The 144,179-nt window shown below is 40.8% G+C and overlaps 1 long non-coding RNA gene across 1 annotated transcript; it reads right to left on the reverse strand.

Annotated features, from left to right (window-relative positions):
* Positions 1–36,391: 36,391 nt before the first annotated feature.
* LOC134740207 (uncharacterized) lies at positions 36,392–105,016 on the reverse strand. Its single transcript, XR_010127506.1, has 5 exons — positions 104,943–105,016; positions 103,874–104,031; positions 51,457–51,753; positions 36,705–36,814; positions 36,392–36,600 (listed from the first exon to the last, which is right to left on the reverse strand). It is a non-coding gene; the product is annotated as an uncharacterized LOC134740207 (long non-coding RNA).
* Positions 105,017–144,179: the final 39,163 nt, after the last annotated feature.

The raw sequence follows: 144,179 nt of genomic DNA on the forward strand, positions 1-144,179 counted from the left end.
AAAGGTAATTCAACCCTCACTCCCAAGGTACAAGGGAAGGCAAGAAAAACTGTTTCTTTAGATTCCATTCTCTCCACGGAACCATTCATCAATTTCCTCCGAGAGTCTGAATCAATCCCAGCAGGACCGCTTGCCAAAAAGAACGCTCTGTAGAAACACAAGCCCCAGCTTGTGTTTGCTCTCTGGGCCTCTTCCCTCCTCTTTCTTCCTCCGGGTGGCAGGAGGGGACCGTGGCAACACAGGAGGCATGACCTACGACAGGCCCCCGAGCTCTTGGGGCCCCTGCGTGCCCTGTCGTAGGTTTCTGAGTATTCATTCTCATGGGCTGCTTGCGCATTAGCTGATGTCACTTAAATAACTGCTTTGCCAGAGCTGGCTTGTGTAGGACTCATCCGAGGTACTTACCAACAGAAGGAATAAGGAATTCACATGGAAAGTTGGCCTCACCCTGCTCTTCCCTCATCAGTGGAATAATCTGAAATGTGCAGATTACCAATGCTTGCAGAGGCACCAAACTCAATGGTTTGGCTTGGCTGTGTGCTTCAGTCCACACAGATGGGAGGAGCAACTTAGAGGTGGGAGAGATATTTAGAGAGCAGCAACTCAAATATTTTCATTTGATTGCCTTAAAAAAAAAATGAGGCTTTGAGAGGTAAAGTATTAACCTCTTGCCCACCATTATACCACTGCAGAGAAAAATCAATTCACCCGAAGTCAGGGCTCTGTCCAAAAGAGGACCCACAGTTTCTGAGTCCCTCACTGGTTTGAGCTTGTGTCTTTTACCACATGGAGATTTTTAGACATTGTGTGCTTTGTAGGGTTTACTCATTAAAAAAGAAAAAAAACCCTTTCATGTTGCGCAGCTAATCGTCGAAATGCTAGGCAACACCGAATGTTTTATTACAAACCCGTATTCCCTGCAGAAAAGTCTTATTTTGATTAATCTTCAGCACTTACAGCTCCTTTCTGCCAATCAAAGTTTCCATCACGCACAGGGTGCTGCTGTAGAGACCGGGTTTACGTGTTGAGGCAGCCCAGAACAACTTTAGAGAGGAGAGGCAGGACTTTTCCTGTCTCTTTTGATAAGGGGCATAGTATGTTTTAAAGACACCTTTGTGGAATCCTTCTTCCCTTAGAGTAGATTGAAAGACTCTCACTTTAAAATAGCCACCAGTGGAGTAAAAAAGATGCTGAGTTCTCATTCTCATGAATATACTGCTGACTAAAACAACAAGATGTTGACAAACCCAGCCCAGATAGGTCTATAAAGCTTGAAAGAATTTACTGAATAGGCTGGGCGTGGTGGCTCAAGCCTGTAATCCCAGCACTTTGGGAAGCTGGGGCAGGTGGATCACGAGACCAGGAGTTTGAGATCATCCTGGCCAACATGGTGAAACCCCGTCTTTACTAAAAACACAAAAATTAGCCGGACCTGGTGGTGTATCCCTGTAATCCCAGCTACTTGGGAAGCTGAGGCAGGAGAATTGCTTGAACCTGGTAGGCAGAGGTTGCAGTGAGCCAAGGTCACGCCATTGCATTCCAGCCTGGGCGACAGAGTGACTCTGTCTTGGAAAACTAAATAAATAAAATAAAATAGATGAAATACAATATTTATCCATTAGTATCTGTTTGTAGGTGTGTAGTAAAATATCGGTTAACATTAATTTCATATTGAAATTTCAGAAGCCTTTTGAGATTGCTATTAAATCATTTAAAGCAACTCCTCTTTTCTTGGTAAAACCTCTTCATTTGAAGTGTCTGCTATTACATTATTGGACCTAGATTTCATTGCTATAAAAGATCTTTAATTTGGGTACATTTGTAAGTTGTACATATTATTGATTTATATCTCATAATCATTTTTCCAGTGATTATTACCAAAATATCATTCCATGTAAAGCTATTTGCAGTTTTGACAAACCTTGGAAGAATTACGAGCAAACTGTTGAGATGCAATCCTTTGCATCTAGGATAGGTGCTCCACCGGTTACCGAGGCTCTTCTTCTAACATTGAAATTAGCGTGTACACAGTGGTCTCCCCGAGTGGGCTTCTCTAACGTTCTCGGTGCTTATCCTGCTCTTGAAGTTAGCAGTTGTTTGATTGTCCAAGTAGTAAAAATGCATATTGATACTGAAGCTGGTTTGTGTTCCTGCTTTCTTTTCTTCTAAAATTATAGGTTACAATGTTAGACTTTATCACTTCTCTTTTTTTCTTATTTCTTCATTCATTCAACAAACAATCACTGAGCACCTTCTTTGTGCCAAACACCAATCTTGACTCCAGGGATACCGCACTGAACCATCCAGATCTCAGTTGTGAATTGCTCTCAGGAACACTGTGCTTTGAGAATGAATTCATTACATTACTAGCAGAGTTCATCACCACATGCATCATTACAGCAGAGCTTAATTATCATTAACGTGATATTAGCATTTGTATATTTATTCATTACACACACCATTAGCAATATTATCTTTCCTAGATAAAATACTTTAACAAGTCCAATTACTAAGCTGCCAAAAGGACATATATAAATGTTTGTAAATAAATAGAGGTTTGGAAGATACAAGATGATTGTGACAAATGTCTGTCCCTGAAACATGATAATCATTGAAAAGCATTACATTTATTTTGAGGAAACGGGTTTTTTTTTTTTGAACAGGAAAAAACATATTTGTAGCGGCTGGAATAAGAGGTAGGCATAGTATAAGAATAATACCTAATTTCATAGCAAGTCGATTTTATTTCTTATGATTTGCTGTTCCATTGTGATTACAGTTTGTTGACTAGTGGCACCTGCAACCTTTTTATGATTTGTTCTTACAACCAATCGTTCTTTTCTTTCTTCTACAGTGTTGGTTCCTCTTCCTCACCATAGCATCTCATTTTGATCTAGTTATCTGTTTGAGCTTTGCTCTACTATTTTCTTAGCATTTTCTCTTAACATTTCTTTGTTCTTACATCAGCTGTTTTGCATACATCTTAAAAGTGGTTAGGTAAATAAATGCACAGAGACCTGTCAGTTTTTTGCCACCAGCCAGGCACCTGTTCATGTCAGCAATTGTCACCTAATGTACTGTACTTTTTTGTTTTTTGAGACAGGGTCTCGCTTTGTTGCTGGAATGCAGTGGCGTGATCATGGCTCACTACAGCCTTGACCTCCTGGGCTTAAGCCATCCTCCTGCCTCAGCCTCCTGAGTAGCTGGGACCACAGATGCCTGCCTGCCACACACTGGCTAAATTTTTGTGTTTTGTAGAGACAAGATCTCATTACGTTTCCCAGGTTGGTCTCAAACTCCTGGGCTCAAGTGATCCTCCCAACATTCCAAAGTGCTGGGATTACAGGAATGAGCCACTGCATCCAGCCCACTGTAATTTTTACATACTCACCAATGCTGGCTCTCACTGATCATATGAAATTATGAAATCACGTGAAAACAATGCCTAGTTCAGTCCAAGGGAAGCAGATACCACTGTTTTATAGAAAGAGATATTAGTAAACCTATAATCATGTCTAAGGAAGTGATGTATACAGTATTAGCTAGATGAGTGTTTTTTGTTACAGGTACCATTTCTGGATTTGAAGGGTATATTAGTCATGCGAAATAGTCTGCTCCAGATATAAAGGAAAGAAGAGAAGGCAACATGATGCGGTAGAAAATAATGAGCTATAGAAACAGATAGGTGTGAATTTAAATTTCTGCTTTACTTCTTCCTACTATTAAGATTGGACCCACTGAGCTTCAATATTTTTACCTGTAATATGAAGATAATGAAACAAATGTCATAGAATATTACATACTAGTTTCTAACTTTTTTCTTCCTTTGAATCAAAAAAGAAACCACATGTGTTTAAAATATGCACCACTCAACACTCTAAGATGGAAATAGCTTAAAGTATCAAATTTGAGATTGATGTATATTGGGGGATGGAGATTATTAAATTTCCTTGTTCAGATGAAACATAATTAACATAATCAGTTTGGAACTTTTTTCATGCCTAATTCACTTTCTAGTCCAAAAATAATGTTGTGCAAATTATTGGCACGTTGTTTCATTTTCATGCCTAATTTAAAAAAAAAAATCTTTTCCTTGTGCTTAAATGCCTATTTAGTTCCATTTGGGCCACTTTCTTTGAACTAAATGCAAATGAGGGAGGTTGCATCTATTTCATAATCTCCCTTTAATCAAGATCACTATGAAGCATCAGCCCCCTGAGTGATGGGTGACATAAATCATATTAACTTAATTCTGTGTGTTTCATTAAAGGATTTGGTATTTTTATGAACCAGAATATCTGGGTCACTGCCATGGAAGCTTCAATCAAGCTGCAGATCTTATGGAGTCAATGATGTGTTGCTTATTTGATGAGATGAAGATGAAGTGCCTACTCCCATCTCATACTGGCCTCATTAATACATGGTTGCTTTTAGAGTTCATGAGTTTTGGCCGGGTGCGGTGGCTCACGCCTGTAATCCCAGCACTTTGGGAGGCTGAGGCGGAAAGATCACGAGGTCAGGAGATTGAGACCATCCTGGCTAAAAAATATAGCCCCCCTCAAAAAAAAATTAGCCAGGCGTGGTGACAGGCTCCTGTAGTCCCAGCTACTCAGGAGGCTGAGGCAGGAGAACGGCATGAACCCGGGAGGTGGAGCTAGCAGTGAGCCGAGACTGCGCCACTGCACTCCAGCCTGGGCAACAGAGCAAGACTCCATCTCAAAAAAAAAAAAAAAAGTTCAAGAGTTTGGAAGAGACAGTTGGGTCCTGGCCCCAGGAAACAAAGAAGAAATCCATATCTTATACAATGTGCTGGACATATAAGTATAACAATTTTTGTATTCTCTTCCTCTTCACCATTGAAATCTATGGTTTCTCTATACGACTGTTTTCTCAACAATCCAAAAAGGCAAGGTTGGCAGCACGCAATCTGCTGAAGAATCCCACCTAAATACCCTTTCCCACTTCACACTGTCTACCATGGAGTCATTTTGTCTCTATTTTTTTCCTGGATGAATAAACTATGACATCCCAAACCTGATAATTTGTCTATACTTCCAGTCAAGCACTTCTGCACAATATCTAAATATTTATGTTTCTTTGTCAAATGACAGGACCAAGAACGTTTCTGTAATATTCATGAGAACACAGGAGTTGTCAAGAGAAGAATCTTTGCCTCCTGAAGAAGGGACATGAGAAAAGCTGGGAAGAAAGATAGAGCCCACTAGATCAAACATCTAGGTGATTATCATCATATGATAGGAGCTTTCGACTGGATTGTATGCAGTTAAAATTGACTACCCAGCATCACATAAATGCAGTGTTAGAAGAATTTCATAAATTAGGAAATCTGGAAGCATCTGGGAGAGTGGATGGATCGCCTTGGGTGGCAAGGATGGCAGATATAAGGTTTTCACTGGAAAATAAGCCTATTACATATACTATTTCCTTTTCTGAAAATCTCCAGGGTCGCTGCTGGACACAGAACTTGGGAATGGGAAGAAACTTCCAGAGCTCTGTCCTCTCCCAGATGATCAGAATATAGGTGCATACACAGTGTGCAGTTTCTCAGGGTTGTTGGTGATACCAGCCCAACTTCCCTATAGAACTGATGTTTGCGGATTTTTTGAATAAACACAGAAATTCACCCCCTTAAAATTAAAGGTTGAAACTTACATTTGTCTTCTCTGGGTTCTTTTTTTTTTTTTTTTTTTTTTTTTTAATGGAGTCTCACTCTGTCACTCAGGCTGAAGTGCAGTGGTGCAATCTCTGTTCACTACAACCTCCACCTCCAGGGTTCAAGTGATTCTCATGCCTCAGCCTCCCAAGTAGCTAGGATTACAGGCATGTGCCACCACACTCTGCTAGTTTTTGCATTTTTAGTAGAGATGGGGTTTCATCATGTTGGCCAGGCTGGTCTCAAACTCCTGACCTCAGGATATCCACCTGTCTCAGCCTCCCAAAGTGCTGGGATTACAGGCGTGAGCCACCAAGCCTGGCCCTTATCTGAGTTCTTTCAGGCCTCCCAGATAGTATCAAGGAACTGAAACTTACCAAATAATCACATCCAGACAATGAGTTGCCAGATCCCTCATCCACCATGACTGCCTAATCGACCAACTGCTTCCTGCTGGCCGACTCCTCCTCCTTATCCTCCCTAATCTCTGTATTCCCACGCATAGCTACATTCCTTCCTTGCTAGACAAACCCCAGTTTTGACTGGTTGGGAAGATGGATTTGAAACTTATCTCCTATCTCCTTAGTGATGTCACCCGAACAAAGCCTTTCTTTCCTGGAAATATTCATGTCAGTGATTGCCTTTCTGTGCCGTGAGCAACAGGCCCTAGATGGAACCCCTGGTGTTCAGTATCATTGGCAGTCAGTGTTCACTTCTCCCCAAGAGGAACAACTAACTCCCCCCTTCTGAAGAAGCCAAAGAAACAGTCGTTGGCAAGTCACTTGGAAGTGTCCACCATCATCTGGGTTAGGATTCGGATTCTTCTGATAGGGTTTGCAAAGAGCAGATTTATCCAGAGGATTTGGCTTCTTGCTTTGCATCATGAACCCCTTTGAGAGTCTTATAAAAAATTTTAGATCCTCTCCCAGAATTTGCACATACATGCAAATATTACTGTTTGCAATAAGCCTCTTACTCCAAGACCTTATGACCTAGACTTTGAAAAGCTTTATGTTTTAATGGAAACTTTGACATTAACAGCAATAAATAGAGGACTGTTGCCCAAAGAAAGCCACTTCTTTGAAGTTAAACGCTGTTATTATCCTGGTCACTGAAGCAGCAGCACTGGAGACATATTGGAAAGCTCAGGTTCTTCGTGAGTCCAGAGTCACTTCCAGAAATAAACAATGCTTATTCTGAAACTTATCTCCTATCTCCTTAGTGATGTCACCCGAACAAAGCCTTCTGGGACCAGTGGTTCTCACCCCTTGGCTATGTACAAGAATTCTAGCAAAGCTTTTCCAAATTATACATGCCCAAGAAGACACACACACTTCACAATATCAAAACTTAACAACAAACTACAGTAATCAGTATTGTTCTGGCATAAGGACAGACATGTAGACAATGAAATAATATTGAAAGTCCAGAAGTAATCTCTTATATTTATGGTCAGTTGATTTTTGATGAAGGTACAAGAATCGATTTTTAACAAATAGTGCTGGGATATTCTCCTTGAAGATAAATAGATAATGTCTGCATTCTGGGGAGAGTCTCAGCCATGTGCACTTTCAGTTTTGCTTCTGTTTTAATCAAGTTCCATGGGGATTCTTATATTCCAGGTTTGGTTGAGATCCATGCTACAAGGTCAATTTATGATAGTTGATGTTTTCATTTGCATCTTTTTTCTAGCTCTCATTTTTTCTAACATGGTTTGGCAATAGGATGTTTCTGTTCATTGAACACTCTAGACAGTAGCTGGCTGCCACTGATGGTGCCAGTGCAGTGTGAAGGCATTAAAATGGCATCCGAGGCAGTGGGGAGAGAGAAAGGAACACATGCCTTCAGAATCCAACAGAATCCTCATCAATTTGCATTTCTACCACTTACTGTATGTCACCTGGAGGAAATGATTTTAACTCTTCAAACTGCAACTTATTTATCCACAAAACAGGAAGCAAAGTATATCTGCTGGTGTTTTGCAAGGTCTCCATGAGATAAATGTTTTCTTAGTTTGTTGTTGTTGTTGAGAAAGGGTCTTGCTCTGCTGCCCAGGCTGGAGTGCAGTGGCATCATCTCGGCTCACTGCAACCTCCACATCCCAGGTTCAAGTGATTCTCCTGCCTCAGCCTCCCAAGTAGCTAAGATTACAGGTGCATGGCACCATGCCTGGCTAATTTTTGTATTTTTCATAGCGACAGGGTTTCACCGTGTTGGCCAGGCTGGTCTTGAACTGCTGACCTCAGATGATCCACCCACTTCTGCCTGCCAAAGTGCTGGGATTATAGGAACGAGCCACTGCGCTCAGCTGAGGTGAATGTTTAACAGTTCTTTGCATATTGTTGCATACAGTTAGTGCTCAATGTATGTCAGCTGCTATTACTGTTGGCGTTTGTTGTTGTTCTCATTATTACTACTAAACCAAGGCACTGAGGTGAGAGATCTTATGAGAGATGTGGATTCAGTACAAGGCAAATTAATTAATTTGCCATAATTATAATAGGTCTCCTGATGCCTAAACCTACCACTTTCTCTTAAACTGTTTTCGGTATCCAATTCTTCAAGTATCCTCTAACACCTTCCAGTTTGCCTTTTACCTTTGAAGGAAATTTGCTCGGCCTTAGAATTGAGTCCACCCAGGCCCTCACCAGTGACAGGATCTTAGGCATGCTCTGTGACCTGTGTCAAACCTTCTCCTCTGAAAGCTGGAAATGACTTCTTAGTGCCAGCCTCGTAAAGATGCTTATACAGAAGGAATGCAGTATAACAGGGGTCCCCGATCCCCATGCCATGGACTGGTACTGGTCCGTGGCCTGTTAGGAACAGGGCCACACAGTAGGAGGTGAGAGGCTGGTGAATGAGCATTACCTCCTGAGCTGCACCTCCTGTCAGATTAGCGCTGGCATTAGATTGTCATAGGAGCGCAAACCCTATTGTGAACCGTGCGTGCCAGGGATTTCAGTTGCATGCTCCTTATGAGAATCTATTGCCTGATGATCTGAGGTGAAACAGTTTCATCCCAAAACCATCCCCCTATCCTGATCCGTGGAAATATTACCTTTCATGAAACTGGTCCCTGGTGCCAGAAAGGTTGGGGACTGCTGTCTTAAAAGATATAAACCACTCAGAGCTAGGCCTGGCGTGCAGTGATTTGTGGCCGTTGTTTTCATTATTTTTGTCTATTGGAGATGTGGAAACAATCGATCTTTTCTGTCATGAATTTTCACTTTCTAGTTTTTCATGAAATTTACTTTATTCAATTATAAAACCACAGAGCTCTAGAACAAGCTTGTCCAACCCGCAGCCTGCAGGACACATGCTGTGCAGGACAGCTTTGAATGCAGCCCAATTCAAATTCCTAAACTTTCTTAAAACATGCTGAGATTTTTTGGTGGTTTTGCTTTTTAGCTCACCAACTATCGTTAGTGTCAGTGTATTTTATGTGTGACCCAAGACAATTCTTCTTCCAGTGTGGCCCAGGAAAGCCAAAAGTAGGGACACCCTTGCTGTAGAACATTAAGCTCTAGGGACCTTTGCGAGACTTTAGTTCAACTCCTCACTTTGCAGTGGAAAAATCAAAGCCCAGGATGGTGAGAAGTTCCCCGGGGCCACAATGCAGAGCCAAAAAAATGAATGCAACATTGTGAACAGGTTCCCTCAAGAGAGACCTCCCATCCCCCATCAACCCACACATTCAGGTCCTGCCTGATTTTTCCCTTCTTTTTGGCCTGAGTAGTAATATACATATCTTTTTAAATGTTAAGCTAAAAACAAGGACATCACCCATTTTTGCTTTGCTTTGTCCTTGGTTCTATCTAATGTCCCCAAATCTCTAATAGTTTATTTTTTTTTACATTTTCATCTTTATTTGTTATAAAGCTTTTTTTAAAGGAAATTTTTATAATGTATGTAATTGTTCACTGTTTTACTCTTTTCTCCTTTCTTTAGAACCTGTCAAAGCCAAAATATCATTTGGGGCTATGCCAGATGTTTTCCCAGCTGATCAGAAAGGTAAATGTATTTTTGTTCAACTGGATTAACTGGAAAGAAGATAATTAAAACACATATATAATATATAGTATTTAATGATATATAGTAATCTTATATAATAATATATATTTTAATAATAAATTATTTAACCTTAAAATATTATTAAGTCTTTAACGAACCTTGATAATGATGGTTTGTATGATTCATTGCTTGTCAGAGTTACTAGCCAAGTCATTTACAGTCCAATGTTTATACTTAATAAACCAATTCAATTCTTAGTAAATGCTCAAATCAGTGGTTGGCATTTTTGAGTTGAAAAACCCACGTTTAAGTTTTAATTCTACTAGCTGTCTGACTTTTAGTGGAAGACATCAGAATCTGAGTTTCATCGTCCTCAAATATGAAATAACAATAATAACACTAATAATCATAACTATCTCTAGAGTTTCAATATCATAACCATGGCTTTGTGTACCTACAGACCCATTGTTCCCCAAGATACTCCCTATCCACCCTCATCACCCCAGCCTCCAAAATATACACCAGTGAACTCAAACAGCAACAAAAAGACCCCTAGGGTCTACATAAGTCATATCCAGGTTTGAATGAAAACATTCTTGCCACTTTTTTCATACAATAGCTTATATCTCTGTTTTGAAGAAACATATGAACTTTTGAAGGGAAAGGTGACAAGATTCAACAGCCTTTCTGAGACATAATGGGGTGTAATTGTTGGTGAAGCAGAACCTCTTGCGAAGGAGATAGTTATTCTGCCCTAGGCCTCTTGTGGCAGAAAACCTTCATATTGACTCGACCACAAATGATAAAGAAAGAGACTGAGGGAGAACAGTCTGACCTGAAAAGATAATCAACCCAGAAATCCAGAAACAGAAAGGCCCAGGAGAGGGATTAAGACTGCAGCCAAATCTCTTCTTAATTTTGTTAATCAGACATTTGTCAGCACAGGGCACTTTGCAAGTGTTGAAAAATCAAAGCTTGTGAATAGGGCCTGGGCCCCATCTTATTACTTTCTCTATCACTGGGGAACATTCCTCAAGTTGGCTTCCTAAAAGGCATTTGGGTTTCTGTCTCATGTATGAAGATAATTATTTCTGTCATGATGAATAATTTAAGCCGTCATTTCCAACTCCACCCTCAGACCACTCTTAGCTTTGAATAAAAGGAGATACAGTGCTCTGTAATATAACAGCTTCTCTGTTTTATGGACCTGGGAGGAAATGTAATGAAAGCAAAAATGTTTCCCCAAACTTCTATGCCAAAATTATTGGTTGGTTATCACTGATTTTTCCCAGTATAGAGTCATAGAACGTTAGCACTGAATGTGTCCTTAGATAACTACAGGTGAGAAAGATGAAGCGTGTGGTCAGGGCATAAAGCTACTAAACAGAGTGGAGTTTTAGACATAGGTTTGTTTGTCTCCTGATAAAATTACTTTCTTTGCACCACTCTAATATTGTGACAATGTTGTGTTATTAAAGTTAATGAGATCAGGCACAGTGGCTCATGGTTGGAATCCCAGCATTTTGGGAGGCTGAGGGTGGATCACATGAGCCCAGGAGTTCGAGGCTGCAGTGAGCTGTGATTGCACCGCAGCACTCCAGCCTGTGCAACAGAGTGAGACCCTGTCTCTAATTAATTAATTAAATTTTAAAAAGTCAATTAAACAAGAAACTTGGCCTGGCTGTCTCACATACTGGCTGGTTAATTAAGCACCCTGGGACCCTGTAAAATGGGTCTGATAACTCAAAATTTGTTTCATACTGAAACAATCTCAAACTTAAAGTTGCAACTCCGGTACAAAGAGCTTTTCTTGAACCGCTGAGAGAGTTTCCAACATGATGCAGATCTAGTGCTTCATCCCCTGAAAACTTCAGTGTGCATTTCCTACAAACAAGGACAAAATCAACAACACAGTCACCAAAGTCAGGAAGTTAGTGTTTGTGCATTCGTGTTTCACCAGCTCTTTCATTAGCGTCCTTTTCAGCAAAAGGAGCTTATTCCGGATCACAGACTGCCCTTAGTTGTCATGTCATTGTAATGGTCATGTCATGCATTCCCTGCAATCTGGGGCAGTTTCTAGGTCTTCTCTCGACTTTCCTGATCTCAAAATCTTTGCGGATCAAAGGCCTGTTATTTTATAGAATAGCTCTCAGGCTGTTTTTGCTGGTATTGCCTCGTGAGTAGATAGGCAGCAACGTTACATACAGGTGGTGTGCAGTTTGGATGGACTTATTACAGAAGTTAATTTCCGTCACATGGTCAAGGTGATTTCTCCCTGATCCTTCAATCTAATGACATTTTTCCTTTATAATTAATAGGTATTTAGTGGGAAGATATTTTGAGACTAGGTAAATAGCTTGCACCTTATCAGCCTTCTAAGTTATTCATTTACCTATATCACTATAAACTCATAGTTTCTCATTTTACTCAATAAAATATTTATTTTAATATTCTCATTGTCTGAGATTTGGTCATGTGGAAGCCCTGTGGAGATAGCCACCATGTCCTTTTGACTTGTCCCCATCATTCTGTGAATTCTTATTACTTTTTGCACAAGAAGGAAGATATTCCAGACTCATTTTGTGCTTTTTTAGTCCCAGAGCAGGAATCAGCAATTTGTCAAAGAAACTTGGGCCCTGTTAGTAGATGACAAAATTTAGAAACAGTATCAGGGCACTGGGTAGGCCTGTTGCACACACATACTCACATTGGCACCCATATTTATTTCTACAGCTGCCTCCATACAGTACATTGAAAACCGTATGTTCACGCCAAAGCCTCCAAATCCAACCTGCACCACAGGGTCCATCTTTCTCGTCTTCTCCCTCCCTCCCTCCCTCTCTCTCTCTCTCTTTCTCTCTTTCTTTTCTTTTTCTTTCCTTTCCTTCCTCCCTCCCTTCTTCTTCCCTCCCTCTCTTCCTTCCTTCCTTCCCCAAATTTGTCATTCCCTTCTTTGGTAAGAAAAAAACCTGGCTTCCATCATCCTTAACATGTTTACCCATTTGGTCACTGCCCCCATCTGTAGCAGGTTTCCTGAGCTGCAAGAGCTGTGGGCACCTCCCTAGCCTGGGTGACCTTCACCCTCTGGAGCACACGCACCCTGCCCTGGGCTTCCTTCTACACAAATCCCCTCTTCCCTCCGGCTCTGACACTTGCAGACCCCTTCTTCCTCTGCCCAGTGCCGATATCCCACATGGACCCCACCATCTGGACCCCTTCAGGCCCCACACAGGCTCCAGGGCTCTGCTCCGGCCACGCACCTTTCCCGCCCCTGCATAGGCTCCTTGCTCGGCCCCCACCAAAGGCCTCTGGACTGAATTTGACAACTTCCTGACTTTGCCTGTCTCTCAGGGTAGCTCTAAACTTTTGATGAAACAATGGGTGTAAATGAACACTTTGTAAATGCTGAAGAGTTTAAGGTCCTGGCCAAAGCATTTCTTCCCAGCAATGAAGCTTGTGGAGCCCAGGCTGGTATTCTGAAAGGGGCGCCAGCCGTGCTCTGTGCTGTTGACCTCGGGGCTCCCTCATGTCCCTGTCCCTCCCTGACCCCTCCTGCCTGCCCTCACGCCAGACTCCACACCACGCCTTCCTTTCACACCAACCTTCAGGGAAATCCCGACAGGACAGGCCAAAGGACTTTGGCTTCTTGGGGAAGACTGGGACATAAACAAGTGTACGATGTTGATGGTGATATTTAGTGTTCTCTTCCCACCTGTTAGGTGAGATAAAACTGGTTTCTGTGACAAACAAACCGAAAACATATAATGGATCACACAAATATTTATTTCTCACTTCTGTGAATTCCACAATGGGAGTTCCTGTTCCCTGGCAGCTTATTCAAGTGCCAGGGCTGTCCGTCACAAAGCATCACACACTGGGTGACTTAAACAAGAGACGGTTATTGTCTCCCAGTTCTGGAAGCTGAAAGTTTAAGATGGAGGTATTGGCAGGGCTGGTTCCTTCCAAGGCTGTGGGGTAGAGTCCACCCCAGGCCTCTGCCCTTGTTCTGCAGATGGCTGTCTTCTCCCCACGTCCTCACCTGGCCTTCTCCCTACATCTGTGTCTCTGGGCCTAACTTCACCTTGAAACTGACCCAATAGCCCAATAGACAGTTTTTTGGATAAACATAGAAATTACCCCTTTTGGTTTTAAAGCTTGAGACTTATATTTTTTAGGCTCATGGCAGACAGGAGGCAGGATTGGATTCCAGCTGCCATGCAGACAGACAGAGCAGTGTGCAGAGACTCGCATCGTGAACTGTTGCTCCAGAACTACTGTAGGAAAAAGCCAGGAAAGTAGAGAGAATCCACAGGCCCTCTTGAAGGAAGCAGATTGCTCCTGTAGGACCCGAGACATACCCCAAATACTGTGCTGGTATCCACAGTTGAGAGACCTGCAGACGGTTCACATCACAGGACTCTGTGCAGACAACCCCCAGTACAAGCCGGGAGCCTGGAAGAACTGCTGGGTGGCTGGGTCCAGAAGAGAGATAACAATCACTACAGCTCAGCTCTCAGGAAGCCACATCCCTAGGAAAAGGGGGAGAGTACTACAAGGGAACACTCCATGGGACAAAAGAATCTGAACAGCAGCCTCGAGCCCTAGACTTTCCCTATGGCATAGCCTACCCAAAAGAGAAGGAACGAGAAAAACAATTCTGGTAAAATGGCAAAACAAGGTTTTTAACACCCCCCAAAGCATCGCACTAGTTCATCAGTAATGGATCCAAAACAAGAAGAAATCTCTAAGAAACACACTGTAGTCAGGAAATGAAAATTAAGAGTATTGGTTGCAAGATCTTCAAGAGGGGGGAAAAAAAAAGATACCATTTCTGTGCACTTTTTAGGATATTCTCAATATTTTAATTACCAATTTGCCACCTGCCAAAGAAAATGATATTAAAGGAAAGAGAGGTCAATTGTAGCCCAGGGTAGACTGGGCATTTCAGAGATTCTGCTCAGGTTCTACCCTGACACATTTAAGTTGCTGCTTCCTTTTGTTTGCCCAGATGGGTAATTCAAATCTGGATTAGAATCTCTAACATTCTCTTGGGAGGTCATTCTTTCCCTAGGGCTCCTGTTATCTTTACTTCATAATATTAATGATAACTGTAACCACCAACAGGGTAGTGCTAAAACAAGCATTATCTTACAAAACTGAAATCCACTGCTGGGAATTTTTTTTAAACGCCATTATGCATAACGATATTTTTAATGGGGTGATTCCTACCAACTGGTTCACAAAATTCTTGTCATTTTTTAAAGCAGAATTAAATAATGCCAGGCAGCAGAGCGTGTTAGGCATAAATTACAGATGGCAAGAGGGCAAAGACATTGTGTGGTGAATAAATGAAAGCCTTAGATTATGAGGTCAGTATGCTAGGTACAGGGAAGGAAGGCTGAAGTGTAAGAGAGGAATGTTTTCAGACCACACTGAAATTAGCTCTCCAGTCCATGAGGACTAAGCACCTAGGAGAGATCATTACTGCAGAATGGAATGATTTTCTGGGCTACAAAATATTACTAGAAAAATGTAAGCTTTTTTTTTTTTTTTTAAATCTTTCATGAGATTGTAAAGTCCTAAAAGGTCAGGTGTGGATCTGGTTATGTTTCTAAGCTCGACAGACTTTGGAACTCATTATATATTTCACAGGTAAGCAGGAAATGTAGTGCCTTGGGACACTTGGGTGTCTGAGCTTATCTTTTTTTTTTTTTTTGTATAGATGGAGAGTCTGAGATTTTTTTTTTTTTTTTTTTTTGTATAGATGGGGTCTCACTATGTTGCCCAGAGAGTCTAAGCTTATCTTTTTTTTTTAATAGATGGGGTCTTGCTATGTTGCCCAGGCTAGTTTTGATCCCCTGGCCTTAAGCAATCCTCCCACCTCAGCCTCCCAAAGTGCTAAGAGAACAGGCATGGGCCACCACACCCAGCCTTCTCTAAACAGAAACCTCAAATTAAAATGAGGTCCTTTCTGAAGGCTTAGAGATTGGGTGCACGAGGGAAAATATTTGATTTCTCTCTAGGCCTTATCTTTGTGGGGATTTAAGTTCTGCTTATTCAGCCTGAGAAATATCTCTCAAAGCGTAGCCTTCCCCACCATCCATACAAATTTGAATCTTCAGCATCTCTAGCCTTGATTACTCACAACGTCTCACTAACCCCAGCACCTCTAATCTCAGTCTCTTCTCCCATTCTCTTGCTGACTACCCTCCACGCTGCTGCCAAGGGCATGTTTTCTAAAATGCGGTACTGATCATGCAGGGTAGGCCTACTGTTCTAACATGAAAAATTGATTCCACAGGATAGAGTCTGAAATCTCTAAGATGTTCTAAGAGACTGTGAAAGCACCTCTCCAGGCACGGCTGTCTACAGGGTCCATGCTTAAGCTTCACTGGAACTCTCCATCTGCCTCCGCTGTCACGCTGAATGCCAAATCCTTGGACTTAGACTCTTCTAGGGCTGTCAGTGGTGTATGTAGAGCTTTTGTGTAAATCAAAGGCCCCTTTCCCCAGCAGGATACAGCCAGTGCCAGGCCACCTGGCTTGGTAGGAAGCACTGGCGCTGGATTTCAGCCCCACTTGGCCCCTCATCTGCACAGTGGCTCCCTCGGTGCTGAACTGTTCCTGGGACTGCTGTGAGCTTCCCCATTCCTTGTTCTTTATGAGCAGATCAAATGTTACCTACAACCGCTCCCAGGCAGAGGCTGTCACTCCCTCATCTTTGATAACACAGTGCTTTAGATGTTCAGACATCTACTATTTGTTCCTCTACTTTTCAAAAGACCATGGGCTCAAAAACAATGTATTTGGTTTTCACACACCTTGTTTTTGTTGTTGTTGTTGTTGTTTTAATCCCCAGTTTCAAGCATATTACATGGTATGGAATAGCAGTTTCAAGCATACTACATGATTTGGAATAGCTGTTCAGTAAGTGTTCCATAGGGAAGGCAGGAGGGAGAGAGGAAAGAGTTATTGAGTCTAAACTTGCAAAGAAAACTGGAAAAAGACCAATTTCCAACAATGTTGCAGAAATTAATGATTAGGAAAAAGCAGATTACTATTCTACACTTTATTCTGAAAGAAAATATTTCAAAATGCTCAAAAATTGAAAATTAAAAATTACATGGGATTTAGTAGTACTTACATTCCCAAAATATAAATATTTAAGAGGAAAAATTAAATGAAATTTAAAAACTGTTGTAAGGAAACAAAAATGCAATGGAAATTTTGCATCTAATATCCAGCTAAAAATAATATGTTCTAAGCATAATACTAAAGCCAAGAACCATAAAGGAAAAAGTTCGTAATGACTATATAACACCTATACAAAATGAAATGACAAGTAACAAATTAGAAATATTTATAACAGACAAATAGTTCATAACTTTCTTACAAAGTTATAGGTTAAAAGCTCTTATAAATCAGGTTTGGTGGATATCTAAAGAGAGAAAAGGTAAAATATATTCATCTATTTTTACTTTCACCTACATCAGTGTTTATATATTTGAAAGCTTTGCTATTTAGTGCATGCAAAATTGAGATTATTATAGCTCCTTGATTTATTAATTATTTTATCATTATAAAATATAATTTATATGGTCCTGGTAATATTCCTTGTCTTTAAGTCTATGATGTTTGATATTAACATAACAATTCCCTCTTTCTTAAGATTACTATTTGCTTGATATATCTTTTCCATACTTTTAACCTATAGATGTCTTTATATTTTAAAGTACATTTATTATAGATAGCATATGTTGGATCTATTTTACCTGGTCTGAAAACCAATTTTAATTGTGGTGTTTAAGGCTGAGGCGGGTGGATCACTTGAGGTCAGGAGTTTCACCATGTTGCCCAGGCTGGTCTTGAACTCCAGGAGACAGAGGCTTGGACTTTAGTCTCTGTCGTGGACAGACACTAGACCCAGGTGGGGAGCCCTTTTTGGGTTTCTTCATTGCCGTTTGACTTCCTACTCCTTCAGGCCCTCCTGATATGAATTATTTTGTCCCTTTTCTCAACCTATGGACTCTTCTTGATAAATCAACTTTGAAAGAAAGCTGCTGTAGGGACAGCAACCAACATTAATGATGACAGTCTAGTGAATTTGGCTGAAATGATTTCATTTCCTGGGGATGTACACTCCTCCACAATACTTTAAACTCCATGAAGGGAAGAACTATCTACCATAAAATATAAGAGCCTGACAACTTCAGCTGGTATAAGGTGGTCCTTGGCAGAGCTCAGCACCTGGTGGATAATAGGATTTATAAATTCACTACAATAGAATACTCCTGTTGGAATTCCTTGAGACCTTTTCAAATGCCTCATGGCCAAATACCCAGCAAGTATCCTTGAAATAATTTGAGCACTAGAACTGAGAATTGTTATGTAAATGACGCATGGCTGCTAACAGCCACGTGAGGTCTTAGAAAGAAACGTTAAAAGAATTGGGTTAATTAGCTTGGTGGGAAGAAAGTTGAAGAGAAATTTAATAGCTATCATTAAGAATCTGAAATATTATTATAAATAGATTGTTTCCGAACCATTCTCAATATCCACAGAGAGCAAAGCTTTTGGTGCAGCAAGAAGTCAAATAAGACATTGGTAAAGAACTTTCTGATTCAACACTGGAACAGGCTACCAAGAGATGAAGTATTCATTCCTGGAAACTTTTCAGAATAGCATAGACAACTCACTGTTCAATTAACCTGAATCTAGCCCTGAATCAAAGAATTAAACAAATGCTCCTTGTGTTTCCTTCCCATATTAGGGAGGTGTAATTCTATCTTAACTAGAAAGTCACTCCATCAAAAGAATGCCAGAGAACTCACTGAAGTGGCCACAAAGTGCTTAGTGTTAATTTTTTAATGACATGTGTAAGAATGATATTCATTAAATTTAAAGAGCTTTATACAAGTGACACAGGTTTTTTCTCAGCCCCTTTGCTGGACTCGCAGCAGGGCCATCCCATCTACTTGGCCTGCTGCACTCAGCCCCTTGCAGGAGGGAGCATGTGAGCAAGCAAGTTTGGGATCTGGCCGGCCACTCCAAGCACCAACACAGGAGCAAGCTCCATACAGGGCCTGTGACCAGACCAGGCATGTCACCTTGAGATGGTGCCTGTGACCCTGAAGCCCGAGAGGGGGTGTGTGTGTGCTAATTAGCTCTTTTAGTTCCTCTATCCACAGCCTGATGGACAGCAGCATGTGAGCAGCTCAGCTGGCTCCTGGCCCCACTGTGTGGGGTGGTTGCTCTCTGCCAGTGAGGGCAAAAGGCCAGTGTGACAGCCTTTCTGGGTACCTGCACTTGGTAGCTCCCGAGCTCTTGTCCAGCATCCAAGAAGAATGAGGATACATGACAAGTGAAGAGTGAGCAAGGCAGGGAGTTTTATTGAGTGATGAAACAGCCTTCCATGGAGAGGAGACATGGGGATGATCCCCCTACCTGAAGGCAGGAAAGTCCCCCCAGTGTGGTGAGTCTGGGATTTTATGGCCTCAGAATAGGGGAGGGGGCAGGCCGCAGATAGTATTGGAAAAGGCAACATTTGATTGGTTAAAAGGCATTATTCAGAAAGAATCAACCAGGAAAGTAGGGGCAAACAGGAACAGAAGTTCTCACACTGGGTCGTGGGTTTCATCCAGGACCAGCAGTCTGGTCTTCCAGCCTTCAGGCTGTTTTTTGGCTTGAAGGTGGGGTTTCGCTGGGGACCCACCCGTCTGCCTGGGCATTTGGCTGCCTTCTGTTGCTATCAGAAGTTGTGCGTGTCTAGCCTTAAAAAATTGCAGCCAATGGAAACACTGGCTATTGCAATGAAATGTAAAACGAATTATACAAACTTTGCACCGTGGAAAAAACTTTCAAGGCATTCTATCATCTACCATCAACCATGCAAATGTCTAAACTTATGTGAACTGTCAAGCAATAAATTGGAAGGATGTGTGTGCTTTTTCATAGAGATGTAGTCTTCCTTGGTCCTACTCACAAACAATAAAAAAGTTAAGGAAGTTAACGTATTTTCCCAAATTATTTGAAAACGTCACTCTTTGTTCAGAACTGCTAAGACCTAAGGTCCAATTAGGTCCCAGTAGTCAAAATGTTAAATCACAACAAAGCCAGTTAAGGGGATATTAACCACACCTTGCTGAAATTCCACATTGAAACAGGCTGGTAGTGCATTCAGTTTAAATGACCTCAGTTGATTTAGGACTCAGTTTGCAAAAATGGTCCCCAAAGCTTCAGCTATGAATGATTGTCTTGTGGGGTTTTCCTGTAGCTTTCCAAACCTTACCCTCAGGGCTGCAAATTTTAGGCATAAAGCTCAGGCTTAGAAGTGAGACTCAAGGGTCTGGAGGTTTTTTTTTTTTTTTTTTTTTTTCCTTCCTCCATGGACTTCAGGAAAGCAAGTTGCTAGCAAACTTTTGTTTCTCAGTCAAATTCCAGCTCCCAGAGCAATAATTAACAATTAGCATGGGCACCAAAAGAAAACACCAGTATCTTTTGGCCAAGAGGCAAAGACAACACATGAGGCATTTAGCAATAGTTAATGAACAATTATTAATTAATCAAGTCTCAAATAAATAGCCATCTTTAGTTTTGCCAGAAACTATTTCAAATTATTCCCTCATTACCAGTAACAACCAATTTGCGGGGCTGTATTATGGCATCAATTTTATTAATGTCACATTGGAAAGACAATCATAACAATAAAACAGCACACAGCTGTTACAGTTTTTCTTTACATATTAATCATGTATTCATAATAGATTTTAATATTCTACATCATAAGCTGCAGTGTTTTAAATACAGGACGGGCAAAAAGATGAGGCAGTAATGAATTCATCACACTTACCGATTCTCATAATAAAGTCTTAAAGAACATCTCCTTAGATTTTGCAAAGATATCTAGTGTTGTGTAAACCATTGTTACCAAAATATTATTGTTAGACAATATTATTAATTATAATTTACAAAACTGCTAAATAAGAAACTTAGCAATATATTTCTTCATAATTTATGGATCTCCTTGAAAAGGAAATGCTTTTCCCAATTTGGTTCTGGGTAAAGGTGGGCAGTAAGCAGTTTCAACAGTAGCTATCTCAGCTAATTATGGATTATATTGGGCAAACTCTTAATATTTTTGTTTTAGTGTTGAAAAGAGAAGACTCTAGGATATAGGGCTCAGCTACAAGAAAATCAGAACAGAGAAAGCAGCAAAGAGATTGGTTGCACATTTGTAAAATCAACTTGTAAAAATCTCAATAGATGTAAAAAATAAATGTAAAAGAACAGTGTTTTTGGCCAGATGCAATGGCTCATGCCTGTAATCCCAGCACTTTGGGAGGCCGAGGGGGGTGGCTCACTTGAGGTCAGGAATTTAAGACCAGCCTGGCCAACATGGTGAAACCTTGTCTCTACTAAAAATACAAAAATTGGCCAGTCATGCTGGCTCACGCCTGTAATCCCAGCACTTTGGGAGGCTGAGGCAGGCGAATCACAAAGTCAGGAGATGGAGACCATCCTGGCTAACGTGGTGAAACCCCGTCTCTACTAAAAATACAAAAAACAGCCGGGCGTGGTGGCAGGCGCCTGTAGTCCCAGCTACTCAGGAGGCTGAGGCGGGAGAATGGTGTGAACCCGGGAGGCAGAGCTTGCAGTGAGCCGAGATTGCACCACTGCACTCCAGCCTGGGCGACAGAGCGAGACTCCGTCTCAAAAACAAAACAAAACAAAACAAAAAATTACCCAGGTGTGATGGCGAGTGCCTATAATCCAAGCTACTCAGGAGGCTGAGGCTCGAGAAATGCTTAAACCCAGGAGGTGGACGTTGCAGTGAGCCAAGATCATGCCTTCACACTCCAGCCTGGGCGACAGAGCAAGACTCTGTCAAAAAAAAAAAAAAAAAAAAAAAAAAAAAAAGAACAGTGTTTTTACAAAGAACTCCACTGGAAATCCTAAAAACTCTCTTTGTGCCCTTGGCTATATGTTCAAATGTTGATACAGAATTAACTAGCAGGAAAACACATCTTACCCAAGAACATGACAGGAGGATATATTGGAAAGAGGGCAAACTTTGTAATTCAACTAGAACAAAGTTCAAATTTCAGTTCTATGAATGTGGGAAATTCACTCCGTAAACCTCATTGCTCATCTATAAAATGGGTCAATAAGGTATATTTGCTAGGTTATAGTGAGGATTAATTTACACAAATTATGTAAAATGCAAGGTTTACAGTAGGTACTCAATTAATATTGCAAATATATCTAAAAAGTATGCTCTGGGTAGTGATAGTAAGGAGAAAACCTAACAAGGAAATCTCTCATATAAGCTTCCTATTTAGCAAAGTCCAATTCAGTGAGAATCTTGCACAGGCCACACATTACTGAAATCTCTCCTTTTCTCACAAATGCTTCTATAGGACTCTATTGGGTAAGAACTTCTGTTTGTCTTATGTATTACAATGAGGAAAGCAGAAAGGAAAGGATATTCCAAAGAAAAAAAATAAAGTTATTTCAAGCTAATAAGAAAAATGGACAGGACAAAATGTGCAAGGCCCTGCATTACAATCTTTTCCAACAGGCATGCCCCCCTCCCCAGTGAAAAACGTCGTATTTGTGGAAATTAAGTGAATATTTATAAATATAAAAACCCAAGCTTCCCAGAAGTGATTTTTGTGTTTTCAAAGCAATACCAGAAAAATCTGGAAAAGAAGGATCTTCTCAATGAAGAAATGAATAAGGACATGGTAAGGATATGATTTGGACAAAGACAGACAGGCTGATGTCAGTTCCCCTCCCTGCCTCTGATTCCAACTCTGAATTTTTCCCTTCTGATCTCACATCTATTTTTTGCAGTTTACTTGTATGTTACATGCTTATTATTGCAGGGGGTGGAAAACTTTTTCTCTACCCTCTTAGGTTTAGTAACTGGGGTCCTAAAAAGTAAACTTGCAAAAGACAGATTAACAGGAGGAAAAGAGTTATTTTATGTGCATATGGAAGGCCTCACAGAAATCAAGCGAAACCCCAAAGAGGCAGTGAGACCTGGAGGCTTATATACCACTCTAACAAAGGGCTGTAATTTGTGCAGACATGACAGTTACAAAGGAACAGGAGTTTTGAGCTTCCAGGATAATTTGTGGGAAGGTAAATATATGGGGGAAACTAATGGAAGATAATAATTGTTTATTAAGATTTTGTTTGTGTATACTTATCTCAGTGCTCTCTCCAGTAGTAAGATTCATTCTCCTCTTCCTGATATGGGAAAGAGGAGTGGGGATACCATCTCAAAGGGAAATTTATGTCCTGCTTTCAGGTAAATGGACAAGGCAGAGGGCTTTTTTTTTGGTGTCTGCTTGTTCTCATTGTCTGCAACTTAAAATAATCTTTATGCCAAAGTGGAGGAAGATAGTAAATATTTTAGGTTTTGCAGACCATACAATCTCTGTTCAACTCTGCCATTGTAGTGGAAAGCAGTCATAGACAATATGTAAATAAATGGGCATATCTGTTTTCCAGTAGTCTTATTTACAAAATCAGGTGCTAGGCTAGATTTGGCCCTGTTCAAGGGATTTGTTAATTTCAATCAACCTGACAGATCCACTAGTTTCAGATACCTTAATGTATTATAATCTTCTGTTACTAATATTAAATATTTCAAAAATTAATTACTACTGCTTTTGTGTTTCATATTGAAATATTATGTTATTTTGAATAATTTTTGGAAATATGAAAAATAAAAAATTGATTAAAAACAAATTGATAGAATATTTTCATAATTATTATTCCTTCTTCCTCCTGCATATTCCATTGTTCTTTTTTAATTTTCATTAACTTTTGTATGTACTCAAGAATTTTTGATCTTAAAATAAACATTTTTAATGTCTCATCCTTTTCAGCTACCTCTGCACTTTTCTCCAACTTTGAGAACATTTTTATTACCATCTCATCACTTCCAAATTCAGCCCAATCTTTCCCTTGAGCTCCAGATTTGCATACCCAGTGGTCTAGTTAACTACTTTTTATATCTCAAAAGTAGCTCAAATGTCCCCACCAACCACCCAATCTCTCTGGTCACAACTAGGAGTCACAGTTGATACCACTCTCTTCTTCAACCCCTTCCTCTACTAATTCATAAATATATCCTCCTGATTTTTTCCCCAAATTACTTCTCAAGTATATCCAGCTCTTTCCATTTTCTCCATTCCAACCATACTCGCAGCTAGTACATTTCTTGCCTAGACTGCTACAATAATCTTCCAATTCATCTATCACCTTCCTTTACTCTGGTTCCATCCAATCTATGCTTAAGACTAAGAGGAGTCTTTTCAGGCCAGATGTGGTGGCTCACACCTGTAATCCCAGCACTTTGGGAGGCCAAGGTGGGTGGATCACTTGAAGACAGGCGTTAGGAGACCAGCCTGGGCAACACAGCAAAACCCTGTCTCTACAAAAAATACAAAAATTTGCCAGGCATGGTGGCAAACACCTGTGGTCCCAGCTACTTGGGAGGCTGAGGTGGGAAGACGGCTTGAGCCTGGGAGGTAGAGGTTGTAGTGAGCTGGGATTGATTGCACCACTGTACTCCAGCCTGGATGACAGATCAAAAGTCTGTCTCAAAAAAGAAAAGAAAAAGAAAAAAATAGTCTTCAAAATACAAATTTGGTCTTAAAATTTGCTTGCTTAAAACTCTCTGTTGGCTTTCTTGCTCTTAGAATAAAAAGTAAGTAACATGACTAAGACTTCAGCCTGGTTCTGCCCTGCCTGTCTCTCCAGGTTTACAGCACACCCCTGACTCTACCCACTTCAGCCTACTCGTTCCTCCATCCTTTAAGCATCCCAGACTCTCTCCTATTATTAGGCTTTAACTAGGCCTCCAGGAATGCTCCCAGATAGGCCCTCAAAGGGTAGCGAGGAGTCACAATGGTTGACAGATTCTTTGATTTGCAAGTTCCTGCCTTGCCAGGAGTGTTCACCAAGTTCTTCCTGTCCTCTCCTTCTTTCGTTCTCACCCTTTCTTCCATGTTAAGGTTCTTCATTAAATATTTTCCTTGGAAAGGCACTGGTGGTTAGGCATTTTGCCAGGTAGAATGGCATTGGTAACTGGTCTGACTTGAATTCCATAGAGCACATGCTATTAATAGCAATAGTAAGAAGCAATAATACTGATAAAGCTAGTATTCATTGAGTATTTATTATATCCCAGGTCCTGTGCTGAGTCCATTGGCTACTACAGTCTTTAAACACTGTATGTTAAAAGTATTATTCCCAGTTTACAGATAAGAAAACCAAGGCTTACATTTTCTCAAAGACTCACTATTGATGGGGTTGAGGACATGTTACCCCAAAATATGACACCTTGGCATTTGAGAAAGCAGAAGTAGGAAGGTCTCTCTGACCTTTCTCTTGCCCTCCTTTCCTACAGCAGGTCATGTATCTGAGGAAGATCAGTCTCTGACCTTCTTCCTCCCTTCTCTCCTAACGTTCCTTATGTGACAGATGTTTTCCCCTATACCCAGAAGGAAGGAATGTCACACAGAGACACATAGGAGAATCTGAACAAACTGGCCTAAGTCCCCACAGTTTGTTACCATTAGATCACACCCCCCTTGTTCAATAATGTTTCCCCATAACTATTCACTTCTTCATCAGACTTAGCAGAAAATATACATGTCTCTCCTGCTTCTTTGCATCTTCATTTCTGAAGGATCTTATGTTACATGAAACTTATATTACATACATTTGTATGCTTTTCCCTCATTAATCTGTCTTTTGTTATAGGGGTCTGTATTAGTCCATTTTGTGTTGCTATAAAAGAATACCTGTGACTGAATCATTTCTATAGAAAAGAGGTTTATTCGGCTCACAGTTCTGCAAGATATACAGGAAGCATGGTGCCAGCATCTGCTTCTGGTAAGGCCTCAGTTAGTTTCCAACCATGGCAGAAGGCCAAGGGGGAGCCAGCATGTCACATGGCAAGATTGGGTGCAAGAGAGAGAGGATAAAGTGCCAGACCCTTTTAAACAACCAGCTCTATGTAAACTAATAGAATAAGAACTCACTTATTACCATGGGGAGGGCACCAAGCCATTCATGAAGGATCCGCTCCTGTGACCCAAACACCTCCCACCAGGTCCCACCTCCAACGTTGGGGATCATATTTCAATATGATATTTGGATGGGACAAACCTCCAAATGATATCAGGGTGTCAGCCACGAATCTTGTGATGAGTGAAAAGTCTTTTCTCCCCAACACTGGCAAGTGTGGGATATGACACAGACCCTTCAGTCTGGCCACAGTCTTCACACTCTTAGCCATTGCACTATATTGCTTCTGAAGCATCACCATATACATCTTGGAAGAAAATTAGGGTAAACAAAATCCATGGGGAAGGGCCAAAGAGAGGATTTCTTTTTGGAGATTTCAGTCCAGGAAGGCCTCAATTTGTGTTGTAGTTTTCTAATTCTAGGGAGAGACATAGACTTCTTCTGTGGGTTAAGGAAGTTCCAAGAGAGTCAGAGAGAAGCTACAGACTCACTTTGGAACAAATGGGGCAACAAGAACATCCCCTCTCCCCTCAAATAAAACAAAGCAAAGGAATACTCTGTAGTGATGGTGTGTCTATAGCCAAGATGGTCCTTAGCGTATTCAGGACAACACAGTCTTTAGCATGACATGACAATTACACTTGCACCTAAGTATGGTGATAGCTGGACCACTGGGTTCCTGGACAATGTCCTTCAAGTGGTGCAGTGGGAACTGCAGGTTTCCCTCCTCTGGACAGTGAGCAACCCAACCTTTTGCCTTACGTCTCCGTTCTCCTATGAGTCCACATGCAATGGGGAAGAACCCACATGATTTATTCCTGAAAGGATGAACGGACAATCGTAAGTGACCTCCTCTTGTCAAAGGGGTCCTTGAAATCGCCAGGCAGTAAGGTCACTGCCTGTGTTAGAGAAAGCAGTAATTCTTGGCAGAAAGGAGTTGAAATGATTAAAAAGACAGGTCAAGGGATAAAATGGAGTAAGTAGATGAGTGGAGGTTTGTGGGTAAAACATCAATGCCAATGTTTCCATTTTCCCATCACTGCTGTCAGGAAGCAATTGCTCCTTTGTTCATGTAAATGACAGGCTTTTAAGAGGTGACCTCAACCATTAATTTTAAATAAAAGCCTCTCTTTGGTCCCTCCCTGGTGGATCAGGCTGCTTCCAGGAAATAGCAATAAGGTGAACCGGTTTTCCTTGGACTACAGGGGTGTCTCTTTCCCCCTGCCAGGATTGGGAGGTTAGGTTTTGCCCCTTTTTTTTTTTTAAGGGAAAGAGAAATTGATGAATCTCACTTCTGTAGTCTTCAAAAAGTTGAATACATAGTGATATGGAATCTTAAATATTTATTTTCAGTTCCTTATTTTGATCTTTTCTCCAGATTGTATCAACCTCTCCAGCTCCTCCAGACTCCCCCATATGCAAACTGACAGCTTTGTTTCAATCCTTATCACAGTTCCATTTCTGCCTAGCGGTCCAGTCAATAACATTTACAAAGACGGCCTGAGTTCCTGGGGATCACTTTCTGGGGTCATTCTCTCTCCTTCAAAGTCAAAATGTGACTATTTCCGATGGTCCCCAAGAAGACAAATCCAGGCTGATTTTAACACTTTCCACCCAGGAGTCCCTCTCTTCTGGCTGACAGTGGGGTTCAGGACATGCTACCCCAAATTATGCACCTTGGGAAAATTGCAAAAGCTGACCATAAAAATTGGAGAGAATTTCCCTCATGCCATGTCTCCTGAAGCAGGCCTAATAACCTAGCTGACCTTCCCTGAAATAGGCCTGGAATGAGTCCTTATTCCAGAGGTGCCCTATGGGACACAGGGACATAGGATAGAATCTGAACAAATGGGCCTTGCTAAGGTCCCTCCAGTTTATTCCCATTAGATCCCATCCTCTTGGTCCAATCATGTTTCTCCATAAGGATCCACTTCTTCATCAGACTTAGCATAACATTTACACAGTTGTGTTTCTCTGTGTCCTCATTCTTGAAAGCTCCATATAAAGTGTCACATAAAACTTGAATTAATGGTGGCTCACGCCTGTAATCCCAGCACTTCAGGAGGCCGAGGCGCATGGATCACCTGAGGTCAGGAGTTCGAGACCAGCCTAGCTAACATGGTGAAACCCCGTCTGTACTAAAAATACAAAAATTAGCCAGGCATGGTAGCATGCACCTGCAATCTCAGCTACTCGGGAGGCTGGAGCAGGAGAATTGTTTGAACTTGGTAGGCAGAGGTTGCAGTGAGCCAAGATCACACCACCACATTCTAGCCTGGTGACAAGAGCAAAACTCCGTCTCGAGAGAGAGAGAGAGAAAGAGAGGAAGGAAGGAAGGAAGGAAGGAAGGAAGGAAGGAAGGAAGGAAGGAAGGAAATGTAGCCATGGAGACTATCAGGGTAGGGGAAAAAAGAATGATTTCCTCACCCATTGCAAGGATGATGGCTGAGACTCCTATAACAAAAGACAGATTAACAAGGGAAAGCAGACACATTTATTTAATTCAAGTTTTGTTTGTTTGTTTGTTTGTTTTTTTGAGACTGTCTCAAAGAGCACCCAGCTCATCTCTTTCTTTATGGCATGCCCAGTTCTGGGGTTATGCTCCAGAGTGCGGAACTAGTTGAACTAGTAAAGTTCAGCTTGATTTTGTCCCTGCAGCAAGAGGTGAGGCACATCCCACATCAGACACTGGGAGAGACCTTCAGTATCAGCAGCTACATGGAGCAAACCATGCCCAGCAGCAAGTGCGTTGCAATCCCACAGAGAGCAGTGCTTCCCAGAAGTGGCTCTGAAATCTTCAAGTGGCCTAAAAAACCCAATTCTTTTTTAAAGATGTAAGTTATAGATGATCTGATAAGGCCTACTTAGAAAGCCAGTATTCTGGAAACAGGCTCACACCTGCAGTTTTCAGAAAATCTAATAAATGATGATGCATGGCTCTTAAATATTTATATAAGAAGGCAGGAGAGAACCTGCCAGCTTCCTCAGCTAGAGGCAACATCTTTTATGCCAAATATGAATCATCATATAGTATTCTTTCTCAAAGGGACATAGTACTAGTCATAAATCAGTGTACTTGAGTGATCCAGACACTTTTGTCAGTTTATAATCTCTTTTTCCTGCAGTTGTTGCAAAACTGTTTTCATTTTACTTGCAAAAGGTTCTGCCTGATGCAGCACAGCTGTGCACCCCTCTCCCCCTTTCAGCCACCCTTGCATTTTCAAGTCAAAAAAGGATTAGGCTCATCAGACCAACACCATAGAAGGAAATTATAATGAAACTAGTACAGTGCATTAAAGACCAACACAGCACGATGGTTAGGAGCCAGATTCAGTGGCCGAACTGACCTACATTTCAGGTACAGCTCCATCAATTATTAAATGTGCTAGTTGACCGTGAGTCTCTAAGTAAATCACTCTCTGCATCAGCTTCCTCCACTGGAAAATGGAGATAATAAGAAGAAAGTGCATGGAAATAGTGAGTAGTCGCTAAATGTTAGCAATTATTATCACATCTAGAAACCCATCCATTTATGAAACCAGCTCTACAGACTTAATGCTCTTAGAAAGAATGTTTATGTCAAACAAGAAGACGAATACCAGGCCACTCTTGGCTTAAACTCAGCAGCATAAAAACAAAACTGAACTACATTCATACTGCTTTTGACCTAGTTAAGTTTTGAGGATCTTGAAAGAGAGAGACGAATAGAAAGGGAACTGGTTTCTCTTTGAAGGATTTGCTTAGTCGATTTAGATCAAGTTAGAGTTGACACCTGAGCAGGTTTCTACAGGCAGGCAGGTCAGGGTTTCTCAGTCTTGGCACCATTGGCATTTGGGGCCAAGTAATTCCTTGTTGTCAGGGGCTGTCCTGTGTGTTGTTGGACATTTAGTAGCATCCCAAGTTGTGACAACTAAAAATGTCTCCAGATAGATAATTATAAAATGTCTCTGGGGGATAAAATTGCCCCCAGTTGAAAACCATTGGAGGATATTAGGTTGATAGATTCATAGATAGATATGGATATAGATATGAATATGGATGAAGGTGTAGGGATAGACGCAGGTGTAAATGCTTGGCAGATGGTTATCAGTGGGTAGAGTGCTCACCTTCTTGAATGCTCTACCATGCATCCATAGTTATCTTCTAAAACACAAGCCTGATCGCATTGCTTGGCTGCTTCAAAGCCTTTACTTAGCTCCCTCTACCTACCAAATTGTTTAAAGTATTTAATATTAAATGTGATGTTGTCCACAACTTGACGCCTTCTCATTTCAGATCCAATTTCCCATTTTCCCCACTATATTGTTCTTCACCCAAACCTTCCAATACACAAACACATGCACACACTACACACATACAGACACACACAGACACACACATCATGCATACATACCCACATGTACAGACACACTGGTTTTCTGACAGTTTTACAAACACATCATGTGCTTTTGCACCTTCATTTTTGTTCTGTGTCTGTCTTGTCCATCCCTATTCCTCCACATCTCAGCCTAGAGAACACCTGTCCCATTTTTTAAGGCAAGCCCAAATGTGATCTCCTCTGGAAAACCTTCCTGGATGCCACCTCGTGGGCAGATTTAATCCCCGTCACCTGCAGTCACCTGATCCTCTACCTATGGCCCTCCCAGCCCTCTTCTTCATAGCTCACAGAGTCTCTATTTGTCTCCTCTGTAATTAAAGACGGCATTCTTTTCATGGCTATAGTAACGTGGTCCCTGCTGGCTCATACCAGGCACTTGATGGGGGTTTGCTGAATTGAGCATGTACGTTTCTCCAGCTTTAAACTTTAAAGCGCCACTCCTTCCCGGAGATTCCACAAATACTGACCGAGCTCCTCCAGTGGACACAATACCACATGGGTGCAGGCAAAGACTATGGAGCCCATGGGGAATAAGACAAATATGAAAGGAGAACGTGTAATATGATAGATGTAGAACCGGTGCTCCAGGGGGCTGAAAATATGGTGCTGTGGAGTTGAGGGATTGAAGAGCATGCCTGCTTCATGGAGAAAGTGGAGTGGGAATAGCAGGTAGATCTATAGAGTTGGGAATGATAGAAAAGAGGCTACCAAGCCTCAGATGGGAAAATTTCTAGAGGTAATTAGGGCACAGCAAATAGACCATTTTGGCTGAAAGTGAAGGTTGGTATACAGGAAAAGTAGGAGAAGAACCAGAATACTAGGGACAGGGTGTCTAGTTGGAGGATCTTTTCTCCAAAGTGCTACTGGTTGCAAGAAAGAGAAACTCTCTTGAGCTATTTAAGCAAGTGTGGAGATGGGAAAGGGAGGCAGAGCATAGAAGGAGTACTGAATGTATTCAGACACTGAGGGAAAAAGGACATGCAAAGATATGGAATACTGAAAATCTCTTGGGGCTAAGCAGCTAACCTCTTAGTCAATCTAGATGTGTCTATCAGTCAGTTTGTCCACCATCTGTCTGTCTAAGACCATATAGCCTCCATCCCTCTGTAGATTTTGCTCCATTATCCTCTCTACAATCCAGCCACAGAGTAAATAGCTGTGAGATTATACTTCTGGGCTTTTATTCTAGTATCTTAGCTGCATGACCTTGGACAAGTTTTAAAACTTTTTAAACTCTTAGTTCCTCATCTGTTGGGTGGTCACAGTAATTTTCTTTCTTTATTTAGATGATAGATAGATAGATGGACAGACAGACATATATCTTGATGGCGGTTATAAAAATTAACACATGTTAAACACTTCACATAGCACCTGCCATGATGAATACTCAATAAACAGTGGCCATCATTGTTATTACTACTCAGGATTTCTCTGCTTCCATGTAACTTAAGTGTGCATATGGCTTCAACTTGCCAAGGTACCAGTCCTGATAAAGGATCTTTCAGCTCAATCTCCTGACCTGTTTCTGTGTCCTTTGCTCAATTTCTTGAGGGGAGTGAGACAGAGAGAAGAGAAAGGAGAGAGATAAAGAGAGAGAGAGAGAGAGAGAGAGAGAGAGAATATCTGGTCACAGGCTACATGGGTGGGTTAAGTGCCCTCTAGTGGGCTGTAGCCAGGGATGATGAATCTCGTGGCATGCAGGGCTTCAAGAAGTTGAGGCATGTGATGGATTTAGATGAGATTGGATATGTATGGCAGGCCCTGAATGCAAGATGAAGAGAACAGAGGCAAGTTGAAAGGAGTCTGGAGGGCCAGTGAGAGTTGAAAGAGGTACCCTCAGCAGGGAAGGGCCCCCAGCTCTGCCTGAATGGAAAAATGATAGCTCACCACTTTACCAACTGCAGACATCAACAGTAGACCCATCAGGATACCCCAGAATGGAACATGGGCCAACTCGGAAGACAAAACCCAGCACACACCCAAAGGCCACACGAGGGCAAGGGCTTTCTTCCCCACTCCACCTTCTTCCAGGTCCCAGACAATATCTCAGGCCAAATAGGAGGGACAGAATGGAAAGAATGAGAAAGTAGCCCCAAATGGCTGAGTTACACCTGTAGACTTTGTTTAAATCCGTGAATCATGCCAAATGAGAAAAATCATGTTGTATATTCATTTTTTCTCCTCTCTAGTAGGCAGAAACTCATAGAGCAGCTTCATAAGAGAAAGAAACTACATTTTCTTGGTATATCCAAAGGTTGTGACTTTGTAACCTTGTTCCTTTACAGGAGGTGTATCTGCCAAATTTTAAGAGCTGTCTTCGAAGATTCCCATCTTAAGGACAGAGACCATGTCAGGAATCTATCCATCAAAGTTGAAAAAATACCACTTTTGCTAAGTCCAAGATCACTGGGACCAAACCTGGATGCCCACTTACTAGATCTGTGAAACTGGGCAGCTCCTTTAATTTCTCTTACCTTCCACTTCTCTTTCTGTAAAGTGGGCCTAGTAATCTCGGTCCTACCCTCCATTGAAGGCATTTCAGAAAATCACATGAGATAATGTAAAGTAAATCTGCTTTCAAAGTCATATAGAATAAAAGCTTGAATTATTATGAGTGTGCCTGGCAGATGGTGGGTGCTAAAAAATATGCAATAGTAAGTATGAAATTACTGAGCAATTTATTTCTATGCAATTTAATGGAATGTCATTTTTCCTATAGATAAAGTGTATAGAGATTTGAAAAAGAAAGAAGACACTGTTTCCTCATTTTAATACCTGAAACCCTACTTATAACGGCAAAGCTTTTACATATTAGAGTTTTCTAGACACGCAGGATGATTTCATCTAGTTCCTCATTTTCAAGGTCAAGACCCTGTGTCTCAGTGCGGTTTGAAGACCAACGCCAGGCATAAGGTTTCTGTTTCCCGGTCCAGTGACCTCGCAACCATACCACGATGTCATTTTTTAAATGTCTTACTATAAGTAAAATTACAACAATAAACAATTGACATCTGACTTCACAGATTCCAAAATGCATTTCCATGTGTGATTTCACTTGATCCTTTAAAATGTAGGGGGAAGATGTTATAATCCACACTTCATCACCGGAGAGGAAACCAAAGTTTGCGTACATAAGACAACATGTTCAGAAATGACAAAGGTGCATTTTAAGTCTCTCTTTCCAGTGCTCATATGATATCTAAAAGATCTACAATTTCCACAAATGGAGCAGAAGACAATAGTCACTTCACAGTGCACATTAACGACACACATCAAAACAAGGAGAAGCAGCAAGATTTCTGGATCCGAAAAAAAAAAAAAAACAAGTGTGACGTTATGGTTTTAGAGGAACAAAGCTGAAGGCAATGGAAGCTGCAAGTGTGTGCTGATTTCATTTAGAGGCTCGGATGCTTTCACAAGTTCATTTAAAACATGAACGTGGCTTGGGTCACCAACAAACCACACCAGCCATGTGATCCAATTTGGTACATATCGTCCCTTGGAGTGAAATGCTGCTATGTTGACAGTGTTCAACCCTAACTTAACTGCAAAGGAGAATCTGTGCTGTTTAAAGGCAAATTTCTTTCTTTAATCATGGGACAAACATTAAGGCCAATACAGTGGCAATGCCAGGGCCAAAGCAGGAGGTTCCTAAAAAAAAATGGAAGACTGAAGGAGGGCTTGGTGAGAGGCAGAGTTCATTGGGGACATGGCACTAGACCCTGCTTCTTTTGCTATCTGCCTCTGGGGACACTGAAAAGTAGTGTTTTAGTGTTTCCCAATACCTTCTGAGATGGATTCATTTGTTTCCCATTCAGTGAACATTACTGAGCATCTATTGGTTTTATAAAATAATTGAGAACAGGATGAACTTACATTCTAGTGTGTGTGTCAGGTGGCAGAGATACAAACAGATAAAAGTGGAAACCATTTCAGAATGTGCAAAGGGCTAGGAAGGAAATAAACATCAATGACAGTGACAGGGACAAGGTCAGGGAGGGATTCTCTGTGGAATAATAGCAAAACTGAGGCCTGAATGACTAGACGTCAGACATGAAAGGAGGTAGTACAAGACCGTTTTAAGTAGAGGGAATAGACGGGCAGGAATGAGCTAAGCCAATGTGGACGAAGTGCAGGGGATGTAAACCTGAAATATCTGGGACAGGTCTCAACCAATTAGAACAGTTAGAACAATTAGAACAATTGGGAACAGTTAGAACAATTACAACAATTGAGACAGGTCTCAACCAAAACAGGTCTCAACCAATTTAGAAAGTTTATTTTGCTGAGGTTAAGGGCACGCCCATGACACAGCCTCAGGAGGGCCTGATGACACGTCCCCAAGGTGGTCAAGCACAGCTTGGGGATAAACGGAGAAAATCAAGAGCTCTGTTTGGATTGTGTTAAATTTAAGTCACTCAGTCAATATCTACACAGTAGACAGTTGAATATGCAAATCTGGAGCACTGAGGTAAGTTTAGGGTCAGAAATGTAAGTCTGGGACTCAACATATGGAAGGCATTTAAAGCCACGAGACAGGATGAGTGCACCTAATGGGAAGGTGCAGGTAGAGAAGAGAAGGTGGCCAGGCTGGAGCCTGTTACCCCGTGACATTTATGTCACGTACTTGAGGAAGACCCAGCAAAGAGAACTGAGAGGACCCTTGATTAAGTAGGAGGAAAACCAGCAGGGGTGCTGTTTGGGAAGGAGGGCACAACTGTATTGTGTGCTACTGAAATGCTGAGCGTGATTGGGATTGCAGGCAAGGAAGTCATTGCAAAATATTTATTTTAAGCAAATTGTAAAGTAGCTCAATTGTTAGCGCTAGATAACAAATGCTTGCTGAATAAAGGGAGGAGTAGAAGGATGGAGGGATGAATACAGGGAAGGCCATGAGAAGACAAAATTTCCGAGTCCAGATCTTGGTTCTCTGATGGGCTAACTGCTTGGCCTTGGACTCACTTAGCACATGAGTTCCTTATCTCTGAAAATGCTTTAACACAGCATATTAGCTCGGTTCTCCAGAGAACAGAGCCTATAGGATGTGTGTAAATACACAAAGAGATTTAATTATAAGGAATCGGCTCACATGATTATAAAGTCTGGGAAGTTCCAAGATCACTAGGGAGAGCGGGCAGGTTGGAGGCACAGGAGAGCTGAGGGTTTAGTTCCAGCCCAAAGGCCAGCAGGCTTGAGACTCAGGAAGGGCCAGTGTTTCAGTTTGAGTCTGAAGGGAAGAAAAAAACCCATATCCCAGTCAGAAGGCTATCAAGCAGGAGGAACTCCTTTAATAGGGGAAAGGTAAACCTTTTTGTTCTATTCAGGCCTTCAGTGGACTACATGAGGCCCACCCATATTAGGAAGGCAACTGGCTTTACTCTGTCTATTGATTTAAATCCCAAAACAGACACACCTAGAATAATGTTTGACCAGCTATCTGGGCAACCCATGGCCCAGTTAAGTTGACACATCAGTTAGCCATTACACACAGGCTGGAGGGCTCCTTGTCCAGGATATCTTAAAATAGGTTCTTGGGGTTAAAGTGTGGGCTTGTTTGCTTTATAAAGTCCCCAACACTTAATAGAGTTTGTGATTCTAGGATTTACAGGATATAAGCAAGTGAAATAGATACTTTTTAAGAACTAATTCAGGCTGGGCACAGTGGCTTACGCCTGTAATCCCAGCACTTTGGGAGGCCAAAGTGGGCAGATCACTTGAGGCCAGGAGTTTGAGACCAGCCTGGCCAACATGGTGAAACCCTGTCACTACTAAAAATACAAAAATTATCTGGACACAGACATGCACCTGTAATCCCAGCTACTCGGGAGACTGAGGCACGAGAATCGCTTGAACCCAGGAGGCAGAGGTTGCAGTAAGCCGAGATCATACTACTGCACTCCAGCCTGGGTGACAGAGTGAGTCTCTGTCTGAATTAAAAAAAAAAAAAAAAAAGAAAAAAAAGAACTAATTTAAAAATCATATATTCTTTGTTGTAATATTATCATGGAATATACTTACAGACAGACAGGACCTGTGCTGGCAAGTACAAGGTGGTGTTTAAATGTTCTCATTTGAAAAGTCAGTATGGTTAGAGCCCCAGGAGTCTAACTGATATGCAGGGTTGTGATTTTTTTGGGGGGTTTCTCCTTTTCCCACCGTGGGTCTGTTGAAGTGGATCATCTTATTTTACCCAAAGGTTCATCGGAAAGAGCTGGGTCGCAGGCTTAGAGGATGGCTCTCATGCTGTTTGTCCCCTGACTTCCATACGCTCCCCTTCTGTGCCCTGTATTCTCCCTATGTGTCCCGACTCGGAGACATCGCACCTGTGCAGATGCTGACAGACGCCCATAGGTGGCAGCAGCCTTCTAAAGCAACAGCAGAGGTAACGTGGGCATCCGCCTTAGGAGCCGGGGCAGGGTGCAGGGCCAGGGTAGCCGGTGAATGTTCACACAAGCTGTGCACTTTCCTTTCCAAAGCAAAAAAGCGACTCTGTCCTGGCACACGTTAGAATATTTGTTATTTTAAATAGAACTAATACTCAAGATGGGAGGGAACAAAGGCAGCAACTCCCAGCCTCTTCAACTTCAGGTTTACATACCTTCAAAAACAAGTTGTACTCTTTGTCTGCGATTGTTGTTTCTAACGTATGTTGGGCTCTTATCATTTCCCAGCAGATGCAGGCACAAGGACGAAACTTGCTCACTCTGCCTATAATCAGTTAAGAACAGATGTCCAAATAGATATATCTCTCCCTAAACCTTAAGTAAAGATAATGTATGCAGAGTAAACAGAAAAGTGGGCATATTTGCCCAAATACAGATGGCTTCGCCGGATAGAGATGTGTTGCAGAAGTCATTAAACATGAAGGTTCAATAACGTCACATCAAAATACGGTATTTTACAAGAAAAATAGCTGATACCAGTGCTATTGGGTTTGTCTTTCCACATTCAGTGTTGCTGTCTCTGAATGCCTCTGCGGGCAGCAAGAACTAATGGGACGTCTTGGAAAACTCAGCCTGTTCTATGGGGATACCCAGCAACTGTCCAGGACATTTGTTGAAGCATTCTGCTGACTGCAGCAAGCCAGAAAATTAGAGCAAGTGTTTTTCACCTAAAGCCAGGTTCCAGAAAAAAAACAAACAAAAAAACAAAGAGGCCGGGCACAGTGGCTCAGGCCTGTAATCCCAGCACTTTGGGAGGCTGAAGCAGGCGGATCACGAGGTCAGTAGATTGAGACCATTCTGGCTAACACAGTGAAACCCAGTCTCTACTAAAAATACAGAAAATTAGCCGGGTGTGGTGGCACGCGACTGTAGTCCTACCTACTCAGGAGGCTAAGGCAGGAGAATTGCTTGAACCCGGGAGGCGGAAGTTGCAGTGAGCCGAGATTGCGCCTCTGCACTCCAGCCTGAGCAACAGAGGGAGACTGTCTCAGAAAACAAAACAAAACAAAACGAAAAAAGCTTTGCACGGGATCTTGGGTCAAAGATCAACAGACTTCTAAATGCCTCCACCCTGTAATATGCATGGTCTGCCTCCCAATTCTGAGTTAAAAAATAATGTTTTTTTGTTTGTTTGTTTTTTTAAAAAACAACCTAGGTTAGGCTGCCATGCACCATTCTCTAAACTCTTTGTGTATTTCTCCTAAATATTTTATATTTATTTTTGAATAGGTAATTCACATAGTTTAAAAAATTAAAAATGTATTTAAAGGAATACAGTGAAAAGGCTCTTTCAAATGCCTGCTACTCATCTACACGTTACCATTGTCATGAATTTTTTATGTATCCTTTCAGAGTAGGAAGGCACACAAATAAAAGTAAATAAATATCCGTATTTTTTTCCTTTTTAACACAAAAAAGGGAAACTCTGTTCACACTATTCCACCTCTTGCTTTTTTAAATAACACTATAGGTTGGAGAGCTTCCCGTATTAACGTAAAGAAAGTTCTCTTATTCTGGTTTACAGCTGTGTGATAGCCCATTACTTGGGTAAATCATATACCATATTTTATGAACTAGTTCTTTATTAATAGATTATTTCCTGTCTGCAATTACAGACAGTGCTGTAACTAATAATCTCAAAATATATCTTTTCAATATGTGCCTGGACATCTATGTGATAAATGGCCAGAAGTGTAACTGTTGGGTCTGAGAGCAGATGTTTGTCATTTTAATGCTTTTCATCTGAATCTTGCACATGTTGTGTTGAGTTTATTCCCATGTATTTTATCTCTGGGTTGCTGTTGTAAATGGGGTCTTTGCTTCCATTATATCTTCTAACGGGCTACTGTTAATATATATGAAAGCTATTGATTTCTGCGTAATAATTTTATACCTTATTCCTTTAGTATATTCTCTTATAGTTTTTAAAATTGATCAATGAGTTGACTTCAGTTTTCCAAATATTTAGTTTTATTGTCATCTGCAGATAGTAATGGTTTTACATTTTCTGTTTCACTTTTAAATCTCAATTTTTTCATCAAATTTTATATATAATTCTACAGTGAAATATTAAATAATAATGACATTAGTGGGCATTCCTGATTTCATCCTGACATTTAATAGAAATGTCTCTAGTACTGGCTTTTGAATTGAGATACCAATATTTTATTATATTAAAGAAGTTTTATATTTATTATATAAAGTATTATATTGAAGTGTTCATGTATTTCTACTTTATTATTTTCATCAAGAACATTATTAAAATTTTTTAAATGCCTTTGAGAGACTATGTAGATAATGATGTGATTTTTCTATTAAGATGACAAATTATATAGATTTCCTAATACTGAATCAGCTTTGAAATTCTAGCCTTAGCTCTACTTGATTATAGTTCTTTTAATGTGTTGCTAAATTCTGTTTGTTAACATTTATTTAGGATTTTGGAATCACTATTCATAAGTGAGATTTGTTGATAGGTTGGTTTTCTTAAATTTCATAACATTTAGGTATTAATATAATTACTTTAAAATTTTTCCTGCAATATTATTTATTTCCTCCAGGTTTTCAAATCACTTCCAGAGATTTCAGGGAAGTAGTCTCATTCATTTAATCATCTCTGTTATTTTGGTTATATTCCCTTTTCCATTTCTTTTTTTTATTTTATATTGTATGTTTACCCTTTGCAAAAAGTAGGTTTTTCAGCTTATATGTTTTTCTCATAAACGTTTATAGATTTATTTATTAGGGCTACTGTTTCTTTGTCTTCTAACTCATTAAATTCTGCTTTTATCTTCATTCAAGGCTTGTGTCGTAGTTCTTTTTCTAACATTTTGGATAAGATAGAAATGTGTTTGTTTTCCCTCATTTTTTGACATATGTTCTTGTTACTGTTATGAGGAGGTTATTGTGCACAGCTTTAGCTGTGCTGGATACATCCTCCCCTGTCGTGTTTTTATTCTAGTCATGTTCTAGATCAGTGCTATGCAGTAGAACTTTCTGGGATAAGGGAAATGTCATTGGCCATCTGTGGGTATTGAGAACTTGAAATGCGGCTGGTATTTGTGAGTTGAGGAACTTAATTTTTAATTTAACTTTTAAATTTAATTTTAAATAGCCACACACGGGCCAAGCATGGTGGCTCATGCCTGGAATCGCAGCACTTTGGGAGGCCAAGGCAGGCAGATCACAAAGTCAAGAGATCGAGACCATCCTGGCCAACATGGTGAAACCCCGTCTCTACTAAAAATATGAAAATTAGCTGGGCATGGTGGTGCGCACGTGTAGTCCCAGCTACTCGGGAGGCTGAGGCAGGAGAATCGCTTGAACCTGGGAGGCGGAGGTTGCAGTGAGCTGAGATTGCGCCACTGCACTCCAGCCTGGCGACAGAGTGAGACTCCGTCAAAAAAAAAAAAAAAAAAAAGCCACACATGGCTCATGGCAACCACATTGGGGGGTGTGTAGCTAGACATTTTCCAGTTTTCATTTGTATTTCTCCTTTTATCCAATAATTACTCAAAACATGGGGCTTTTTTTTTTAGCATGTCACTGATTAGGAGATAGAGTTTTAAAATATTTAAAAATATATATATTTTAAATATAAATATAAATATAAATATTTTAAATATAAATATAAATATTTTAAATATATATATATTTTAAAGGTTGAAAGAACTTTTAGTTATCTAATTTCATTAACTACTAGTCTTACTGCATTGTGATCAGAGAAAACTGCCTGTACTCTTTGTAGTTTGGGGGCATTATTTAGGATATCTTTGTGACCCAATGTATACTGTATGTGGATATACAATGTGTACTGAGAGCACTGGGGACACTTTGAAAGGGTTTATTCAGTGTCTTCAGGACAAAATGTTAGATACACATTGATCAATCATGTAATGTTATTTAGAACTACTGTATCCATATTTTCTTTTGTACTTGATCTGTCATGACTGACACAGATAAATTAAGATTTCCTTCTACCAGTTCGCTTCGATTTCTTGTGTCTCCTTTAATCCCTGCTTCATGACTGTGGCTGTTATTTTATATTTAGTGCAGGGCTAATGTGTTTTCATTATGACTCACACAAGTTGGCATTACAAAGTGCCCTTGTCCGTCTTGTTCTGGCCTGAACTCCATGCTGTCTGATATGAAAGTTTGTGATCATTCTCTTTTCAATTGCATTTGACTAGCGTATCTCTATGTGTTATTTTATATTTATATACTTTTATTTCCATGATTTTTGAAGCTCTGTTTTAGGAATGCTGCTTTCATTTAGCATCGAGTTGTGTTTGGTTTTGATTCAACCTGAAATCCGTTTGTATTAATAGATAAGTTAAACTCATTTAACTTGTTAATGTGATAGATATGTCAAGCTTTAGTTCTACCTTTTACGTTTATGTGTTCATGATATCTTAAAGGTCTTTTACTATGCACTCCATGAATAGTACTTTCATCACAGAGTTAAAAAATATTTTTGTTTAATGGTTGGTTACCCTTATAATTGCAAATTTATGCATTATCACCAGCACTCTCTTTAGTTCATAGCTATTATCTCCTCCTCCCTACTCTCCATGACCCAATTTCATTTAATAATATTACCTTTCTTGGTACTTAACTATGTAGTATGAAATATGCTACTGCTTCTGTTTCCTGGTTTGTGAATTTTAAATGATACCTTTGATATCTAGCTTTATAGATGAAGCAATTAGCAAACCTATCTACTCATACTCTTTCCCTCTTCCTCTCCTACGTTTATCACTCATAGCGTTTATACCTTGTTTGGGCATATACTATTTGTATTTTATCCTGCCTCACTGATCCCCCACCATTTCTGTCTTATTTGTACAGTTGAACATATTCATGCAGTACTATTAGTCTTTTGCTATACTTTTCTCAGTTTCTCAGTCATCTCTTAGTTGAAGAAACCTCATTCTTCAGCAGTTACCCCAACATGGGCTTATAGGAAAAATATAATCTGAGGTTTGCAGATCAAAACTCTTTTTTGGCATTGGTTATACTATAAGGAGAGCTTGGCCTCATGAAAATCCTTGGCCCACAATTTATTTTCATCTATGTCTTATAAGCATTGTTTCTCGGTCTACATGTTGCTCTGGAAACATCTAAAGCCAGCCCTATTTGTTCCCTTGTTTTAGTGACAGTATTTTTACCTGGCTTCCCAAAGATGTCTCCTTTCATTTTTCTAGTTCAACAATTTCACAAAATTATATTTTGATGCTGACAATTTGCGGTGAGTATTTTCTGGCTCCATAGTATGCCTGTTCAGCATGCAGATTTGTTTCATTTTATTTAATTTATGCCTTGCCTATTTGTTCTATTTCATTCATCTTTGAAAATTCTGGCTGGGGGCAGTGGCTCACACCTGTAATCCAGCACTTTGGGAGGCTAAGGAGGGTGGATCACTTGAAGTCAGGAGTTTGAGACCAGCCTAGTCAACATGGCGAAACCCCATCTCTACTAAAAATACAAAAATTAGCCAGGTGTGGTGGCATGTACCTGTAATCCAAGTTACTTAGGAGGCAGAGTCAGGAGAATCACTTGAACCCAAGGGGCAGAGGTTGTAGTGAGCTGAGATGGCGCCACTGCACTCCAGCCTGGGTGACAGAGAGAGACTGTGTCTCAAAAAAAAGAAAGAAAGAAAGGAAGGAAGGAAAGAAGAAAGAGAGAAAGAGAGAAAGAGAGAAAGAGAGAAAGAAAGAAAGAGAAAGAGAGAGAAAGAAAGAAAGAAAGAAAAAAAAAGAGAAGAAAAGAAAATTCCAGTGGCATTTATTTTACATCTATCATTTTCTTCCTTGGGCTTTTTCACTATGTGTTACTATATTACTTTATTTTATTTTTCTCATTTCTATCCTTCAGGACCGTTTGTCTTTTTATCACACCGTCGATTCTCTCGTGACCACTGGATTTCCTTTTCGTTTCTATGATGGTTTTGCTTTTTCTTCTATTTATTTTCTGAGTTCTCCTCACTGCTGTCTTATAACCTGCAGTTGTCTCTCAGCATTCTCCTGGAATTATTACATTTCCACTTTGTGGCATTCCTTCTTAGAAGCAATTGCTTCATTTATGCTCCTTAAAATCATGGCAAAATGTTTGGTCGCAGTTCATCTTTGCTCAGTGGCACTGTTTTTAGGAGAATAATCCGTATCAGTTGGAAAGCTTTGCAGATCTTTTCCACATATTTATTCACAATAAATTTTCTTACTGTTTGTCATTGAAAACTTGGTTTTTTTATGACCCAGCTGTTGGCAGACTAGTCCTACAGGCAAGGACAAAGCAGGGCAGTCCTGGCGTCACAGCAAAGGGCTTATTCCTTCACTGCCACATAAACAGAATGCTCACTGTGAACATTGCTCATCTGTGTGAGACTGGATTTCCATTTCTGGGGCCATTGTGACTTCTGCCACCAGCTTTCCTTGTCCTGGCACAAGATATCCACTGTTGCAAATGAGAAATATAGCTCTTGCACTACCTGACAATCAATACTTGCATTTTTATGGATCTTCCTGAATTTTCCTTCTTATGATTCCACTCATTACTCTCTGAGCTTCTGATTTTTCCTACTCTTCCCTACTGCTCTTCCTCCCATCTGCTTCTGCCTTATTTGGAGCTTTTGAAAATCCCTACAGGTATTTTGAAGTCAGCATATCATCTGATTTCTAAATTTCATGGACAGTTGAATTTGCAGGACTTAGCTATTCTTCTAGTTTTTTGTTTGTCTGCTTGCTTCTTCAGGAGAAGAAGGAGAAAGCACTGATGGATATAGTCATATTCATAAGAAGATCTCTTCCAAGTGTTTGATGCAACCTCTGCTTCCACCATCCCATCTTCTCACACTCCCTTTTGTGCTAGTTCTTCTCATCTGCATGTAGCTTCTTTCCTGTCATTTGACCATCATGTAGAAGCTCTTTTTTCAAGAACGTTTTCCTTCTGAAAACCACATATGTCCCACTGTCATTTCTGCACATCTATTTCATTATCAAACTTGAAAATGTATCCCTCTTATCCATTTCCTTACTTTATCAAAAACATTGGAAATGCATAACATATGGAGTGTACATTAACTTAGTTACCATCATTTTAGTTGTCCATCACCACTACCTAATCATGATGGTTAGTTCATGGATGAATTTTCAACGAACACACATGCAACAATGCTAGGTGTGTCAATGATGGTTCCTTGACTTAAAGGAAGTATATGATCTTCTTAAATCACTCGCCTTTTTCTATCATCAACTAATTTAAATTAAAAAATGAAATAAAAAACAATAGCAGGGAGCCTTGAAGGTAGGTTGAAAACTGTCTACTGAGTCAGTAGCTATTTTTATCCAAACAGACAAGAAGACAGCAAGCCCCTCGACTTGTGGTTTCCATTCTCTCATTTCCTGTGTGCAACCACATGAACCATCTGCCCTCCCTGACTCCCTGCCTCCACATCTAGAGAAGGAGGCGTGGGTGTTCTCTAATTCCCCCGGTGTGCTTGACTTGTTCCCCACCACCCAAGGGCTAAGGCTTAGGCACTGCGTTGAAAACTTCAGCACAGAAGGGAACCTCAGCCACTCTGTCTTCTTTCCGTCCTCCCTCATGTCTTCTCTGTACTCTTGTCTCTATTAGTTGGCACCTGGGCCTTTGCCTGCCTTCACCTCCTTGTCTCCATCCTTGCAATGAATGCCGTAGTATGACCACCTCTCCTTCTCCAGTGTAACTTTACTCTGGCACTATTTTCTGAAATTTGTGGACCCTCCATGCCGCAGCTACCCTAAGCCCACTCTCCTGAGAAGCCCCAGTTCCCAGAACGGAAGTCCAGGGCAGGCCTCAGCCCCCACACTTCCCTAAACAGCAGCTGCCTAAGAGTCTGTGAACCTGCACAATTTTCAATAGCAGTGTCTCAACAATTAGCCAGTGCCTCACAAGTGGGGCAGATGGTATAGCCACAAATGAGAGTTTCATGTTTCTTCTGATTGAAATGCATTCCTATCTAAAGGCTGTTTCCTTTTAGAGACAAACTAATTTTTTCTCTTTCGTCCTTTGCCTGGGTTTTATGTTTATTTCTACAAGCTGGCACTTCCGATGGTTTCTAGAGAGCTCATTGGTGCTCTCTCTCTCTAACACACACACATACACACACACAAACACACACACACACACACACACACACTATGTACACATCTCACAGGAAATGGAAACTTGTTTCCATTATGGGTCCTGAAACAAAGCTCTGTGGATATGCATGTGCTACTCAGATTTTCTATCCCAGGAAATGAGTGTAAATATCTACCTCCCCAAGAAATTTTTTTTTCAGAGACAACAGACCTCGGAAGACAAGTGGAAGTCAAAACTCTCCTTGAATGCGGTTCTTGGGAGTTGGAAATCTCCATTGCCGTTGCTTCCCCATGGAAGGCTTTGCAGTGCTAAGTGGCTTATCTCCATGACAACCAGAAGAGCTGGGTTTTTTTTTTTTTTTTTCTGCTGGACATTTTTTTCTAGATTTTACTTCATATTTAAAATAATTAAAAGTGTTTATCTCAGTACACCACAACCAGTCATTTACTGTGCCAGTGTCAGGAGGCAGTTCACATCTGTTTGGGGTCCACTCAAACCACCTCCATGCTGTCGGCCTTCAAAGTTTCCAGGAGGTTTGGTTTCTCTTTGAAATCTGGCTTCTCACTTGCTCACTGTATAACTTTTAAACAGATTAATTTTTTTAGTTCCTTATATATAAATTTTCTGCATGTAAAAATTTAAGATAATTTTATGTCTTAAATAATTTTATGTCTTCAAATCTTAAAAAGAAGAGCAGAGAAGAGGTATTAGATAAAGTGTGAGAGACTGCCTGATAGAGCTGAACACATGGGAAGCATACAAAATATTCTTCTCTCTGCTTGTTTGTTTCCTTAGCAGAATATCTGGCTGCAGCTTACTGTAGCCATCCTGTCATCAGTTCCCAAACGGGAGGAATGCCATGGTCTCTTGACAGGGGCTCTCTTGCATTGTTGGTGGCAAGGGCCTGCTGTCCCGTCAGGTTGGCCCATTTATCCAGTTACTCGTGAAATATCTTGTTCTCTCAGAGAATCAACCGGCGGCTGTGTGCTGACTTCACAAAGAAAAATCCATTCTCTCACCAAGTAGTTGTCAGGCATAATAAAGAAAAACTGGCAGAATAATTGGGGTGGTTGCTGAGTCTAACTCAATATCATATGAAAGAAAATATATGGAACAACAGTGTTTAAAGAGAACTGCACACCTCTGTTTGTATGGCAGGCTCAAACACAGCCAGTCAAACATATGTAGAGTCAAAGTGAGGAAGTGGAGGTCATTTAGACTACTGGTAGACCCAGAATTTGAGCCAAAACAGAGGCAGAAAACAGAAATAGATGCTTGAGGATCTGTCTCTCTGCCAAGCCAACCCAGCAATTCTCATCAGAAACCTCAACAAACAATTGGAAGAGAAACAGGTAGAAATTGTGGTTCAGTTTTAAGGTATCATTGTGTGTATTCTGAAGCACTTTTTTCTTCAAAATGGAAATCATTTTATTGTCTTATTTAGTTATAAATGTGATGAATACTTGCTGCAAAAACAATAAGAAGAAGCAGTTTTATTTAGTTAAAATGTGATGTAAAAACAACCAGAGGCTACAAAAAATAGAAAAAAGAGAAAAAAGATGAAAGAAAGGCAGAAAAAGATGAGAAGAAAACACGTGAAAGGGATCATAGTATGCCACCCCAAAATATATTATTTTGTGATATTGATTATTTTGAGCTGTAGATGATCAAGAAACAGCAGATCCAGGAAGATTATTTTGAGCTGAAGATGATTGAGAAATAGCAGATCCAGGAAGAGCTGTCTCCCCACTTTCTATGTATATAAAAGTGGGGCATAAATTTTCTGTAAGAAAAGTACCCTCCAGGTGCCAAAAAGAGGAGAGAATTTTTGTTGTCAGAGATGGGGAGTCGAAGCTGAGATGAATCCATACAAACAAGCCTACTAAAATTGTATTTGCCTTCCATTAATTTTCCCTATGTATTTCTTAGTCACTGTCCCATGGTTTGCCTCCCCAAACCCCTTTCCCCTTGACTGTCCATGTCTCCACAATTTATTATTATCTGTCGAATGATATATAGGTTCTTGGGCCTTTTCACCTCTTTGAATTCTAATTTCTTACATATGAAAGGCCCCATATACACATAAACACATTAGTATCAAATAACATCTGTATGCTTTTCCTCCTATTAACCTGTCTTTTGTCTATTTAATTCTCAGGACCAGCCACAGAACTTAATAGGAGAGAGAAAAAGTCTTTCCTCCCCTATGGAAGGAAGGAAGGAGAATAAAAATAAAGCATGATTGGTAATACAGCCACTTAAGATAAACACTGTCCATTGGCTTTTGATTACTGACCACAGTAATTTATATTCTCCAAAAAAACTAGTGAATTTGTTCAGCAATTAGCACATTGGTGAAGGCATGGAGAGTCATGAGAGCTTGTTCCCTTCACGGAACAGTCTTTAAGTAGAACTATTGCATACGGTACAAGAGGAGAGTTGTTCCTAGAAGTTAGGTCAGAAGATAGAAGTGAAGGGACAAGATAATAAAGGAATTTATCATCCTAAAGCTTTTTATTTTCTTTCCTCATCTGCTGGATGACACATAATGCAGAATTGGAATGTTCTAGAATGTTCAGAATTTAGAATGGTTCCAAGTTGTCAACCCAATTCTATAAAAACATGTGAGATACTTAAGGGTACAGGAATAGATGCCTGTTTTCACTGGCATTGTAATGTGCTAAAGTGTGGAAGAAGCTCCAGTTTTTGCACTTGAGTCACTGTTCAGATAGACCTGTCCATTGATATTCTAAGGAAAATGTTACCAATATGGAAGAATGGGCTCTGCTGTATCAGAAGGAGACAACATGGCATGATGGTTAAGAATTGGACTCTGGGCCAGCCGTGGTGGCTCATGCCTGTAGTCCCAGTACCTTAGGAGGCCGTGGCAGGCAGATTATCTGAGGCCAGGAGTTCGAGACCAGCCTGGCCAACATGGTGAAAACCCATCTCTACTAAAAATACAAAAAGTTAGCCAGGCATGGTGACGGGCACCTATAGTCCCAGCTACTTGGGAAGCTGAGCCACGAGAATTGCTTGAACCTGGGAGGTGGAGGTTGCAGTGAGCCAGGATCACGCCACTGCACCCCAGCCTGGGAAACAAGAGCAAGACTCTATCTCAAAAAAAAAAAAAAAAAAAAAAAAAAAAAAAAAAAAAAAAAAGAATTAAACTCGAGCCAGATTGCTCAGGTTTATCCTAGCTCTGCCACTAGGCTCTCTGACCTTGAGGAAAAGATAGCCTTTTAATTTATCAATTTGGGCAAACATAAAATAGGGAAAATCGCAATCCATCCCTTTTAATATTAGAAAGTGGTGGCTGTGCAGTGGCTCACACCTGTAATCCGAGCACTTCAGGAGGCTGAGATGGGAGAATGGCTTGAGCTCAGACGTTCAAGACCAGCCTGGGCAACAAAGTGAGACCTTGTCTCTACAAAACAAATTAAAAATTAACCAAGTGTGGTGGTGCATGCCTGTGGTCCCAGCTATGTGGGAGGCTGAGCCAGGAGGATTGTTTGAGCCCCAAAGGTGAAGGCTGCAGTGAGCCATGATCAAGCCATTGCACTCCAGCCTGGGCAACAGAGTGAGACACTGTCAAAAAAAAAAAAAAAAAAAAAAGAATATGGTGTAAGTAAATTCACATAAAACACTCAAAACCATGCCTGGCACATGGTAAGTCCCATATAAATGTTAGTTATTCTTAACCCTGTCCTCACCATCTTTGCATCAAGGTTGGAAGAATTATTAACCACTTTCTGTCTCGCTAAGCACATTTTATATGCTGGCATGCAAGGATATGGTAAATACCCATTAGTCTGGAATAATTTAGAACTAGATATAATTTTGCTTATAAAATCAAATGGGGCTGGGCTTGGTGGCTCACACCTGTAATGTTAGCCCTTTGGGAGGCTGAGGTGGGTGGATCACCTGAGGTGAGGAGTTCAATACCAGCCTGGCCAATATGGTGAAACCCCATCTCTACTGAAAATACAACAACAACAAAAATTAGCTGGGTGTGGTGGTGCATGCCTGTAATCCCAGCTACTCTGGAGGCTGAGGCAGGTGAATTGCTTGAACCCGGGAAGCAGAGGTTGCAGTGAGGCAAGATTGCACCATTGCACCCCAGCCTGGGCAACAGAGTGAGACTCTGTCTCAAAAAAAAAAAAAAAAATCAGAAATTGGTCAACTATCCTCAGAGTTCCTAAAGTTGAATGATGCCATTGCATTTATTCCCTTGCTTGATCTTCTACAGATGCTTACACTCTAAACTCAATATTTTTCTCTTTGCTACGGTTGAGAAACAATAGTTGTCTCTCATGCATTCCTCAGCTATCCCAGTGCTTCCTCCATTGTGAAGGTTTTTTTTTTTTTTTTTTTTGAGACAGAGTCTTGCTGTGTCGCCAGGCTGGAGTGCAGTGGTGCAATCTCGGCTCACTGCAACCTCCACCTCCCAGGTTCAAGTGATTCTCCTGCCTCAGACTCCTGAGTAGCTGGGACTATAGGTGCCCACCACCATACCTGGCTAATTTTTGTATTTTTAGTAGAGATCGGGTTTCACCATGTTGGCCAGGATGGTCTCGATCTCTTGACCTCGTGATCCACCCGCCTCAGCCTCCCAAAGTGCTGGGATTGCAGGAATGAGCCACCGCACCCAGTCGTGAAGCATTTTTACAGAAGGTAGCTCCATGGCTCTGGGACCCCTTTTATAGACTCTGACTGCATCCCCTTTCATCCGTGAAGTGCTTTCTCCATTTTTCCTCTTCTTCACTCCCTTGCAACAATAGTTTGCAAAGTAGAAATTGTCAAAATTAAATCTCACCTGCCGTGTGTCAACCTACTTAGATTAAATAGCTGATCTGCATCTTTGTTCACTTGTGTCTGAGCAACCAGCGTATTTTTCTTTTTTAAAAATGCAGAATCTATGAACATTAAAATAGATTTGTAATAGACAGAGCCATGCACTGACCATTGCTACAAAAGCATACTTTGCACCCTCAGGCTCTTCACGCTGAAGAGTCTTTCTCTTCCCTCTTATGCTGGGTCTGCCTGGTGCTCTTCTCTACCCCAGCCCCTGTAGTGTTCAGATCAAATCATGCTTTATTAGGTGAAACTCTATTGAATCGTGAAACTTTCAAGCCCATTATAGTATCCTTTGCCATACCTCACCTGTGTCTGAGGTTACTGAGAGAAAATTGTCTTTTCCTGTCTCATGTCTATGCTGCTTTTTCTTGTGTATTTTTCCAAAATTTGAGAGACACACTATATCCTAAATTTGTATCAACAAAGAAACTACCGCTGAACTATCAATTAAAGATAATAAAGACATCCATGTAATTTTTAAAAAATCAAAATTGCCAGTAACATTTCTATTTTAATACCTCTTTCAGGTAAAAATGTGGAAACCTATTTGAATTCCATAGCAAGTCTCAGTTCAGATGTTCCTCCACTCACCATGGGACTTCGAGATGGTTTGGATAGTTTGTCCTCTCCAAATCTCATGTTGAAATGTGATTCCCAATGTTGGAGGTGGGACCTGGTAAGAGATGTTTCTGTCATAGGTGGATCCCTCATGGTGCTGTGTCCGGGATTGTTTCCTTCCGGTGGGTTCTTGGTCTCGGTAACTTCAAGAAGGAAGCTGCAGACCCTCGCAGTGAGTATTACAGTTCTTAAAGATGGTGTGGCCAGAGTTTGTTCCTTCAGATGTTCAGATGTGTCCGGAGTTTATTCCTTCCGGTGGGTTCGTGGTCTCGCTCTGGCTGACTTCAGGAGTGAAGCTGCAGACCTTCACAGCCAGTGTTACAGCTCTTAAAGGTGGCGTCTGGAGTGGTTTACTCCTCCCGGTGGGTTCGTGGTCTTGCTGACTTCAGGATTGAAGCCGCAGACCTTCACAGTGAGTGTTACAGCTCTTAAAGGTGGTGCGGACCCAAAGAGTGAGCAGCAGCAAGATTTATTGTGAAGAGCAAAAGAACAAAGCTTCCACAGCATGGAATGGGACCCCAGTGTGTTGCCCCTGTTGGCTCAGGTGGCCAGCCTTTATTCTCTTATTTGGCCCTGCCCACATCCAGCTGATTGGTCCATTTTACAGAGTGCCAATTGGTCCATTTTATAGAGTGCTGATTGGTATGTTTACAATCCTTTAGCTAGACACAGAGCGCTGATTGGTGCATTTACAATCCTTTAGCTAGACACAAAAGTTCTCCAAGTCCCCATCCAACCCAGAATCCTAGACAGCTTCACCTCTCAGTGGCATCCTCATGCTAATGAGTAAGTTCTCACTGTGTTAGTTAATGTGAGAGCTGACTGTTAAAAAGAGCCTGGCACCTCCTCTTCCCTCTCTGGCTCCCCCTCTAACCGTGTGATATGCTGGCTCCCTGTTTACCTTCTGCTATAATTGGAAGCTTCCTGAGGCTTCACCAGGAGCAGATGCTGGTGCCATGCTTCCTGTACATACTGCAGAGCCATGAGCCAAAATAAACCTCTATTCTTTATAAATTGCCCAGCATCAGATATTAGTTTATAGCAATACAAATGGACAAAGACAGGCTATGTCCGAATAAACCCATTTGAAGTTGAAAATATCATCACTTGAAAATGCACTTAATACGCCTAACCTATCAAATATCATAGCTTAACCTAACTTACCTTAAATGTACTTGGAACATTTGCATTAGCCTACACTTCAGCAAAATCATCCAACATAATGCCTATTTTTATAATAAAGTATTGAATATTTCATGTTATTTATTAAACGCTGTAGTGAAACTGAAAAAATATGATCACCTGGGTACTCACCATTAACATACACAGCTGAAAGCACACTGGGCCTGAAGAACGTTTGAAGCATTGAACTAAAATGCAGGATGATGGGATACTGCAGCTACAGGGTCGTCAATCTCTCTCTTCTAAGGAGGCTTTGCGAATGGCTGGTGGAAGGCACTGGGGCATCCAAACTGGATGGCTTAGCAGGCATGATGTTCTTTAAGAAGATGTCAAGTATCTGTATTTTACCCTCATGATCCAGTGGCTGACTGGGAGCTGCAGCTCAGCATTGAGAGAGAGCACATACCACTACAGCTACATACCACTACCCTGAAAAAAGATCAGAATTCAAAATTTTAAGTATGCTTTCTACTAAATACATATCTTTTTCACACTATCATAAAGTCAAAAAATCTTAGTTGAACCATTATTAGTCAGGGATCATCTGTGTGTTCAGTTGACCCTCAGTGTCCATGGGTTCCACATTCATGGATTCAACCAACTGTAGGTGGAAAATATTCAAAAACACAAAAACAATAAAAACAACAATAAAACAATAACCCAAATAAAATACAGTATAACAACATATCTATAGCATTTACATTGTATCAGGTACTGTAAGTAATCTAGAGATAATTTAAAATGTGCAGGAGGATGTGCATAAGTTATATGCATTTTCTACACACCATTTTATTTCAGGGATTTGAGCAACCACAGATTTTAGTGTCCACAGGAGTCCTGGAACCAATTCTCCACTGATACTGAGGGATGACTGTATCTGTTCAGTGGGTAAATATTACTCAACTCAATTCTTTTCTTCTAGCTTCACAGAATGACAAATATAATAAAATGTGTTCTTTGTCCCTTCTGTAGTGGGCATGCTTAAATTTTGTGCTATTATGCACAACATACATTTTTATCCATCAGCTAGATAATCGAGCTTAATAATTTTTGGAAGACCATAATCAATGCCAACTTCCACTCATCTTTCAAATTTCAGCTTACCATGTCACTTTTTCAGCAAAACTTCCGTAACCCAAGGTTAGGTTATGTCACTTAATTGCAATCCTACAAAACCCCATCTTTCTTCCTTGTGCATAATTACATTTTTAATTAAATACTTCAAGTCTTTACTTGTCTAATGCCTAGCTCTCTTCTAGATGGTAAGCTCCATGAATGCACGGTCTCACTCACCAGTGCTTAGTAGAGGGCAAAGTCTTTGTAGGTCATCTTTAGGCCTTGGTTGAACAGACGCAGGCATTCATGAATGAATGGATGGATGAATGAATGGTAACAACACATCTGCAGTAGAATTTTCAGAATCATCCCTGGATTGTTATTTGGGAAGCGTAACGGCTACGGTTTGAATGTTTGTCCCCTCTGAAAGTCATGTTGAAACTTAATGCCCAATGTAACAGTATGAAGTGGTAGGGCCTTTAAGAGGTGGTTAATAGATTAATCTATTCATGGATTAATGGGTTATCACAGGACTGGGTTAGTTGTCACCAGAGTGAGTCTGTTATAAAAGACAGTTTGACTCCCTCTCCTGCACGACCTATTGCCCTGTGATGCCTTCTGCCATGTTATGATGCAGCCTGAAGCCCTCACCAGAATGTGCTGCCTGACCTTGGACTTCCCAGCCTTCAGAACTGAAAGAAATAAATTTATTTTCTTTATAAATTACCCAGTCTGTGATATTCTGCTATAGCAACAGAAATGGACTAATACAATAACTGATTATCTTCTCAGAGAGATGCAAGCATTATCAATCTTTAAACTCTTCTAGTTTTCAGAGTTCTTAATTAGGATGAAGAATTTTGAACTTCTAGCTCAATTAATTAAACAGTTCTACATACTCTTCTCTCTCCTCCCAGAGAAGGAGTATAGGGGAACACACAAATGGTGCCTGAGGAATTCTCTTCTAGTATCACATTCCCAAAACCGTATCCTTCCCACTAAGCCAGCTAAAGTCTTGTAGAATGTAACATACTTTTGCAAATGCTTTAAGCCTCCTGAGAACTGACTTTATTGACTTAATTGGCTCCATTGACTTAGAATGACAAACTCAGAAGTCTCATGTCAATCAGATCTTAACTGACTCCCAGGAAGCCTAGGTTCTTATTCTTCAGAATACAAATGATAATGATAATGACAGCAATAACACTGCTCTCTCAGGCACTGGTGAACACTGCTATTCATATTCCAGGCACTTTCTATTTAAACAGAGAGAGAGAGAGAGAGAGAGAGAGAGAGAGACAGAGTGTGTGTGTGTGTGTGTGTGTGTGTGAGAAATATGTCACATGGTGACAAATGTGATGGAGATAAATAAGGGTGACCAGGGAAGTTGTATTGATAAGTGACACATAGGTAGATATTTGAAGAACCTGGAAGAAGGAATCATGGAGATACCCAACTAAAACAATTATGTAAACAGGCCAAGCCTGGTCTCCTTGAAACAGCAATAGGGAGAACAGGATGGCTGTTCCCAAATAGTGCTGGGGGTATCCCGCTAAACTCTGCCTTATCTCCCAGAAGACCAAAAAGGTTAATTCCGCTTCTTCATCTTTTGGGTTTATACCCTAGGGACTGTGGAGAGAGGCCCATCTTCTTGGCTCTAGGGAAGGGAAGGGCAGTACAGATCTGCACATCTGCTGCACATTGGAATATTCTGCAAGCCTTTAAAACTGTGAGGCCCAGGTTGCACCCCATACTAATTAAGGCAGACCCTCTGAGGGTGAGACCCAGAAATCAGTGTTTTTGAAACCTTTCCAGGAGAATCCAAAGTCAAGTGCACATGCTGGAGCCGACTCACACCAGCTCCCAAGGGCAAACAGTGTACACTGTTACAGGGATAGAATAAGGATACATCTGGCCTTTAACGTGGTTCCTGACACACAGCTTCAAAAACCCTTGGAATTTCCTGAGTGACAGGCATGTCTTTTGTTATTCATAATAAGCACCTTTAGACCGTACCTGAGTTTATGCTAATAAGGTGACTCCTGGTGGGCTCTTACATGGTTGGGGGGCAAGGCAGCATATGGGGGTAGGAGAGTTGTGGGGGGCAAAACAGAAAGACCTCAAATGTGATTGGAGGGTTGGAACTTTCAGCCAGACCTATGACTTCTGGTGAGGGGAGAGGAACTGGAAATTGTATTTAATCAAATGGCCAATGATGTAATCAATCATGCCTATATAATGACATCCCATATAAAAACTCTGGATACCAAAGACCAGGGGAGCTTTCTGACTGGTGAACATTATATATATAGAGAGAGCAGCACACTTCAACTGCATGAGAGCAGAAGCTTCTGTGCTTGGGATCTTCCTTGACTTTGGGCTCTGTACCTGTTTACCTGGCTGTTGATTTTTGCTCTCTATAGTAAAATAGCAGTCATCAGTATAGCATTTTCCTCAGTTCTGCAAGTCATTCTCATAAATTATCAAACCTGGGAAGGAATGAAAAGTTCCACATTTGTAGTCAGCTGAGCAGAAGTGCAGGTGGTTTGGGGATATCTGAAATGTACGTCTGCCTTCTGAAGTGGGGACAGCCTTGTGAAGAACTCTGCCCTTAACTTGTGGGGTTTGCATGAACTCCAGGAAGTCAGTGTCAGAACTGAATCAAATTTCAAGACACTCAGTCAGTACTAGAGAATTGGCTTTGGAATATGCTTCCCAGCGCTGTGTTCAGTGAACTCATGTTGGCAGTTGAAGTCAGCCAGGGTGAGAATATGTACACAATGGAAATTGGCAAATGCTACAAATCAAGGCTTCTTGTCCTTCTGCCCCCTAGAACTGCTTATTAAACATTTATCAACACACTGGTATTTTAGAACCAGTGGCCTATGCCATTAGGTGCTGGTTAGGAAAGGCTAGAAAGATCTTAGGAGGGACAAAGTCTGAACACACTGAGAACTCCTTCTATTGCAAACCTATGCAGAGTAGGCTGAGCCCATTGTGTGAGTGAGGAGAACTCCTTCCTTTCTGAAATCCCTCCATACATTCCCACTTCCACACAGGCCATATCCAACCTATGTATTGCACTAACCTGTCACTAGGTAAAATTCTTCTTAAGGAAGAAGACAACCTGGTCTCTTAACAAATCAGGGAGAAGCCATGCTTACTTCTTTATGTTAATTCCTTGTGTTCATTTTTCATGTGCCTCTCTTGTTCTTTTTGAATTGTTAAATTTATTGCATATTTTTAGTAATAGATGGGTCCTCTTCACATATTAGCCTCAGGTTCATTCAAATCCCTTTCTGGGAACTCACAGAGAAGTTCCCTTTTTTTCAGTCTTCAGGAAATTCACTTAAATGTTATGAGTTTTCTAAGATAATTAATCCACCAGTACAATTCCCACCTGAAACTCTCTCCTTCCCCTCTATTCACTCTTCAAATTTTGTTCTAATTTGGTTAATATTTCTGCCCTCCTGACCCAGAATTCACGTAAGAGCGTGAACACACATGCATTATCCCAGGAAACCACTGTGTGGGAATTCACTGACCCTTTCAAATCCATTTTTTCACTCTTCATTTAAAATGGAGGTTCAGCTGTTCCCCTGTTATTAGAATTTAGGATTTAGTTGCATATTTAAGGGATGTAGTTGAAATCCTTGCAATATATTCGCAGGAATTGACTCGCCTGAAATAATGAATCACACTAAGAATTTAATTAGGACCTTGAGGATGGATAATCAGGAACAGGAGCTGAGAGACATGGAGGCTTAGAAAGTCAGTTCAAATTGGGCACGGTGGCACATGCCTGTGGTCCCTGTGACTTGGGCAGCTGAGGTGGAAGGATCACTTGAGCCCGAGAGTTCAAGGCTTCAGGGAGCTCTGACTGCGCCACTGAACTTTGGCCTGAGTGACAGAGCAAGACCCTGTTTCTAAAAAAACAATTTAAAAAAGTTTATTTCAAGGTAACATGCAACTTCATAAAGGAATAGCCCCCTTACACACGTGCACACACACACACACACACGCACATATTCTCTCTTTCTCCTCTTCTTGCAATTCCTTTTGTTGGAGTAAGCTAAACTATACCTAGCACATAATCCTCCCAGTCCATTTCTTAAAATTTTACTCCATATTCAATTTGGTTCTAGCCTCTGCATCTTCTTCCTCTTTGAGTTACACTGTAAGAGTAAATCAAATCTAGCCTTAAGTGACATTATCCAATAGTACTACTTTCTGTGAAGATGGGAATGTTCTAAATCTGTGCTGTCTGGTGGAGTAGCCATTAGCCACATGGGGCTACTGAGTCTATCCAATATAACTAGTGCAACTGAATTTCTAATTTTACTTAACACTAATCAACTTAAATTTACATAGTGTAATTGATGGCTACCGCATTGGACAGCTCAGCTGCAGATTAACAAACATGAATAAGGATTCAAGGGAAAAAAGCTGAGAATTAGTTGTATTAGTATTAGTTGGCCAGGGCTGCCCTAACAAAGTGCTACAGACAGGGTGGCTTAAACAGCTGACGTTTATAGTCTCACAATTGTGGAGGATGGAAGTCCAAGATGAAGGTGTTAACAAGGTCGGTTCCTTCTGAAGCATCTCTCATTGGCTTGTGGATGGCTGTCTTCTCCCTGTATCTTCATGCTGTCTTCCCTCTCGAGGTGTCTGTGCCCATATGTCCTGTTCTCATAAGGACACCAGTCATTTTGGATTAGAGTCCACCCTAACAATCTCATTTTAACCTAATTACCTCTGTAAATACACTATTTCCAAATAGTCACATCTTAGGGTACTGGAGGTTAGGGCTTCAACGTATGACCATAGAGGAGTCAGGTGACACATTTCATTCCATAACAGCTCTTTCACTGACCTCCAGCAGGACTTCTTTCCAATTACACACTGAGATGAGCCGTACCAGCATGATTATCTCTTTCAGAGATTAAAATGAAATCGAAAGACAAGGACAATTTCTTATCTTTAAAACTCCTTGATGAAACCAAGCTAGTCATGTTGTTACTGTTATATTATGTTCCTTCCTGATTCCTCCTCTCTAAATGTAACACAAGATCCATCTAAAAGTCTCTCTCACCCAACTCTCAAGCCTCTTGCAGACATTGGTGATTCTGACCCCTTTTATTTCCTCTTCCAGGCACCTGTTCTGAGAGTCTCCTTTCCCTTTCTCAAGCTTTCATCAGCCAGGGGTAAAATGACACATTTACAGCTATGGCTAAATGTAAAGACTCCATTCTGGGAGCCAGTGCAGGAGGTGCCTGGTCAGACTGTCATGTTTCATCCATGGTTTTTTTTTTTTTTTTTTTTTTTTTTTTGAGACGGAATCTCACTCTATTGCCCAGGCTGGAGTGTAGTGGTGCTATCTCGGCTCACTGCAACCTCCGCCTCCTGGGTTCACGCGATTCTCATGTCTCAGGCTCCCAAGTAGCTGGGATTACAGGCACACACCACCACGCCTGGCTAATTTTTGTGTTTTTAGTAGAGACGAGGTTTTGCCATATTGGCCAGGCTGGTCTCAAACTCCTGACCTCAAGTGATCTGCTCACCTCAGCCTCCCAAAGTGCGGCGATTGCAGGCATGAGCCACTGCGCCCAGCCCCATCTTCTTTATTGGTGAATTTGGAACCAACCTTTTGGGCTCAGTTGTATTATAATCCTATTGAGCTTCATTCCTATGTTGCCCCTCTCTGTTAAATTCCCATCACGTTTGTTGAAACTGTTTAACAAAAAAACTAAAATTAAATTAGTTAGATGAGAGAACATATCAGGTAGTCATGTGGATCAGACTCTGGAATCAGGCAAATGCCCACCTATCACTTCCCTGCGGGTGTGAAACTCTTTGCAACTGATACTTTATCCATAACACAAAGATAAAAAAGAGACTTCTTGTGCATATTTGCTAAGATAAGACATGTAAGGTGCTCAGCCCAGTGCCTGGCACATAGAGCACTATTTACATGTTAGGTACTGTTATTATTTGTATTAGAAATCTTATTATCAAGCACAGGTTGTGGAGGGAAACAGCATAGCAGAGTTGGATACACTCAGAGAGAAATGGAAACAGATCATCTCTGAGACGTTTTCTCATTGTAAAGTTCTATAAGGCATGATTTCTTTCTTTCTTTTTTTTTTCTTTTTGAGACAGAGTCTTGCTCTGTCGCCCAGGCTGGAGTGCAGTGGCACGATCTTGGCTCACTGCAAGCTCCACCTCCCGGGTTCACGCCATTCTCCTGCCTCAGCCTCCCAAGTAGCTGGGACTACAGGTGCCCGCCACCATGTCTGGCTAATGTTTTTGTATTTTTAGTAGAGACAGGGTTTCTCCGTGTTAGCCAGGATGGTCTCGATCTCCTGACCTCATGATCCACCTGCCTCGGCCTCCCAAAGTGCTGGGATTACAGGCGTGAGCCACCGTGCCTGGTCGATTTCTTTCTTTAAAAAAGAACAAAATCATTTCACCTCACCGTTAGCTGGGTTGTGATAGAATAACAGCACTGAACTACCTTACCTATTTGAAGTATGGGAACTCCTAAACACATTTAATTTCTAAGTAGGCATGTTTTCAAGGAGAACTCTCAAAGCACCTGTAGTATTAACCACTTCTCTTTCAGGAGAGCAGCATGGTTTCTTTCAAGCACATCCTTTGGCATCACACATTGCCATGGTGATTTTTCCCTGATCCCAACATGTGTTCTTACATCGTGTTTAATTTAGGAAGATTAGAACCGGTGATCAGCCCCAGCTCCCACCTGGATTCCTTCTCATCTGCATTGTTGCATCAACCATTTGATGTTTTTGTACTTTAGATTTTTAAAAGTATTTCTGAATACCATGTATGGTTCACAGAGGTCGAAGATCACTCACTTCCAAAATCTTCCTCTTATCCTAAATTGTCCCTAACATCCCATGAAATTACTTTTAACATCTATTTCCCTAATAGACATAAGCTATGCAAAGTCAAATTCTAAGTTTGTGTTGTTTGCCACTGTTCCCCCAGCAGCCAACACAAGCCCACCTAGCTCAGACCAGGCACTTGCTGTTTGTTAAATGGTTTGTTTTTTCCTATGCCATTCAGTAAAAGCTGAGTTAAAAATCACAGGGGCTGGGCACCATGGCTCACTCCTGTAATCCCAGCACTTTCGGGAGCTGACATGGGCAGATCACTTGCGGTCAGGAGTTCAAGACCAGCCTGGCCAACATGATGAAACCCCTTCTCTACTAAAAATACAAAAATCAGCTGGGTGTGGTGGCACATGCCTGTAATTCCATCTACTTGGGAGGCTGAGGTAGGAGAATTGCTTGAACCTGGGTGGCAGAGGTTGCTGCGAGCTGCGACTGCACCACTGCACCCCAACCTGGGCGACAGAGCGAGACTGTCAAAAAAAAAAAAAAGTCACAGGGGTCAGGCACAGTGGCTCACGCCTGTAATCCCAACACTTTGGGATGCTGACATGGGCGGATCACTTGAGGTCAGGAGTTTGAGACCAGTGTGGGCAACATGGTGAAACCCCATCTCTACTAAAAATACAAAAATTAGCCGGGTGTGGTGGCAGATGCCTGTAATTCCAGCTACTTGGGAGACTGATGCAGGAGAATTGCTTGAACCCGGGAGGCGGAGGTTGCAGTGAGCCAAGATTGTGCCACTGCACTCCACCCTGAGCAACAGAGAAAGACTCTGTCTCAAAAAAAAAAAAAAAAGTCCCAGTGTGACAGCCAATAAAGAAAGACTAAGAACCTCCCTGTTCTGTCACATGCAGTATTTTGCAGCCCAGATGTTACTTGTAAACACCATTGCTTCTGCCCACAAAGACCTGCAATCACTATAGGAAAGGCTTTAAACATCTTCAAAGAACGCAGCAATGTCTTGTTTCTTAGGCTGAGACTAAAGAGTTTGAAGAATTAGAATGATTCTCTTCTTCATTAAGATCCTGCTCTCAATCACCTCTTCCCTGGACCACCTCAGGAGAATGGAGAGGAACAAACAAAGAAGCAAGCTCAAAAAGATTCCTACAGGACTGAAAACCTTTCACCCACTTAAAAAGTGAAAGGTAATAAAAGCCCTCAGAGAAAGAGAAAGATCACTTCTTCAACCTAACATCCCACCTTAAGCTCTAACCTGCATATACAGGTGCAAGCTGATGGATGAGATTATTAGCAATGAGAACCTTTTTATTGTTCATGTTGTTCACCCTGGAGGAGGAGCAAGGAGCAAAAGGTGACAGTAGAAAGGGCTTATTACCTCCCCCTGGTAACTAAGCATCACACAGAAAGAATACTGCCCGCACCCTAATCTTACATTTTCAGGGGCAGTATTTAAATTTTTATTTTTAATTGAAGAGAATGCTTGAGTTTCTCCTAAAGGGAAAGTTACAGAGACTTATGAGTTTTGATGTACATAAATGTACTGGAGTTTCAGAAGAAATTCATGATCCCAGTAGATTTCTGAGAGTTGCCAGAAATCATTTTGTCTTGAAGAATGACCATGACTGAGCAAATCAACACGGACAAAACTAATGGGAAAATGAACTCTTTCCAAAAGGGTTAACAAACCCCTGATTCCCATGGAAGGAAGAACCTTGAAGGGGAGCCGTCAAATGAAGTCATCAAATCTTGGATCTCCAGCCAAAGACATAATGTCAGAGGCATTTGAACCAGAGTGACTCCCTTTTGAGTGGGGCTGGAAAATGAGGCTGGGACTTGCTTCCTGGGCTGCATTATCAGAAAGTACAGCCTTCCTAGCCTCTACAGATGTTTGAAGTCAAGGGAACAAATTAATAATGTTTACTAAACAGACCCAGACTTGGGAGTGTCCCGATATCCCAATATCTGGAAAACAAAAGCATTCCTAATTTTGCTTTAAATATAATAATATCGATTCTTACAAAATATATTAATTAAGAAAATCAATCCTTTATCACAAACCCTTGCAGCAGAACACATCTCCCCATATATACCAGCATTGTACCTAGGGTGGATGTGCTCCTCTTACTTTCAGGAACGTCCTACTCTGTCTATGGAGTAGCTGTCCCTTCACCTCTTTGCTTTCTTAATAAACTTGCTTTTGCTTTGTACTGTGGGCTCACCCTGAATTCTTCCTTGAATGAGATCCAAGAACCTTCTCTTGGGGTCTGGATTGGGACCCCTTTCCTGTAACAATAAGATCTGAGAGGCTGATAAGTTGCATGTTGAGAAATTCAGACCCCATGTCCTCTCTCGGATTTCACACTGCAGCATCAGAGAGCTTGAGTCTGCCCATTTGCAGCCACGACACTAGGAGTTATGGAAATGTATTTTAATGATTGCCATTCTAACTGGTGTGAGATGGTATCTCATTGTGGTTTTGATTTGCATTTCTCTGATGGCCAGTGATGATGAGCATTTTTTCATGTGTCTTTTGGCTGCATAGATGTCTTCTTTTGAGAAGTGTCTGTTCATATCCTTCACCCACTTTTTGATGGGGTTGTTTGTTTTTTTCTTGTAAATTTGTTTGAGTTCATTGTAGATTCTGGATATTAGCCCTTTGTCAGATGAGTAGGTTGTGAAAATTTCCTCCCATTTTGTAGGTTGCCTGTTCACTCTGCTGGTAGTTTCTTTCACTGTGCAGAAGCTCTTTAGTTTAATTAGATCCCATTTGTCAATCAACAGGTGCTGGAGAGGATGTGGAGAAATAGGAACACTTTTACACTGTTGGTGGGACTGTAAACTAGTTCAACCATTGTGGAAGTCAGTGTGGCTACTCTTCAGGGATCTAGAACTAGAAATACCATTTGACCCAGCCGTCCCATTACTGGGTATATACCCAAAAGACTATAAATCATGCTGCTATAAAGACACATGCACACGTATGTTTATTGCGGCACTATTCACAATAGCAAAGACTTGGAACCAACCCAAATGTCCAACAATGATAGACTGGATTAAGAAAATGTGGCACATATACACCATGGAATACTATGCGGCCATAAAAAATGATGAGTTCATGTCCTTTATAGGGACATGGATGAAATTGGAAATCATCATTCTCAGTAAACTATCACAAGGACAAAAAACGAAACACCACATGTTCTCACTCATAGATGGGAATTGAACAATGAGAACACATGGACACAGGAAGGGGAACATCACACTTTGGGGACTGTTGTGGGGTGGGGGGGGAGGGGGGAGGGGGGAGGGATAGCATTAGGAGATATACCTAATGCTAAATGATGAGTTAATCGGTGCAGCACACCAGCATGGCACATGTATACATATGTAACTAACCTGCACATTGTGCACATGTACCCTAAAACTTAAAGTATAATAATAATAATAATACAAAGGAAATGTATTTTCCATGGCTTCTGTTTCTTTTTCTGCTTTTCCTTCCTGGTTCCCACTCTCCCACCCTCCTTCTCCTCTCTCTTAAATGTGAACAATAAAAATTATTAAGTCCAAAATATTTTCTTCTAAACTTAAAAAAAAAACCTCTAAGAAAATGTAATGCCTTCTCTGTTTATTACAAAAATTTGCAGTTGTGTGAAAACAGATTATATGGGTAGAGTTTTTACTTTATAAATATCAATTAGTAGCCTAGTGGGTAGCATTTTCCTTTCTTTAGGGTTTCAATAAAAGCAAAGATGACTTTGTCTTAGAAACATTATATGTGGGAGAAGGCTGCTTAAGTTATTGGGTTAGGGAGAATCTTTGGAAATGTGTGTTCTAGATCAAGTTTGCCCAAGATATTTTGGCAGCCTTGGAAAAATGACACCCATCCCCAAGCCCATCCGTCTTGTCTACCAAGAACCTCAGCTCCCTCATTGCCCATTGAAGATATTGAGCCATGGGTTTCCAACTGCTCCCTAGGGATTTGCAGATCTCCCTTCAGAGGCCGTGACGGAGAAGTGGACAGGAAGAGTACAAATGCCGTGTTTCATTTTGAGTGATTTATTTGTGGTATTTCTGTTTACATTTTTATTTGAACAAAAGATATCCCCATCACAAAGAAGTTTGAAAACTACTAGCTTAACTGATCATGAAATCAGTATCCTCCACCTCTAAAACTCTGAGATCAATGTGTCATTAAAAAAAGGCTATGGTCAAAAACCAAGACATCCAGGTTTAAATCCTCGCCCATTATTTTCTAGTTGTGTGACTTCAGGACAGTTGTCAACCTATAAAACGGATAACAATGTTATGTAAACCACATAAGGATGAAGGCTGAAAAAATTCTTGACATTCCATCCCAACTTTATTCCTTGATGATTCTATGGTACTTGGTGCTTTTTATTACAGCCAATGTTTCTGATCTCTCTTTCGGCTCCTGCCATTGGAATGCAGACAAGTATAACGATTGTTCCCAGCAATCAGGATGTGCCACACAGGTGCCCCACAGACAAATGTATCTGCAATGCTGCAGTCTTTGGTTTAACAGAGTATTTAAAATACTGGTTTACCGGTAAAGAGAAAGTCAAACTGTCACTGTTTGCTAACGATATGATCATTTACATTGAAAACCCTAAACACTCCTCTAGAAAGTTCCTAGAACTGATGAAAGAATTCAGCAAAGTTTTTGGATATAAGATTAATGTACACAAATTAGTAACTCTTCTATACAGCAACCGTGACCAAGCAGAGAATCAAATGAAGAACTCAACCCCTTTTACAATCGCTGCAAAAATAAATAAATCAATCACTTAGGAATATACCTAACAAAGGAGTCAAAATACCTCTACACGGAAAGCTACAAAACACTGCTGAAAGAAATAATAAATGACACAAACAAATGGAAACACAACCCATGCTCATGGATGAGTAGAATCAATATTGTGAAAATGACTATACTGCCAAAAACAATCAACAAATTCAATACAAAGCCCATTAGAATACCATGATCATTCTTCACAGAATTAGAAAAAAACAATTCTAAAATTCATATGGAACCAAAAAAGAGCCTATATAGCCAAAGCAACACTAAGCAAAAAGAACAAATCTGGAGGTATCATCATACTGCCTGACTTCAAACTATACTGTAAGGCCATAGTCACCAAAACAGCGTGGTACTGCTTTCAAAATAGGAACAGAGACCAGTGGAACAGAATAGAGAACCCAGGAATAAACCCAAATACAGCCAACTGATCTTCAACAAAGCAAACAAAAACATAAAGTGGGGAAAGGACACCCTTTTCAACAAATGGTGCTGGGGTAATTTGCTAGCCCCATGTAGGAGAATGAAACTGGATCCTCATCTCCCATACAAAAATCAACTCAAGATGGATTAAGGACTTAAACCTAAGACCTGAAACTATAAAAATTCTAGAAGATAACGCTGGAAAAACCCTTCTAGACATTGGCTTAGGCAAGAATTTCATGACCAAGAACCCAAAAGCAAATGCAATAAAAACAAAGATAAATAGCTGGGACCTAATTAAACTAAAGAGCTTTTGCACGGCAAAAGGAACAGTCAGCAGAGTAAACAGACAACCCACAGAGTGGGAGAAAATCTTCACAATCTATACATCTGACAAAGGACTTATATCCAGAATCTACAACAAACTCAAACAACTTAAGAAAAAAACAAACAATTCCATCAAAAAATGGACAAAGGACATGAATAGACAATTCTCAAAAGAAGATATACGAATGGCCAAAAACATGAAAAAATGCTCAACATCACTAATGATCAGGGAAATGCAAACGAAAACCACAATGAGATACCACCTTACTCCTGCAAGGATGGCCATAATCAAAAAATCAAAAAACAGTAGATGTTGGTGTGGTTGCAGTGAACAGAGAACACTTCTACATTGCTGGTGGGAATGTAAACTAGCACAGCCACTATGGAAAACATTGTGGAGATTCCTTAAAGAACTAAAAGTAGAACTACCATTTGATCCAGGAACCCCGCTACTGGGTATTTACCCAGAGGAAAAGAAGTCATTATTCGAAAAAGATACTTGCACATGCATGTTTATAGCAGCATGATTCACAATTGCAAGATCGTGTCAACATCCCAAATGCCCATCTGCAATTCACAACTGCAAGATCATGGAACCAACCCAAATGCCCATCAACCAATCAGTGGATAAAGAAACTGTGAGATATATATATATATATATATATATATATAACAGCCATACTACACAGCCATAAAAAGGAATGAATTAACAGCATTTGCAGTGACCTGGATAAGACTGGAGACTAATGTTGTAAGTGATGCAACTCAGGAATGGAAAACCAAACATCATATGTTCTCACTGATATGTGGGAGTTAAGCTATGCAGATGAAAAGGCATAAGAATGAGACGATGGACTTTGGGGACTTGGGGGGAAGAGTGAGGGGGTGAGGGATAAAAGACTACCAATGTGGTGCAGTGTGTACTGCTCGAGTGATGGGTGCACCAAAATCTCACAAATCACCACTAAAGAACTTACTCATGTAACCAAATACCACCTGTACCCCAACAACTTATGGAAAAATAAAAATAAATACAACACTGATTGCTCCTCAAAAATTAAAACTAGAATTGCCATATGATCCAACAATTTTATTTCTGGGTTTATACTCAAAAGAATTGAAAATAGAGTCTCAAAAAGATATTTATGAACCCATGTCCATAGCACCATTATTCACAATAGCCAAAAGGTAGAAGAAACCCAGTGTCCATTGATAGATGAGTGGATAAACAAAATGTGGCCTATCTATACAATGGAATATTATTCAGCCTGAGAAAGGAAGGAAATTCTGATACTCGCTATTAATGCAACATGGATAAACTCTGAAGACAGGATGCTGAGTGAGATAAGCTCATTACAAAAAGATGTACTGTGTGGTTCCAATCACATGAGGTCCCCAAATTCACAGACAGAAAGTAGAATGGTGGCTGCCAGGGGCTGATGGGAGAGGAAATGGGAATTAATTGTTTAATAGGCATAGAGTTTCTGTTTAACAAGATGAAAATAGTAATGAAGATGGATGGTTGCATAACATTGTGAATATATTTAATACTACTGAATTGTACAGCTAAAAATGATGGCAATGGTAAATTGTATGTTCCAAATATTTTACTACAATTTTTGAAAATGCTCTTTTCAGTTATTCTTATTTGTAAGGTACATTACCATTTCTGTTATACATAATTACATCTTAATTATCAATCATGACCAAACATTTTGCCAATGTTCCTCAAATTCGCCGAGAGTATCATCTCTTGTACCCTTCGGGTAGTCTGTTTAGAACCAAGGTAACAGATATGTTGGCCGTGTTAGTCAGCTCAGGCTGCTGTAACAGAATGCCATAGACTGGGTGGCTTAAACAACAGACATTTATTTCTCACAGTTGGGAAGCTGGAAGTCCAAGGTCAAGCTGTTAGCTGGCTCAGTTCCTGATGAGGGCTCTCTTCCTGGTTTGCAGATGGCCACCTTCTTGCTGTGTCCTCACACAGTTAAGAGAGAGAGTTCTGGTGTCCCCTCCCTGCCTTCTTCTCCTCTTCCTTCTCCTCTTCCAGCTGCTTCTTTTCCTCTTCCTTGTTCTTTATTTTCTAAGGACATTTATCCCATCTTGGGAGCCCCATCCTCATGACCTCATTTAAACTTAATCACCTCCCAAAGGCCCTATCTCTAAATACATCACATTGCAGGTTAGGGAGTCCACATAAGAATTTTGGGGGAACACAAACATTCAGTCCATAATATTGGCTAAGTTTGCGATTTCGGTTACAGAGGCAGTAAAAGTCTGCAAATCTTGAAAAGAAAATATGTTGAAGCACCCCAATATCTAAAGCCAAGATTGTTCTTTACTTCCAAAGTCAACCTCACCATAGTTCCAGGGACCCACATTACATTAGTAAACATGACTAGTGGTCTCAACAAAAATCTACCTGGATTATTAAAAGAAATCAATCAGATAATCCTTGGTTATTATCCAAATTTCCAGAAAGAATCCTTTATTTCTTAGGTTGAAGTTTTGGGCCCCAAGAAATTAGAGCTATAGAAATGAGGGGAGTGATGCTTTAAATGCTCATTAGTAATTGACATTTCTTCATAACCAGGCCCCATCAACCAACAAGTGGGCAAAGAAAATGTGGTACATATACACCATGGAATACTACTCATTCATATAAAGCAATGAAATCATGTCTCTTATAGCAACTTGGTTGGAGCTGGAGGCGATTATTGTAAGTAAAGAAACTCAGGAATGGAAAAATAAATGTCGTATCATCTCAGTTACAAGTAGGAGCTAAGTTATGAGGACATGTATTAGTCTGTTCTCATGCTGCCAGTAAAGACATACCTGAGACTGGGTAATTTATACAGGAAAGAGGCTTCATTGACTCACACTTTCACATGGCTGAGAAGGTCTCACAATCATGGTGGAAGGAAAAGGAGGAGCAAAGTCATATCTTACATGATGGCAGGCAAGAGAGAGCTTGTGCAGAGGAACTGCCTTTTATAAAATCATATCTCATGAGACTTACTCATTATCAGATCAGCATGGGAAAGACCTGCCCCCATGATTCAATTACCTCCCACCGGGTCCCTCCCATGACATGTGGCAATTATGGGAGCTACAATTCAAGATGAGATTTGGGTGGGGTCACAGCCAAACCATATCAGGACACAAAGGCACAAGAATAACATAATGGACTCTGTGGACTCAGTTGGGGAAGAGATGGATGGAGGTGAGGGATAAAAGTGTACACTGCTCAGGTGATAGGTGTACCAAATCTAAGAAGCCACTATGAAAGAACTTATCCATGTAATCAAAACCCACCCGTACCCCAAAAACTATTGAAATAAAGCTTTTTTTTTTAATGAGAAAAAAAAAATCAGGCACTCTCTCCTTACTTCTTCTGGGAGGTGTTGACAGGGTTCAACAGGAGGAAAAAGTGAAGAGAACACTGGTGCCTGAGAGGCGAGGAGGGAGGAGAGCAGCCCCATGGGCAGGGAGGGAGCCGGGAAAGAGAAGTGTGCTGGAAGGCCACACACTCATGGCTAAATTTACACTTTATGCCAGGGTTGGCCCAAAAGTAACTCACTGTAGATGTACCTTCCAACAATAAAATGATCTCTGAATCAAGACCCTTGAAGTTTATTTTACTAAGCATTGAAGAGTTTCTTTCCATCTTGAAGCTTAAAATGAGTCCTGAAGAGTAATCTAGATGCGTTCAGAATTTCAACTCCTTTTCCATGACATTTGATTACTGTTTGGTGCCTTTAAACACACACGCACGCACACACATGCTTGCACACGCCAGTGCATACACATGCACTGGCTCACACACAGATAGACAGCCAAGTCCGTTGTTAGAGGGTTGCTTGCTGAGTTCTCTGGATTTTCACAGCATCACAGCACGTTATTCATGAACATAATGAAACAAAGATTAAGTGAGAATTTTAAGCTTTGTAGGGTTAATGTGTTTCCATGAGGACAGGCAAATCTTGTAACAAAAAGAGACCATAGCATGGGAAAAACTTGACTTATGGAATCCAAGCAAATCCTCCTTTTATCCTCACCCTAAGATTCTGGAAGTCAAGGCATCATCAGAAAGCTACATTTTAGTAAAGTCACACTATCAGCAATAACAGTTTTCAATTACAAGCTGCTATTTCCAGAGTTCTAATGTTCTGCATTTGCCTTTTAGGGAGATTCTCTGGACCTTTAGACCAGTAAAAAACGAGTCAACCTCCATCATTTCATGTTGGGGCCAGGACAGTGGCTCTCATGGTGCCCAGACTTAGAGACTTTGAGATGGTGTTTCCTTGATTGCTTATGGGAACCGTCCTGCAGAAGTATAACTTCATTTATTAGAAGCAGACAGCTTATAAAGTCCTGTGAAACAACAGGTGCCAGAAGGAAAGCCAGACTCTCTAATGAGCACTGGGAACTGGCTCTGGAGAAAGCAGAGATGCAATTGATGCCGTTTGCATTTGTCTTTAGACACAAATCAATCAAAGCCTTCCAACCAGATTATCTCAGCATGCTACTGCAAACAGTTTTCATCTACAGTTATTGATGGTTTTGTTCCTAACCAAGAAAAAAATGGAATGGAGAAAAATCACGGATAGTGCAAAGTTTTAAAACCAGTGCGTAAATATGAAGTAGTTTAAAGGAAAAATAAATAATAAGAATATACCTGGTGACACTTCATTTGGTTTTTTGGAAAATAAAATGTTATACATAATGAAATTTTCCATATAAGAGCAGGTCATTGATTCAAACTTACAACCTTAAAAATTGTATAGAAGTTGTGTGCTTGAGGAAAACTACAAAGTCATCTATGCTGAGGGAGATAACCTCTAAAAAATTAGAAGTACATTTGAAATCATATTCAGTATGTCTTACACCCTATAATGATAAGGGTGTTTAATATTAAAACAGGCAATACCTACTTAGTAAATCATTAACAAACTTAAATAATTCATGTAATGTACCAATACACTTAAAATTTTATTGGATACTACTTTAATTACCATATTATTGCATTTCGTTCCTACCTGTGGACATGGTATTTCTATTTCTAGGCAAGTAGAAGTAGTATTTTTTAATCCCCATGAATAAAAATTATTACCACAGAAGGGCAAATAATAAGCATAAGAAAATATATATATGTTTTTATAGAAGGATAAACACAATGAACTTAATATGAAACACAATGAACTCTTGAAAAGAAAGCATCTTCTAGTCCAGGAAATACGGCAAAACCCCATCTCTACAAAAACAAAACTACCAAAATTAGCCGGGCATGGTGGCAGAACCCTGTGGTTCCAGCTACTCAGGAGGCTGAGGTGTGAGGAGCACCTGAGCCCAGGAGGTCAAGGCTGTGGTGAGCCGAGATCGTACCACTGCACTCCAGCCATGGCAACAGAGTGAGGCCCTGTCTCAAAAAAAAAAAAAAAAAAAAAAAAAGGAAAAGAAAAAAGAAAGCGTCTTAAAAAACAGCTTTCTTAATTACATACATATACGTTACATGGTATGTCATTATTACAAATATGTATTTGTATTTCCCACAGTTTGTGTCTGCACAGTTTGTTTCCTCTTTCTAGAGGAGAGAGAATGCTCTATTCCTTTCTAGGTTCCGCTGGTAATCTCTTATGGGTAGAAGACCTAGTTTGTTAAGAATTTGTTGTAAATTAGAGTTGACAGTCCTCTGTGAGAGACTAATGGACAATGGACAAAGTGTAACGACTTCACTGTAGGAGCTTTATTTCTTGAATTTAGGTTTGGGACCACGTTTTAGAGAGTTAAAACTTGGGGAAATTTGACTTCTAGTTAACTAGACTGTTAACACGTTTTTTTGTGTTTTTTTTAATTGGAAGTAACTTGGTGCCACTGAAGTATGCCTATGAGATCACAAACATCTTTTTTCTCTTGTGACCCTTGACTGGAATCAGACCACCTGCTGAGATTCGACAATTGCTAAGAACAGCGGGGAAAGGAAAATAGATCTGCATCCCATCAACTTCACAGTTAAGGCCAAGCATTCTGGGATTTTTCTAGCGTGGTTTGCTGAACCCTGACCAGAATAAAGTCCAGTGGGATTGTGCCAGACATAATCAGGACCAACAGTCACTTCGACCTCTGTAAGCACCAGTGTTTGGGGGCAGCTGAGGCCTGGGGGCGTGGACGTCACTATTATGATGCTATCCAAGTGCTTTTGGTTTTAGGAATGCTGGGATAGTGGATGTGTGGCTCTGGGATCATTTTACCCAAACAGAGATGTCATCACTGTGTCTTCCAAACAATCCTATCCCTGGAGCCTTTGGGATCCGTGCCAAAGCAGTTCTAATAATCATAACTGCCAACACCAGCCACAAAGCAGCCAAGCTAGACCTCAGTCCAGAGGAATAATTTACTGTAAGTATGCATCGGGAACCTTCCAACAACAGCCATGGTGAAGGCAGAGGTTGGAGTGATGCTTCCACAAGCCGAAGTATACCAAAGATTGATAGGACATATTCTCCGCCACAGCCTCCAAAGGAGCCAACCCTGCCAACACCAGATCTAGGACTTCTGGTCTTCAGAACTGTGAGGTTTTCATTCATAAGTCACCTCGTCTGTGGTATTTTGCTCCAGTCGTCCAAGCAAACTAACACAGCAACTGGTTGGTTTAAAAAAAAAAAAAAAAAAAAAAGGAGTCAGAATTATATCCCAGGTTATACACTAGAATTACTGGGGGAAATGTGAAGCTTCTTGAAAAAATGGGAACGCCAAGAGACTGAGCCAGTTTGGAGAGAGATGATGAAGTCAGTCTTGACATGTTGAGTTCAGCAGTGAAAATAAATCCGTGGCAATTTCCAGTAAAAACCTGGAGATATAAAGCTTCAGTTCTAAAAAAGATTTTTTTTTCCTGGAAACTCAGGTAGCAAAGATGTGTAGTCTTTGTTTGTAGTTGAAACCAAGGCAGTAGGTAAAATCTCCAAGGAAGAGTAGAGCAAGAAAATGAAAGGGCCACACACTGCCCTTCTTGGTATCTGATCTATGAACAGACTTGGGACAAAGACTGTGGCTTCTCAGTGCTGTTTCCTGCTCCCTGTCCTCAAAGCAGCTGCTGAGCCACCCCTTCCATGGCATCATGAGTATCCATGCAGGGACAGGAAGCAGACAGGCCACTGGGGGTGAATTTGGCCTTGGAGTTCACACCTGAGCTCCTTCTCCTCTAGCAAGTGATGAAAATGTCCAGGACTGAGTCAGGCACGGACACTGAGAATTATCAGATCTAGGGAGAGGAACATGAAGCTCTGCTGAATTTCCTCAGCAGAGCCGTAGAAACTCAGAGCAGCAGGATTTTAATCTTAACATAGGTGGAATCTCATTTGTACTCAAAGGAGGAGCTAGCCTGGGGCATTGCAGTCACCATGCCCAGTATTAATATAAATATGGGATGAGAACACAAAGCAATGAAGAAGGTCACATAATGAAACAATTTCTAATCAACTCAAGCACTGTGAAAATACCCCAGAACCACAAGCCAGAAGGCCTGGATTCTGGCAAGATGAGACCACCTCAGCAGTGTGGCATTGATAAATCATCTCAAAGCAGCAGATTAACTCCACTAGCAATGGAAGGGCTAACTGAGACCAGGAGTGCCAAGCCTAAAGCCTGCAGCAGAACCAGCCCATAGACCCAAGTTCTGCAGCTGGCATGGTGGTCAATATGCTTTTTAATTTGAAGGCCCTTCAGCAGGCTTCTGACAGGTCACTGCAGCCCCTACAACTACTGCATTCGCATCCTGCATGGCTGATTAATGGTCTCTACTGACAGGCAGAATTCTAAAAGTGAACCTCCTCTTGCCCTGGTTATTTAATCAAAGGCTGCTCTACTACTGCTGTGAAAGGGTTTTGCAGATGAAATTAAAGTCCCAAGTCAGTTGACTTAAACATGATCAGATGGACCCGATATGATCACATGAACCTTTTATGGTGAAAAGGACTCCAAGCATCACTGTTAGTTAAAAGATGGAGAAGCTCCGTGGGAAGGGATGTGGGCAGCGGATGGGGGCACACAGCAGCCCCAGGCTGACAGCCAGCGGGGAGACAGGGACCTCAGTCCCACAGCCACAGGTAACTGAATCCTGCTGCAACCACGTAAGCTTGGAAGAGGACCCCACGCCTCCAGAGGAGAGCCCTGCCTGGTTGCCATCTTGATCCAACTGGAGGCCTGAAGCAGGAGCCCCGCTGAGCCCTGCTGAAGACCACCCTGGAGAACCGCATGCTCATACATCACGTTGCTGGACGCGGCTACAATGATTATTGCCTATTGTGCAGAAGAGAAAACTAACACTTCCCTTCAGGGTTTCTCATCTGAAACACTTGGATCTTTGAATCTTGAGATCGTAAGAAAATGACACCAAACAAACCCACAAAGCCCAGATCCTCTTTCTCCAAAGTGCCAAGGATTATTCATTTTCTCCTTGTTTGCTCACACATTCACTCACTCAACACATATTTTTTGAAAACAGGCTATGTGCAGATCCCTGTCACGCGAGGACCGCAAGGATGGCCATTACAAGGTCAAGATCACGTGGCACCATCAGTTCTACCACGCAGACTGCGCTGAGTTTAAGGTCTCTATCTTCTGCCCGTCTATCAGAGCCCTGAATTATCATATTTACTGTTGTTCTCATAAAATCCAAGTACTGCGACGCTAAAAGAAGACACCATAAAGTTTTATATGATCACACACATCATGTTTTGATTAAAATCAGTGTTTTTTGTGGGAAGAAGGGTATATGTTTCTGAAATAATAAAGTCCCCAAATGTATATCATTCCCAGGATCCTACTCAAGCTACATTCTGTATCCTCTTCTTATCTGTGAGACACAGGAATAACCATCAGTGTCTTATATTTACTTTAAAGTGACCCAGATATGAAGCATGTTTTTTAATTCTTCTTTACTATTCAGCTGTAGACATGTCTACACTGATTTCACATCCACATTTCTTAAAGGATCCAGGGAGCAGGGAAGCAATTTCATATTAACAGCACTTGGAGTGGTGTCATCCCCATCAAAGCTCTTATTCTATTAAATTACACCAAAAAGATAAAAAAATATTTATTCTGTTTTGCTGACACCCATATCAGATGTGATCAGCTTTCAAGTCAAAACATTATGTTTCTAATTATACTACAAATGTCCTGAGCTGGGAGAATCAACATGTTTCCTTTTCACTCTGCACCTCCTTCTCCTAAAACAAAGTGGCCTCAGCCAGGATTCAGCTGGCAGATGGGAGAATGATTCATAAGGTAGAGTGGGATTCAACTTGGCTTTTCCACGGACTGTCTGCAGAGAGCCAAAAGGAGCCAAAATGGGTTTGTTTCCACAATACAAGCAGTTTTCACAAAATGGCACACGGGGAACAGATACAAGGAGGAAGATGGCCTGATATTTTCTCTGCAACATGGCCTGTTTCTTCAATAGATAGATGCTATCTATAGTCAATAACCATTCCACACAAGATCAAGAAAGTTCCACACTCGGGCCTAGAAAAGCTGCCAGAGTCATCACTGACTGGTGCTTAAGAGCCCAGAATTCAGAGCAAGGCCCTTCAGAGCCCGGTTGAGAGAATCCTGTGATTGAACTCATCTTCAGTCACAGAATCTGTTTTTAGAAAAGAAGTATTCAGTTTTGTTCATGGTTTTTATAAAAATTCCTCCAATACCATGCTTGCATTACACAAAAATGACCAGTTGAGTTCCTCCTACAGGACAGAGTGAACAGAATCACAGGAACCTGTGGGCGTCTTGCAGACAGGCTGGTGATGGGGACTCCCCGCTGCCTGGAGTTGAACATGTCCATCTGCCCTAGATATGGGGGTAACCGCCTCATTTTTAGAGACTTCCCCTAAGGTCTGTGCCAGGCCCTAATCATATTCACAGCATAAAAAACAATGTTTCCTTGTGATTAATAGCCATTTCTCTTAAGGAGGTTTATTTCTTTAATTGCCACGAGTAACAGCTGGTCTTTTCATAGCACATCTTGCAATTAAAAACTTCCTCTTCGGGGCAAGTGTGGTGGCTCATACCTGTAATCTCAGCACTTTAGGAAGCCAGGGTGCGGGGATCTCGTGAGGCCAGGAGTTCAAGACCAGACTGGGTCATACAGTGAGACCCCCATCTCAACAAAAAAAAATTGTTTTAAAACTTATCCAGGTGTAGCAGTGCACCTCCAGTCCCAGCAACTCAGGAGGCTGGAGGGGATCGCTTGAGCCCAGACCCCATCCCTAAATAATAAATAAAAAATCTTCTTTGAACTTTCATGCTTTCAGGTTAAGTATTCCTAGTGAAATAAAATCCTCCTTTTCAAGATAACATTGTCTTCCTATCTAGCTCACAAGTTTCAAGACGGTTGGGATGGTGTGGGTCTTAGTCATTGCAATAATTCTATGTTCAGCACAGGGTCTGCCATGCAACAAAGGTTTACTGAATTTAATATTTTGAATTCTCCAATTATTGGCATTGTTCGTTTCTGGACATGTTCTTTTTACCCATTGCATCATCAAGACTACCTATCAGTACAGCTGCGATGGCAGTTACAATATTAAAACACTTCCCAACCCCATGGTCCCTCTCCCAGATATCCTGGTCACCTGATAGGATGATCCCACCTATCATCCTCTGGACCTTTCAGAACTTTCCACCATCCAGCAACTAAAGGGTTAACACCCACTGCAGCTGGGAGCTTCCAGGACCCTGCTGATGAGCCAATGGTGCCCTGCCTTGAAACAGCTTTGAAGTATTTTAAATATAATCCTGACTCCAGTGTTATTAATACATGAACAAGAATAACACTTTAAGGAGATCAATTTAAATAATAAACCACAAGTGTGATCAAATGCTTCTCCCTTTCATCTGTAATAACTGAATCAACAGTTGCCAAGCTGTGGCCAGAGGTGGCACTTCAGGACAAAGGTGTAAGATACTACATCAGAGAACAGGCAGAGGAAGCAGCCACAGTCCTGGGATGGGGAGGTGACAAAGGGGCCACCAAGGCTAAGAGTTAGCCTGTTCTGCTAAGGAGACTGCAAGAATAGTATCACACTCTTAAAATCTCCCTAAAGTACCAAGTTTATAGAAATGAAATCAGATAGCCCCCCTCAAAACTTTGAGTAGATACTCACTTGCTGAATAATTTAGGAAGCTTTTTAGAGCTGATTTTGTTTGGGCGTCTTTATTGTTGTATTCTGTTTTATTGTATTTTTAGTTTATGTTCTGGGATAGCAGGAAAGGCCCTGGAAAAGGAACTAGAGACAGAACAAGAAAATACCTTCCTATTGTTGCCCCCTTTCTTTCCTCTCCATAGAAGAGCATAGAAAAATAAGCACTTTGCATATTATTGGCACCTGGAGAGGCTTTTGTTTTGTGGTTTGCAAAGGAAATGTTCCGAGTTGTTGCTTGAGAGACAAAATTTCTAGCAGTAACCCTCAAAGCTATAGGTGTTAGGCAAGTCTTTTTTGGCAAGAGGTAATAGTAGAAGACATGTATATTTTCCACTACCTGACTTCGAAAATTTAAATAAAGGATAAGAAACAACAAAAGGGATCTTTCCATTTTAGTGCATACACTTTGCTGCTTGATAACCCATTTTATGTATATCATAATTAATTAGACTGATCTGCAGTTGAACATTTGAGTGGTTTCAAGTCTTTTGCTATTTGAGTCAATGAATTGAACAATTGATTTTTTGCATATATATCTGCATATGTTTAGTTGATGAATCAAAGGTTATGTGTATGTTTTTAATAAGAAAGGCAAGTTGTAGAACACGATCTGTCATAGAAGTCTGTGTTGTATTTTCAAAGTGTGTTTATATGTTCATTAATGTATAAGTGTATAAAGAAATCATGTATTTCTGGAAGGTCAGGTAAGAAATTGCTAAATTTCCTAAAACAGGGATGAGAGTGAAGGTAATATTTCACTTTTATATCTGTTAGACATTTTTATCAAGATTCCCATTACTTTATAATAATTATTAATTAAACAACACATGAGTTAGACCAAGAGAAAAGCCACAAATCAGCTGAGTTATAAGTCAATAAGGACCTTTTGTATATGATTAGCACATTTCAAAGCAGTTTGTATTTCATGGAAAAAAATCCAGAAATCCAGATAAAAAGTCAGAGTCGCCTTGAATTGGGATTGAAATAAGCATATGTAGCACTCCTCCCTTCAATTAAGTTTGAAAAGTTCAGGTTTACAGGGAAGTGGAGCCCAGGGATTAAGCATTCAGGAGTCAGAATCTGATTTTCTAGGACTGAAACCTCCCATGCTATTAACAAGCTTCGAAACAAGCTGAGTAAGTTACTTTCTCTTTCTTGGTCTCAGTTTCCCCACTGAAACATGAGAAAAAAAGAGTACTTTTTACCTCATTGAGTAATTGTGAGGGTTAGAGAGATAATTCATGCAGCACTCAGCACAGAGTCTGAAGAAAGTCCTCAATAAATGTTAATTATGTTTGCTATTACTATTATTTAATAGAAAAAGCAGCACATCTGAAAAAAATAATTTATCAATTCATGTTTACTGCACTAAGATAAACATAACATACAAATAAAATTTCCCCGATCCAAGAAAAAATGAATATTAACAGCTGTACAAATATTCAGGCTTCCCTAAGATGATGACTTCCATCAAAGCAGGTTGAGATACATTGTTTTCAATTATTTATCACAGCAAGTTACCATCGCAAATCAATTTCAGTGTGTCAAGAAGCTATATTTAGGTTCTGTGGGCCAGCATCTCCCAAATTCAGCATGATTTTGCATTCAAAGAGGAAAAGATATCTGTGTAATGTTTTGGCTACTCTAAGAAAACGTCAGCATCTGCTTTGAATGAGAAGGCCCTGTGCCCACGACCCTCTGTCTCTTCTATCTCTTGTTTCATCTGCCAGCATGCTGGATGTTCTTGGATCTGCCTCTGTTCCTGGGACCAAGCCAGTCCCCAGAGAGGGCGGCAGCACTGACCCAATCTGGCAAGACTCAGGACCAGCCACCCTCAAGGGCTCATGAACGAGTAGGGTAGGGAATATGGGGCCAATAATTTCTTTCCTGCTTTGCCCCTTTTCTCTCCACTGGTTGCCTGGAGTCACTCCTACTGGGGATTGCCTCTTTGGTTGTGGTACAGTGTCCTGCTCCTGCTGTCTCCTTCCCAGGACGGGCATCTTACACCAACTTAGGGTTAACATCTTGTACCCAAAAATATCAAGACTGTATGTCCAAAGAAACAACCCCCCCGCCCGCCACAAATTGTATGGCAAGTGCCATTCACATTTCAGCAAGACTTGCCATCATAATTTTCTGTTTCCCAGTGGACACCCCAATACTCCTGGGGAGTCAGAGATGGGAAACTCAAGGTGAAGGGCACCAACTAGTCAGGACTTGCATGGATGCACCATATACTACCCTCCTGCATACAATTTCATCACGTTTAACAATTAACGCATGCTTTTTCTCTGAATTACAGAAGCTGCATATTCTTGTTGCAAATTAAGCAATATAGGGGTATGCCAAGTAAAAAGCCAAAGATGCTCCCTTTCCAAGTTAACCATTGTGAACATTTAGAGTGCCTCCTCCCCGTTGTTCTTGTTTATTCATTGACTTCATGGCCATTTGCTAAGCACCTGCCATGTGCTGGGCTCTGGGCTTCATGCTGGGGATGCAGCAGTCCGCAAAGCAATGAGGTCTCTGCTTTCATGCTGCTGATAAAGACATGCCCAAGACTGGGTAATTACAAGGAAAAAGAAGTTTAATAGACTCGCAGTTCCACATGACTGGGGAGGCTTCACAATCATGGTAGAACTTCCATTTGGAAGGAGGGTGGTGACAGACGATAAGGAAGAATGCCATTCTTAATAGAGGGTGGTGGTCCCAGAGGGCCTCTCGGAGGAGGTGTGATTTAAGTTATTATGGATGGCAGCTCAGCCAGCAAAGGACTCAGGAAGGGCACCCGGGAGAGGGCTTAGGCAAAGACGGGGAAAGTGTGTGGTGCTTAAGCGTCAGAAGAGCCATCCGTGTGCCTGGAAGCTCAGTGGGGAAGGGAACAAGGTAACAAGAGATAACAATGGAAGGAGGTAGTGTCCAGACTGTTTGGTGCCTGGGAGACCCCATTCAGGAGTCACTTGGGGTGTAATTCCAGAACAACAGGAAACTGCTAAAGGGAAGACCACAGTTAGACTCCTGTTTTTAGGAGCTCACATTGGCTGCCCCTGCTGAAAATGAACTTTAGGGAGACAAAATGGACTTAAGTAGCCCACTTAATAAGTTGCCCTGGTCCAGGCAGAAAGGGATGACATCCTGAGGGAAGGGGCAAGTGGCCCCTGATGGGAGACTCTAACACTGGTATTGAGGGGCGGATTACTGGCTTGGGCTTTTAAACAAATTGTTAAAAGGGATCCTTTGATTTGGGGGCTGGAGAATCTTCTGCAACATTTGCAGTGTATGTTTCTTCTTGGATGAGGTGATAACCTTTGGGTTGAAGCATTTACCTTGCCTAGGCTATAAAAATCTGCAACCACTGTTATAACCAATCACTTGCTTTTCTGCAGCCCTGGGGCATGCATTTGTCACTAAGCAATAGGGCTTCGGTTAACACTCAGAAGCCCCTGTGATGCTTATCAGGGCAGTGCTCCAAGTAGATCTACAAGAGCAGGTCCAAGAAAGGATCCCGACAGCTTCCCCTCCAGCCAGGTGGGAATTGACCCAGGGTTTTTAGACACTCCCTGGTGCAAAGCACCCCCAGCAGAAGCACTCCTGCCCTGCCCTTGCCCTATCGCTCCTACCTTGCCCAACCACAGTGATTGCTAGAGGTGCATTCCTTGGGCACCTGGCCCTGTACTGTGGTGAATCCTTGCTGAAAGGACCTGGCTGCCAGAGGGAGACCTACAAACCTTCCAGCTTCAAATTCCAGTCACAGCACACCCCAAGTATCAGGAGATGGAGAGAAGTGGATGGATGGAGTCAACATTCACAGATTTTGGAGTCAGACTTGCCCCTGCCCCAGGTATATAGAACCATATCGAAACATAGTCTGTTCTGCTATACTTGTTTTTGAAAATGCAAATTTGTTCTAATGGGATTGAGATATTAGGGGAACAATCTAAATGTAACAGGAATTTTCTGTTTTCTTATGTGTGATTTCATCTGAAAAACACTAGCCAAACGCAGCTGCACAGAACAGCCTAGGAATCCACAAAATGCACCCACAACCACCTCAAAGGACAGCTGGCTACCTCAGTGCACCATGTCTGGGCCACACCTGTCCACACCACGTGTCCATCCTTCCCTCCATCTCACATAACCCCCTTCATGGTCTCATAGTAAGGCAGGAGCTGCGATCCTTCCACAGGCAAACTTCAGGGCTTTTCCAAGAGAGAGTGCCTAGGTATTGCAGTATTTGTGTGTCTCTTACCCATGTTCTATATGTAAAACTGTACTTCCCTTTGTACTATGTTCCTGTCTTTGTTTTTAATGTGTCCCTGATGCAAGGTTAGACTGTTTGCCCCAACCTCATTATCCTCACGAGCCCCATGGCTTGGGTGCTGTCACACAGTAAGGAAAAAATAGGTCACCTTACAGCAACACTACATCTACACCCACGTAGGTAACTTTGTCCAACCCACATGAAGGACCTTTGTCAGGCAACGTGTGGTGGCTCATGCCTGTAAACCCAGCATTTTAGGAGGTCGAGGCAGGTGGATCACTTGAGGCCAAGAGTTCAAGACCAGCCTGGTCAACATAATAAAATCCTGGCTCTACTGAAAAAAATACAAAAATTAGCTGGGCATGGTGGTGCACACCTTTAATCCCAGCTACTTGAGAGGCCAAAGCACGAGAATCACTTGAACCTGGGAGGCAGAGATTGCAGTGAGCCAAGATTGCACCACTGCACTCCAGCCTGGGCCACAGAGCAAGACTGTCACAAAAAAAAAAAGAAACAAAAGAAAAGAAAAGAAATGTACTTGTTTAGCAACTTGCTTCACTTGCTTTCCTCACTTAATAGGTTGTGAATGTCACATTATGTTACTACATAGAAATCTAAAAATACATTTATGTATCATATATAGGTCTCCATATAAATAAGATCTATACAGATTTTAAGAAATACACCTTCCTCTGTGTGCATATGGTATGAAGGACATTTAGGTGGCTCATTGTTTTTGTTGCTGTTGTTGTAAATTTTGCCAAAGAGACCTCTCCTATAAGAATGTCTTTGTGCACTTGGGTGGGTATGGTTGTAAGAAAAATTCCTACAAGTGGAATTCCTGTGTTAAAGACACACATGCTTATGCTTTCATAGTTCTGTCAAATTGCTCTCCAAGGAAGTTATATCAATGAATAACCATATAACCAACTATATATAACAGTTCCTATTCTGCTGTCATTGGAGATTGTCATTTTTTTTGAAGTTCATGAATCATAGAAATACATATTCTAAATAAACAAGACTTAAATTAATAAATTATTGCTAGAGTCTGAATGTCTGTGTCCCACCCCCAAATTAATATGTTGATATTCTCACCCCCAAGGGGATGGTGTTAGGAGGTGGGGCCTCTGGGATGTGGTTAGGTCGTGGGAGCAGAGCCCTCATTGATATGGTCTGGCTGTGTCCCACTCAAATCTCATCTTGAATTGTATATAGCTCCCACAGTTCCCACATGTCATGGGATGGAACCTGAGGGAAGTAATTGAATCAGGAGAGTGGGTCTTTCTCAATGCTGTTCTCATGACAGTGAATAAGTTTCACGAGATCTGATGGTTTTATAAGGAGGAGTTTCCTTGCACAAGTTCTCTCTTGTCTGCCTCCATGTAAGAGGTACCTTTCACCTTCCACCATGATTGTGAGGCCTCCCCAGCTGCGTGGAACTGTGAGTCCATTAAACTTCTTTTTCCTTATAAATTACCCAGTCTTGGGCATGTCTTTATCAGCAGCATGAAAACAGACTAGTACACTCATAAATGGAATTAGTGCCCTTACAAAAGTGACTCCAGTGAGCTCCCTCGCTCCTTTCATCATGTGAGGATGCAGCAAGAAGGCTCCATCTGTGACCAAGGAAGTGAACCCTCAGCAGACATTGAATTGTCAGGGCCATTCCCCTGGACCCTAGCCTCCAGAGCTGTGAAAAATAAATAGTTGCTGTTTATAGGCCACTCAGGGCATAGTATTTTATTATAGCAGCCTGAGCAGACTAAGGCAATGGAGCATCAGTATCGGTCCACTAATCTGATGTAATATGTTAATCACAGAGCAGACTGGGCATGGGAAGTGTAAGAACTGCGCTATCTTCTCAATTGTCCTATAAATTAAAACTGTTACTAAAAATCTGTTAAAAATACATATATTATCTTATATTAGTTGTGTCTATTCATGAAATGTAACATCTTTTCACATGCTTATAAGTCATTTGTATTTTAATTTTGTTAATTCCTTGTTTATGTTCTATGTCCAGCTTTCTATTAGATTATCTTTTTTTTCCCAGAATTTCCAAACTTCCAAAAAAGTTCCAAGTTTTGAAATAATATTATTTATCTTTTGCTGTATATGAAATTTGGCCAAATCTGTCAAATTTTATAACCCTTGAGGCTTCATGGCTTTCTTAGAAAATACTAACTTAACCTACCATTGCATTTAGAATAACTTTATCCACAATAAAATAAACCTAAAATATTTACTTATCAGTTAATTAGTAAACCAATTGCTTTCGTCTCCTTAAGCTGCTGTAACAAATACCACACACTGGGTGGCTTAAGCAACAGGCATTTACTTTCTCACAGTTCTGGAGGCTGGAAAGTCTAAGACCAAGTTGGCAGAAGGGTTGGTTTCTGATGAGGTCTCTTTCTTTGGTTTGCAGAAGGCCACCTTCTCATTGTATCTTTATATGGCCTGCTCTGTGTGTGTGGAGAGAGAGAGATATTGTGTCTGTTCTTATTGGGACACTAATCCTATCAGATTACACATTGTTGTGACTTCCTTTAACCTCAGTCCATTTCTCTGAATATAGGCACATAGGGGAGTGGTGCTTCAACATGTGTTTGCCGGGGGACACACGGGGGACACAATTCAGTCCTTAACATCATTCAACTGATATTTATTGATAGTGGATTAAATACTCTATACTGTGCTTACTAATCGAGAGAATACAAACGCATGGCCCCTGACATCCATAAGTTTACAATCTAATCTTATAGGCATGAAGTAATATTTATAATAATTATAATTTGGCAGATTCAAGTGCTTCCCCTGAGGGAGAAAAAACACAGTGTAATGTCTAAACTGTAAAAGTGGCTGGAGACTTGTTTTCCTGCACCTCTCAGAACACAGAGGTGCATTATAAAATTAAACATATCACTGTCATCCTCAATCTCTAGTCAAAAGTGACTTGTGACGTGGATGTGAAGGTGAAGTTATAGAATGTGGCAGAGAAAGAGGAAGAAATACAGCAAGATACTAAAAAAAGTGTACAAACAAGAAACCAAGTATACAAACAAGACACCAAACCACAGGGATCTGAGGCTACTGCAAAGTACACACTCTCTGGAGTCAAAGGGATAACAGCTCAAAGTATATGATGCATTTTTTTCCTCTGAAATCCTCAAAACTCTTCTCAAATATTTATTATCCTCTCATAATCACACTAAGGTAGAAAATAAATATGTTTGCTAGGCTTTTTAAATTTTAATTTCAGATAGCTATAGATAAATACAGGGATCTCACTATCATGAATTTGATTATTAAATATTTTGCTGAATACCTATTTTGATAAGGTTGCTTTAGACCCTTTGAGTATGTAATAAGGACTAGGACATAGCACCTATGTTGGAAAACATTGAGGTCTTAGAGTTAGAAGGAAACAAGAGCTCAAGAGCTCCTCAATTTGGAAAAAGATTCACCCCCTTTCTGCTTTGGCAACCATGGAGGGCATCACTATTTGACCCCTGACTTATTGCAACTAAGATCCTCAGAAGTACCCTCAGGATATTTCCCCGAGCTCTGCAAGAAGCCACTCACCACCAGCAGAACCAGGTAGGCACAGGAGTCAACATCTGTCCCTTGCACTGTTCTATGCTGCCCCCTTGAACGGTTTAACAACCTAAAAACCTATGCTGTGCCACTTTGATCCCATGCTTTATTACCGTTGGATTCTCCACAGAATTCAAGAACAAGATGGCAGGCCAATTGCTAAACTCAAAAAAACTAACACTCACTGACTTGGTGAGCCTAATTCCAATATCTGCCTTCATTTGACAGTGGATATTCAGAAAAGGATTTAAAAAAATACAAAACAAACAAACAAAATCCAGTGGATGTGGAAAACACACATGCCTACTTTTACTTTCCTGGGTCAGAAATGGGAGTGAAAGCAGGCACTTCTCCAACTACCATTCTGCAGGAAAAGATGCGTGCAACAAAGAAACCCCAGATGGCGTTCATTAAGGCCACAGAACCAAACTGAATAATGTGAGATTAGACAGCTGCCAGTGACCTTTACTGCATATAAATACTGGATCTTAGTGCCTAAGAATGGTAGACAACGCCCCCTGGCATTGGTGAAGATGAGGATTCTGAAGAGAAGTGAAGGAAGGAGGGTCAGGAGGCTCCGGGAATGATTTTCATAGAGAGTTCCCCAATACCAACATTTTCCCCTTTCTTTGGGGATGCAGAGTAATAATGAAACACATTCTATGTGACGTTTTCTTTGACACAGTGGCTACAATTTTGTAATGATGATGGTCCTTGTCATTATTATTATGGCATTTATTTTATTGTGATGACTTACTCCATCCAACACTATGCTGTAAACTGTTAACAGCTTATTTCAGGTAATGATCTTAACAGCTCTGCTAAGTTGATATTATTGTTCCCATTTTAAACATGAGGAAATTTAAGATTCCAAGGGATTCAGAAAATTCTCCAGGGAGTGACAAAGTCAGACAGGATTCAAACCCACGTCTGCTCCAAGAAAAAGAATTAAGCTTCCAAATCAGCAAACAGGAAGTCAAACTGTTGCTGTTCACTGATGATATGATCGTATACCAAGAAAATTCTAAAAGCTCATCCAAAAGCTCCTAAAACTGGTAAATGAATTCAGCAAAGTTTCAGGATACAAAATTAATGTACACAAATCAGTAGCACAGCTATTGCAACCCCTTTCACAATAACTGCGGGGGGGCGGGGGGAAAAAAACCCTTAGGAATGCACCTAACCAAGGAGGTGAAAGACCTCTACAAAGAAAACTACAAAACACTGGTGAAAGAAGTCATACATGACACAAACAAATAGAAACACATCCCATGAACATGTATGGATAGAATCAATATTGTAAAAATGAACATACTGCTAAAAGCAATCTATTATTCAATGCAATTCCCAACAAAATGCCCCATCATTCTTCACAGAAGTAGAAAAAACAATCCTAAAATTCATATAGCACCAAAAAAGGGCCCGAATAGCCAAAGCAAGACTAAGCAAAAAGAACAAATCTGGAGGCATCACATTACCTGATTTCAAACTATAGTATAAGGCCACAGTCACCAAAACAGCATGGTACTGGTATAAAAATAGGCACATAAGCCAATGGAACAGAATAGAGAACCCAGAAATAAAGCCAAATACTTACAGCCAACTGGTCCATAACAAAGCAAACAAAAACATAAAGTGGGGAAAGGACACCCTATTCAACAAATGGTGCTGGGATAATTGGCAAGCCACACATGGAAGAATAAAACTGGATCCTCATCTCTTACCTCACATAAAATTCAACTCAAGATTGTTCAAAGACCTAAATCTGAGACCTAAAACCATAAAGATTCTAGAAGATAACATCAGAAATAACCTTCTAGACACTGGCTTAGGCAAAGACTTCATGACCAAGAACCCAAAAGCAAATGAAACAAATACTAAGATAAATACATTGGACTTAATTAACTAAAAAGCTTCTGCACAGCAAAAGAAGTCAGCAGAGTAAACAGACAACCTACAGAGGTGGAGAAAATCTTTGCAAACTATGCATCCAACAAAAGATTAACATCCAGAAGCTACAAAGAACTCAAATAAATCAGCAAGAAAAAAAACAAACAATCCCATCAAAAAGTGGGCTAAGGACATGAATAGACAATTCTCAAAAGTATACAAATGGCCAACAAATATATGAAAAAAATGCTCAGCATCACTGATTATTAGAGAAATGCAAATCAAAACCACAATGCGTTACCACCTTACTCCTGCAAGAATGTCCACAATAAAACAAATAATAGATGTTGGTGTGGATGTGGTGAAAAGGGAACACTTTTACACTGCTGGTGCAAATGCAAACTAGTACAACCACTGTGGAAAACAGTGTGGAGATTTCTTAAAAAACAAAAAGTAGAACTACCATTCAATCCAGCAATCCCACTACTGGGTATCTACCCAGAGAAAAAGAAGTCATTATACAAAAAAGATACTTGCCCACACATGTTTATAGCAGCACAATTCACAATTGCAAAAATTTGAAACCAGACCAAATGCCCATCAATCAATGAGTGGATAAAGAGAACATGATACACACACACACACACACACACACACACACCATGGAATACTACTCACCCATAAAACAGAACAAAATAACGGCACTCGTAGCAACCTGGATGGAATTGGAGACCATTATTCTAAGGGAAATAACTCAGGAATGGAAGGTATGTTCTCATTCATAAGTGGGGGCTAAGCTATGAGGATGCAAAGGCATAAGAATGATACAATGGACTTTGGGGCCTCAGGGGATAGGGTGGGAGGGGGTGAGGGATAAAAGACTACATATTGGGTACAATGTACACTGCTCAAGTGATGGGCACACCAAAATCTCAGAAATAACCACTAAAGAACTTATTCATGTAACCAAATACCACCTGTTCCCCCAAAACTATTGAGATAAATAAATAAATAAATAAATAAATTGCTCAATAAAAAACCCCCAGAAAACCATGCCTGCTTAACATGGATACTCCTTCCCCTCTGACACTCTAATGTTCTCTCTTCATTCTAATTCTGCGGTAAGTATAGAAGACTGGGGGCATAAATCTGCACTAGAGCTCACAACTTTTTTTTCCTATAAACAGCCAGAGAGTAAATTTCAGGCTTTGTGGGTCAGGTGATCATAGCTGTTACTCGGCAATTGCAGCAAAAAAACAGCCTGAAACAACACAGAAAGTAATGAGCATGACTGTGTTCCAGTAAAACTTTATTTATAAAAACAGGTGGAGGGCCATATTTGGCCCTCAGGCTGTGGTTAGTCTATGTCAGTCTGCAAGAATGAGGAGTGGGAGACATGGTTGCAGCAGTTGGAAGAACGTTGCAACGACAAATGAAAGACACCATCTTTAACCTCAGATACTTTAAAATCTAGCAAGAAATGCCAGAAAAAAAATGATTTTTTAAAAAAGAGTAGCTTCAGAGAAAGAAAACACATTGAAAAACATAAAACAAATACAATACAAATTATGAAAGCAATATCTAGGGACAAAAAGGAGTGACTGGTCAGGTATAGTTAAATTAGCTAAAATGTCTTAGACAAAGGAGATTTAAAGCTGGGTTTTAGAGGCAGGATAGAGACTGAATGGGAACAGAGAAGAGAATATATCACTCTCCACTTAGGTATCTGAAATTTACATGACATAGAAGGGATAAAGGAACTTGGGAAGCACCAGACAACAATGGATAAACAGCCAAAGGCATTTGTGTGCTTCAAAAAAAGAAGCACAGCAGAGGTAAAATTTCATGCCCTCTCCCCAAGGAGTGCCTATTAAATGTCATCTGCCCAGAATAACAAACTGATAAGACTGAATTATAGATTACCCTATGTAAGTTTTCATTTGAAGTGTTCTGTGGGTTAATGCAATAATCCAATCCATTTCCCCAGTCTGTCCCCTGCTCTTCTCTCTCAGCTTCAATTTCAGCTCTGAATTGTAAAACAGAATGAGGTTTTACTCGAAGCCTCTCTCCTTCTACCTTCCGAGTGCTCTCTGCAGTCATCCTAAGTCAGGGCCTGAAAGCTGAGGGAATCAGCTGGCCAAAAGGAGAGCAGGCTCCATGCCATTTTTCTGCAAAGCAATTTTCCAATGGAAATTGGATGCACTTGCATGATGGGGCTTAATTCCTCTGCTTGAAGCACAGGACTTAGCAGGCTGCAAACCCTCAGCTCCTATGCAACACGAACACCCATCAGGGGGCCAGGTTTGCTTCTCATGATGAATTTCCTCCTGCAGGAATATTGTGAGTTGGAGCCGGAAGAGGGGTGCAGAGGTATGGAGGCATCAAATGACCTTGGTCCCCAGCTCACAGATAACCCAGACTAATACCCTAGCAAGGTCAGGGCACAATCTCCCCCAAAAGAAAATATGATTCATTCAGCTCTGAAGTCAATGAGGCAGAAATGGTCTCCCTCTCTGGGTTTACCATTTCTCCTCTTGTGTTCACACGCATCCTGGGTTTCTTCACTTCACCCCTAAGTTGTAACTGAAGCATTCACCACTGGGCAACACTCTGCTCTTAAACCACATTGTCCTCCTCAATCAAATTTTACCTTAGAATCTTAACTTTCTCTCCTATAGAGCTCCAGGTCTAACTGCAGCAATGTTGAGCTCCCAGAATATTGCTCTAGAATCCCAGTCCCCATTTCTCCCCGCCTAGGAGCCACAGCGACGGCTCTGATCTTCCTTGGATCCTTTAGACAAGACACTGAACACAGAACAACACTGCCCATTACAGTAGCCACTGGCTACCCTCCAGGAACACACCTGTGGTTTAACAAGTTGGATTGACTACTCATTGCAGTGAGGGAGCACTCACACCATGGGAACCATGGGACATCTCCATAAGGGGATGTTAGAACCTATTATAGGATGAGGGCTTTGATTGGGTGATTTGGGGGAGAGTCTAAGGAGGCAGAGGTTTGCCCTAGAGTAGGTATCATCAGAAAATAGGGCAATTCTCTGAGTGGGTAACTCAATCAGTCTCATCTAGAGGAAGGCCAGACTAGAGTGAAGAAAAGGCTGGAACTGATAATCATGTAGTAGTTACTCAGTGAACAAGAGAAGGGGATGTCTGGGGTTTTGTTGGTTGCACAGTGACCTGGTCTGCGTCCATGTCCTGAGAGACTGTTTATGTCTAACAGGAGAAAATGAGGATTAGCTGTGCCAGATCAGTTTGCAATAACGTAGAAACCAAGCTCTGAACATCAAATCCAGTTCCCAGGCATCAAGGTTGCATTTATTTTCTTTTTCACACTGTTCTGTTACGGAAAAAAAAATATCAAGGTGTGTAAGTTATGAAATTGTGTGATTTTGGTGATTCTGCATTCAAGTTAAATGATATTTGTATTTAAAATTGGCATTGCACAGTATAAAGACAAACACTGAAATCCATGCTAATCATTTTAATTTTTAATTTTTCTTTACTTCAGTCAACATGGCAAATTTTAAAATGCCATGAATAGTTGAGAGAGGGAGAGGCTGTGAAAGAAAAGAAAAAGCTTTACATTTTAGTCCCACGAATGACCTTTTTTTCTGCTTTTTGAACAATGTGGCCCCCATTTTCATTTGTGCCGGGTCCTCCACATGACATAGCTGTTTCTGTTCCGTGTTCTTTATTTCTTTTAATCCTTGACAGTGCCCTAAACAGATATTCTTAAATGTCTTCATTTTCCTTTGTTTTTCAGAGATCACTAGCTGCTGCATGTTCCCTAAGTCAGCAAATGCCATAGGGGTCAATTCCCTGTGGATGCTTTTAGCAATGACACTTAGGTTAGACTGGGAGGAGTCAACCCAGCCTTCCATTCTCTTCCCATATCCTGGTCCTTCTTTTCACTGCATAGAAGCAGGAAGAGAACAGAAGCTGTCACAAGTCAGTCCCCACTGAGGATTCAAAGCCTTGTGTCTGGACTCCCATCGGTAAGATACATTCCCCAGGCATTATTGTGCTTTTCTGGTTATTTTTGTTTGTTTGCTTTATTTTTTCTGGGTCAAAAATATTCAAGTGTCCATTCACTCTTCTGATCAATAGCTTATTTGTAAATAATTTTCCAGTTCTTATCGCAAGTTGCCCTAATGATCCCCTGGCAGCAATCTCAGCTCAAATTTGTCTCTGATATAAATGTATAGTCAATCTGTTTCCTACAAAGGTCTTTCTCTATCCTTTTACACAGCAAATCACTTTACAATGTAATTTAGAGAAAGATATTTGAGAAGAGGTTTAAAGCGACTTCGTGGCAAACCAGATAAGACCAAAGAGATGAACTGCATTTGAAAAAATCAGAATTTTTGACACACGCTCGCTTTCTTTTTCTTAACAGAAACGTCTGCTATGCTTACATTCAGATACCTGAAGGCCTCTGCCCTGAGGCACAAAATGTCAATAGAAGATTCCAGGAGTCCTTGACCATTTTTTTGGTACCATATCTGAAAATAGCCCAGACCCATCCTTTTGGGTCAAAACAGTTAGCAGGCTGAACAGGAGGCTCTGAATCAAAAGACAGCAGCCTATTTGGATGAAGTGGACATAGGAGGAAATAATGGCGTCCATCACTACCACTCCCGCCCTGCAATCTCCATCCCGATCCTGGGGCTGGATTCTCCTGCCATCTGGACATCCTCTCTGAGTGATGTGTCTGGCAGCATAGGTGGTCTTGGTGGCTCTTCTTGGCTGCTACTATTCAAAAGGAGGAAACTGGTTTTATTGGATCTCAACAAAACCTGCCTGCCCCTCACCAAACCACATTACTCTCATCTCTTATTCTTAAGCCTCAAAGTTAAGCTTAAGCCTCAAGCACTGAAACCGATGAATTGGGCCTTATCCTGTCAACTGCATTAACTTACATAGTAAGAAGAAGTTTAGTAACAGCAGAAACTAAACCTTTGCTTGGTTTCTTAACATAGCACTTGCAGAATATAAAAACTGACTCTAATTTCTTACAGATTATTGCCACATTTAAATATATTGAGTGCTCAGGAAGTACTCTTTACTTTAAAAGCATCGTCTCATTAAATCCTTACAAACATTGCAATAAGTATTGTTATTTATATATGTTTAACAGATAAACAGGTTTAGGAAAATTGGGTAACTAACCAAGGTAAAACAGCTAGCAAGTGGTTTGAACAGAATTCAAACCCAGGATGTCCAGCCCCAGTGAATTTGTTCTCAGCTATTATGGTATAAAGTATTTACACACAATACACATTTACTTCATATACACAAACGTGTTCATTACAAAACTATAGAACATATTCACTGCCCTGGAAATACTGCAGTTTGCATTTGGAATTTTGATTATTTACAATAAACCCCAAAGTTCATGATACATATTAGCTTGTCATTTTGCTGAGGCATGATCTAAATCTTGCTCACAAGATTTCAATCTTTCCCCGCCACAACATAAGCCGTTGAACCTCAGCCACAGCTACAGTTGAAGGCGTGAAGAACCTGACTGCACCCGGGGTGGAGAGCCTCGGGACAGGAACACTAACAATGTACTTCTGCTCACCACTTCCTACAGGCCTGCAGACAGCACAGTGAGGATGCAGGCTTTTCTCGGTTGTATAGGCTCCACAGTTTGTTCAGAACAAATTCCTGTCGCTCCCTGAGGAGTCGACCTCAGCAGCAAGTCAGATCTTGACAGCAGCTACCATCTTTCTGTTCTGCAGAAATGTCAACAACATCCACTCTGCCCATCCACTAAAGAACCTCTTGGGTTGTTTTCAAGATTCCAAGGAGCCACCCAGCTGAAGGAAGGGAGCCCTGGCAGGCCACATCTACTTGGGCAAAAAGGGGAAAAGCAATGTGCTTTTGAGTGGAAACACGGTCTTTGTCAATTTCTCCTTCATTAGCCTGGCTAACTTTCCAACGGACAGTGGGGATTTCTGTTTTTACTAGTGACTGAGGTAGAATTCTTGAGACAGTGAGAGAGAAAGACATAGAGACAGAGGCCAGGAGAAAACCAGCCTTAGAAATAACTGAATTCTAGCAGGAAGTGGCAGTCAGTGACACCTATGGCAGTGCAGTCGTGTATGGGATTCCCTTTCTCTCTCTCTGCCCTTTTCCACTGTAGAGGAACCCATCGATGTAACTCCTTCATGGCAACTTATTCACTGATAAAACCTGCAGGAGAAGAAAAAATTATTCTTGTGTAAGAGGTAGCCTTTTTCATAGAATATACCACAAAAATTAGTTAAAAGAAGATTCGGATTTCAGCACTAGATCTCTTTATTACAGGTCAGTTGTGTGATCTTGCACAGGAGCCTTTTTAACCTCACTTAGCCTCAGTTTCCCCACCTGTATAATGAGAAAGAGAATTCCCTGAGGCTTCTTCCAGCTCTTCCCTTCTAAACTATTTTGCAGAAACACAGTCATATAGCTGATTGCAGCTTATGTTTTCCAAAGTAATTCCTTATTTTGGCCCCTGGATTCACCTACCCATGGTCTGTTTGCCAGTGAATCATCCTCTGATTAATGGACAAGTTCTGTGCCTGTCTAAGCTTCAGTTTCCCCTTCGGTCACTATGCTAAACCCCGAGAGACAGCAAAGAAGGCACAGCCATGTCCTCAAGGAGCCTGCTGTCCAGGAAGGCAGCAGGTCTGCCTAGACAATCTCTAAGGCTTGTTTCAGCTCTGCTGTCCTAGGATTCTATGATTGCAAGCATTTCGGGGACCACCATCTTCCACAACTAAGGTTGGTAATAAACAAAATAATTTGTATTTCAGAAGCTCTCTTCAAAGATGCCAAACACCACAGTGACAACATCTGCCATCTTGTCCAGTGGAAGACTGAAACACCGAGCTGTGAACAGAGTCTTTTAAACCTCCTTTAGAAGACAGGTAGCAGAGAAGCAAGCTCAGGTGTCAGCTGCAAATGGCCTTTTTCTACAAAGAGCTGTTTAGACTTGAGTTCTTTTCTGAAACTGGAGTGCAAAAGTTCAGAGTTCTACTATGATTCTCCAATCGTTCATCAGTATTCCCGGCCTGTCCCACAATTACGAGAGTCTTTGACTTTTCACCTGTAATAACACATTGTCCTGGGGACATGGAAGCCCTCACACTCTTACTTCCTTCGATCAACACATGTGTATGGGACACAGGCCAGCAGAAAAAGGACTGGGCCAATGTAATGATCTCAAACAGGTTGAAACCTGCCCCCAGGGCTGTGTCAGCGCCATGCTCTAGCTTAAAGAGCAAAATTAAGTCATAAGCTAAGACAAAGGGCATAAAGTAGACAGGGTCTCTCTGACTTCTCAGACTTTGCAATTCAGGATAGACAATCAAATGAGGCTTTTTCTCACAACTCCCCCAAACACACATACACGCGCACACACGCACACACACACACACACAAACCTGTGAGTTCCAAAGCGCAAAGGAATCCGTCCGGATAGCCTAAGGAAGAACGTTCATTCCACTCCTCTCCCTGGCATAACTACTGCCCAGCAGGGGAAGCAGCCCTGCCCAATGATCAGGCCTCAGGCTCTGTGGCCAGGCAGGATGCAGGCATCCCAACTCTAGCACCCACTCATAGGGTAACTGGGTTGGGATCTCTGAATCTTGACTTCCTCATCTAGACAATGGACAGAAGAGTGTACTAGCTCAGACGGTTGGTGGTGAGATTAAGTAAGACAAGATGATTACATGGAGCACCCCAGAGCGATGGCTCAGGGTGTGATACGGTTTGGATCCGTGTCCCCACCCACATTTCATGTTCAAGTGTAATCCCCAGTGTTGGAGGTGGGGCCTGGCGGGAGGTGATTGGATCATGAGGGCTGTTTCTCATGAATGATTTAGCACCATCCCCTTGATGCTGTCCTCACAATAGTGAGAGTTCTCATGATGAGATCTGGTTGTTTAAGAGTGCAGCACCTCCGCCCTGCCTCTCTTGCTCCTGCTCCTGCCGTGTGAGACTCTCCTTCCACTATGACTGCAAGCTTCCCGAGGCCTCCCCAGAACCTGAGCAGATGCCAGCATCATGCTTCCTGTTACAGCCTGTGGAACAATGAGCCAATTAAACCTCTCTTCTTTATAAATGACCCAGTCTCTGGCATTCCTTTATAGCAATTCAAGAACACACTAATACAGGGTGTCAGCAGTTTCTTGTCCTCATGACTCAGACCCTCCCTGCATGGGACCGGGTCTCCCAGAAAGCTTTGTCCTGGTGATTATTTATTTTCTAACTAACAAGGGCAAGCTTTTTCTAAAAATTAGCTTAGGCACTCTACCCTCTCTTGTTTATGTTCATTTTTAATTATTCATAAATAGGTGGTTAATGTAGAAAATTCAAACATGTAGAGGTCCCTCTTTGAGACCTGTCTTTTCAAACTGTTTAGAATGTATGCACACGAATTTACGCGCTGGAGAAAGTACACACACACACAGACACCATTTTTAACAAAAGTTGTACAGCTATCGTATTGGCTCCTTTAGTTGCTTTTTCCAAGAGATGAGAGAACACAAAAAAATGAAAGGGAGACTTGCATATATCCAAATACAGGTTGTGCTGCTATTACTGGTCTCTTCTTCCCAGGAGTTCTAGAAGATGTTTTTAGGAGCAAATATTAGTGTGCTATCTCTCTACAATTGATTACATTTCCAATAGTAATGATAATGTTATATAATAAAATATCCAGGAAGATAAAAATGATAATTGCTGAATCAAGGGCAAATATTTCAGAGCAAGGATAGATAAGAGGACAAAGCAGAAGGGCTTAAACTATAACTCAGTAAATCTGTCATTATCCAGAAAAAAGTCTAGATGGTTTGTTTGGTTTCAACTCACTTATTGAGTCATATTAATGATAGCTACACATTCAGCTGGGGACCTTTTTCTGTACCCCGGTGTCCCCCACCAAAAAAAAATCAAAAGACACCTGAACTGAGAGACTGTCAAACCCCACAGGGTGCCAGCCTTGCCGAGAAACTCTCACTCCAGTGGCTTCTTTCTAAGCAGAGCTATACCCGGCCTGAAGTGTCCCCATGGACTGGAAGACCATCTAACAAAAACGATTGCTTCTTTCTGTCTCTTCAGACAAGAGGGAAAGACTTTGGTGTCATCAAAAATGAAATAATACCATGCTGAAGGGAAAGAATCCCTTTTAAAGGCCATTAAATAAAAATTGCCCTCCTTGTTGCTAATGGTTTCAATTAACACCGAAATGTGCCACCAGCCTAGCTGCAGCCTCTCCCTGAATCAAGACCAAATCATTGTTTGACTGTTTGCTCAAACACAGAGCTAGACAGGACAAATTTGTTAGCATAATCCCATTTAATATGGTGACCACACATTCTTGCTAGCGGGAGCAAAGTGCATTTGTCAGAGCGATTACACTGCCGGTATGAAACTCCAGAATTCCAGCTCTTCTTCGCGATTCTAACTTCACATCTACTCAATGGCTCCGATCTCAGATCATCTTTTTCTAGGAAAACCTTCTTGGACCCTGCTCGTGTGCGTTAAGAAGACCAAACAGCACGGCAGCATTCCCCAGATTCCTTGGCTCTGTCCTAAGTTCTTTGTGATTCTGGGAGCAGGAGAGCAGGAGGAGACATCAGTGTGAGCCATGGGATTTCTTTGCTTGAAGAGGAGCCTAATTTCTGTTAAAAGCAAGATTCAGATCTGAAAGAGCTCTGTGCTCTGCGGCAGGTCCCTACAAAAATAATCTTAATAAAATCTACTGCTGCCCCCCCTCGTTTCTGAGAGGGCAGGGATGGCACCATCCCATGCACCTGACTTCTCTCATCCTCATTGACTGGCACATGCTGGGCACATGTCAAATGAATGAATGAACAAATGAATACACGAATGAACGAACGAATTAATGAATGAATGAGTTTCTGGATGTGGAAGTAGGCAGTACAGGCAGACGGCAAAAGGAGGAGTGGAATGTGATTGTTTCTTTCAAATAAAACATTTTTAAAGTTGTGTCTGTCTATCCTTAATTTTGGCTTCATTGATTCCATTTCATCTTTTCCTTGTCTCAAACTATGACTCAGATAGGTCCTTAGAAACCATTTTTTTCACCCTATAATTTTAGATACAAGGAATGTGATGCCTGAAGAGGTAAAGTTACTTATTCACGGAAACATGCTAGTTCATTTTTATGGTATTTTACAACATTGTGAATTTTTTATAGATTGGTCTTCTGTGAAAGCACGAAGTCCTCCTGTATCCTCCTGGTTGTCTCCAATAACCAGAACATTAGAGCTTACAGAAAACAACCCTCCTTCCACTTCCAATATGTTAAAATGTGAAAAGAAATGGCTGGTAGAGCATTTATATACTAGGGTTTCATGAAATCTTACATCCCAATTAATTGTAAGGCACATAACACTGTTAAGAAAAAAATACTGCAAGCACAACATGTTCCTACTACTTAGAAGTTCTGTGTCATACCTATCAAAAGAGCTCTTTTAATTTATGCATTTTTAATTTCTCAGTCTTGTTCATACCTTAAAAAGAAAATATCAGCAAAATAAATTGGTTGTAGCATTTCTACAACTGCTTCGCATTCAGGGAATGACGCTTATATTACTTTTTGGCTCCATTATTGATGGACAGCCTTTTTCACCGTTCTGTCATTTGTACCATCAAAAGCACTGATGAGACAGCTTTCCTTTAAACAAAAAAGTCTCTCCCTATTGTCTCAGCTTCCCTTCCAAGCCACTGTTCGCCTCTCTGTGAGTTTTGCAGTTGGTGCTTACCTGCTTGGCTGGTGTGAAAGGTGTGGTAGGTGATCTTTTTGCATTGTCTCAGAAGGCAGAGGCAGGCATCCACCTCTCCCTGTGGAAGTGTCCTTTTAGAGTCCATGAAACACTTGATTGCTGCTTTGCAAGAACATAAGGAATTGCTGTCATTCCTTTAATGACAAGTCATTGTTTCCCTAACACCAAATATGCGCCCCACTTCTCTGCTTCCGTGTCTTTCTTTGCACACAATAACTTTCCGTGTTAAAGCCAAATCATTGTGCAATCTTCCCAAAGACATTTTAAGCGTCTGTTAAACTCCACACATATGGTTGCAGCAATGCACAGAACGCATTTGCACAGGACCAGATACAGAGGGCGACAAACAAGTTTGCGTATGTGCAGGTCAGGGTAGCCCTTACTAGGACGGCTACCTGGCCCACGGTGATGAAACAATGATATTACTATAAGATGCATCCTGACTTCTAATATGTTAAACTGTGAAAAAAAATGCACACCATAAAAATGAGGAAACAGAAGCAGTTTAAGCCTGTGTCAGAGTTTCTCTGGGGAATCCTTTTGTTCTAGCTTATTATGGTAGATTTTGATGTTTTTGTTAACATTTCAAAAGTACCTAAAATACCTCACAAAGAAAAGGTAATCAAGGCATTTTTTATTTTTTTTCAGAGACAGGGTTTCACTCTGTAACCCAGGCTAGAGTGCAGTGGTGTCGCCATACCTCACTGCAGCCTCAAATTCCTGGGCTCAAGTGATCCTCTCACTTCAGCCTCCCAAATCCCTGAGGTTACAGGACTCAGCCACCGCACCTGGACAATGCAGAATTTTAAAAGGTATCTGCAAGTCAACGCAAGCAGCATTTGTCAACACTGGCTGTGCATTAGATGCAACTGAGAAATTAAACTAACAAACCAACAACCAATGTTGGCCCCAAATTGAATCTCTAGGAGTGAGGCCCAGGAACCAGGTAATTTTGGAAAACTCTCTAGGAGGTTCTAGTGCACAGCCTAGGCTGAGAACCCCTGACCAATATGGGGAATATATAAGGAATCTTCTGGATTTCTAGAAAGCAAACTCCTAGTGCTTTCTATGTGCAACGAAGAGAGTTCACCTTCCTTGGGAACATCTGAATGAAGCAGCAGGTGGCTCCAGGCTTCTTTCACGTGGGCAGTACATGGTGCCAGCACCTCTTCGCCCCTCCTTTTTCTTTCCTCTTTTTTTCCCCTGTCTCTGCTTCATGCTGGCTTGGCGACCTTGCTGCACAGATCTATTTTTAGCAAAGCTCTTCACTGGGCTTTTAAGTCTTTTAAACTGTGTTATTCAAAAGCGTGCGTGCCCTATCATGCATGGAGAATAGACTTTCCAGGATTCTCTGAACTCAGGTGCTAGCTGCAGTGTTTTCAGCATCCTCACTGTCCTTTGTGTCTGTGGGGCTGGCCGGTCCTGCCTCTGCCTCCCCTGTGTCCTCTGTGAGGTGGTCCCACCTTGTCTAAATCCGTGGTGCTCGGGAAATGAATGAGCAGAAGCTCCAGAGGTTGCGCTGGATTCCAGCATCTGCTTTAGTCTTCTCTCTTGTTAGCTGCAGACAACACAGACAGATCAAAACAGAGGGTGCCTGGGTCCGGTGTCCGAGAAAACCCTTCTGCAGTTTTTTTTCAGTGACTTCCTGGGGTACCTTAGCTCATGTTGCTTAAATACTGACATGTGTGTACCACATATCATTGGGAGTTCCAATCACAAAATGAAAAAACTCCTTTTTAGAAATTGATATGTAATAGTTTCTATCAAATAGAAATAGATATGTAATACATACTTTGGAGGTACACGTGATATTTTGATACCTGTATACAATGCGTCATGAACAAATCAGGGTAACTTGGATATTTATCACTTCAAACATTTATCTTTTCTTTGTGTTGGCAAAGTTACAGATTCTCTTTTAGTTATTTTTCAATATCCAGTGGATTACTGTTAGCTGTAATTTCTCCACTATGCTATTGACTACTCAACCTTCTTCTATCTAACTATATTTTTGTGCTCCTTAACCAACTATTTCATGTTCTATTCATATGTGGGAGCTTACAAAGCGGATTTCGCTGGGCACAGTGGCTCACACCTGTAATCCCAGCACTTTTGGAGGCTGAGATGGGCAGATCACTTGAGGACAAGAGTTTGAGACCAGCCTAGCCACCATGGCGAAACCCTATCTCTACTAAAAATACAAAAATTAGCTGGGTGTGGTGGCAGGCGCCTGTAATCTCAGCTACTTGGGAGGCTGAGGCATGAGAATCACTTGAACCCAGGAGGCGGAGTTTGCAGTGAGTCGAGATTGTGCCGCTGTACTCCAGCTTGGGCGACAGAGCAAGACTCTGTCACAAAAGAAAAAAAAAAAAAAGTGAATTTCATAGAGGTAGAGAGGATGGTAGTTTCCAGAGGCTGGGAAGAGAAGCAGGGAGTAGGAAAAAGAACTGCTTATTAAAGATTCCACAGCCTCCTCGTCATACCTCTTACACTGCCATTTTGTCTCTGCTTTTGTTTATTTGTTTTTTAAGCTCAAAAACCCTGCTTAAATAGGCAAGAGGAAGCAATCCTATTGGGAGGCATTTTGCAATGGGAGCTCAAGCCTCGATATTGGGAGAATTATTTCAAATTCATTTTCCAAGTGCTATCCAGGTATTAAGACTACAGTGTGCCCTGTTCTTCAACCCTTTTCCCATTTAGGAAAAAAATAAGTGCAGCTCACTGCCAGGGTTTATTTAATTTTACATAAACATGCTCTTTGAGGCCGAAGCAAACCTAAATGATTTTCAATGTGAAAATAAAATATAAAAGCTGTTCTTGGAGTTGTTTCTAAACAGAACTTGTCTCTAATCCTAATGGAACATCATGATGTTCCAAAAGCATTCTCAGGGCAAATGGGAAATGAGTTAAACTCCTATTGGGATTGTTATGGAAGAGATGCTCCTGACTTCTTTGGGTATTTAACTCAGATTTGGACAGTTTAATAGCCAAGAGATATAGCCAAGAAGGTTAAATAACTACATCCATCGAAGGTGACCCATTTCTGAGTCTTTCCAGGAGATCACAGTGAGTTTTCTTTTAGGACACTTTTTTTGTGTAACTTACTTTTCATATGACAAATAAACCTGACATCGTAGTACCTACCACAAACAAACAAAAAAAGAACCATCAACTAATTGAAATCTCTTCTCCTTACCCTTCTCCACAATTGTAGGAATTTTCCTAACAACTCATGGCTTCCCCTGGAGACCACAGTTCATGTGAGTGAAACTTTGTGAGAGGTATTTTGTAATGAATTGTTAGCAATCTGTAGAGCTCTGCATAATGTTCTTTAGGTTAAAAAAGCCTTTTAGGATATACGTTGCTGCCACTCATTGTATGAGATTGAGTACATTGCTTGCCTTCCTTAGGGCTCGGTTTTCTCACTTAAAAAAAGGAGATATTTATAATATTTATCCCATAGGGTTTTTGTAAACATTAAAATAAATGAAAAGGATGTGGCTAATTGCTGGGCACATGGTTACATGCACAATAAATGGTAGGTAGATATTATTATTACGTTTTTGTTAGCCAGTTTCTCTGTCTCCATCCATTTTTCTCTGGACATGTTATATATAGCTAATATGAAAGTTCAAAGAGTAGATTTTTTCTATCACTTGAAATTTACCTTCTCAAGCTTTACATGGTCTCCTAAACAGAGAGGCAGAATTTACAAGGCACAATTAACCTGTCTTTGAATATGAATCTTTGCTTGTGTACAAATTATCTGATTTGCTACAACACACCAAAGAATTCCGAAGGTTTTGGAGGTTTTCCCCCTAGTAAGATCAATAGAGTCCTCTCCCAAATCTTATTCTTCATAATTCCTTAGTAGTGATTCTGCTTTACATTCTCATAGCAATTTGTGATTTTCAAGCGTTATTACAGTATATGGGAAGTCTACAACAGTTCAGCCAACAATGTATCAGAAATATTACTGTCATGGAAGAAAATTAAGAAACAGAGAGTTTAGGTAACTTGACCATTGACCCTCAGTTAGTGAGAAATTTAGGGATGGTGCTAACTTTATCTGCCATGTTTTTGTCGACATAGGCTATTACTCCCATCATTACTGAGTTCAAAATAGCTCTGTTAATATTAAGGAGGAGCTGGGGTGGTGGCTCAGGCCTGTAATCTCAACATTTTGGAAGGCCGAGGAGGGAGCACAAATTAATGTGCATTTGAATGCTGATTTTCAGAGTATAATACACTTGGTAATTCATTTAAACCCTTGAGCCCAGAGTTTAAGATCAGCCTGGCCAACATCTCTACAAAAAGCAGAAAAAATTAGCTGGGTGTGTTGGAGAGTGCCTGTAGACCCAGCTACTTGAGAGACTGAGGCGGGAGCATCACTTGAGCCCAGGAGGTGAAGGCTGCAGTGATCACACCACTGCACTCCAGCCTGGGTGACAGAGTGAGACCCTGCCTCAAAACACATGAGCAAAACCAAAAACAAATTTTAAAAATATTAAGAAGGAGGCACATAGCTGAGAAAGAATCACTAGATTTTCTCTTTCTTTCTTTCCTTTCTTTTTCTCTTTCTTTCTCCTTCCTTCCTTCTTTCCTCCCTTCTTTCTTAATATTTAATTTTATTTCATTTTAAGTTCTGGGATACAGGTGCAGGACTTGCAGGTTTGTTACATAGGTAAACGTGTGTCATGGTGGTTTGCTGCACCTATCAACCCATCACTGTGGTATTAAGCCCTGTATGTATTAGCTATTTATCCTGATACTCTCCCTTCCCCAGCCCCCCAACAGGCCCCAGTGTGTGTTGTTCCCTTCCCTGTGTCCATGTCTTCTCATTGTTCAGCTCCCACTTACGAGTGAAAATATGCAGTGTTTGGTTTTCTGTTCCTGTGTTAGTTTGCTGAGGATAATGGCCTCCAGCTCCACCCATGTCCCTGCAAAGGACATGACCTCATTCCTTTTGATGGCTGCATAGTATTCCATGGTGTATATGTACCACATTTTCTTTATCCACTCTATTGTTGATGGGCATTTGGGCTCATTCCACGTCTTTGCTATTGTGAATAGTGCTGCAACAAATGTACACATGCATGTATCTTTATACTAGAATGATTTATATTCCTTTGGGTATATACCCAGTAACGGGATTGCTGGGTCAAATGGTATTTCTGGTTCTTCACTAAGTGATTTTTCTTATCTTGAAGTTACTCCCTGTTTTTGCAGGGAGACAGCTGCCTTGCTACATTCTTTGCTGCTTAGGATATTTTAAAAAATTTAATCCACAGAGCATTTCAATATCTGATTTAGTTCTTTTGTTTGCCCATTTCCCATTTAGAAAACAAAACGCATAGCTGGCTGCCAGCACTCATCTCTTGGGGAAAATGGGGAATGGATTAAACTTCTCCCAGTCACGCCTGCAGGTTTTCACCTGCTTATGACTATCAACGTGGACTTGCTTTTCTGTTTTGCCATCCTTTCCTACTTGGCATTTCTTGAAACTGACAAAAAGCCAGGGCTAGCAAAAGGCAAGAGAATAAAAGGTGTGAGTGGAGGAGTTAAAAAGAGACATGGCCCATTCACTCAAATGATAACAGCTTCCTCATAACTAAGATCTTATATTTGATGTCCAGCCAGCTTTATGGTCTCCTGAACAGTTCACGGTGTGCCAAGCTTTGGGCAGAGCACCCTTTCTCTGGATGAAATAAATGTGGCTTCCAGTGGCCTGGTGACATCTGTTGTTCCTATTTAAAACTCAAGGGTATACCACCTTTTTCTGTCTGAGCTGTTAGCTTTTAAAAATACTTAAAAACCAATCAGCAACTAAATTGCATCTGAAGAGCTATTTCAATTATAGAATGGAGGCAGTTCCTCAGCAACCGAAGTATTTAAGAGCTGCGAAAATTAATGTGCATTTGAATGCTGATTTTCAGAGTATAATACACTTTGTAATTCATTTAAATGTATTCTGTGGGTTTTATTCTAGCTTAAGGCACAGCAGCAGTCCTTGACTCATCATAAAACTACATTTTGAAGGATTTTTTTTTATAGAAAAGTATTTAAAACCTAAGAAGATAAACTGAGTGAAAGCATAATTGGTCAGAACCAGAATATAGATGGGTTCTTCTCCTTGAATAACATAACTTAAAAGCACTTTTGTGGGTGATCCTTGGTCCTTAAAGAGACAACCTGGAGTTTGGGTTTTATCAAATGAAAATCCCATCTAAAATTGCCTTTTCCTTGGTTGCCCGGCCGCAGATGCAGCCTTCGTGCTTTCTAACTAGGAGCCATGCTATTTTTCGAAAGCTACTGACGTGACAGATAAATCCAGCAGAATTAGTGCCTCCGTGGTTGGTGTGTTTTAAATCTGAGTTAATCAAACATAAGCGTTTTGCCCCAAAGCCATCGCAAGCAGTACATATGTTGACAGCCCAAAGAAGGTAGAGTCAGCAAAGGAAACAGCTGCTTTTGCTCAACAGTTGCCGAAACTAAGATTAAATGGATGTGCGAGGGAAAAAAGCGCAAGCAGGAGGAGGTGCTCCGGGGGGGACACGCCAGGCCCTGGGTCACCTTTCTGCAGGCTTTAGCAAGAAACCAGGGAAGGACGGATTTGAACCAGAGACCACGGATGCTGGGAGAAGCCTGTGCCCTTGCCTCATTCAAGCCCTCCCTCCTGTCGCATAGCAGATGAGAGACTGACTCCTCGACATGGAATGACAGTAGTCCCCCATGTCTGAAAGTATTAAATGGAAATTTCCAGAAATAGTCAATTCATATGTTTTATGTTTTGTTTTTTTTTGTTTTTGTTTTTGAGATGGAGTCTCTCTCTGTCACCCAGGCTGGAGTGCAGTGGCGCGATCTTGGTTCACTGCAATCTCCACCTCCTGGGTTCATGCTATTCTCCTGCCTCAGCCTCCCAAGTAGCTGGGACTACAGGCGCCCACCACCACGCCCAGCTAATTTTTTGTATTTTTAGTAGAGACGGGGTTTCACCATGTTAGCCAGGATGATCTCGATCTCCTGACCTCGTGATCCGCCCACCTCAGCCTCCCAAAATGCTGGGATTACAGGCGTGAGCCACCATGCCCAGCCAGCCAATTCATAAGTTTTTAATGGCACCCTGTGCTGAGTAATGAATTCCTGCACTGTCCCACTCTGATCTGCCTGGGATGTGAACTCTTCCTTCATCCAGCTGTCTACACTATGCACCCACTGGTCACTTAGTAGCCACCTTGGTTATCATATGGAGAAAACACAGTATATGAAGGGTCCGGTACTACCCGCAGTTCCAGACATCCACTGGCGGTCTTGGAACAGAGTGCCTTTGGGCAAGGGGCTGCTGTGCTGCAGCCTCACACAAGGAGCCAGGCCTGGAACCTGCGTTTCCAGTTCCTCTAACCAGCCCCTAGAAGGATCCAGGCATTCTCTTTCTCCACCTCTTTTGGCAGTCATATGAAAAAAAAAAAAAAGAAAAGAAAACACACACACACGCTTCTGTACAACTTCAAGCATTGTCTGGGATTATCTCTGACTTTGATCAGTCCTAGAGTCAATATTATTTGTGTTTGATTTGCTTGAGTTGTATTTTAATCAATGAGTTGCCCAGAGCAATGCACAGAGGACATTCTTTGGTTTCCATGAAGAACGCCTCTTTCCTGAAGCGAATTCTTCTCTCTGCTTGAAGTCAACGTGGCTATAAGTGGAGTCTCTTAATGCCCCTGAAGACAGAAGGAAGCTCCTTTCACAGCCTGCCCTGGAATTTCCGCTGCACTCTTCTGGAACAGAGGTTCAGAGGCATTTCACTGGGCCCCATGCAAACCAGTGAAGTCATTACTCCTCCGTTTAATAGGCGGGAAACTGGCACCTATGTGGAGTGCATTTCGCTAGCATTACAGGGAAATGAAGGACAGAACCACAGCCTCTGTGATCAGAGATGGCAAGGTCCGATGGGTCAGAAATATCTGGGAACTCTGTATCGCCCCCATAAAGATAAAGACTCCCTAGGGCTTAACAGAATGTTTATGGGATTTGGTTGAACTCGATAGTCACAGGCGAAACGTAGTTTGGAAGACGCTAGGAGCACCTAGTTGGGACTGTCCATCCCAACTCTCCAAACTCAGGAAACCAATAGTTCAGGGATCTAAAGAAGCCTTGGGCTAATGCACAGGCTGGGCTGAGAGTGTGGCTTCCCTGAGCTCTGGGTCAACTTTCCTGACCTCTGCTGGGCAACTAAAATCTGTAGGATTTGCCCGCTGAGCCATGACAGCCCAAGGCCTCGCCCTCTGGTCCCAAAGGGCCCCTGCTCCCCAGGCGAACCTAATATCACAGCCCCGACGGAGTCCCAGGTACCTCCTGCCCGTGGGGCCTCCATTTCTAGGCCAGGGAGCTGGACCTCTCACAAGGAAACCATTGAGTCTGCTTCTGAGCTGCAGACAGGGGTGGCTTTCATCAAAATACCCACTGCTCCCCCTGACAGAACTGGGAACAGAGAGTGCTATTTATAAGCATTCTGGTGGCAATTTCCACAGCAAGGAGGTGAGGCTGGTTTCTGATTTACGCCTTTCCAGCCAGCTGTCCCCCGTCAGACTGCACATGCCGGCGTGACATTTCCCTCCAGCCAATTTCATCCTGAAAAGTTGTGTTTCTTTCACACTTGAATGAAAAGTAAGGCTCTGACTTGAATCATCCCTCACCTCCCCCCTGCATAAAACTGCAGTTTCCCAGGTTCTATCGGATTTGTACTCATGTCTTTCTAAGCTTTGGAGACAACACACTTTATCAGGGCTTCTGTGGTGTGCTGTGTGGAGTTTCCTTTGTAAATTCACTTGGGGAATTTAATTAAGAATTTGGGAAATAAACTGGGATCTGACTGATTTTTTAAAAAATATATATGTTCCTCTTTTCCTTCTTTTTTTTTTTTTTTTTTTTTTTTGCTTTTCTCTACATTTTTAAAAGCAAAGAATATCCAGCCTGGGCAACATGGTGAAACCCTATCTCTACAAAAAATAGAAAAACTTAGCTAGGAATGGTGGCATGTGTCTGTAATCCCAGCTACTTGGGAGGCTGAGACAGGAGGATTGCTCGAGCCCGGGAGATCGAGGCTGCAGTGAGCCAAGATGGTACCACTGCACTCCAGCCTGGGCAACAGAGTGAGACCCTGTCTCAAAAGAAACAGAGAAAGAGAGAGAAAGAGAGAGAGACAGACAGAGAGAGAAGAAAGAGAAGGAAAGAGAGAGAGAAAGAAAGGAAGGAAGGAATGAAGGAAGGAAGGAAGGAAGGAAGGAAGGAATGAAGGAAGGAAGGAAGGAAGGAAAGGATATATCAAAGGTAGATATTAGCAGGTAATTGAAAGCCTAGCAGACTTTGATAAGATAGGAGAAGAGAAACACTCAGTAATTCCAGTATCTTAAGTCAATGGGATGGCACCAAGTCCCCAACAACATGAAACAGAAAGTTGCTGTTAAGTGAAGAGATGACTAATGGAAAGGACAAATGCCAGGGCTACAGGAGGGGTAGACGTGATCTGGGGCCTCAAGAAACAGGAACTGTAATACATCATGACACATCCCTGGGTCCATTACTTTGGGAGGGCAAGACAGGAGGATTGCTTGAGGCCAGGAGTTGGAGGCCAGCCTGGACAACATAGCAAGACCCCATCTCCACAAAAAACTAAAATACAAGCCGGGCCTGGTGGCTCACACCTGTAGTCCCAGCTACTCAGAAGGCTGAGGCAGGAGGCTCACTTGAGCCCAGGAGATTCATGCTGTAGTGAGCTATGATTGCACCACTGCACCCCAGCCTGGGTGACAGAGTGAGATCCTGTCTCAAAAAAAATAAATAAATGACACATTTCTAAGGCCCTCTGGATATTCAGTAGAGCCCCAGAGCTTTGGCCTTAGAGGAGGAATTATAAGGCCCTACCAGCTGGCTCCAAGACCATCCATTCTTATGGAACTTCACACAAGCCTTGTGTTTTCCATTCAGATTGTTCTGTTAGTGACACTCGGGGAACTTTCACGAGCCTAAATCACATTTTATGAAGTGGGTGAGAATCTAAAAATGAAAAATATACTAGCTGTGAAATTCTTCGAGTTATCTGAAATACATATGCCATAAACACAACAAAAATGATACTTTAAGTTGAGATCTGAAGGCAGACTGAGGAACAGGGTAAGAGAAGGTATATTCAGAATAAAATTCTACCCACACCTCCACTTTAGAAGTGTGTTTGGGCCAGGCATGGTGGCTTGTGCCTGTAATCCCAGTGCTTTGGGAGGCCAAGGTGGACAGATCACTTGAGCTCAGGAGTTCAGGATCAGCCTGGGCAACATAGTAAGCCCTCTGCTCTACAAAAAATACAAAAATTAGCCGGGTGTGGTGGTGCACGCCTGTAGTGTCAGCTACTTGGGAGGCTGAGGTGGGAGAATGACCTGGACCTAGGAGGTCGAGGCTACAGTGATACAGTGAGCTGTGATCACACTGCTGGACTCCAGCCTGGGTGACAGAGCAAGACTGAAAAAAAAAAAAAAAGTGTGTTCAGAAATACTAATTGAATTAGTAAGCAAATGAATGAATGGATGAGTCATAAGCATAGGGATAAGAACCATGGTTTAGACTTTTCTGAGAATGGGAAATTTAAGTAGGATTCAATAGCATCCAAAGGGCAGGAGCAAAATTTCCTTATTAAAGTGTGACAAGAACCCGGATGGCTCTCAGGTTTTCTCTACATTCTCAGATATTAAAGAAGACTTAGAAGTGAGTTAAGACAATAATTGCTGCAAAAATACGGGGAAAGACCAGATGATTGACAAAAATGATCGTTAACCCCTATTGATAGTACCTCAAGAAAAGTGGTGTAAATTTATCATCTCTTTTTGTTACAAAATATTTCAAGGATGCAGAAAAGTGGAAAGAGTAAGCTCTGTTAAACCCAACACGTTCCCACGTTCACTTTAGATCTTTCTCGTCTTTTTAAAGAAATAAAGCAAAGAGGTAAAGTTGCTGTGTTTGGTTTTTTGTTGGTTTTTTTCCCTAATCCTTGTACATCTCCCTTTCCAGAAATAACCACTTTCCTGAAATTGGTGTTTGTCATTCCAAAACTTTTTCAAAAATTAAATTTTCTTACAGATGTACATACTCATACATCATGCAGTTTTACGTCTTTTTCACTTTTTTATAAATAGGGCTCTGCCATACATATCTTTCTATAACTTGCTTTTCTTACTCGATGTACTTGGAGGATTTATTCATGCTGATTTATGTAGTTCCAAGTAATTTATTTTAAACGATGTATAGTATATATTATACTTTATGAATATACCATAATTTACATCTCCATTTTCCTGATGCTATAAATTTCAGTTATTTTAAACTTTTTTTTTTTCTGTTGCAAACAAGTCTTCCCTAAACGTTTCTGTTTCTTTTATTGAGCATATCACTAAGTGCAACCCCAGGGTGAGAGTTCTCAAGCCCGGCTGCACATTACAGAGTATTTTAAGTGATTTAAGAAAAATACTGCTGCCGGGCCCTACATCGGATTCTGATGTAATTGGTTGAGGGTCTACAGCCTAGAGAGAGAAGACAGAACATATACAGAGTTATAGATTGGGAAATAGCTGGAAATGATACAAGATACAGGAAAAATAAAGCAAGGTAGTGCTATAGGGCCTGGATCACCAGGGACGAGCCTCCCACAGAGGTGGCGCTGAAGCCGAGACTCAGTGACCAAGGTAGAGGTCATCAGAAGATCTCAGAGAAGAAGCATCATGCAAGAAGAGATGGTAAGAGGAGGTTTATCAGTTTGAGAAACAGGAAGGAAGGAAGTGTGTCTGCCACCTGCCCCTAAATCTGTGGGGCTTGGGCTGGAAGATCAAGGCAGGCCAATAAACCATATACCTGAACCTTTAAAAGTCATAAATTAGGCCAGCCATGGTGGCTCACACCTGTAATTCCAGAGCTTCAGGAGGCCAAGGTGGGAGGATTGCTTGAAGCCAGGAGTTTGAGACCAGCCTGGACAACAAAGTGAGACCCCATTTCTACAGAAATAAAAATATTAGCCAAGCATGGTGTTATGTGCTTGGGGTCCCAGCTATTTGGGAGGCTGAGGCAGGAGCATTGCTTGAGTCCAGGAGTTGGAGACTGCAGGGAGCTCTGTTCACATCTCCATTCCAGCCTGGGTGACAGAGTGAGATCCCACCTCTTAAAAAAAAAAGTAATAAGTCAATCAAACTAATAAAGAGCATGTGTTCTATCTTCCTATTTTAACAAATATGCCAGCATCATGACAAAATTTTTAAATATGGATAAAGCTATGGTCTGTATCTGACAGCAAATCATCAAAATACCAATGACAGCTGAATTTCTTATTGTTGCACATGTCTGGGCGTGCTGTAGGCATTGGGTAGACCAATGATGTGTGAAGTAGTAACGAAATACAGGTAAATAATTCATAAATTATTTTCTATTCATTTATCTAAATTTATTTTGCTGGTTTGATTTCAATAAAATCACTAATTATGTTGTCATCATCAATATTCACACAATTTGTTTTGTTAATAGTAATGATCTAAAAGATTAAAAATAAAATATAGTTTTACTTAAGACACACAAAATTTAAATATATCTTCATTAAAAACATGAATTAAAGTTAAAAAATTTAACTATCATTTGTTTCATATGTTTTCCATAAGGTTATTTTTCTTCTAAAATACAAATAATGATTAATCAATATCAAAATATTTATTTAAAATTACTTAAGAAATGCTAAAGTTAAAACTTTAGAAAGTTTAAATAAATCTCATTAAACATTTTTATGAATATAAAATAATTTACAATTCGAGTGTTGGATCTATATCTGGTTGCTAATGTAAGAATTTTTACCACTTTTCATGTTACAGCTAGTCTCTTATTATTTCAAAACTGAAGTTTTAGTATTATTTAGGTATGGTGGGGGCGACAGTTCAGGAGACAGCTGCCATTGAAAAGATAGTTTGTTACTCACAGATCCCAAAAGAAGGGGTATGACACGCTATGGGGGTAACGTGGACACCCGGGTCAGTAAGGAGGTAGAGAGAGTGGGTGAAAATGTGGACAAGAACCTGTATCGTGGTCTTCATGGGAAGGAATGGTGGAGGCAAGGTGTGAGCAGGTTAGGATCGGCTAGTTGACATGTCAGCAGGCTCTGGGGACATCTCATAGGAGTCCCCCGTCCACAGTTTTGGCGCCTGGCACCAGGGTGATTAGAGCAGGGGATAGTGGCTCAGAGTGTGAGAATCAGGCACAGGAGGTCTTAGAAATAATTGGCTGGGGCCAGGCATGGTGGCTCATGCTTGTAATACTAGCAATTTGGGAGGCCAAGGTGGGTGGATCATAAGGTCAGGAGTTCAAGAACAGCCTGACCAACATGTTGAAACCCGTCTCTACTAAAAATACAACAACAACAACAAAATTAGCTGGGTGTGGTGGTGGGCTCCTGTGGTCCCAACTACCCAGGAGGCTGAGGCAGAAGAATCGCTTGAACCTGGGAGTTGGAGGTTGCAATGAGCCGAGATCACGCCACTGCACTCCATCCTGGGCAACAGAGCGAGACTCCATCTCAAAAAGAAAAAAAGAAAGAAAGAAGAAATAATTGGCTAGTTTGCATACAAAAGATATGCTCATAGGTGAGTTGTTTGCCTTCTCTAGGAATTGACTAACCGTGGATAGGGGAGGGAAGAGTTCCTCCAAAGTCAACAAGACCCCAAGATGTCAAAGCATTAAGATACAGAAAACAAAAGCATGGATAATATATGGAGGGAAAAGCATGAATAATTAACACATATAAACAAATTTAAGAGTAAGATGAACTGTTTATATTGCAAATTGTTCCTGGGTGACCTCTGTAACTATTGCGAACAGCAGTTCATGTGCAGGACCTAAGCCTACATGTCCGTGGCCGCAGCTGGCTGGGGCTGAACAGTGGCTGCAGCCCCCAGATAGGCACCATCACCCCAGTATTCCAGCCTCCACCACTCCCTGCCATTCTCAAGGTTGAGGTCTTGCGTTTCTGCCTTTTGCCACCATGGCTTCCCTATTGTTTTTCTTAAAATAAGGAAGAAAATGATAGCTATCTTGCATTCACGTTTCCGAGAGTCGATAAAACAAGATCCACCAAGAGGCCAAAGCTGTTAATCAGAATGGGAAAGAACTCGCTTCTTTGCTAGATGAAAGAATAGTCCTGTATGTTTAGTATAAAAAAAAAAAGTGTTTGGTATGAAAAAAGTTTGTCAAAAGAATATAATTTAGAAAGTCAATATAAAGCAATTCACAGTAAGTTTCACCTGAATCAAGTATGACAAAAAAATCTAATGAAATGAAAAACAAAATAAAATTTCAAGAGGTTTATTTATAGTGTGAGTAAAATAAGCAATGCTGCTGGGGAACACAGTTATATATTAAGTGAAAACTTCGCCCAGGCATTAAAACCTTTTCAGTTGGTGAGTTTATAGAGAGAATCTACAGAAGTGGCTGGGTATGGGAGAGAAAGAAGCATTTACAAATCTAACCACAGTTGCTTTTGTTCTGAATTCTGACAATAAAGCTGAGAATTTTCAGGGCAAGTTGCTTAAAAATAGATAAGTTATATGATATTTTCTATTACAGTTGAGGCAAGCACAGATGATAGCTGCCAGTTAGCTGTATTTCTTCATCTTTTCCATTGAGTTTTGATATGACCAAACCTCTGGACATGGTGCCAGTGACAGCTACCCGTATCAGGACATGACATGTTGTGTTGTGTTGAGAAAAGTTTTGGAAAATTTAATGTGAACTGGTCCCAATTAGTAAATTGAACTACAGATAAGGTACGGTCAAGGTCAGAGTTAGACTTGCTACTGTACTTAACTGCAATATGTTAATAGTATGCAAAGGCATTGTATTTAGCTGTTAAATCATTCACTCAGGAATAATAGTTTATTATAAAACTTTAAGAAGTGCAACATCTTGAACACTCTCTGCCCCTAGATGTAAAACCAGAGACAGTTTATACCTATTGGACTCAAAGTGTGGCGTGGTGTTACAACATGGAGGTCAGATGATCTGGTTGTGCCAGGTGACAAAGAGATTTGTATCAATTTTTAGCTAAAATAGGCATGTTACTTCAGTACAAAGAAAAACATCTCACCACCTTTCACCAGCAAAGCGTGAATACAGGTTTAGCCTTTTGGGTTGACATTAACACATCCCATGAAATTTTAACTTCCTACAAAGTTGTTCACATGTCATTTTAAAAGAAGTCATACCACTCAGTTTCCCTCCAAACCAATTTTCTGAAATGCAAATGAAACACTTCCAAAACTGTAGATCTGAAGACTGAATGGCAAAAGAAAAAAAAATCTCGGATTTCAAACTTTATGGAATGCACTTACAGGGTTCAATTCACACTCTGATTTAATGTAATTTGAATAAAAACTACAAATGGAGGTTACTGTACTACACTGAAAAGTAAATTTTACAATGATGTTAGAAAAGCAGAATTTTACAAATAGCTTGAGAGTAGTTACTTTAACAATGAAAATCACTGTGCAAGAATCTATCCCCATTAAAATGCCTATATTTGTGAACAGCTGGTTTTCATTATGAAACCGCATAAAACTAAATGTCACACTGACTGTTAAAGGTTTAAGGATGAATTCTGGTTTACATAGAACACAAAACCTGACATTGTCATGTTTGGACAAAAAAATAAAAAGGAACTGTCATGTTTCTATATCCTAGTCAAAAGCATGATGAATGACAAAATTAAAAATCATAAAGCGTAAATAAAAATTTTAATGAATTGCATATTAAAATGTATTAAAATATATTTATTATAAGACATACTAAGTACATTTATTTTAACTTTTACTTTCAAATTGATAACATATTCTCTACTATTACACATATTTTGTTATGACCTTATAATAACACATCTTTAAAAATAGAGAAAGATTGACTATATTTCTGGCAGCTTGTTTTTCTTCTACTCAATTCATTTCACTCATTCATTTCTACATTCCTGGCCCTATAGACACGTCACTGTGTGATCCCTGCTGTAGACTGTGAGTTCCTCATGGACAGAGACAAAGGCAGTATATGATTTCACCAGCTTCCCCTTCTGCTCTTCAATGATTCATCAATCACGTAACAAATATTTCTTGGTGTCCTACTATCTATCTGGCACTGTAGCTAGTGCTGCAGTTGCAAAAATGGGTAAGACAATTTCTGCATCAGGAGCTCAGATTCCAGGTGGAAACAGAGCAAGTGTTCAGTAGATGTCTGAATTGAATTGATTATCTGTCTTTCACCGCAATGACAAAAAAAAAAAAAAATTCTAAGTTACAAAATGTATGGATCCAGAAGAGGTTCATTGCAATGTAGAAGGTAATATAACAGCTTATAAAATTCCTCCCCAAGAGAAAAATTATTCCTGTCTGCAGGGTTTGATTTGCGAAAGCATCTGACACAATGGGAAGCATCAAATTTTGCGTTCATGATGAGTAAAATTTAAGTCCCTGAAGCTAATTAGTAAATTAGCATATAGGCTCATTCACCTGAGACCCCTCCAAGCCCTTTCCTACGGCTGCGGCATGAAGTAAGCTTTCCCCAGGAGACGACATTGAAACATATGTCTAAATAAACATGCCTTTGTCTTCACTGACATCTGAATCTATTTCTCTTTGTCATCACACTTGGAATCCATAGGACTGTACTTCTAAGCCTGGTACATTCAGCTCAACACAGTTAGCCAGTGAACAGCATTTACATTCCTGCCCCCACCCTACATAAACTTTTCTTTAGGTTGTCTCTTAACACACAGCTGGGTTGCTATCATAGGATGTAGGACGGTACCTCTTTCATGACCTAAGGAGTTGCACAAAATTGAAAGACATAGATGAAAATAAAAGATGACATGGAGGCTTCTGAGGTCAAAATGGAAATACAGAAATTAATTGCATGCTTTTTTTTCTATTTCAATTTAAGAAACATTTAATTTCTTATCATTTATTAGCCCAGAAAATACAGTTGTTCTTTGAGCTACTATACTTTTTAGTTATTTGCTAGCATTGTCCTTCTTCCACCATGTTAATCCACATAACCCAGCTGAATTCTAGTATAATTCATGTTATTTTATCAAGTGCCCATCCTAGGCAAGGCCCTATAGGCAGGAGAGCAGCTAAAAAGGTTTTCCTTCAAAGACAGAATGAAGGATGAATGTAATTGATCAAGTGAAAAAGACAACGTATGAAATCCAGGCGTTTCACAAAAGTATGAAATATCATGGTGGACAAAGTGAAAATATAAATTGTTTGGATGGCTGGGGTAGCAGAGAAAGGGCAGATTCCCCATCTGCCTGGGACCTGGGGCTGGATCCAGCAGCCCAGGGGCCAATCACTGCTCAAGGGAAGGTTTGCTTCAGAGTCATCAGGGGATTTAAAACACACACACACACACACACACACATACACATACACACACACACACACACACACACACCTTTTTCTTTTTATCTGGCCAGCACACAAGGTAACTTAGATTCAGTAGGTATGGGGTTGGGACCCAGAAATATTTGTCTAAATGCTTTCCATGTTTCAGTTCAAGATGGCAGACAGAGAACACACATGTGCCTCCCTGAAACTTTACTGAAATTGTAGTAAAGAAGGACCAAGTGATTTACCCACAACCATGAAGAGAACAGAAAAACTGCAAGGGGGCCAGAGTCCATCATCTATTACTTAAGGAAAAGGCTGCAGCAGTTATAAAAGCCACAATTTCTGGCAGAACTACAGAAAGGCTTCAAAATTGGTGTTAGCAGGAGTGGGTAATGAGTAATGTGACAAGAAAAATAGGTGATTAGAAGACGGTCTAGGGAACAGTTGAATCCTCCACTTCCAGCTCATGAAGAATAACTGGTAACCCAGCTTCTTCTTTTTAGGCTTTTTTTTTTTTTTTTTTTAACAGCAGATTTAGGTTCACAGCAAAATTAAGCAGGAGGTACAGAGAGTTCCCTGTATCCCCTACCTCCACACATGCACAGCCTCACCCAGTATTAACATCCCCCACCAGAGGGTACTTTTGTTGCAACTGATGAACCATCATTATCACCCCAAATCTAGAGTTTATATCATAGTTGACTCTTAGTGTGAATGTTGTATGGGTTCGAACGAATGTACAATGGCATGAAAAATCCACCGTTGTAGTATCACAAAGAGTGTTTTCAATGCCTAAAATTCTCCCATGCCTCTCCTAGTCATTCTTCCCCCACCCTAAACACCAGTGCAACCCAGCCTTTAACTACATAGTAAAGACATTCTTTGAATGAGTTTTTCCAGAAATCTGAGAGATGCAATTTCTAGCCTGATTAACTTCTCCTTGGCTGAAGGCACAGGAAGACAAGCCCTCCCTACAGTTTTCGTGGGAAGTGGGGAATGAGAATACCCCCACCCTGCTACAAGTACTCCTGAGGCTCAGACCTCACACCAGGGACCCAGAGGAAGTGTGGAGGAAGATGAGAGCTGAAGTTAATTTCACTCCTGTTACATCGCAGCCTCGGGACAACTAATGATAGATGGCCTTTATGGTGATTACTATCAATCTTATTAGGGTGGCAATAAGAATTTTAATATAGAGCTTCAAAACAACCCAGCCAGGGCTGAGGCTGCCCCTTCTCTCCTCTTACTGCAAGCACTGGCAATGGGAATCAAACTTTCCCTTTGAATTATGTCTCTCAGAGAAGAAGGTATTCTCTGATAGGTAGAGGGGCAAAAATAAGCCAAAACTCCCCTTTGCAACTTTCATTGATTATCTTTGTTTGTTCCCTGGAGAAGAAAATAAACCAGCAGGAACAGGTGGTTGATGCTGGAGGAACCCAGCACCAGATTTGGCTGCAAAGGAGATGGGGGATCAGGAGTCTTAAACCCAGTGCTCTTGGGAATCCAACCTGTCATGTAACACATAACATCGAGAGACTGCAGACCAAGGCAAGTTTTGGAAACTGGTGTGAATCAGTCCTCAGTCACTTGCTGAAAAAGGTCACCTTCCTCAGGAGAGGGCACTGACAAGGACCAGGAATGTTTTCAGAGCTGCATCCAAATGGGCTGAGATACTCCCATCCCACCATGAGGACCTGGATGAGGCAGAAGCTCAGTCCTGGAACTGGACAAATGTAGCATGCACAATGCCAATCTATCAGGCAGCAAAGCCACAGGTCCACCTGCACATGGATTCTCAGTATTCTCCCCGGTCTAAGGCCCACAGTCCTATATCAGACCCCACTAGATTGTGGGCCCAAATCTGGGAAACTGCCCTGCTTTGAACAGAATGGGTTAGAAAAAATGCCCTTACAATTCTTTCACAATCTCACATGGCAGGAGTGAAGAAAGGAAAGAACCCTCAATTCGTAGTATTGAGAAATTAGCTTTTGTGGTGCAGGGGAGATTCCCTAATTTTTTATTGAAAATAAAACAGGTTTAGTGCACTTGTTTTTAATGTCTCTTGCTCTACAATGAGGTTTTGTGGCTGATTTTCACACCGTGGGTCACTGCAACCTTTAGGTCTTTTCTTTTCTATACTCACACTCAATCAGCCAGTGCTCAAGCTATACCAATGTTGCACACATCTGAGTGTGTGTATGGGAAGGTGGGGCTGGGGGTTGAATACACCCCTTTGCATGTGTCTCTAGTGAATTTAGTTCTGGTAGGTTCTGACTTCTCCTCTGGCCTTTTGAATGGAATCAGTCTGCTGCTCACAAACTTGGCTTTGTTTGACAATGAATAAACCACTCTTCATCCCACAGTCCATTTAGGAAACCAAAACAGCCCTAGACCCAGGGCAGACTGGTACAGCACAGCTTTGGCACAATCTCCACCCACCCCTTCTCTTCACAAGGGACCATTGAAAATGCATTGAAAATGCCTCCTGGATTCCCAGTTCCAAGCCATCTTGAGCCATGCAACAAAGAGAAATGGTCGTTTTAAAGATTCCTTTCTCCATGTGGATCTGTAATAACATTCCACGTGGAGAGGATTTTTGTTTTTGCATTTGCATATTCATTTTCTTTCTCTGGTGTGACTCCCCACGAGCTTTGCACAAATCCTGCCTCAATACACCTTTTGCTTTCAAAGCACCAGGCACACAGCTATTAGTTTTAATGTCTGTTTGTAAAAGTCGGCCCTAAAATTTAAAATTCAGTGAAATCTCTCCACATGGTGAGATCAATTGTAAAGTGGCCCTTTTATGAATACCAGGGAAATAATAGAATCTTCACTTGCTTTCTGAGGCTGCGGCCACAGCCGCTGCCTTGGTTACAGCCATGTGGGTTCTCAACAAGCTCTTAATTTGAATGCGCTGTTTATGTTCTGCTTACAGGAGGCAAGCCTAGGTATGAAGTCCACTAACCACAGGAGAGCTGGACTCGGTGAATTACTTTCTTTGCACTAAATATGCTCTATGTGACTAGCTCTCAGCCCACTTACAGCAACAGTGCAAGTGATAAGTGCTTGTGTTGGTTCTCATTCACAGGTGGGAATTGAACAATGAGAACACTTGGACACAGGGTGGGGAACATCACACACCAGGCCTGTCGTGGAGTGGGGGGAGGCGGGAGGGATAACATTAGGAGATATACCTAATGTAAACGATGAGTTAATCGGTACAGCACACCAACATGGCACATGTATGCATATGTAACAAACCTGCAGGTTGTGCGCATGTACCCTAGAACTTAAAGTATAATAATAATAAAAAAAGAAATAAATTGGATCTTTGATACCCCCACCACCTCAAGCAGAGACTGATGAGTCAGTTCTATAGACAGATGCTCTCTCCTCTAAGTACAGGAAGGGGGTCTGTCTGGAGGGAGTATCTGTCCCTGTGGTGCTGGGGGCGCTAGGAGATCACCTGTACACGTTTCGGTCAAGCTGTACCCCTGGATCATCTGCCCAGGGCCCAAATCTGTGGGGTCAGGAGTTTCTGGGTAATTTCAGAGCCTTTTGTGGGATTACCCCTCATATTCACCCCCACTCAATCGTTCACCTGTTGAGCTGGGAGGAGAGGAAATGTCACAAGATGGTATTCCTTCTGCTGATTGATGCTGCAGTCAAAAATTATCCTTCTCACCCGGAAAGAGACACAGTACAGGCAAACAAGACAGTGACAGCTGCACAGGTCAAACCAGAAATGAAGAAAAGCCAGAAACTGGGGGCCAGCCGGTGGGTTGGAAGCGACAGGACCACATCCATGGGCACACTAATGCCCAGACATGGGAGGCGATAAAAAGCAAAAGATACAAAAGAGGTGGGATGGTTGTTAAATTGTCTGCAAGCCCTTTGGCACTCTTTCCACAGAAGGCAGAGTCTAATTTCCCTCTCCCTGAATAGAGATCAATCTCGCTACTTGCTTGTGAGGGATAAGATGCACCAGAAGTGGCCCCCTGTGACTTCTGTGGCTGGCTTTCTGCCTGGTTCTCTCTTGGGACAGGTATCTCTGGAGCCCTGAGCCACCGTGGAGGATGCTGACCACCCAGAAGCTGCCCTGATACACAGACCCCATAGAGGTAGCTGTGCCTGAGGGGCCCGAGGGGTTCCAGACCCCAGTGCCTTGATCTTCGTAGCCAGATCCCGGGCACAGGGTGTGCAGAACTTCAGATGATTCTAATCCCCCGATTCAAGAGGCTGAGGCGGCCGGGTGGGACAGAAACAAACCATTCCCACAGAGCAGTTTCCTAAGAAGCTTCAATTAGAGCTGTTGTTCTAACAAATCCAGGGAACTGAACCTGGATAAGATATAGAAGCTGTAGGGATGCAGATTTCAGCTTTCTGTAAAAACAAAATAATACAGCAGAAAGAAAACAAATTATATAAAATCAGAGGGGCCAGGTGCAGTGGCTCACATCTATAATCCCAGCACTTTGGGAAGCTGAGGTGGGAGGATCACCTGAGCCCAGGAGTTGGAGGCCAGTCTGGGAAACATAGCAAGACCCCATATCTACAAAATTTATTTAAACTTAGCCAGGTATGGTGGTGCACCCTTGTAGGTGTTACTCTGGAGGCAGAGGCAGGGCGCTCACTTGAGCCCAGGAGGTCAAGACTCCAGTGAGCTCTGATCGCACCACTGCACTCCAGCCTGGGTGACAGAGTAAGACCTAGTGTCAAAGAAATAAAAATGAAAATAAAAATAAAATCATAGGAACAAAACACAGAGCCCCACCTTAGCCACTGACAAACTGATTGAGTGGTTTGACTTATTTGACCTTCAGTTTCTTATTTATAAAATGATATTACTGATGATTCTTGCCTCACGGCATTCTGATAATTAAATAAGATAACATATGCTTTGGAAACTTATAAAATTGTAAATTCCTAAAATGTGCAACAATTGTTAATCTTGCTGTAAGAAATTAAAGATCAATCCTCAGAAATTGAGCATTCTTGAGAGAGGGCGTCTCATCATGGAACCCCACCAACACAGTGTCTCCTGCTCAACAAGTTTGTGTCCAGTAAACAAACGGATGAGTGCATTGCCTTGTATGGGTCCATTCTCCCGACAACAGCCGGGATACAAAGCAACCAAATACATCTAGGTGAATGAACAGGCACTGCTCAAGAATAACTGAATTCTCGGCATTCCTCCACGACAGCCTCTCCACCCACCCTTGCATCTATAGCCATACTCAATCCATGGACAATATGTGGCTTCTTCAGTCATGGCAGAAACTTGCTGCCAAGATCCCTCTTCAAGGAGGGACTTGCTGTGGTGTGTGGTCGGCAGACAGCCTCAGACATCAGCTCCTTTAAGGCTCACCTCAGCTGCAGATGGTGCCCCAACCCAAGCGCATTCCCTTCCAGGGACAGCCTGCATCTGGTGACCGGGTGTGAAAAGCTGCCCAATTCTGCTGAGCACCCTGAATGGCACCACTCACTCCAGAGCTCCCTGAGCCTTTGTTGGGCTCCATGGTACCTGACTTCCTCTGTCCCATTCTGCTTCCTCCCTCCCATCACAGGTATTGATCCCTAGCCAGCATCTTGCATCCCAAACTTGGTCTTAACATCAGCTTCCAAAAAGCAACATTAGTTATTTCAATATTTACCAGCACTGAAGAAAAAGCAGAAGAGATTTCCTCATCATCTCCCAACTCCAACTGGACAAGGTGAAGACAGAAAAACATTCTCTTTCTCTCTGCAACAGTGGGGCTTGACATTTTTGTTGAGATATTTTTCTGGATACCCTTTGAATACTGGAGTTTGGGGCGGCATGCTTGCAGGAACTAAATTGTGTTTGTTTGTAGTCAGTGTGCCATTCACTCGATTGCCGTTCAGCAATGGAGCGTTCTCTGAGTAAAATTGTCCATTGCCCTGAATAGGCTATGACAGTGTCTCTAAAAGTTACATGACTAGTTAAGGAACATATGTTATGTCATACCCCAGCTCACTCATACATGTAGGTTCACGTGTGTGCATGACAGAAGCAAGTCTTATGATATAGCAGGTTTATAAAAGTGCTCTGATACTTTCTATTCTATTTTGTTCCTTTGTCTTTAATAATGCCTGTTGCGACCTACTAAATTGATTTTATGACCCACTAGGGTCATGTTTTTTTTTTAATGTGTGTATGGAAAAATAAAAGCTCTATTTTATACTTTTAAGGCAAAATGTGTTGCATATATGTAAACACATGATTGGTCCTCTACCTAGTGTTTCTAGTGTTTTTCTTTGATGACTTATAACAAAGAATATATTTTACACCAAGACCCACTGTACACAGAGAAAAGTTTCATGAAACAATATCTCCCTTGTATATAGAAAACAGTCTCCTGTTTGCATTTTCATTCATTCTATTTTGGAAATGGTTAGAACTCAGTAAGTTGATTTCATGATCCATGGTTTAGAAAGCATTATTCTAATGTAAATGGAAGAGTCCATTAGCTCAATGTTCTACTCGAGACATATTCAAATCACATGTACTCTCAGTTGTAATTAAAACTTCTTTTACACATTGATCAAAATGTGGCATCCTGACCAGGAATAGCAAACCAGGGCTCTTGTGGTGGTGACAGGAAAAGGATGGAAGCACATGATAGAAACCCTGACATGATCAACCACAGTGACATGTGCACACACAGAGCTGGAGGCTGGCACTGAGGTGAGTGTGTGTGTTGCATGTGGGCACTGTATTTGCAGTCTCTAATCTCTGCCTGGCATGTGCACGCACACACACACTCACAGAGCTGGAGGCTGGCACTGAGGCGAGTGTGTGCATTGCATGTGGGCACTGTATTGGCAGTCTCTAATCTCTGCCTGTCATGTGCACACACACACACACACGTAGAGGTGGAGGCTGGCACTGAGGTTAGTGTGTGCATTGCATGTGGGCACTGTATTTGCAATCTCTAATCTCTACCTCCTACAGACCCCTCAGTTCCCTGAAAATGTTTCACAGAAACTGTTTGAGCTGTGTTTTTAAAAATACGTTTCCCTGAGTTAGTTACTTCATACCTCTGCAATGCCGCAAGACATGATAATTTCCTATCAATTCCTTCCATTCCGACACCGGTATGTTACTACTAGTTGTCTTGCCCAGCAGTTTTAAAAATGTAATGTTTCAGCATGGTACTGGTACCAAAACAGACATATAGACCAATGAAACAGAACAGTGACCTCAAAAATAACACCACACATCTACAACCATCTCATCTTTGACAAACCTGACAAAAACAAGCAATGGGAGAAGGATTCCCTACTTAATAGTGTTGGGAAAACTGGCTAGCCATACGCAGAAAACTGAAACTGGACCCCCTTCCTTACACCTTATACAAAAATATATACACCTTAACTCAAGATGGATTAAAGACTTAAATATAAAACCTGAAACCATAAAAACCCTAAAAGAAAACCTAGGCAATACCATTCAGGATATAGGCATGGGCAAAGACTTCATGACAACAACACCAAAAGCAATCACAGCAAAAGCTAAAATTGACAAATGGGATCTAATTAAACTAAAGAGCTTCTGCACAGCAAAAGAAACTAGCATCAGAGTGAACAGGCAACCTACGGAATGGGAGAAAATTTTTGCAATCTACCCATCTGACAGAGGTTTAAAATCCAGAATCTACAAGGAACTTACACAAATTTACAAGAAAAAAAGACAGTCAAAAAGTGGGCAAAGGATATGAACAGACACCTCTCAAAAGAAGACATTTGAAGATGGCCGAATAGGAACAGCTCCGGTCTACAGCTCCCAGCGTGCACAACGCAGAAGACGGGTGATTTCTGCATTTCCATCTGAGCTTTGAAGAGAGCAGCGGTTCTCCCAGCACGCAGCTGGAGATCTGAGAACGGGCAGACTGCCTCCTCAAGTGGGTCCCTGACCCCTGACCCTCGAGCAGCCTAACTGGGAGGCACCCCCCAGCAGGGGCACACTGACACCTCACAGGGCCAGGTACTCCAACAGACCTGCAGCTGAGAGTCCTGTCTGTTAGAAGGAAAACTAACAAACAGAAAGGACATCCACATCAAAAACCCATCTGTACATCACCATCATCAAAGACCAAAAGTAGATAAAACCACAAAGATGGGGAGAAAACAGAGCAGAAAAACTGGAAACTCTAAAAAGCAGAGCGCCTCTCCTCCTCTAAAGGAACGCAGTTCCTCACCAGCAACGGAACAAAGCTGGACGGAGAATGACTTTGACGAGCTGAGAGAAGAAGGCTTCAGACGATCAAATTACTCCGAGCTACAGGAGGATATTCAAACCAAAGGCAAAGAAGTTGAAAACTTTGAAAAAAATTTAGAGGAATGTATAACTAGAATAACTAATACAGAGAAGTGCTTAAAGGAGCTGATGGAGCTGAAAACCAAGGCTCGAGAACTACGTGAAGAATGCAGAAGCCTCAGAAGCCGATGCGATCAAATGGAAGAAAGGGTATCAGCGATGGAAGATGAAATGAATGAAATGAAGTGAGAAGGGAAGTTTAGAGAAAAAAGAATAAAAAGAAATGAGCAAAGCCTCCAAGAAATATGGGACTATGTGAAAAGACCAAATCTACGTCAGATTGGTGTACCTGAAAGTGACGGAGAGAATGGAACCAAGTTGGAAAACACTCTGCAGGATATTATCCAGGAGAACTTCCCCAATCTAGCAAGGCAGGCCAACTTTCAGATTCAGGAAATACACAGAACGACACAAAGATACTCCTTGAGATGAGCAACTCCAAGACACATAATTGTCAGATTCACCAAAGTTGAAATGAAGGAGAAAATGTTAAGGGCAGCCAGAGAGAAAGGTCGGGTTACCCTCAAAGGGAAGCCCATCAGACTAACAGTGGATCTCTCGGCAGAAACTCTACAAGCCAGAAGAGAGTGGGGGCCAATATTCAACATTCTTAAAGAAAAGAATTTTCAACCCAGAATTTCATATCCAGCCAAACTAAGCTTCATAAGTGAAGGAGAAATAAAATACTTTACAGACAAGCAAATGCTGAGAGATTTTGTCACCACCAGGCCTGCCCTAAAAGAGCTCCTGAAGGAAGCACTAAACACGGAAAGGCACAACCGGTACCAGCCACTGCAAAATCATGCCAAAATGTAAAGACCATCGAGACTAGGAAGAAACTGCATCAACTAACGAGCAAAATAACCAGCTAACATTATAATGACAGGATCAAATTCACACATAACAATATTAACTTTAAATGTAAATGGACTAAATGCTCCAATTAAAAGACACAGACTGGCAAATTGGATAAAGAGTCATGACCCATCAGAGTGCTGTATTCAGGAAACCCATCTCATGTGCAGAGACACACATATACTCAAAATAAAAGGATGGAGGAAGATCTACCAAGCAAATGGAAAGCAAAAAAAGGCAGGGGTTGCAATCCTAGTCTCTGATAAAATAGACTTTAAACCAAAAAAGATCAAAAGAGACAAAGAAGGCCATTACATAATGGCAAAGGGATCAATTCAACAAGAAGAGCTAACTATCCTAAATATATATGCACCCAATACAGGAGCACCCAGATTCATAAAGTAAGTCCTGAGTGACCTACAAAGAGACTTAGACTCCCACACATTAATAATGGGAGACTTTAACACCCCACTGTCAACATTAGACAGATCAACGAGACAGAAAGTCAACAAGGATACCCAGGAATTGAACTCAGCTCTGCACCAAGAGGACCTAATAGACATCTACAGAACTCTCCACCCCAAAGCAACAGAATATACATTTTTTTCAGCACCACACCACACCTATTCCAAAATTGACCACATACTTGGAAGTAAAGCTCTCCTCAGCAAATGTAAAAGAACAGAAATTATAACAAACTATCTCTCAGATCACAGTGCAATCAAGCTAGAACTCAGGATTAAGAATCTCACTCAAAACCGCTCAACTACATGGAAACTGAACAACCTGCTCCTGAATGACTACTGGGTACACAATGAAATGAAGGCAGAAATAAAGATGTTCTTTGAAACCAACGAGAACCAAGACACAACATACCAGAATCTCTGGGATGCATTCAAAGCAGTGTGTAGAGGGAAATTTATAGCACTAAATACCCACAAGAGAAAGCAGGAAAGATCCAAAATTGACACCCTAATATCACAATTAAAAGAACTAGAAAAGCAAGAGCAAACACATTCAAAAGCTAGCAGAAGGCAAGAAATAACTAAAATCAGAGCAGAACTGAAGGAAATAGAGACACAAAAAACCCTTCAAAAAATTAATGAATCCAGGAGCTGGTTTTTTGAAAGGATCAACAAAATTGATAGGCCGCTAGCAAGACTAATACAGAAGAAAAGAGAGAAGAATCAAATAGATGCAATAAAAAATGATAAAAGGGATATCACCACCGATCCCACAGAAATACAAACTACCATCAGAGAATATTAAAAACACCTCTATGCAAATAAACTAGCAAATCTAGAAGAAATGGATAAATTCCTCAACACATACACTCTCCCAAGACTAAACCAGGAAGAAGTTGAATCTCTGAATAGACCAATAACAGGATCTGAAATTGTGGCAATAATCAATAGCTTACCAACCAAAAAGAGTCCAGGACCAGACGGATTCACAGCCGAATTCTACCAGAGGTACAAGGAGGAACTGGTACCATTCCTTCTGAAACTATTCCAATCAACAGAAAAAGAGGGAATCCTCCCTAACTCATTTTATGAGGCCAGCATCATCCTGATACCAAAGCCGGGCAGAGACACAACCAAAAAAGAGAATTTTATACCAATATCCTTGATGAACACTGATGCAAAAATCCTCAATAAAATACTGGCAAACCGAATCCAGCAGTACATCAAAAAGCTTATCCACCATGATCAAGTGGGCTTCATCCCTGGGATGCAAGGCTGGTTCAATATATGCAAATCAATCAATGTAATCCAGCATACAAACAGAACCAAAGACAAAAACCACATGATTATCTCAATAGATGCAGAAAAGGCCTTTGACAAAATTCAACAACCTTTCATGCTAAAAACTCTCAATAAATTAGGTATTGATGGGACATATCTCAAAATAATAAGAGCTATCTATGACAAACCCACAGCCAATATCATACTGAATGGGCAAAAACTGGAAGCATTCCCTTTGAAAACTGGCACAAGACAGGGATGCCCTCTCTCACCACTCCTATTCAACATAGTGTTGGAAGTTCTGGCCAGGGCAATTAGGCAGGAGAAGGAAATCAAGGGTATTCAATTAGGAAAAGAGGAAGTCAAATTGTCCCTGTTTGCAGATGACATGATTGTATACCTAGAAAACCCCATTGTCTCAGCCCAAAATCTCCTTAAGCTGATAAGCAACTTCAGCAAAGTCTCAGGATACAAAATCAATGTACAAAAATCACAAGCATTCTTATACACCAATAACAGACAAACAGAGAGCCAAATCATGAGTGAACTCCCATTCACAATTGCTTCAAAGAGAATAAAATACCTAGGAATCCAACTTACAAGGGACGTAAAGGACCTCTTCAAGGAGAACTACAAACCACTGCTCAAGGAAATAAAAGAGGATACAAACAAATGGAAAAACATTCCATGCCCCTGGGTAGGAAGAATCAATATCGTGAAAATGGCCATACTGCCCAAGGTAATTTATAGATTCAATGCCATCCCCATCAAGCTACCAATGACTTTCTTCACAGAATTGGAAAAAACTACTTTAAAGTTCATATGGAACCAAAAAAGAGCCCGCATCGCCAAGTCAATCCTAAGCCAAAAGAACAAAGCTGGAGGCATCACACTACCTGACTTCAAACTATACTACAAGGCTACAGTAACCAAAACAGCACGGTACTGGTACCAAAACAGAGATATAGATCAATGGAACAGAACAGAGCCCTCAGAAATAACGCCACATATCTACAACTATCTGATCTTTGACAAACCTGAGAAAAACAAGCAATGGGGAAAGGATTCCCTATTTAATAAACGGTGCTGGGAAAACTGGCTAGCCATATGTAGAAAGCTGAAACTGGATCCCTTCCTTACACCTTCTACAAAAATCAATTCAAGATGGATTAAAGACTTAAACGTTAGACCTAAAACCATAAAAATCCTAGAAGAAAACCTAGGCATTACCATTCAGGACATAGGCATGGGCAAGGATTTCATGTCTAAAACACCAAAAGCAATGGCAACAAAAGCCAAAATTGACAAATAGTATCTAATTAAACTCAAGAGCTTCTGCACAGCAAAAGAAACTACCATCAGAGTGAACAGGCAACCTACAAAATGGGAGAAAATTTTTGCAACCTACTCATCTGACAAAGGGCTAATATCCAGAATCTACAATGAACTCCAACAAATTTACAAGAAAAAAACAAACAACCCCATCAAAAAGTGGGCGAAGGACATGAACAGACACTTCTCAAAAGAAGACATTTATGCAGCCAAAAAACATGAAAAAATGCTCACCATCACTGGCCATCAGAAAAATACAAATCAAAACCACAATAAGATACCATCTCACACCAGTTAGAATGGCAATCATTAAAAAATCAGGCAACAACAGGTGCTGGAGAGGATGTGGAGAAATAGGAACACTTTTACACTGTTGGTGGGACTGTAAACTAGTTCAACCACTGTGGAAGTCAGGATGGCGATTCCTCAGGGATCTAGAACTAGAAATACCATTTGACCCAGCCATCCCATTACTGGGTATATACCCAAAGGACTGTAAATCATGCTGCTATAAAGACACATGCACACGTATGTTTATTGCGGCATTATTCACAATAGAAAAGACTTGGAACCAACCCAAATGTCCAACAATGATAGACTGGATTAAGCAAATGTGGCACATATACACCATGGAATACTATGCAGCCATAAAAAATGATGAGTTCATGTCCTTTGTAGGGACATGGATGAAATTGGAAATCATCATTCTCAGTAAACTATCGCAAGAACAAAAAACCAAACACCGCATATTCTCACTCATAGGTGGGAATTGAACAATGAGAACACATGGACACAGGAAGGGGAACATCACACTCTGGGGACTGTTGTGGGGTGGGGGGAGGGGGGAGGGATAGCATTGGGAGATATACCTAAAGTATAATAATAACAAATAAATAAATAAATAAAAGAAGACATTTATGTGGTCAACAAACATATAAAAAAAAGCTCAGCATCACTGATCATTAGAGAAATGCAAACAAAACCACAATGAGATACCATCTCACCTCAGTCAGAATGGTGATTATTAAAAAGTCAGGAAACAACAGGTGCTGGTGAGGCTGTGAAGAAATAGGAACTCTCTTACACTGCTGGTGAGAGTGTAAATTAGTTCAACCACTGTGGAAGACAGTATGGCGATTCCTCAAGGATCTAGAACCAGAAATACAAACACAGGAACAGAAAACCAAACACTGCATGTTTTGAACAATGAGAACACATGGACACAGGGAGGAGAACAACACTCACCTTGGTGGGTGGGCGTCAAGGGAAGGGAGAGCATTAGGACAAATACCTAATGTATGTGGGGCTTAAAGCCTAGATGACAGGTTGATAGGTGCAGCAAACCACCATGGCATGTGTATATCTATGTAACAAACCTGCATGTTCTGCACGTGTATCCCAGAAATTGAAGTAAAATGAAAAAAAATGTAATGTTTTGCCTCTGTTTTCTCATTACAAGAAACTTTGATACTCTATGTTTCCATGGCTGATTTTCTCAAAAACGTATGGTTTTCATCTAAACCCAATGGCCTATTTCTCGAACTTCCTTATTGCTCCCCTGTGTGCGAATGATGGAGCAGGACTCTGATATAACTTCAAAGACAAAGGCTTATCACTAGATGAGAGCCTTCCAAAATGATCTTGTGTGACAATATCCTATGCACAAATACAGACTGATCATTTTCAGACCCTTTGCTGTCTACAGTAGATTCAGCCCCAGTAACATTCATTGTTGACTAAGAGAGGCGGAAAGCATGAGGTTGCAAATGGAGAAGCAGAGAGAGCTAAATTACTCTACTAAGAAGAGGACCATGGGAGAGGGCTAGAGTATGAGCTGGAAGGGAGGGAAAGCTAAAGCCGCCACTGAAAAGGTTGCTCCGAACAGGATTCATGGGAGAAAATAATCCAAAAGAAGAAAAAGCAGAGAAGTATTCAGATGATTTTTATGAGTTTTTTTTTCCTGTGGAATGCAAATATATAGTTTTACTCTAATTTCTCTTGAAAGCATCAGTAATACCAACATTGCTTGCCGGAGCTTGGGTGGTGCCTGGGAAGGAACCGAGCCTGGTCTCAAGATAGCATAGCGCGAAGGAAGCCCCCCCCAACCACATTTGAGTTTCCAAGACGATAGTTTCTCTTCTCATCTTCAGGGGTTAATGGCAAACAGTCAAAAGAATGAAATAAGACAGACTCCAGCCCATCCAGAGCACAGAAAGAGGAAATTGGAGCCACACAATGGATCTATAGATATGTTCTTTCTCTTTTTTTCTCCCAAGAGATCACTTTTGAGATAGTTTTGAACACATGCTCAGCTAGCAGCACCCCTGTCTGGTAGAGACTCTTTCAGAAGCCTGTTGATCTGCAGTCCAGCAAGCAAATGACTTTAGAGGAAGGAAAAAAATAAAGTAACAGGAGAGGAGGGAGAAAAAACACATTGGAGGGAGAAAGGGGAAGAAGGGATAGAAAATCTGTCCGCTAAATTTATTATCTTAGCTTGCATTTTGGTGAGAATATGTACATTAATGGACCATCTGCTGAGAAAATCCGCCAGAGATTTTCAGTGATTCAAAGTGATGATAGGACTTACATTTCCACTTCCTTCCAGCTGCAGAGAAGGAGCCCACTTCTAAGAGAAACATCAATGACCTCCCTTGGTTGCCTGGTGAACCAGCTCTCATTTTCTAAGAGCTGAGGATAAAAATTGCACCTCCAGGCATTAAGCCTTGGAGCACACACCTGTGCACGAAACTCCTTCTGGACAAGGCCTTAGAGAACTCAGATCAGCTCCCACAGCTACCCCTCAGTGACCAAAAGGGCCCCGACAAAATCACTTCCTTTCCTCCTGCCACGCTTTCCCCAACACCAAGATCATCTTTTACCCTCTTATCTCAGAGGGAAACCATTCAGTCCTCTGCTTTAAAGTTAACCCTTTCTTATCTTCACTTTAACCAAATACCTTTACTTTATCTTGACAAAACTCATGACCCATATAGTTTCTCGGTTGTGATTCTCCCTAAAGGCTCATCATTGCTTAATGCGCGTAGACACTCGTGCTGGCTTGACTTCCATCAATCAAACTACCCGGCCCTGACTTTTCTCCTGCCTGTTTCACTACTCAGTTCCATTTTCCATGCTGGTTCCTTTTCTTCATCCTGACCCCAAACCCTGGGGAGCCCCAAAAGCTTTGTCTTTGACTTCTCATTCCCTTTCTTTAAACTCTTGCCCTGTATCTTACCATTGCTGTAACTGTCACCTGTGACTAGAAAGTCATCAAATGCTTAACTCCAGGCCTAGGATGTCATCACCAGACACACAACTCACTGTAAGGGCATTTATTTCTGTTTGCCTGTTCCATGGTTACCCTGCATGTAACTTGTCTTATAGACAACCCGTGAACACCTCCAAATGCAAATAAATCATTCCTTCCTCCTTCTTTATCCCTACTAACGACATCACCTGTCCTCTTTGAATCACAAGTAGCCAGACGAATCACTAAACCCTGCACATTTTTAGTTTATCCTGCCTCCCCCACCACCCACAGGAATCCATCCCTCTTCCTTCCCATGCTATCTCCTTAGGCCACACCATTATCATCTCACATCCCTCTGTGCTATTGCAACTGCCATTTGAAATGGTTCCCAGCCTCCAACCATCTTTCTATCAGATAAATCTTAAAACCCTCTTCTTTTACACAGAAGGCCTAATGAAGAAAGAACCTCTGGATTAAACAGATATGCTGGTGCTGCTGGTGGTAGTGGTGAACAGCATCTTCAAGGAAGAGAAGGATGTGGTCTGAGTCCTAAGGCCTATAGCTTGGAAGATAAAAAGCCCAAGGACAATCACTGGGACCATGAACCAGCCTGCGTAGAGCAGATCTCACCTCCATGTCCCACGATAGCCCTTTCCTATTTCAACTCTCCCGTACTTCAGAACCTTCCTCCTTTGTCCTTCTCCCTCATGGAGTCTTTCTCCATCACTTTAGTGCTTTCTCTGAAATCCTTCAGCATTTATTTCCTTCAGGTAATCAAATATTGCTCCACATACCTGGACATTTAATTCTTTCTGTTGAGTATGTCTTTGAGCACTTTCCCTCCAGTCATAGAGGAATAATTTTCTCTGCATTCTTCTAGAAAAAATGTTAGTTGGGACAGCTAAATAATAAATAATTGAAGGGTAAGAATCATGTCTCACAATGCTCTTGTACTCCCAACATCTCAGTAAAGAACCATGCAAACAGAAGGCAATTGGAGACATTTATTCGATTTATTGAACAACTACTTTTTTCTAGGCTCTATTCTAAGTAATAGAAGACAATGAGCAAATTAAACCAAATTCCTGCCTCCATAGGCTTGATTTTCCAGTGGGGCAGGAGAAATGGAATGAAAGAGAAATAGCTGAAATAGATAATAATATGTTGCAAAATAACACATTATTATTTTGTATGTTTTAATGCATATTTGTAATTATTACAAGTTACTGTAAAGTAATACCAAATAAGAAAAGAATGAACACAAAAGTAGTTAATTCTATGACATATTAGAAATTGATAAAGCAGTAGAGAAACATGAAGCATGGCAGGGAGACAAAATACAAGTTGCAGAGTGAGGAGCAATTATAAATTAGGTAGTTAGGGAAGGTCTCTGCAGAAGTATTAGGTTGGTGCAAAAGTAATTGCAGTTTTTGCATTGTTGGAATTTGCTGTTTGATATTGAAATACATTCTTAAATGTGGTTATGTTATACATAATTTTAGTGGGCATTTCTTACTTTATGTTTTTTTTTTTTTGCTAATGACTTATTACTTGCTGTTTATTTTATGTTTATTTTAGACTATGGAAACGATGGTAGCAAAAATCAAATTCAAGCAATTTTCTTGAGTTCAAAATGTGTTGTAAAGCAGTGGAGACAACTCCCAACATCAACAACACATTTGGCCTGGCCCAGGAACTGCTAACAAATGTACAGTGCAGTGATGGTTCAAGAAGTCTTGCAAAGGAGACGAGAGCCTTGAAGATGAGGAGCAGAATGCCAGGCCATCGGAAGTTGACAAAGACCAGTTGAGAGCAACGATCGAAGCTGATCCTCTTATAACTACACAAGAAATTCCCAAAGAACTCAACATCAACTATCCTATGGTTATTCAGCATTTGAAGCAAACTGGAAAGGTGAAAAAGCTCAATAAGTGGATGCCTCATGACCTGACTGAAAATAAAAAAAGAAAAATCTTTGAAGTGTTGTCTTCTCTTATTCTATGCAACAACAGGGAACCATGTCTTGATTGGATTGTGACATGCAACAAAAAGTGGATTTCATACGACTACCAGTGACAACCAGCTCAGTGGTTGGACCAAGAAGAAGCTCCAAAGCACTTCCCAAAGACAAACTTGCATCAAAAAAAGGTCATGGTCACTGTTTGGTGGTCTGCTGCTGGTCTAATTCACTACAGCTTTCTGAATCCTGGAGGAACTATTACATCTGAGAAGTATGCTCAGCAAACCTAGGAGATGCACCCTAAACTGCAACACCTATAGCTGGCATTGTTGAGTTGGCATTGGTCCACAGAAAGGGCCCAATTCTCAACAATGACACCCAATTGCACGTTGTGCAACCAACGCTTCAGATGTTGAATGAATTGGGCTCCAAAGTTTTGCCTCATCCGCCATATCCTCCTGACCTCACGCCAACTGACTACCACTTCCTCAAGCACCTCGACAACTTTTTGCAGGAAAACGTTTCTACAACCAGCAGGATGCAGAAAAGGTTTCCAAGAGTTCATGGAATCCCAAAGCACAGATTTTTTACGGTACAGGGATAAACAAACATATCTCGTTGATAAAAATGTGTTGATTAAAATGGTTCCTATTTTGATTAATAAAGATGTGTTTGAACCTAGTTATAATGATTTAAAATTCATGGTCTGAAACCACAGTTTCTTTTGCACCAACCTAATAGCATCTAAGCTATTTCTGGAAGGAGGTGAGGGAATGAGGCATGTGGCCCTTTAGGCAAGGAACATGCTGTATAGTGGGAACAACATGTGCAAAGACCCTGAGACAGGACCAAGTCTAGAATATTCTAGAAAGTGCAAAGAAGCTACTTTAGGAAAATTGGCTTTTATTTCAAATGAGATTATGAATTACTGGAGTTTTCATTGGATTAGTAAATAATTTTGATCACCCCAGCTGCTGTCAGATTAGACAATGTGGAGGCAAGTGCAGAGGCAAGAGACTAGTTAGAAGAACTAGTAATCCAATGGAAAGGTGACCACAGCTCAGACCAAGGAGGAGGTAGTCGAGAGGAGAAGGGGTCAGACTCTGGTTACATTCTGAAGGCAAAGCCAGTGGGATTTGTTGGTGGATTGATTGTGGAGTGGGAGGAAACGGACAGAGTCAAGGATAACTCCAAGATTTCTGACCTGGGCAAGTGAAAGAACAGAATTGAGAATTGTTCTTAACTAGGTCAAAGAAGAGTGGAGCATGCACAAATTTAAGGTAGAAGATTGACATATTATTTAAGGTTCTCCACAGAGACAGAAACAATTGTGTGTGTGTGTGTGTGTGTGTGTATCTACAGAGAAAGCTCTTTATTTTGAAGGAAGTGGCTTGATTATGGAGACTGGCAATTCCAAAATCTGCAGGGTGAGCCTGCAGGCTGGAGACCCTAGAAGAGGCATGCTGCAGGTCAAGTCTGAAGGTCATCTGCGGCAGAATTCCTTCTTGCTCAGGGAAGGTCGGGTTTTGTTCTAGTCAGGCCTTCAACTGATTGGATGAGGCTCTCCCACAGTAGGGGAGGGCAATCTACTTTTCTCAGTCTGCCCATTTACATGTTAATCACATTCAAAAACATTTGCAGAAATATCCAGAACAATGTTTGACCACGTATCTGGGCACTGGCCAGCCAAGTTGACACAAAATAAACCATTGCAACTGGGGATTTAGTTTTGGAAATGTTAAGTGTGAGATGAATATCGACTGTAAGTGCAGATGTTAGATAGAAAGTTGGATATAAGAGTGTAGAAGGCAACAGAGTGAATCAGGCTACAGATATAAATTTGTGAGTCATCAATAACTGTAAAGCCAGGCCTGGAAGACACCATCAAAGGAGTGAGTGATAGAGGAGCACTCCGAGGACTGAGTGGGGCCTTTCAACACTGAGACGACCGAGAGAAGGGCAGCAGCCATCAAAGACGATGAAGAAAAAGCAACTCGTGAGATAAATAGAAGAAACACATATGATAATTACATACACTGTATAATATTGAGTGAATATACACAAATCAAATACATAATGAGTAAATAAGCAAACAGCAATAAATTAGAATTCACTCATATACTTAATAGATAGCATCACATTTAATCATGAAAAAGAGAAGTTCATTGCAAAAAAGAAACAGTAATGGTTTTATCTGAAACACAGTGACCTAAAGGGAATTGTACACATTTAATAACTCAAAAAGAGAAATATCACCTGCCCTCTAAAAAAGAAAGAAAATAAAATCAAAAAAGCTTCAGCTACTTGCCTGGAGAAGCAAGTAAAAGTAACTCATTTGAATAAACTTTATTTTCTTAGTGGAATCTACTTGTTTCTTAAAGGACCTAAATGTCATTTTTCTTTCTCAGACAAATGTGTCTTTAAATCCCCATTTTCACTGCTGCCTGAGTCTTTTCGGTGATAAAGTAACTACAGGGAAACACTCTGTTCTAAATGTAACACCTCCTTGCAAAGCTTCTCTCCTTTCTTTGGCACCGATAAACGGTAACAAAACTCTGGAAATACGCTGTTAGGAGCAAGCTGCTGTTTTGCTCCTTCCTTTATGGGTGATAAGGAAATACCTTCTTATGTCAGTAATTTTGATAGCATAGACCAGATCTCAGCCAACATTTTCTGTAAAGGTAAATATTTTAAGTTTTACAGGCCATACAGCCTCTGCTTCAATTGCCCAATTTTGCTCTTCAAGTGTGAAAACAGCATACATAAGCAAGTGAGCATGGCAGTGTTCCAATAAAACTTTACTTACAAAAGCAAGCCACAGACAAGAGTTGGGTCTGGTCCTATAGTTTGCTGACCCCTGGCATAGACCATAGACCAGTCTTTCTAATCATTAGTCACCTATTTGCCCTGGAGGAACAATTCCAATACCATAAAAACCCTTTGATAGAGTAAGCATCGCACAATGGAGGAGAAGCAGAATAAATATTCTGCTGCTGTCATGGCTATTGTTGTGGATGTTTGATTTTTCTTAATGAAGAATAGCCGTATTTAAATGTGATACATAACGTAGCAGCATTGAGAAAGATTTGTGGAACTCAAAAATCCCTCAACTCCCCCAAGGGTTCCTCTGAGTATGCTATAGACAGGAGTATCAAATAGTAAAATGGGAAATTACATTACCTGTTACGTAATATTAGAACCTCTTGTTCAAAGACATGGGTGGCTCTTCCACATATATTTTCTTGGCGTTAATCTGAAAAGGCTAGGAGGAAAAAGAAGTTTGAATTTGAATTTGATATCCTCTTGCACTTGTCGTTAAGTTTCTAGGTAAAGTTTGACTCCTCAAAAGTGTAACTCCATTTAACTTAGTCAAAGTTTAATATAACCTTCTCTTTAATAGTAGCTATGTAGGATTTCACAGGTTTCTATGTCTCTTTCAAGATGAAGATTCAAAGAAAGATTTTCTGCGTATGGTAGTTTTGATATAAAGAACCCATTAGCAAACTTGAAATGTGTAAATTACATGGAAGGCTCTAAGATGTGCCTTAAATTGTAAGGGCAGACCACCTTCTCTCAGGAGGTTAATGGAGAGAGGAGGTGCTTGTTTCAACAAAGAGTTGAAAATAATACCCTGAAAATCACCTTTGTAATCAAAAGATGGACTGCTTTTAATTGCAGATGTGTGTTATGATATAAGTGGCTAGAAAACACTTTTATTCTTCCTTTACAACATTTTCCTTGGCAAACAGAATTAAAATGCAGCCCTGAATATATCCAGCATAATATTCCTCAGTGCTCACTAACTCATCTGCTTCAATTCAGGATGGATATGGTAACAATCATTTTCATAATGCCTGTGGGTGCTTTATTAATATTTTATAATAGAATTATCATCATCTTATACAAACTTCACTCTATAATGTGTTAAAAATGGGATCAGAGACTTGCAAATGAAATGAAAGCAATGGTAAAATTTAAAACATTTTGGACTGCAGTTTTTCTGTTTCTTTTCTCCATTAAAAAATTTTTGAGTCACAGCTTTACCAATGCTGCAGACATTATTATCTTGAAATCTTCACTATCTAGTTTATTAATATGCATCAGTGGTCTATATTAATCTCAGCTAAACATTTTTTTCCTAGGGAGCACAATGTACAGCTATTTTTATTTTGTCAGAGCAGTTCCACTAAATTATAAAATATAATGTATGTAATAAACTTTTGTCTGTCACTAGAAAATCAACACATGAAATTTACAAGGTTATTTCTCCATTTTAAGGTAAAAAGGAAAGACAAAAGAGGTGCTCTTATCGATTAAAGCACCCAGGGCTTTCATATATGCATCTCATTTAATCCTCAACCAGTTGAGGTAGATGCTATTATCCCATTTTACAGAGGGAAACAGCTGGGTTTCAGAAAGACTAACTTGCCCACAGTCACACCTTTTATAAGTGGAGGACTGAGCCCACATTTCTTTGATTTCAAATGATGTGGGATAAGTTAGGTAAATAAGGTGAATTTTTTAAACAAATTAAGTTTGACACCATTAAACTATATGGAATAAGTCTTTAAGATTTTAAAAGGAAAGTACATACACACAAGAAATCTTTACATAGACATAACCATTTGACCAAAATATAGAATCCTCCTTAAGCATCTTCCTATATGTCTCAAGGTGAATCAGGTAGAAAGGTACATTTCTCTTTTTTCTTGAGGAGTTTGGAGTGTTGATTACCTACTGCCCCATGGCTGAATTAGGAGGAAAGTCGTAAGATGGACTTTTTAGCAAGGGCCTGAGACTCTAGAACTGTCCAACTTACCTCCTAATTTCCCACTGAAATTTGGCATTAAGGAGATGTTGACCTTGGCAATAATGTAATATTCTCCAACTCAATAGCTGTAGCCCCACAGAAAAAGACAGTGGTTGTTACTGTTCTAATCAGCATGGAATTTATTAACCTTAATTAAGACTTCAAGTGTAGTTTGCAACCTTTAGAAATGATTAGGCCTTCATTGAGCAAGCAGCCATAGTGATGAGTTGTGCTACTGTTGGTCTTCTCCAAAGCTACTATGCAATGTACAATACACAATAATTTTCCCACTAGCTGACTTGGATTGGGAACTCGCCATAAACAAGGTGCTGTGCTAAGGTTTTCCATGCAGCACCCCATGAAATCTCACCACAACCTATTACCATCCCAGTTTACAGATGGGGAAGCTGAGGCCTAGAGAGTCTGTAAAACCTCATCTTAGACCACCTAACCAGGAAGTCATTGATCAGGATTTGAACTTGAGTCTCTCTGTCTCCTGCTCTCATAACACTCATATTTTCCTTTGGGTGATAATGAGGTTAAGGGGACACTTACTCCCCACAACTCATGTTTTATTTTATACAAAGGGACTGTCTGCTAAAGTAACCCTCTCCTTGTCCTTTATTTCTAAGAAAATATTAATGGTGCATCTAATTAGAGTTAAGGAGAAGGCTCTGGGCCTGCTGGCTCAGTTCATTCCACTTGGGGACCCAGTGATCTGCAGAAACAACAACTCTTTTCTGCTTCCATGCTTGGCAGGAGGCCCAAGTTGTTTCAGCACAGCAGGTACCTGAGCAGGTGAGCTCAAATCAGTTAGCAGAACTGGCCCACTTCCCTTTCTATCAGTCATGAAAGAGACACTTGAACCTCCATCCGCAATGGGACCTTGTCTAGTACCTTCCACGTGAGACTGAAGCACAATGGCTTATTGATCAAGCCTCTTTTAAATCGAAACCACTGGGAGTCTGTAATTTACACGGTGAACCTATAGGTCTCCCCCAGTTCTGTGACTCTCACCAGATTTCAGTGCCCACAAAGGGCAAAAATCCAAAAACCTTCCCAGATACACTTTTTCTAAGTTTCTAACCTTCATATCTGCACCTTTTATATTTTACTGGCTAGCATTATTTTTTCCCAAATAAGTTTTGCCCTTGTGGTTTTGTTGTTTTGTTTTAGATTAATAAACCATGAAGAATTCAACTGAAAATAAGATTTTTTTCAGAATTCATTTCAGGGAGTATATGCTTTTTAAGAAGTCATTTCTAAATCATAACACATGAAAAGTGCCAGGCTACTTATAAAAAGAAAATAGTTCTCTCATGTGTGCTCTCTCTCTCTCTCTCACAGACACACACACACACACACACTCTCACACTCACTCATTCCTACCTGCCTAAGATGATTTATGTAGGAAGCATCCCTAGTGGCACGAGGGAGAAAAGCCCCACTCTGTAGCATTTGCCAGTTTCTGTGGTGTAAGTTCTCCCATCACGGCTGATTTCGAGTTAACATGATGTCACTGAACACCAGTTGGAGAAGAGACAGGCGCAGTCACTTCTCACAAGCCAGTATTAACTGGCTGTATCACACCATTGGGCCAGACCCTTTCCTATGATGATAGGTAGCCAAATAGTATCTTAGTGTCACTAGTTCCATTAATCAGGCAAACACTATTCTTTTTATAAAGCTCAACTGATTGCAGCTGTCCCCGAAACTATAGCTCCCCAGAAACTGTAGTTTCGGGGACAACCCACTACTTTGATATAAAATAAATTGAAATATGTTTTTTTCCTCCTGCGTCCTTCAGAGACTCTGCAACAATGAAGTCATAAGCCTTGGCTTTATGGAATTCAACTTAAACTTCTCCCTTGAAGCTGTCTCTTTTTATCAGCAAGAGATGCTTTATCTCTTTCTATATCCAAGATTCCCCTGAGGAAACCACTAAACTGTGTTATTTAATATCTTTGGGACTTTTCTGCGTAGTTCTGTAACTCATGAGGTAAAAGCCTTTAAGAAAAGCTCTCTAGGCATGATACAAGTTTGAGAAAAAACATTTCCCATTCATGGCTCCCCCTATATTTTGTGGTACTCATTGGAATCAAGAGAGATTACTGCTGTTTGAGAAGATTAGTTGATTACATTATACCCTTAGGCTGAATTTTTTTTCCTGACTAGAGGCAATAATCAATCTTTTATTGATATTTAGGAAATCTGGGTAATGTTTCTGATTTTACCACTGACTGACTGTGTGGTCTTGGGCAAGTTGCTGAAATGCGCTAGGTTTCAATTATACTGAAGAGTAAAGAGTGAGGATAGATAGTAATACTAATGGTTATTATTTTTGAGTCCTTAGTATGTGCCAATGAGTGATATACTTTATTCCACTAACTCATGTAATTATCACCATAACACAAAAATGTAGATACTATTTATTAGTCTCATTTTGTACATAGGAAAACTGAGGCTTACAGTATAAGTAATATTCTTTAGGCCACATAGTAGCATTCAACAGAGACGGTACTTGAAACCAGACCATCTTGACTCAAAGCACATTTCTTCATTGTTCTCTCCTGCCTTCGCATATAGATACCCAAAGAGGTCCCATCTGTGTCTCAAATTCCACTGCATTGGAGTGTTTCTATAAATTGATAGGATGTAAGAATATTGGTACTTGTATACACAAAGAGCTAGAATTGACACATCTGATTTTGAAAATGAATAGTGTAAACATTTGAAGTCAGGGAACTTTACTTAGTGTCTCTCTGCATTTAAGCTTTCCTACTTAGGAAATAAAAAGATCACCAGATGCTGGGTCTATTCAGGGCAGATATTTTGGAAAGATATTTTCTTAGTTATACAATACCCTCTACAAATTCCAGCTTAAAAAAAATAGCTCTTCCAGTCGCCATGTTAGGTATGTATAAAACCGTTGAAAACTCACAACACTCATTTTATAGACAAACGAAGGAAGGGTAAAGATTTTAAGTTGCTCTAAGCCACAGAACCCCATTTTTAGCCATGGTACACTGTACCACATCATCCAACAGAGTTACTTACATGTATAAAAGTTTGTGCATTCTTTTACAATTTTGTAAAAACAAATAACTATGCTGTAGAAAGAGGCAACCTCGTGGAATGGACTGCAAGTCAGAAATTTCAATTCCGTCTCTTGGTTTTCTCACCAATTTACTGTACGATCTGGGAAAGGTCATCTGCTTCACAGGTCTCAGCCTCACATCCACAAAGTAACTGGCCTCTGAAATATATTGACTTTAAATTTGTCTCTACTCTGGGATTTAGTTTCTCACTGGGACAGCCTGATCCCTTTAAAAGACAGATTATCAAAGCATAACAATTAAATGACCTATGATATTATTTTGCTAAGATTTTTCACAAAACCCCATCATCATCAGAGATATGGTAACTCCTGGAGAGACATCACACTCTTTGCAGGTTTGGAATGCCCAGTTCCCATCCTTGCTCCATCCCATACTGCAGGAGACACAAAGGGAGGAGGTAGGAAATTTCTGCAAAAACTCCATGAAGGGACAATAGACCACTTGTACTTCTGCTTAATGTTCTCCACAGGATACAGTCAAACAATGGGAATCAGTCACAGAAGTCATCATTTTGATTTGTTTCCTAATCTAATGTATTCTGCAAACTATAATTTCTCTTTTTAATTCCACAGAGCATACTATTTAATGTACATAAACAGTATACATTCAAAGACCCTAATGCACACATCACATTATTGTGTTTCTACATCAGCATCTTCACGTGACCCTCCAGAAGTGTTCTTCAACTGCTTGTGGCAGACATAAGTTATATGGATGACAAATAAGAACAAGAAATTGTGGATGAATGAACAAATTAAGAAAGAAACAGATTAAGGGAAATAGAGCCGCAAATCAAAATGCTGAACACTCAAATAATATCTCTATTTTTTAAATGACAGTATTAGTATCATTGTTATTTTAGAACTAGGAGTGATCACACATCATGGGAGTTAATGACTTGTGACAAGAAGGAAATTGCTCAGAAGTTGTGTGAACTGACCCCAAACACAGGTTAGCTAGATATGACACTTAGAATGTGCAATATGTATGTACGGTGGTCTATCAGGTTCTGTGTAATACACACTCTTTATTCTTGGTATTTGCATTCTTCTGAGAACAATTTTTGGGAAATGTCCCTAGGGACAAGAGTACCCATGACCCTATACATCGGGGGAAATCTGCAGGTGACGATGCAGAGTGACGTTGCTAATAAAGGTATGTAGATGTAGGAAATAGCAACATATCCCTGGTATCATTGATTTCTGTAATATGGCTTTTTACACAAAATCACATTACAGTCTTTTTCACAATAATCAAAGCTGAGAACTCAAAACGAAATGTGTGAGGTTTTCTGTTGAAGAGGTCACTATGAGTATCAATTTTCTTACTTGCTTGGGATATTTACCCGATTTTAAATATATAAGAAAAAAATTGAAATTGATGATGTCAGCCATCCCTTATAGACACATCAACATGAACAAGCATCCACACATGAGAACACTTTCACAAGAGCTAAGTAATTCAGAAGAGAAATTATGGCACTTGAGTGTAAAACAGAAATAAGAAAAAATAGATTGAACATGGTAGGAGGGACAGTTTCACATTACCCATGTCTTTTTCCCAAACTAAAATGCAGAGAGAGGTACCATGGAGATAAGCTGAGTACCCAAATTCACCATGAACAACAGTATCAGGCCTTCTCCATTGAATCCTGGCATCAGGCCAGGCCCCATGGCCCTAGGCTCCAGGCTTGGCCTCATGGCCTCAGGCACCAAGCCAGCACCTGCAGATTCAGGCTCCAGACTCTTTCACCCACTGACCCAGATACCAGATCAGCCCATGTGAGGACTCCAATAGCAAGTCTACCTGCAGACACTGGCAGCCAGCCTGTCCAAAGTCCCTGGACAGGCTTACCGGTATAAGGCTTTCTCTGCTGAAGCTGGGCTGTAACGACTGGAAGAGGTACCTACTTTTTCAAAAGTTCAGATACTTCTTCAAAATTACAAGGATCACGAATTATCAGGGATTCATGGTACCAGCAAAAAAACAAAAACAAAAACAAAATAAAGCATCAGTAGCTGATCCTAAATAAATTAAGATCTATTAATGGTCTGACAAAGAATTCAAAATAACCAACTTAAAGAAACTCAGTGAGCTATAAGAAAACAACAACTAAGCAAAATCAGGAAACCAATACATGAACAAAATTAGTAGGTTAACAAGCAGATACCATAAAAAAGAACCAAACAGAAATTCTGGAAATAGAGAATACAAAGACTGAGCTGAAAAATTCCATACAGAATTTCAACAGCAGACTCAATCAAGCAGAAAAAACAATTGGTGAGTTCAAAGACAATTCATTTGCAATTACCTGGTCAGGGAAACAAAAAGTAAAAAAGATGAAAAAAACAAAGCCTATAAGTCTTGTGGAACATCATCAAGTGAGCCATTATATACATAATGGGAATCCTACAAGGAGCAGAGAAAGAAAAAGGGAAATAAAGCTTAGAGAAAGAAAGAATGACAGAAAACTACTCAAACCTGGAGAGGGAAACAAAAATCAGATCGATGAAACACAAAGAAAACCTTTTTACATTGCATTAGTCCGTTTTCATACTGCTATGAAGAAATATCTAAGACTAGGTAATTTATAAGAAAAAGGGTTTAATGGACTTACAGTTCCACATGGTGGGGAAGGCCTCACAGTCATGACAGAAGGCAAAGGAAGAGCAAAGGCACATCTTACATGGTGGCAGGCAAGAGAGCACATGCAGGGGAACTGCCATTTATAAAACCATCAGATCTTGTGAGACTTATTCACTATCATTAGAACAGCATGGGAAAAACCAGTCCCCATGATTCAATTACCTCCCACCAGATCCCTCCCACAACACACGAGGGTTATGGAAGCTATAATTCAAGATGAGATTTGGGTGGGGACACAACCAAACCATACTATACATCAGATGTGAAAAGATCTTCACCAAGATGAATTATAATCAAGATCTCAAAAGTAAAAGACAAATAATTTTTAAAACAGCAAGAGAAAAGTGGCTTTTCATATACAAGTGAACCATTATAAAACTATCAGCATATTTTTTAGCACAAATCTTGCAGGCCAGGAAAAAGTGGCATGATATTCGAAGTGCTGAAAGATAAAACTGCCAGCCAAAGACACTACCAAGACATGCTGCCCTTCGGAAATAAAGATAAAGACTATCCCAGAAAAACAAAAGCTAAGAGAGTTTATTACCACTACACCTGCCTTATGAAAATGCTAAAGGGAATTCTTCAAGTTGAAACAACAGGACACTAACAAACAATGTGAAAATAAAACTCACTGTAAACATAAGAATATAGTCAAATTCAGAATATTCTAATACTATAACTGTGGTGCACAAGTCACTTTTAACTCTAGCAAAAAAAGTCTTAAAAATAACTAGACCTGCAGTAATTTGTTAATAAATACAAATTACAAAAAGATGTAAATTGAGACATCAATAATATAAAATGTGAAGGAGAAATTAAAGTGTAGAATTTTTATGTAAATTTATCCTCTTAAAGTAGAATATATATATGTGTATATATACGCATATACATACGTATATGCGTATATATATGCACATATATACGTATATATATGCATATATATACACATATATACGTATATATATGCATACATACATACGCATATATATGCATATATATAGGTATATATATGCATACATACATACGTGTATATATATATATATGCATATATATAGTTGTTGTTGTTGTTGTTTTTGAGACAGAGTCTCACTCTGTCACCCAGGCTGGAGCGCAATGGTGTGATCTCGGTTCACTGCAGCCTCCACCTCCCAGGTTCAAGCAATTCTCCTGCCTCAGCCTCCTGAGTAGCTGGGACTACAGGCACATGCCACCATGCCCAGCTAATTTTTGTGTTTTTAGTAGAGACAGGGTTTCACCATGTTGGCCAGGGTAGTCTTGATCTCCTGACCTCATGATCCACCTGCCTTGGCCTCCCAAACTGCTGGGACTACAGGCGTGAGCCACTGCACTCAGTCAAAGTAGAATGTTATAACTATAGACTGTTTTCTGTTACATAAGCCTCATTATAACCACTAAGAAAAGGTCTCTAGTAGATAATCAAAAGAGAGAGAGAAAGGAATCAAAACATATCACTACAAAAATCATCAAATCACAAAGGAAGCTGGCAAGAGAGAAAGAAAGAAACAAAGGAACTAAAAAGTAGAAGAACAATAAGTTCTAAGCTATCAATAATTACTTTAAACATAAGTGAATTAAATTATTCAATCAAAAGACATAAAATGGCTACATGAATTTAAAAAAACATAATTCAACTACATGCTACCTACAAGAGACTCACTTTAGATTTAAAGGTCTACATAAGCTGAAAGAAAAGGGACAAAAGAAAAGATACCCCATGCAAATGTTAACAAAGAGAAAGCAAAAGTAGCTATATGTATATCAGACAAAATAAAACAAGATAAAAAAATAACAAGGGACAAAGAAGATAATTATATAATGATAAAATGACAATCCATCAAGAAGATATAATAATTGTGAATACATATGCAGAGAGCACTGAAGCACCTAAATACATACATCAAATATTAACAGAACTGAAAGGACAAATAGACAACAATACAATAATAGTAGGGGACTTTAATACCCCACTTTCAATGATGCATGGATCATCCAGACAGAAAATGAATAAAGAAACAGCAGACTTGGCTGGGTGCAGTGGCTCATGCCTGTAATCCCAGCAC

Source organism: Pongo pygmaeus, chromosome 8 (assembly GCF_028885625.2).
Source record: "Pongo pygmaeus isolate AG05252 chromosome 8, NHGRI_mPonPyg2-v2.0_pri, whole genome shotgun sequence".
Lineage (NCBI taxonomy): Eukaryota > Metazoa > Chordata > Mammalia > Primates > Hominidae > Pongo > Pongo pygmaeus.